General features: G+C 30.4%; 14 protein-coding genes and 1 non-coding gene across 29 annotated transcripts in view; 6 read left to right on the top strand and 9 right to left on the bottom strand.

Moving 5' to 3' along the window:
• On the top strand, positions 4,101 to 5,015 carry LOC109352877 (protein FAR1-RELATED SEQUENCE 5-like). The gene has a single exon (XM_019595060.1). The coding sequence runs from the start codon at positions 4,101 to 4,103 to the stop codon at positions 5,013 to 5,015; it is 915 nt and encodes a 304-aa protein (XP_019450605.1).
• Positions 16,850 to 19,330, bottom strand: LOC109352456 (annexin-like protein RJ4). Of its 2 annotated transcripts, XM_019594452.1 has the most exons (7): positions 19,185 to 19,330; positions 18,656 to 18,801; positions 18,281 to 18,499; positions 17,848 to 18,060; positions 17,545 to 17,634; positions 16,981 to 17,208; positions 16,850 to 16,942 (listed from the first exon to the last, which is right to left on the bottom strand). In XM_019594452.1, exons 1-6 carry the CDS (start codon positions 19,255 to 19,257, stop codon positions 17,008 to 17,010), a joined length of 942 nt encoding a protein of 313 aa, XP_019449997.1. In that variant the 5' UTR covers positions 19,258 to 19,330; the 3' UTR covers positions 16,850 to 16,942; positions 16,981 to 17,007. The 2 variants fall into 2 exon arrangements, with proteins under 2 accessions (XP_019449997.1, XP_019449996.1); XM_019594451.1 differs by having other exon boundaries at positions 16,856 to 17,208.
• Positions 22,337 to 24,365, bottom strand: LOC109352053 (annexin-like protein RJ4). The gene is made up of 6 exons (XM_019593841.1): positions 24,238 to 24,365; positions 23,888 to 24,033; positions 23,541 to 23,756; positions 23,187 to 23,399; positions 22,950 to 23,039; positions 22,337 to 22,820 (listed from the first exon to the last, which is right to left on the bottom strand). The coding sequence occupies exons 1-6, from the start codon at positions 24,308 to 24,310 to the stop codon at positions 22,617 to 22,619; spliced, it is 942 nt and encodes a 313-aa protein (XP_019449386.1). The 5' UTR covers positions 24,311 to 24,365; the 3' UTR covers positions 22,337 to 22,616.
• On the top strand, positions 28,963 to 29,035 carry TRNAR-ACG. Its single transcript has one exon. It is a non-coding gene; the product is annotated as a tRNA-Arg (tRNA).
• On the top strand, positions 30,667 to 33,466 carry LOC109352054 (E3 ubiquitin-protein ligase SINAT5-like). 4 transcript variants are annotated; one of them, XM_019593842.1, is made up of 4 exons: positions 30,667 to 30,878; positions 31,576 to 31,810; positions 32,167 to 32,553; positions 32,899 to 33,466. In XM_019593842.1, exons 2-4 carry the CDS (start codon positions 31,604 to 31,606, stop codon positions 33,217 to 33,219), a joined length of 915 nt encoding a protein of 304 aa, XP_019449387.1. In that variant the 5' UTR covers positions 30,667 to 30,878; positions 31,576 to 31,603; the 3' UTR covers positions 33,220 to 33,466. The 4 variants fall into 4 exon arrangements, with proteins under 4 accessions (XP_019449387.1, XP_019449388.1, XP_019449389.1 ...); XM_019593843.1 differs by having other exon boundaries at positions 30,667 to 31,100; XM_019593844.1 differs by having other exon boundaries at positions 30,670 to 30,785.
• LOC109352052 (uridine 5'-monophosphate synthase-like) lies at positions 34,071 to 38,123 on the bottom strand. 2 transcript variants are annotated; one of them, XM_019593839.1, is made up of 7 exons: positions 38,012 to 38,123; positions 36,333 to 37,187; positions 36,016 to 36,099; positions 35,721 to 35,803; positions 35,529 to 35,616; positions 35,182 to 35,436; positions 34,071 to 34,280 (listed from the first exon to the last, which is right to left on the bottom strand). In XM_019593839.1, exons 2-7 carry the CDS (start codon positions 37,113 to 37,115, stop codon positions 34,152 to 34,154), a joined length of 1,422 nt encoding a protein of 473 aa, XP_019449384.1. In that variant the 5' UTR covers positions 37,116 to 37,187; positions 38,012 to 38,123; the 3' UTR covers positions 34,071 to 34,151. The 2 variants fall into 2 exon arrangements, with proteins under 2 accessions (XP_019449384.1, XP_019449385.1); XM_019593840.1 differs by having other exon boundaries at positions 37,992 to 38,105.
• On the top strand, positions 39,345 to 44,876 carry LOC109352681 (probable ADP-ribosylation factor GTPase-activating protein AGD11). Of its 2 annotated transcripts, none has more exons than XM_019594843.1 (10): positions 39,345 to 39,592; positions 39,673 to 39,736; positions 39,854 to 39,973; positions 40,617 to 40,701; positions 41,977 to 42,052; positions 42,595 to 42,758; positions 42,845 to 43,085; positions 43,770 to 43,886; positions 43,984 to 44,079; positions 44,193 to 44,876. In XM_019594843.1, exons 3-10 carry the CDS (start codon positions 39,922 to 39,924, stop codon positions 44,472 to 44,474), a joined length of 1,113 nt encoding a protein of 370 aa, XP_019450388.1. In that variant the 5' UTR covers positions 39,345 to 39,592; positions 39,673 to 39,736; positions 39,854 to 39,921; the 3' UTR covers positions 44,475 to 44,876. The 2 variants fall into 2 exon arrangements, with proteins under 2 accessions (XP_019450388.1, XP_019450389.1); XM_019594844.1 differs by having other exon boundaries at positions 39,345 to 39,596.
• LOC109352294 (uncharacterized protein At5g39865-like) lies at positions 46,683 to 48,392 on the bottom strand. The gene is made up of 2 exons (XM_019594215.1): positions 48,028 to 48,392; positions 46,683 to 47,920 (listed from the first exon to the last, which is right to left on the bottom strand). Exon 2 carries the CDS (start codon positions 47,914 to 47,916, stop codon positions 47,071 to 47,073), a length of 846 nt encoding a protein of 281 aa, XP_019449760.1. The 5' UTR covers positions 47,917 to 47,920; positions 48,028 to 48,392; the 3' UTR covers positions 46,683 to 47,070.
• On the bottom strand, positions 64,462 to 67,181 carry LOC109352192 (protein SENSITIVITY TO RED LIGHT REDUCED 1). Of its 2 annotated transcripts, none has more exons than XM_019594060.1 (2): positions 67,103 to 67,181; positions 64,462 to 65,646 (listed from the first exon to the last, which is right to left on the bottom strand). In XM_019594060.1, the coding sequence occupies exon 2, from the start codon at positions 65,572 to 65,574 to the stop codon at positions 64,741 to 64,743; it is 834 nt and encodes a 277-aa protein (XP_019449605.1). In that variant the 5' UTR covers positions 65,575 to 65,646; positions 67,103 to 67,181; the 3' UTR covers positions 64,462 to 64,740. The 2 variants fall into 2 exon arrangements, with proteins under 2 accessions (XP_019449605.1, XP_019449606.1); XM_019594061.1 differs by having other exon boundaries at positions 67,099 to 67,171.
• LOC109353088 (myb protein-like) lies at positions 69,737 to 72,222 on the bottom strand. Its single transcript, XM_019595267.1, has 3 exons — positions 71,680 to 72,222; positions 71,351 to 71,477; positions 69,737 to 70,354 (listed from the first exon to the last, which is right to left on the bottom strand). Exons 1-3 carry the CDS (start codon positions 72,201 to 72,203, stop codon positions 69,914 to 69,916), a joined length of 1,092 nt encoding a protein of 363 aa, XP_019450812.1. The 5' UTR covers positions 72,204 to 72,222; the 3' UTR covers positions 69,737 to 69,913.
• LOC109352050 (two-component response regulator ORR9-like) lies at positions 77,431 to 78,859 on the bottom strand. The gene is made up of 5 exons (XM_019593836.1): positions 78,735 to 78,859; positions 78,483 to 78,583; positions 78,302 to 78,379; positions 77,922 to 77,992; positions 77,431 to 77,791 (listed from the first exon to the last, which is right to left on the bottom strand). The coding sequence occupies exons 1-5, from the start codon at positions 78,835 to 78,837 to the stop codon at positions 77,611 to 77,613; spliced, it is 534 nt and encodes a 177-aa protein (XP_019449381.1). The 5' UTR covers positions 78,838 to 78,859; the 3' UTR covers positions 77,431 to 77,610.
• LOC109352051 lies at positions 78,883 to 79,327 on the top strand. The gene is made up of 2 exons (XM_019593837.1): positions 78,883 to 79,104; positions 79,180 to 79,327. Exons 1-2 carry the CDS (start codon positions 78,914 to 78,916, stop codon positions 79,316 to 79,318), a joined length of 330 nt encoding a protein of 109 aa, XP_019449382.1. The 5' UTR covers positions 78,883 to 78,913; the 3' UTR covers positions 79,319 to 79,327.
• LOC109352049 (protein NRT1/ PTR FAMILY 5.4-like) lies at positions 84,599 to 95,347 on the bottom strand. 2 transcript variants are annotated; one of them, XM_019593834.1, is made up of 6 exons: positions 95,144 to 95,347; positions 94,822 to 95,039; positions 89,037 to 89,282; positions 87,745 to 88,022; positions 86,393 to 86,580; positions 84,599 to 85,565 (listed from the first exon to the last, which is right to left on the bottom strand). In XM_019593834.1, exons 1-6 carry the CDS (start codon positions 95,196 to 95,198, stop codon positions 84,862 to 84,864), a joined length of 1,689 nt encoding a protein of 562 aa, XP_019449379.1. In that variant the 5' UTR covers positions 95,199 to 95,347; the 3' UTR covers positions 84,599 to 84,861. The 2 variants fall into 2 exon arrangements, with proteins under 2 accessions (XP_019449379.1, XP_019449380.1); XM_019593835.1 differs by lacking the exon at positions 89,037 to 89,282.
• LOC109352048 (pentatricopeptide repeat-containing protein At5g24830) lies at positions 102,746 to 107,788 on the bottom strand. Of its 4 annotated transcripts, none has more exons than XR_002108319.1 (6): positions 107,534 to 107,788; positions 107,287 to 107,441; positions 106,984 to 107,181; positions 104,301 to 105,896; positions 103,698 to 103,781; positions 102,746 to 102,980 (listed from the first exon to the last, which is right to left on the bottom strand). XR_002108319.1 is itself a non-coding variant. In XM_019593833.1 (4 exons), exons 1-4 carry the CDS (start codon positions 107,537 to 107,539, stop codon positions 104,459 to 104,461), a joined length of 1,797 nt encoding a protein of 598 aa, XP_019449378.1. In that variant the 5' UTR covers positions 107,540 to 107,788; the 3' UTR covers positions 104,151 to 104,458. The 4 variants fall into 4 exon arrangements, 1 of the variants encoding a protein (XP_019449378.1); XR_002108320.1 differs by lacking the exon at positions 102,746 to 102,980 and adding an exon at positions 103,004 to 103,108; XR_002108321.1 differs by lacking the exons at positions 102,746 to 102,980; positions 103,698 to 103,781 and adding an exon at positions 104,118 to 104,179.
• The window catches only part of LOC109352046 (DNA-directed RNA polymerase V subunit 1-like), a 28,905-nt gene continuing 24,934 nt past the window's right edge, over positions 110,608 to 114,578 (top strand). Inside the window, exons 1-5 of one of the 4 annotated variants that reach the window (XM_019593829.1) lie at positions 110,608 to 110,860; positions 111,009 to 111,083; positions 113,176 to 113,271; positions 113,826 to 113,952; positions 114,032 to 114,147. In XM_019593829.1, the coding sequence (XP_019449374.1) occupies positions 113,191 to 113,271; positions 113,826 to 113,952; positions 114,032 to 114,147 (324 nt within the window). In that variant the 5' untranslated portion in view covers positions 110,608 to 110,860; positions 111,009 to 111,083; positions 113,176 to 113,190. The other 3 variants (XM_019593827.1, XM_019593826.1, XM_019593828.1) reach the window with 3 other exon arrangements.

Here is a 114,578-nt window from a genome sequence, read left to right as displayed (position 1 = left end):
ACCTGTTATGTCCATGTTATGTTACTTAGTATTTGCCTTTTTTATTTTATTCATGTTAATGAATGTCCAAATTTTAATATACGGTACATTAGATGAAGCCAAACATAAATATATAATGTAAGTTTCTTTAAAAAGTGTGGAAAAAATCACATTTCTATTAGCATGTTATACCATTTTGAAATTTTTATCAATGTCCTTAAAATAATTACTACATTTTTTATGATAATTTCATTATTAATTCTAAGACGACAATCACTCTAATTTTAAGATATGATGCGGTGACGGACATATGGGCTGCACTTCATCAATTTAATGATCATCATGACTAAATCACCAACGACTCAAAAATCTTTTATTCAGAAACATGTTAAGATCTTAACTAACCCTTAATACAAAATGCGGTATCGGACGTATGGGCTGTACTTCACTTGTATTAGCAGGATTGTTAGTCGAGATCTAACACTTATATTTTCTAAAATCAATCCAACCAACAAACCTTTTTCTACTTAAAGAACTACGTAAGCCTTGATTCCCTTAATAGGGATACGTAGGACCAAAGTCAATCTTGTCAGACCCAACTAAAAAATAATAATTTTTTTCATTTAAGTAATTAATCATTAATTAATTAACTTAATTAAAAAAAGAGGTGTTCCTTTATTTAATAGTAATAACAACAAATAAAAAATATAATAATCCATGTAGTTTAGTATAGGGTACCGCCTAAGGCGGGCGGATGGGGTGCTAATACCTTCCCTACCCCGTAACCGACTTCCGAACCTGGATATCAAAAATCCAAAAGCCCAAGGTAATTGGGCTAAAAAAGATTTTTCTACATTTTTGACATTAAAAAATGTAGTGGCGACTCGAGAGGTCGCGTAGCCGCAAATTGGGGCGCGACAGATGTGAATTCTCCACCTCCATCTGTCCTAAGAATCTTGATTTGTTTGCCAGACTATCTTTCTACCATTGCTTTGTATCTTATCATGTTAGAAAACACCTTACTCTTTGCTCTAATCATATAGATCCACATCTTCCTACTGAACTCATCTATGAAAGAGAGAAAATACTTGTTTCCTCTTAATGTAGATACTTTCATAGGGCCACAAACATCTGAGTATATCACATGTAGCATATCTAAAGCTCTGGCTTGTGTATGATTGCAGAAAGGAGTTCTAGATAGCTTACCTGTGATGCAGCTCTCACAAACAGGTTGCTTAGGTTTGATTTCAGGTAGACCACTGACCATTCCTTTTGACCTCAGTAGTCCAAGATCTCTGAAGTTGAGGTGACTATATCTCAGATGCCACAACCAAGTTTCATCCTTCTTGGTTATTGCATTCAGGCATTGAGAGTTCCTTGCTTCTAGCTTGACTTGGAAGGTTCTATTATTGGTTAATAGAGCATTCAGAATCTTCCTCTTCTGGTCATCATAGATTGTCATGAGGCCATTCAAGAGTTGAATTGTGAGCCCCTTCTCATGCAACTAACCAATACTTATCAGGTTGGTCTTCATATTAGGAAAAAATAATACATCACTGATGTATGCTTTCCTGCCATTTGCCATGATAAGAGGGACATCACCTGTTCCTTCAGCAATGATGATTCTATGATTAGCAAATTTCACCTTACTTTTTCTTGTTGCATCAAAATTTACCAACCATTCTCTATTTCCAATCATATGATTGGAGCATCCTGAATCCAGGTACCAAGTATCACTTCCTGCATTTAAATTGCTTGTTGTCATCATCAATTGAACAACAATTTCACCCGAGTCTTCATCATCCTCCTTGACAAGATTTGCTTATGATTCTTGCCTTCCATACTAATGATTCTTATTAGGTGCTTGACACTCAGATGAGAAGTGTCCAAGCTTATCACAGTTAAAGCACCTAATTCTTTTCCTGTCAATCTTTTTCTTCCAAGCTTTGACCTGTTTTCCTCCATCTCTCTTATTGAATGTCTCTCCATGCTCAGTATTGAGGTCAATGTCAGATTGTGAGAATTTTCTTGGGCCATTTCTCTGTTCAAAGCTTTTCCTTCGATTCTTGTTAAAAAGTCTTTACAAATTGAGATCCCCTCTTGAATGTTTGAGCCTGCAGAGCTTGATGAGAAGATCTATCTGCTCCCCTTTCATTCATCCTCTGTTCATGGGCCTCAAGTGACCCTGAAGCTCCTCAACCTTCATTCTTTCAACTTTTCCTGACTCCTCAATGGACACCACAACATGATCAAACCTTGGTGCCACTATCATCAGAATCTTCTCTACTATTGTGGCATCATCCATCTTTTCTCCACATGACTTCATATTATTGGTGTGAGTGATTATTCTTGTAAAGAATTCAGAGATTTTCTCACTTTCCTCCATCTACATGAGCTCATACCTTCTCCTCATGGTCTGTAATCTTATATTCTTTAATTGAACAGCACCAGCATAGTGCTTCTCAAGAGTTTCTCAGGCTTCTTTAGAAGTTGCAGAACCTGCAATCTTCTCAAAGTGTGCATTATCAACTGCTTGATGAATGATGCACAATGCCTTGCAATATTTCCTCTTACTTTGCTTGTACTAACTTCAGTAGCTCCTTCCTCCAGAGTTGAGAAACCATCTTCAACAATTTCAGCCACATCTTGGTAGCCAAAGATGGCTTTCATATGGATACACCATCTTGACCAATTCGATCCATCAAGCACTGGTAAGTTTGTTGAAAAATTTTCAATTGGTTGTGCCATGTTTGCAGCGGAATAGAGTGATATTTTATCTTCTAATCAAAGCTCTTGATACCAAATGTTAAAACTATGAAAATGCAGAGAAGAAAATCAGAATGAAGAAAGCTTAGAGAAAATGATATGTATAAGTGATTGAGAGATACATAAGAGTTAAGAGAAGTAAAGTTGTTTTGTATGTGATTGACTTGCATTGAATGAACAACTCAATGAGTTATTTATACACATTACTATATTTAGACTAACTAATTATAACAGCTTTCTAACTATAGTAACTCTAACTAATCTTTGAATTACTAACTTTCTAACAATTTGAAGATCTCAAATCAAGGTTGTGTATTGTTTTGCTATTTATATATACATCAAGAATGACAAGAAAATAAAGTACTTATATGATACGTAGAGTAATAAATGTATGTGATACCAAGAACTATATTTATTTTCAAACTGAATTTTGGTATTTGAAAAAAGGTTTGTTATAAACATCAGAAAGTAAGGGGTTAACATCTACTGTCTCATACTTTGTGCCACTGTGTGTGCCAAAGCATGGGATTGGTCAGAAATAAAATTATTAAAAATAATAAATTAAATATTTAAAAAATCTTAATAACTTTTTATATTTATTTTTTAGTCCTAATCATTATTAACTTTATCTTTAATTCTAAAAATCCTTTGGCTTCCACTTCCATGTTACTTCACATTTTGTTCTTCATTTTCTCTCTTTAATTCATTTCACAGACCTTTCTATTTATTTTTTCAATTACTGGGTATGCACCTTCACTTCACCAACTCCACTTCACTTAGTTCTCATATAATATTTCTCTTCTCTAGTTTTCATTTTGTTTCCGGTGCAGCTCTACAAATATTTTTCTACTTACTTCTTCCTTTTCTTCAATCTCCACGGTTTTCATTCAGTGAAGGTATTGATTTTCGTTTATGGACTTGTTATCAATTTTTTATTATCCGTATGTATGAATTAAAGAAAATGACAAACTTAGTTTTCTCTTAACTTTCCTTAAAGTTTTTTTCTTTTTGGATTTGGTTTTGAAGTTTTGGATTTTCATTATATGGGTAAAGCATTGTAAGTCATTTTGCTATTATATATCTGAGTTTGGATGGAAATAACTGTTCTTTAGTCATATTGTTATGTATTATGACAATACTTGCAATTGTTCATAGTAAGGTGCCAAATGCATTATTGTTTAGTAATTCTTGTAAATGTTTTTTAACATTGCTCATGATGTGTTTGACGTAATACCTAAATATGAAAAAAAAATCACTTTATGAGTTTTTCTTTGTGTTTATGACTAACTTTGTGTTAAATTTCAATACGTAGTGCAAACCATTAACTTTATTAAAATCAAAATATTTTTCAAGTCATGCATATTGAAGAAGAAACTAAAGATGAAAATAATAGGGAGGAAATTATTGAGTATTCTCCGGATATGATTTCTGTTCATTCAAAATTTTCAGAAGAAGTCATTCCTAAAATAGGAATGGAGTTTATGTCAGAGGATTCCGCTTATGACTTTTACAAAAGATATGCTAGAATTGTTGGTTTTGGAACTAGATTGAGCAAATCTCACAAAGACAATGAGGGAATTAATTTGGATAGGATATTTTGTTGCTCCTGTCAAGGTACTAGGGAAAAAGACAAAAGGTTTGCTTATGTGAAGCAACATAGAGCTGAGACAAGATTTAGTTGCCTAACATTAATGAAAGTGAGTAGGCGTGTTAATGGAAGACTACGTGTCATCAAGTTTGAGCCATGTCATAATCATGTATTGGCAAGCCCATCAAAAACACATTTATTTCGTTCACATAGACAAATTTCCATTGCTCAAGCCAGTGAAATTGACATGGCATGCAACTCTGGAATTACACCTAAAGAAAGTATGGAATTAATGAGTAGAAGAGCTGGAGGGAGACAACATCTTGGTTTTCTAGATATGGATTGTGATAATTATTTGAAGACAAAACGTTCAAAAGATATGCAAGTAGGAGACACTGGTGGAGTGCTTGAATATTTACAACGCAAGCAAACTGAAGATCCCAAGTTTTTTTATGCCATACAAGTGGATGTTGATGACTTAATTACTAATATTTTCTGGCCAAATGCACAAATGATATATGATTATGGCTGTTTTGGCGATGTTGTTAGCTTTGACACCACTTACAAGAAAAACAAAGAAGGGCGTCCCTTTGCTTTGCTTGTTGGAGTTAATCACCATAGACAAACAACTGTTTTTGGTGTTGCATTTTTATACGATGAGACAACAGAAACTTTCAAGTGATTGTTCAACACATTTGTAAAAGCAATGCATGAAAAGAGGCCTACAACAATTCTCACTGATCAAGATCAAGCACTGGCAAACGCACTAGCTTCTCAGTGGCCAAACACATATCATCGACTTTGTATTTGGCATATATACCAGAATGCTGCAAAACATCTTCACCATGTGTTTGAGGAACACAAGTACTTTGCTCGTGACTTTAGTAGTTGTGTTTATGATCATGAAGTTTATTTCTTAAATGCATGGGCTGAAATGTTGAAAAAATACAATTTAACTCACAATGATTGGTTGAAATCATTGTTTACTTTGAGGGAAAAGTGGGTGCTTGTTTATGGTAGATAAACATTTTGTGCTGATATGAGTACTACACAACGTAGTGAAAGTATGAATTCTCAAATAAAGAGATATATTAACTACAAAAATCATTTGTTACAATTTTTTCAACACTTCGAACGTCTCCTTGATGATAGGCGTTATAGTGAGTTGGTGGCTGATTTCAAGACTTTTCATAGCTCTCCAGCTCTCCCTTATTCGGTACAAATATTAAAGCATGCAGCAACTATTTATACACCAGAAGTGTTTGAATTGTTCCAGTTAGAAACTTGGAAAGCATGGGATTGTGTGATGGAAGATGTTCATACTATGGGTAGACATACAACTATAAAGTTATCCCGCCTATGAAAAAATTTCAGCATTGGGTTACTTTTAACCCAACAACGGTTAGTGTTTCATGTAGTTGTAATAAATTTTAGTTTGTTGGAATTTTATGTTCTCATTTGTTAAAAGTTCTTTGCTCGAGGAATGTGACAATGATTCCAAACCAATATATTATTAAAAGATGGACAAATGAGGCAAAGATTAAGGAGTTTAGTGACAAAAGGGAACTTGTTATGCCTGCAGATCCAAAATTACGTTCTAAAATAAGGTGTAATGATTTGGATCTTCTGTTTACATATTTTACAAGAAGAGCTAGTCAAAGTGAAGACACATATAAATTTGCCTTGGATGTTTATGACAAGTCACTTGCACAAGTAGAGATATATCTTAAGGAATTATCTTGTGGAAAAGTTGGTGAAGTTGACACTAGTATTTTGGATAATGAAGAAAGAGCAGTCAGAGATATTGAAGAGAATTGTGACACTAATACTACCAAAGTGAGGGGAGTCAAAATTAAAGGAAGAGGTCGAGGGAAAGGTGGCCTTGGAAGGAGTTGTGGTCGTGGCAATGGCTCTGCGCGTTTCAAAAGTTCATTGGAGAAGGGCAAAAGGAACAAGAAACCTCATTGTTCTACATCAAATGCACATGTATTTATTTTTAATATGAAATTTTTACAATACTATATATTTGATCTAACTGGGTATATATATATACTTATAATTGACTGGTCTATGTAGATAAATGATGGATTTGTTGAGGGTAACAACCTTGTTGTTTCTGTTATGTTTGATATGGGTGAGGAACAAATTAATGCTTTCAAGGATATTGGTCCAAATAACTAGATTAAGCAGTTGTACTGTTTGTTGCTGTTTTTTCTCTATTTTTAAGCAAATATATTTATGTAAGCCTTCTTTATAGTAATTATTGGAGACCTGACTTATAAACTCATGAGGCTCCATTTTATATCTTCTATGTTGCTCAATTTTGGCAAGCAGTGATCTCATGAGGCTGGTTTTTTGTTGTTGTTGAGAATTCAATATTTGAATGAACAACAAATTAATACTTATAAACTTGTGACGCTTATAAAGTCTAGTAAAATTTGTATTGTTACCAAGGCTGTTCATGAATGTGGTAACAAAATTTGCATTTGTCCAACCAATTGAATTATGGAATCAAAACAGAGAATTCATTTGTTTGTTGGTCTATGGATATTATCGTGAAAATTGTGTTTAGACTTCAAAGAGAAGGAATCAAGCAGAATTTGGTTGGACTTTACTTCTATTTGAAGTTGCTATAGCATTGGTCAAAGGATTAAACAATTTTGTATTAGTCATTCTGCCTTCTCATGTATTTTCATACTAATAGCTCAAATAATGGCATATATATATATATATAAATTACAAACTTGAAATGAACATTGCCCAGCACATGACAGTGATGTAGTTTGGTATAGAAATAGATTTTTTAAGTATGAATTTGATATTGTTTGGTTGTGAAATTTGGATGTTGTTAAAGATTTTGTTGTATTGATTTATGTTGGAAATGTACCAAATTCTTAGTTAAAACTTGAAATTTCAGACATAGTCAAAACTTGCTTTTACTTAAATAAAGGAGACATACAAAGAATTGGATTAAGAAAACAAATTGTTTATTACATCAATGTAAAACTAATGAGTTGTACAACTCCAAACTTGAAATATCACACATAATGTTATTGATATGTTAGATATTCATTTGCTTTTACATTGAAGAAGATTCAGTTTTCCCAGATCCATTAGCATTGATTTGAAGTTATCAATATACTTTTGAATTCACAATGAACCAGATCTCGTGCCATAAAAGAAAGAACAAATTTAGCATTAATAGAATAAAGTAATTTAACACAAAGTTAGCAATATACTTTTGCACTGACTATTGAAATTTAACACAAAGTGAGTCACAAACACAAAGAAAAACTCATAAAGTGATTTTTTTTCATATTTAGGTATTATGTCAAACACATGGTGAGCAATGTTAAAAAACATTTACAAGAATTACTAAACAATAATGCATTTGACACCTTACTATGAACAATTGCAAATATTGTCATAATACATAACAATATGACTAAAGAACAATTATTTCCAACCAAACTCAGATATGTAATTGCAAAATGACTTACAATGCTTTACCCATGTAATGAAAATCCAAAACTTCAAAACCAAATCCAAAAAGAAAAAAAAACTTTAAGGAAAGTTAAGAGAAAACTAAGTTTGTCATTTTCTTTAATCCATACACAATGATAATAAAAAATTGATAACAAGTCCATGAACGAAGATCAATACCTTCAGTGAATGAAAACCGTGGAGATTGAAGAAAAAGAAGAAGTAAGTAGAAAAATATTTGTAGAGATGCACCGGAAACGAAATGAAAACCAGAGAAGAGAAATCTATTACTATATAACAAAAAAAAACTCATATAGGACACATGTCAATACTTTATGCAAAGTTTGTTTCTTAGGGACACATGTCAATACCTCATGTAAAGTTTCTCTCCAAAAGCTCATCACCTCTTACTATACAACCTTATACACATGATTAAAACTATCTTTTACTATTTGTTTAAAAATATAAACATAATGACTCATTAAATAAATAATAAATAAATATATAACAAAAAAACTCATAGGGACACATGTCAATATCTTATGCAAAGTTTTCTTCTTAGGGACGCATGTTAATACCTAATGCAAAGTTTCCCCTCAAAAATTCATCACCTCATACTATACAACCTTACACACATGATTAGAACTATCTTTTGTTTAAAAATATAAACATAATGACTCATTAAATAAATAATAAATATATAACAAAAAAACTCATAGGGACACATGTCAATACCTTATGCAAAGTTTTCTTCTTAGGGATACATGTCAATACCTCATGCAAAGTTTTCCCTCCAAAAGTTCACCATCTCTTACTATACAACCTTACACACACGATTAAAACTATATTTTACTATTTGTTTAAAATATAAAATTAATGACTCATTAAATAAATAATAAAGGAGAGACAAAATATTATGTAGTTTTTCTCACAATTGTTCTGGTTGCAGTTTCCTTATGGTGTCTCTTCCTTTCTCAACACATTTATTATCTTTAACTCTCAAACTCACTTACAACTATTCTTTTAATTTATGTTTCTATTGACAGTCGGTTGATATACTTTATATTATTTTGTCAAATTGTGATCAACAAATTTACCATCTTCAACTTTTAAAACTAACTCATAAGTATGATATAACTCAAATTATGATCAACTTTTATTTTTATATTATTTCAATTTTTTCTTCATTTGTGGTAGATATAACTTCTTCATCATATAAATTTCACATATTTTATTTAACAAATCTATCATCTTATACTTTCAAACTCACTCACAAGTATGGAAATTGGTTGACTGTTACTAGAAATGAGAAGAAGATTTCTAAGAAACAATATGTCAATATTAATGAAATTAATATTCTGAAATTAATATTCGGAGAAATATATTATCGCATCCCATAATAGCTCATCAAATCATTCCTTATAAAAAATAAGATAAAACAATAGTAGTAAAATTAATACACAAAGATTTGAAATATTATTAGTATATTTCAAGCTATAAATTAATACAGGTACACATAAGATCAATTATAAAATCAAGAAATTGTATATAAATTGAATACTATAAAATATAATGAGTCACAATTTGAAATTAATATAATAATATTCTTATTTTTGTTAAAATTATTGAAAGACTATGTCATTGATTTGATTTTATTGTGATTACATAATTGATTCTTTTACCTCTATTTTCTTAAAAATAATCATAAGATTTACAAAGTTGTATGTATTATAACGCATATTTGATTTATATTTTGTTTGACTTATTTTTATTCTTCAATTTTAGGCAACACTCATTATAAATATATTTTGTTTCGGATTTAGTGTTTGCTTCTAATATTACAATGTTACTTTTACAATATTAAGATAGTAATAATGATAAGTATAACATAAATAGAATATTAAAGATATTAGATTAAGAAGATTAAAAATCTTAACAATTTTTGAATATATATTAGTATAACATATGAGAATATAACGAATGAGAATTTTCAAAATATTTAATTACTATCATTATATTATTTAATTAAAAGATAACAATAATAGATATATTCATGGAAAATATATGTNTTTGAAACATTATTAGTATATTTGAAACTACAAATTAATGTAAACAATAACGTGTAATACATATGAATTAACTTAATTCCAACAATAAAAATATTAATTCAAATATGTATATTATAAAAATGACAGACTTAATAGAAAAATATGTATAGTAAAATATTACGGTTGTATAGAAAAATATATCTTCCAAATAATAGAAATGAATGTTTAATTTATGAGTTATTTTTATACAATGATTATTAGCTAAAACATAATCAAATAAATAACATTTAATTATACTATATTTGAATGCTAAAAATATATTCAAATATTGATACATAATGAACATAATCTAAAATAAAAATAAGCATTCAAGATATATGCTAAAAAATCCTTATGACTTTATATGTTACTTATAAATGTAATCACAAAAAATATGATGCAAAAAGAAGTCTTTATATTTATAATTTATATAGAGAATATAGATGTGAGATATTATCCAATACAATTTGAATTTTATTTATTGAGTTATTTTAGAATCAAATAATTTCTATAATTATACTTTCCACAAATCAATGCTTATACAAATGCATATATAAATGTTAATATTATACATATACCATCAATAACCGATGTTAATATTGCAACTATATGAATGAAAAAAATATAATGGTTCGATATATAATTTATTGACGTTATAAAATATATGGACATTATTTGTGCATTATGCATAAACAAAGAAGCGACTCGTGCAAATGCACGAATACATTGCTAGTGTTATATGAGAACCAAGTGAAATGGAGTTGGTGAAGTGAAGGTGCATACCCAGTAATTGAAAAAATCAAAAAAGAAATAGAAAGGTCTATGAATTGAATTAAAGAGAGAAAATGAAGAACATAATGTGAAGTAACGTGGAAGTGGAAACCAAAGGATTTTTAGAACTAAAGAAGATAAAGTTAATAATGATTAGGACTAAAAAATAAATATAAAAAATTATTAAGTTTTTTGAATATTTAATTTATTATTTTTAATAATTTTATTTCTGACCAATCCCATATTTTGGTACACATAATAGCACAAAGTATGGGACAGTAGATGTTAACTCGAAAGTAAGTATGAAAGAAAACTGAATTTCTTTTTCCTCTATAATTCAGCAACAAGCATTAATATATGTGCATGTTTATGGAAGAAACCTTGGACACCTTTTCTAAGTCGTTCATTGTCCTGGGCAGTAAGGGTGGAAACAGGCCAGGCCAGGCCAGGCTTTGCCTTAAACAGGTCCAGCCTATATAGCATATAGGAGTCTGGGCCTGACCTGTTAAAAAAAAATTCAAAGCCTGAGTCTGACCTGTTTAAAAGTCTGGCCTGGCCTGGCCTGTTAGCCTGTTTAAAGGCCTATTATAGTATATGGTCATGAAATAGACTACTATGTCTACATTTAAATGGGCTTATAGGCCTACTTTTAGTTAGACCCATCTAATTCTAATAATTAAATTATATTTTTGTATACATTTTTATATTAATATTACATATATAATAATATTATTTATATTAAAATAGTATAAATTCAATATTCATATATAATATAACTAAATAGGCCGGCCTGTTAGGCTTAATAGGCCTTTTAGGTGGCCTAAAGCCTGGACTGTTAAGCTAAACATACTTTTTAGAAAGCCTGAGTCTGGCCTGTTAATGAAAAAAGTCTAGCCTGACCTAACCTGTTATAGGCCAGGTAATAGGCCCCTGATAGGCGGTCTGGCCTGTTTCCACCCTTACTGGGCAGGAGAAGGAACAAGCTCTGGCACTTTAAATATGTAGCGTTGTTCCATAAACATTGTTACTCCATATGTCATAGTTAATGATTATTTAAAAAAAATATTTAAATTAAATAATTAATAAGTATTTTTTATCAATAAAAAAATAATAGTACATAGAGAATATCCATCCTTTTTGGAAGCACCTCCGATATCACATATATATTTATGTGATGTTCTCACATCTTATTGGCTTGTGCAGACAATAAAATGAGGAAATTTATCTAATTTGTAAGTCGAATTTAAATAAAAATGATAGTTCAAAATAAATTAAGTACTCATTATTTATGAAAAAAGATCTTTTAACTTTCAAATAAAAATCGTCTTATGGGCTAGTACATAGATACAATTTATTTCATTGTGACAGGTGAAGATCGTGGATAAAAAATGTGTATAAAAAAAATAAAAATAAAAATACTTAAGTGGGTGGGTTACTGTTGGTGGTACGTGTTAACCACTCTCGTAAGAATACTTTATAAGCCATATATAAAAGAAAAAAATGAAATTAATAAAATAAGTTGAAGAACTTTCTAAATATATTAAACCAATATTTTCTATACAAATTCTTCTTCCTTTTTAATTAAGGTATAATATATATATTGTCATTATAAAGTGTAGAAATTTATATACATTCTATATATTCTTTACCATTCATTTGAATTACTTTTAAGTGCATACATTTTATCTAAATAAAAAAATAGTATAATATGTCATTTTGCCTTTTAGATAAAATAAAAAACATTTATACTCCTGGATACATAAGTAAAGCTTCCTAAAAAGAATCTTCCTTGTAAGCACATCTTCTCATAATATGTGTCATATATCATTTCAATTGTGATTGGTTGAAAAAAATATATTTAAATTAAAAATATAATTAATAATTAATTTTTTGGTATAAAAGTTACACATATGTTAAGGAGAGAATATGTGATGCCCTCTTCCTCCAAATGGTCTGATGTATGACCTAACCCATTACATAATTCAGATAATAATAATTGATATAATAACCAAACTAATACATTTTTCAGATTGACTTTGTGAAAGATATTTTTGAAATATTTGAATTCATATGTTGAGTAAGCTATTATAGTTTCATGATATATGAAACAATATGACATTTAGTTCAATGGTTATGATTATTAGCAATGAGTATGAGGTCTCAGGTTTGGAACGGGATCTACTGTCCCAAGAAAAGTTCATATCTCATGTCTCACACCAATCACTGTTTATCAACAAATCAAAAATAACATCTCAATCTATCTTTATTTTATTAAAATAATATGTTTATTATATATGTCAATATATGAATGGAATGAGACAGGAATGGGGACACCAAGTTGGGACAGTTGATCCTCATCCCTCAGGTTTGACCTTCTAGTTGGCTCTTTTGAGAATCACAAATGTTTTTATCTCCACCAAGCTCATTAACTTCTCCATAAATAGAGATACTTAAGGACAAAAGTAAAAGACGAATTTCACATCTCTAAGAAATCATCATTCATTTCTTTAATGTATGATAGAAGTGTAGGAAACATAAAAGTGTAAATCACTATTGAAAGATACAATTGTAATGTTTGTGCAAAATATATCAAGATTTTCCAAAGTATCCTAAAGGGGATTCACTATTCATCAAATATACTTAGATTGTTGAGGACAAATCGAACATAAATATTAGTATTGTAAAACACGCTTTAGAAATTTTTTCAATGTATATCCATTAACTATTTCTTTATTCTTGTACATCTTCCCATCAATCAAAAATTTTATCATACTTGACCATATTTTATCTAGGTAGATAACATTGTGAATGGCAAGGGTTGATGTTTGACCAAATACAAATATATATGATATAATGTAATATATTTTATACTAGCCGTGTCACAAGATTAAATTTATAATACACAGACAATAAATTACACACCAATATAATAAATATAATGGTTTAAGTATACTAGCTAACAGAATAATATAATTCTGTACTGGTAATTCGTGTTTTCTTTAATATTAGATTATTAATTATTTACCATTAATACAAAAAAAAAACACATTGATTAGAATAACATAGTTCCAATGAATAACAAACCAGTGAGCTAAAGCAAGTTTACAGAATTGGAATAACATAATTTGGTACACAAACACATGTTTTTTATTAAGAATAGGAAATAAAAGTTCAAATAATTTGATTGTGGAATGAAAATTGCTTCTCCAAGTAACATAACTCAATCCAGTAAAATTTTGACATGTAATAAAAATTAACATGTTGTTAGGACTTAAGCAAATGAGGAGTCCAACCTAAAAAATTAATCTTTTTTGGCGGATTCACTCACCTATCAGTATATTCGTAATGTACCTTAATCCACAGCCTAACGGTAGTAGTCACTTCTGTGACACAACTCTCAATGAAAAACATCAATTATTAAGACTTAAACACATTATGAGAGTCCAACACAAAAGACTAGTGTATCAGGTGAGAGAACCTCGTAGCTTAAGTACTAGATTAAATTTGCTATTATACTCAATGTGAGACTCCTAACACATGTATGTTTCCCACTACTCAATATTTTTAGTAGTTGTCACAATTTCATTAAATTAGAACATAATTAATGACAACTGGTCTACATTTGTTATTGTGATTGATTTTAATCATAATACAATGACGCTTTGGATTATGAACACAGATCAATTGTCCCAAAATCTATCTTCATTTCTTGGCCAATTAAGAACTGCCACTTAAAACTGAGTACCAAAACCTCCACGAAATACAACCACTTTACTCTTATAGGGATCATCAACAATAATTAGAAAATAGTGTGTCCACCATACAGATATCCAACATGAGGGAAAATGGTTTAGTATTATGTTCTACTTGTTTTCACACCTTTAAAAGATAGAGACCTGAATATTTTTGTCAATAGATCCAAACTACTCACTTTGTCATTGTGAATGTACGTGGACTCAATTACACTCCATTTGGTAGGATAGAAAAGGGGAAAAAGAGAAGAGGGATTGAAGAGAAAGTGACACCTCTGCTTTTTGTTTCTCCTCAAATTTGGAGAGAAAGTAGAAGATTTATTGTTCAAAAATATGTCCCAAATTTTGTCTTGTACCGATGACAATGAAACAAAAATAGAGAAAATAAATAATTTATAATTTTTTAATTGACATAACATATTTTTATTATCGTGAGGTAAGATTTTTTAACATTGTTTGAGATAAAAGATCTTTATTCAAGATATTTCATATAGATCTTTCTTTTCTTTTTTTCTAAAATCAAACAACAACAAAATCTACTCTTATTTCCATCTAATTTTTTCTTTTTAGTCTTTTTCTCACCTATTTCTCTCTTCTTACTTTCTCTTGTACCACCAAATAAAGCCTTAGAGATAGCGTGAGCAATATAACCCACTTGCCATACTTTTCATGGTTCAACCTAAGCTATGTTTTCTGGCACATAACATCCATATACATCATCCTCTAGAATCTGATAGACACATGGTTCCTTTTTACACAATTGGAATCTGATAAAGTGAAATTAACAGAAGACATGAATAATAAATATATAATAGAGAATAATATATTGAGGAGCACTTCAAATTATGTAAAGGCATTTGTTTATTATAGCATGAAATTTTGAATACATGTGACCTATGAAGCACGGATACTGATACGTGTGTCGGGTATGATACGTATTTAATACGTCGACACGCATTTTTTCCAAAATATAGGATACGATACGTTCAGGGATACGTGTATAAAATAATAAAAACACATAAATATGATAAAATTATAAGTGTAAATCAAAATATCCAAAGTAAAAAATATAATGGAAATTTAAAATCATTACCCTCCATAACAAATCTATCTTATCTTATTTTAATGAAAACGAATCTATCCTAAAATCATTGCCCTCCATAACAAATATATCTTATCCTATTTTAATAAAAATGAATTTATTTTATCCTGTTTTATTGGAAACGAATCCATATATTATATACTGAAAACGAATCCATATATCCTATATTTTATTGAAAACGAATCAGATATGTGTCTTAATATTTATTTATTTTATTTTATTTTTTTAATTTTTGGATACTCTATAGATACGTATCCTTTGCGAATCTGAGCGTATCCGTGTCGGATACGTATCGGACACCAACACGTGAGAGTGTTTGACGAATCCGTGCTTCATAGCATAGACTAATTTTAGTAATTTATTCCTTGTAGCTTTTCACTTGTTTTGATACTAACGCTTATGCAGTTCGAAGCTTTATTATGTGTCTTCTTCATACAGGAGATGCGAAAAGGTACAAAATACCTTGATCCAAATGTTAACTTATTAGGAGACTGCGTTTGATCTTCCTTTAAAATCGGGTTTATCAATCACAACTCTAAAATATGCATAAAACATTGGGTTTGGGTAGTTGAAACAAATTTATTTTAATTTATTTGTACATTAATGCACTGTAATTAACATTAAGATATATGTAGAATATATATGATAATTATGAAATACATGTAAGAGATGTGTGTGAGATATTAGGTAAACTTGTTTTGTAGCCTCAAAAGTTACTTTAGAAGATAGTTTGCAATTTTTTGAGGACCAATAATTTTTTTGTATAACTAAGATTATTTCTTTGCTCAATGAATATCACTTCCAATAAATGTCGTTGTCAATAATGGAATATTTGGTGTATCTAGAGATCTAGTAGAGCATTATATCACTAGATTAATGCCTACAGGTTTGAGAACAAATTTTATGTTAGCAGGTTTGCAACCTTGTGTTCTCAAAAATTGCTGCTTTGGAGGAGTACATGGTGTTTTATTAGTGCAAAAGTTGCAGTAGAAAATGAGTTGAGACGTCATTCATGCTAAAGTCATATTGTAATATTGTACATGGTGAATTTGGTCTTTTCTCAACACAATTACAAGGTTATTTACTTTGTGACTTGAAGGGCATTGGTTAAAATCTTGGAAATAATATATTCCGGTACAAGGACAAAATTGTGTATATCTACTATTCCATACCCATTAGATAGGAGGCTTGTGCATCAGCAGTCATATTTTCATAAGTAGATGCAATAATATTGGGCTAAAGCATGTCAAATGTATGCTAACCTGCTGGTTATTTACCCATGGCTTTTGCCAACGCTACAAAAGAAACCAAGACAATCATTACACTAATCAAAACAGAACTTCAAGGAGTTATTCATTATAGATAGGACTCAGAAAAACAGACTCAAAAAGGGAAACCAACTGAGACAACATAGCATCAGAGACACCAATATGACTAAAACAAAAACCTTACCAAGACATGTCTTTAGAACAACTAATTTTAGTGTTTCCCCAACAGAGTAAGGAGCATTCTCTTGTAGTCTCCTGAGGTTTCCCTAGCCACTGCATCCTCAAGTTGAACACTGTTTCTCTTGTAATATAGCTCTTGGATGTCCTTCAAGTCCTTCTCAGCCCTGGTGACAAACACACGAGTGAGACCATCCTCATCTGTTCCAACCCTTTTTATGACATTGCGCAGAACCTACATGAGGAGAAAATTCAGAGTAAAACTTCTTGTACTCAAGTTCATGTTTTAATCAAACAAATGTTCTAAGTAATGGTAAATCATATGCTATAATATTAGGATTTAACTAGAATGCATGTAAATATGTAACTTTTCTAATAACTACTTTACAAGCCATAAACAAAGTAAGAGTTAATTGTTTTTATAAGAAACAACAACAATTAAGTCTTAATCCTACTAGAGTAGATTGTCGACAATTGTTTTTACAAGAAAGTGCATCAAAATTAAACTCATGTTAATATCCATAAATTAAAGAAATGGCATATCCTTTGCAGAAAGAAAGTAAATGTTCACCTTTTCATAGTACTTCTTATGGTCATTGATGCAACGAATGGCTACATGCACTGCCTTAAGGAAGTCATCAGATCCCTCATCCAACAATTTCTGCGAGAAGAGAAAGGAAGAAAGAAGATTAACTTTTTTTCTCTTTTGCTTACTAAGAATAAGAGAAGGTAAGCTTAGCTGAACCCTCTCCGAACCCGAAAACCTCGTGCACTAGGCGCCCTATTTTTTCCAAAAATAAGATGATCATTTTAAAGGCTCGGCAACTGTGAGAAAAACCAAGCAAGGGGTTTTTCCTTTATTTATTTTTTGTACCTTAGTGATGGAAATGCCATGTTCATCTCTGTAGCGGTTGAAAGTTGCCACAAGCTGTGTCTTGCTCCTTGTACTAAGCACCCTGATAACTTCTTCATGGTTATTTTTCTTGTCTTTGATAGCCTCATGTAAAATATCAGCTTCATTCTTTGCCAACCTTGCATTGATTTCATCTCCACCATACCTAAATGTGCTCACCAACCCCACCAACAGCTGCATAAAATGAATCTCAAAACATGAAATAGTCACTTCAGCATGCAATAATTCAATACTAAACTCTTCAATTGGTCATTCAAAATTAGTGTAACACCACATTAGTCCTACAATATTGACTCAAATATATAAAATACAAAACTGGATATAGAATAACTAGTGTTCTGTTACTCTATTCTGATATGTCTATCAAACGCTAGTGCTATAGAGAATGACTTGCCTGGCGAAGATGGCCGGAAGTATGAGCAGCCACATCTTCTTCCAAGGAATGCTTGTAGCGGTTTTGATAGGCGCGCTTAACGGCCAAAAGCTCCTCAGGTTCAAGGACACAACTAATTTCCACAATAACATGGTAGTCTTTGTTAGCATTCCTGATAACTACATTGGCCAGCAAAGCATAGCGTTCTGCTGGTTCCAATATCCACCGGTACATGCCTCTCTGTTAAGTGAAATTCATCATAGTCAAACTCAAATTCATTCTTAATATACATAACATTAGAATATACATATATGATATATCATAAGAAACTTAATATATATCAAATTGTTATGTTAAAATCATGTTAGTTTTGTTAATCATTTTAATATGAAATACCTCAAAGTCACCGGAGAGCTCAGACTCAAGGCGTTTGATGAGATCCTCGCCGTGAAGGTCTTGGTAAGCTTTTCTGATTTGTTGCCTTTGATAAGCATTTCTATGACACAGAATTGCTATCACAGCCTTCTCATCAGTTCCCCATCCTACAAAAATTCAAAACCAATTTGTTAAATAATATTTCATTATATACATAGTTTTTTTGTACATATAAAAATATCCATAAGAAACTAATCTCTTTTAGATAGATGGTTGACCCTACCAACAACAAGTGTAAATCCTAAGAATTGAACCTTATACTTTTTGGTTATTCTAAGTTTCAGTAGGATCTTATCAGATATTGATAAACAAAATTTATTATTCATGCAAGGGAAAATTACATAAACATTAACAGGAATAGTATTTGTAAATCAAGCATTGAGAATATTGTAATGGAATTTGAGGATGATAATATAGAGGGTATTATGTAAATCAATGAGTAAGCATGTATAATCTAAAGTAATTAAAATTGAAGGTTGGATAATGTGACCTTTGACAGCATCCCTGAGAGCTTCAGCATCTTCCTGAGGAGAATGGTTGGAAGGAGCAATAAGAGTGGCCATGGTTGGTTATCTTCACAGTTCACACTATGGTGCTAGGCTTCTACCTAGTAATGAGATAATTTGGATGTTCTTCCATCAAAACTCCATCATATATACAAACCTTAACTACATCACAACTAATAAAAAGCTAATGTGCATGAGAAAAAAACACATGCGCCGTGTAAAAGTTTTATACATCATCCGCTATTCATTTTTAATTAACGACTCTTAAAAAAGTAATATATATAAGTGAATAGTAAATAATGTATTAATTATGTATAAATTATTATACTAATAGTATATTACTATATATTATAAGAAGAGATTTGTTTCTACCTTCTTTTTATTAAAAGAAATAAATGCATTATAAGAATATGAAGATAAACGTATTTCCTTCTATTGCATGTCCTAAAAAGGAAAAGTGCCAGCTAACACATGGCTTTATGCTATATATTTGCTATTTTTCAATATGATATAAGTTTTTATTTAAATGAAAATTTTAATAGATATTAAAGTTAGCTTTTTCCTTTTTTTGTAATAGATATTTGAAATGTTTTGAGATAAAATTTGACTAGAAGTCTCTCCTTATACATAAATTTAAGCCCACATGTATTATTTATAATGTATATAGAAACACGTATTCATAATTTAAATATTATTGAAAGGTGATATTATATATGAGAAAATAGTGTGTATAGATAATGTTCTCATATAGACCTGAGGAATTTGTATTTTAATATAATGTTCTATATAGAAAAAGTGTCAGCCAATAGACCTGGGGATTTTGAAATATTGGATTTGTTAAACGCTGATTGCTCTTTAAAGTTATGATTTTTTCCTTCGTACAAGAAATCTTTAATTCAAAGTTTGTTGATAATCATAATACCAATCTTTCTAACTATTATTTTTATTTGACTCTTAGACACTTGAAAGTGTTGGATTGGTGTTTCTCTTGTGGCACAGTTCTATACTTATAAAATGTTGGGTTAGTAGTGTAAAATCTTATTGGATTTCCAGAAAACCAAAACCTCTAAGATTTGATTGATGTAAGTAACATTTATTATAAGGGACAGCCAATATGTTGAAAAATATTAAGATTAGAAATATTTTCATTTATAAAAAATACATTTATATTTTCATTTGAAATATTGGATTTGTTAAACGCTGATTGCTCTTTAAAATATTGACACCTTCCTTACTTACCATTTTATGGTAGTTTTTGTGCTGGCAAGATTCTCCATTACAATATGTAGGTGACTACAAAAGTACAAAATCATAGTGTCTTACTTGTATTTTGGTGGTAAGAAAAGTGAATGTGCTAACCCCAATTGTAAGACTCAAAATGACTCTAAAATGTACTTGTTACTAGTGACTAGAGTGGTTACCCCACAAAGTTTTAGTACCTCAACATGTAATTCATGACATGCACATTGGACATAATCACTGACATTGTGGCAGAATTTTGGAGGTTTGAACTGAGATTACTATGGATGCTAAAGCTTCAAATCTTATCCGAATACTTCATGCTTAAACAAAAATTAACTACATCCACGTGTGCATGGTCATCTTTTATTAATCTTGTAGGCATCTATTACTCGACAATGAAATGAGATTTATTATCATAAACTATGTCTTAAATCATATCATGATGCAATGATAAGAATACAAAGCAGGAAAAAAATTAAATATTTAAAATTTTCAATTTACATGTTATATTTTTATTGGCACAATATATAATTTGGGACGACAAATATTTATCTCACATGAAAGTTTAACAAGTATTTATGTAACCAGTAGAGTTGGTGATCTTTGGTGACCTGTAACAATTAGACAAGGATCAAAATCTTGTCGTAGGGTATCAAACCAATAAAATTTCATAGAATAGTGTATAAATATTAATTTATATTATTATAATTTTTATTTTTAATTAAATAAGATTTTCTGATTGGATGGGGACACCAAAGGCAACAGATAATCCCCATCCAGTAACAACCGGGCAACAATCAGTTACCCACTATTTGAGTTATTGACATGTGTAAAATGTCTTGTACTAATAATAATTAATCAAAAATAGAAAGAAAAATTAATGAATATTTAAATTTTTAATTAAAATATCATATTCCATGTGATATATAAGTTGGGACAATAAATTTCTATTCTAAAACAATAAAATGATACAAGTTTAACACGTATTTATGGAACCGATGGAGTTGGTGATCTTTGGTGACCTATAACAAGAAGGCAACAACCACTATTACTATGAAAACTGATTCATATAGACTTGTACCAACCTTTTCAAGTCATTTTACACAGATAAAATATATAAATTAGTGGTAAATAATATGTATTATATAAATAACTGTGTCACAAGTTATTAATTTTTTTGAGTAAACAATAATTTTGGTTCTTGATATTATATTTATTCGTCACTTTAATTTCCAAGAATAGAAAACATATATTAGACTCTGAAAATATATATGTCAATCACTTTAATCTAAAAGAGGGTCTCAATTGATTAACAGATGACAAAATACATTTTCAAAACTAAATATGTAATTTTTAATTTTTTATCTATTGAGTATTAAGTGACAACTGACTACATGACCAAGATAACTATTTATTCTAATTTTTTATATTATTAATTATAAAAAGTAAGATTTATTTTTTATTTTCTGAAGCTAATATACACCCTCCAAAATGCAAGAGGTTAAAGCATAATCTGAACCAAAGAGCATCTGAAACTACATATCCCAAGATTCCTATTGCAGAATTAAGATACCTCAAGTCCTTAACTAATGACGGTTGACATAAGGAATTTTGTCACTAAGGTAATGTAAAAAATAAATTAGCATCCCTAAGAGTTTAACTCAGTTAGATGGATAAGGATATTTTATCTCATATTGTATCTCAAACTATATTTAACGAGAAATTACATGTTAATTGAAAAAATTAAAAATTCATTATTTTTCCATTTTTTTCAATATTATTAGTTCGAAATATAATTTAAACAAAATATCTTTATTCCATTTAGATTAGTAGGTAGATAATATAATATTTACGAGAGCCTCAAACAATAAATAAATAAAGTTCAGATGCCATAAAATCAATAGCTGGTAGAAACCCATTTATCTTTTATATTATAACCATATCCCATCGATAATTGTTCAAACTTCAAATATATGACTCAAGTTCAACATTAGTCACAAACCATAGCCACCAAACAGCTATGAATGTAACCATATAACATAGTAAAACAAGTTCTCATAATACAAAGCAGAAAAACAGACTCAACAACAAAAACCATAACAGACAATAACACAATACACCAACATAACATACTATCATAAACTCATAATCCCAAATGCCTTCAAACAAGTACTTCAATCATCCTTTCCCAAGAGAGTGAGAAGGAAATTCTTGTAGTCCCCTGAAGTTTCCTTAGCCAGAGCATGCTCAAGAAGAACACTGTTTCTCTTGTAGTAAACCTCTGAGATGACCCTTAAATCAATCTCAGCCCTGCTCACAATCACACGGGTCAGAGCATCTTCATCAGTTCCAACCCTTTTGATTGCATCGCGCAGCACCTATAAAATCAGAAAATGTTTCAAGGTAAAGCATTGTAGCAAGTTTATGAAGTTTGGTTGATTTTGTTACCAAGAAAACACATTGTGTAAACCAAATTTTAATGACAAATATAAGAAATGAGTTATCACCTTTTCATAGTACTTAGTATGGTTAGTGGTGCAACGAATTGCAGTGTACAATGCCTTCTGAAAATCATCAGATGCTTCATCCAATAGCTTCTGCAAAGAACAAATGGATCAAAAAATAATCAAAAGATATGTAAAAGATTACTTTTTTATGTATTTGAATGGCATGTTTAGAGAAATATATGATGGTGAATTGGACTAAGGATAGAAATAAAAAAAGGGTGTCTTCTATTTTTGTACCTTAGTGATGGAAGTGCCATGGATCTCTCTGTAGTAGTTGAAAGTTGCAATGAGTTGAGTCTTGCTCCTTGTGCTCAATATCCTAACAGCTTCTTCCTGACTTCCTTTCTTCTCTTTGATAGCTTCATGGAGAATTTCAGCCTCAGATTCTGCCAATTTTGCATTGATCTCATCACCAGTGTACTTGTATGAGGTCACTAGCCCCACCAAAAGCTGTCCAAAACCAACCATAAATCATAAATACCATAAGTTACGAGTCCTAACATTTCATATACATCTTATAATTCAGAAACTTAGCTGCGAAAATTCGATTATTTCAATTATTGATTATATGACTAATAAAAAAGGACTTGCCTGGCGGAGGTGGCCAGAGGTATGAGATGCAATATCTTCTTCCAAGGAGCGCTTGTAGCGGTCGAGGTAAGCGCGCCTCACCGCTAAAAGCTCTTCAGGGGAGAGGACAGAGGAAATCTCCACAATGACATAGTAGTTCTTGCCACTTTTGAGGGCAACATTGGCCAACACAGCATCGCGATCCGCTGGCTCGAGGATCCAGCGGTAAACAGCTCTCTGTTAAGATACAATTACCACAAACAATATAATTTGATTAGTACATAAGAGTTTCAAAACAACATAGAATTCAACATTTTCAAAATCACTTTTTTTCACTGATTAATGAAATGATATATAGCTAGATACACCTCAAAGTCTCCTGTGAGCTCAGACTCCAATTTTTTGACAAGATCCTCCTGAAAAATCTCTTCATAAGCTGTTCTGATTTCTTGCCTCTGATAAACATTTCTGTGACCCAGTATCACTATGACAGCATTCTCATCAGTTCCCCATCCTACAAATTTTCATTTCAAAGACCAATTTTTACAATCTATTAGTATGATCAGATTCATCAACTATTCTTAACAAATTGTACTAAGGAAAAAAACAATAGTACATTGACTGAAATGACAAATCAAGATTGCAAATTTGTCACATTTTAATAACACATACGACCAATGAATAAACATGATGCAAACTTGTATTGTAATGATCCCACCTTTGAAAGCCTTTTGAAGAACTTCAGCATCTTCTTGAGGAGAGTGGTTGCAGGGAGCAATAAGGGTAGCCATAGTAGGATGTGTATACTCTATAGTGCTTAAGTATGATGATGTGATGAATAAATTTTCATTCACAACTCTTATATTTATAGTACTGTATAGCCAATGGCCTATGCTTGAGCTGTAATTATTCTATTGGTAAGTATTACAGGCCTGAATAATCTATACCCCTAGTTTTGCCTCATAAATCCACCATATGGTTTGTAACTTATGTTTGTTTGCGAGTTGGTTTTTAAAATAAAAAAAATTTGTTTAAGAATTATTTTACAAGTGTATTCTAAAGTCTTCCATTTAACTTCCGATAACCAACTCGCAAATGAAACCCATATAATCTTTTAATAGCGGCAAATGTAATTTTTAGATTAGTGAAACTTTGAGTTAATTTTTTCATTAGTTTTTACAGAGTGGTATGTCTTGTTTCTCATTGATTATAAAAGTAAAACAAAAATTAAATATATATTAATTTTATATTTTCTGACAAATGAGAATAAAAAATGTACATGAAGTGATTGGAATGTGGTCAAGTTTTTAGACCATCAACATTTTCATGTGTGATTTTTGAAATGATGAGTAAAATGTGTAAAAGAAACTGAAAAGAAAACTTGATTCTAGGATTGGGTTAAAGTAAAGACAAGGAAATAATGTGAAGTATGATGAGGGGTTAGTTTTTGTTGCATGGGTAGCGTGAATATGAGGGGTGGGGTTTTCGTTCCTTTGTGCTTGCATGCTGCCCAAATGGCGCAGGGAATGATATGTGGGTTAACCTTTAAGTTACTCTACAGATAACCTCAAATATTATGTTTGCTTTATAGCCACAAAGTTTTCCTTTTTATTGTTTTATAATATAATTGGATGTTGTAAAAAATGAATAGTAAAACATAATATAATTTTAGTTAATGTGAGATAAAATTGTTTATCATAGTCATAGAAATATATTGTTATAAAAAATAGTATTTTGACAACCAAAATGTAATAATTATTTGTTATTTGTTTTTTATAGATTTTTTATTATGTGTTTAAAGATGAAATGAGAAATATTGATTTTTTATGAGATTATGGAATTTGATATGTTGAAAGATACAAACTCAATTTAGTTTCCTTTTTCCCTTTATGGTGGAAAGTTTTTTTTGGTTTGGTATATACTTAAAGGTGAATGGTTCATGAATACATGAATAGTATATGATATATTATTAATGCAAACACATCTATATATATATATATAAATATAAATATAAGTATATGGTGAGATTATTGATACTCCAATTTGTCTTTACACACTTTCATTCATTAATTATGATTTTACAAAAATAAAAAAATCAAATTATTAAAAAGAATAAATAGGTTAATTGAAATATTAATAACCTGGTTCCTGATTAAATCATGGTAAGAGAATTTGGATGTTAGAATTCCATCCTTCACATGTGTTTTTCGCCCTCTTATAAAGTTTTTTTTATAAGTTTACCGTGAGGATTTCCAAAATTCTAAAATGGTCCATGAAAAATATGGACATACTTCTGAAATCCTGAGGCTAAACTTGGAATATTAAATTACTTTACGCTACTCACGTGAAAACAATGTTATACTTAATATATATTATTGGATCTTGATTGAATGGTTAAGATTAAAAAATACATACACATGACTATTATATAACCAATAATTAATTTTTATTCTTAACCATTTATGATTAGTTGTAACACCCAAATTTATTTGAGAATTATTTTTATTACCCTCACGTTTGTCTGTTAGAAGTTAGAAGTAACCAATTTGAAATATTAATACTTTTGTCCATTACTAAATTGATACCAATTCACTATTTTTGGACTAATCATACCCAAAATAAAATTAGAGAGGTGTTAAAGTGACCTACCTCTATAATCTAAAAAACTAAATGGGATAAGATTTATCAATTATAATTATTTTATGAGTGTAATATTTATATATTGACAATGTAAATAATGTTATACACAGACGGTACATCATCCATTATTTATTTATATTCTTTAATTTAATAGTCAATAATGAATGAAAATGAATAATATGGTAACAATATAAAAAATTCTTACATTGCATACATCTTTTTATTTATTTATTTAAATCATGATCATGTTTGAGACCACTAGTATCATAATGATGACAAAGCTCCCTTCACCAAACACAACTACACTGCAAAATAGTACTTATGATTAATTAGTGAGTAGATAATTTGAAATGTACATAGCTCTACCTTAATTAATCCAGTTAAATTTGTTTATTGACTATTATTCATACTATGTAGTTAGTTTTCTATATTATAGTTATAAAAATTAAAGAAAAATAAATGATACTAAGAATGAAAGTTGAAAGAAAGGAGTTTCCATTTATGCATATGATATGTATGAGCATTCTCTTCATTTTTTAGAAGTTGTATAACATCTCAGTTGAAAGTATATTTATTTTACACTCAACCATATGAGATGAGATCCATTTACTTCAGGAGTAGGGATGACAAATAAACTCGATTTATGGATATCCGTGAAAATAACCGCAATAATAGTTTATAGGTGGGAGTGAGTTTTATGATATTCACTCTGTGTGTACTCGCAAATTTATATATTTAGTTTTTAATTAAATTTTTATATACATTTATTATTATTTTAAGATTATATATCATATATTTTTTTATTATTTCATAATAAATTACACATATTTTGCTATCATAAATTTATCATATAAATATCATATTATTCATGTAATAATTTTTTTACATGTTGATTATTACAAAGTATATAAATATATAATTAAAATTGAAAACTCGTTGGTACCCACAAATATTATGTGTTTGGGAATGGGAGTCCACTTGTGCCTGTTGTCATCGCTATCTAGGAGTAAGTGAAAAATGTACTTCATATCTTAGTAACTCATTCTATGGGAATATAATCATTAGAGTTAATGAATAGATCTGAACCATTAGATTTTTATAGAATGAATGACTAAGATATAAAGTAACTTTTTTATAGAATGAATGATTAAGATGTGAAATAACTTTTTTAACCTCGTGGAGTATCCATTCCATATTATATCACTAATGATTATCTATTTAAGTATTTTTGGTCAAGGATAAAATCTTGTATAACTTAGTCAATCGTCTTGTCTAATTAAACAAATAAAAATTTACCATGCTAAATAAACTGAATTTGGATTTTACTCCTAAAGGATAATGTTCATATTGAATTAGATTAGGTACAATTATTTGATAAATTAGCTTATTGATATGTGTAAAATGAGAAGTCTATGCTAATAAGCTCATAATCTTTTACAATTAGCTTATGAAATAGAAAGGAGTATTATTGTAAAAACTGGTTCGAGTCGGTTAGTTCAACTGGTAAACCGGTGAATCGGTCTCAATACTGGTATAGTATATTAATTATACAAATCATGCAATTATACTGGTCAAAACCGCTCATACCGATCGGTTTTCAATTGAACCGTATCGGTCATACTAACCAACTTTTATTTAAAATTAATTTTTTAATGAAAATAAAAAATATATTGTTTTTTTATTGATCTTTGAACATTAATGTTAATATATTATATATATTAATATATTATATATATGTATATCTAATTTCATCAATATGTGATTTAATTAGTAAACCACTGATTAAACTGATATACCAATATCTTAACCAGTTTGATAACCGGTGGTACGATATTAATAACACCGGAAAGGAGGATACCGTTGAATAACACTACCTTTTAACTTATCTAGTAGTTTTTAACTTCTTGATCGAGTTACTAAGTTTGAAGTATTAGTTAGTAAAGAATAACTTATGGTTTTTGAAAGCTAACGTTCAAACATTAATCATAAGATGTTGGATAATTTATATGGTTTGAGAAAATATTCAGTTCTCCATGTTTTTCGATTTTACCAATTTAACATTTGAAAGTTGAAAACATAAAATGATCTTTAAAATTTCAAATGTGGCAAATTAATTATTTTTAGCATGTTTTACAACATTTAGTAAAGACTAATTTAACCATATAATGAACTAACTTGACTCATTTGAAAAATTTTGAGACAATTTCGAGTTTTTCAATTTTTGAGGGATCAAACTGGTAAGATTGAAAAACATGACAGACTAAAATGTATATTTACTCTTATATGTTTTAAGGCTTTACAAAATAAAATAATGTTTTCCTAAAAAATAATTAGATATTTATTAAATAATTAAATAAGCAAGCAATGAGTAAATAAGCTAAAAAACAAGGAAATAAACATATAAATAATAAATATAATATATATTTGATTTTTAGTCATTTAACTAATTTCAAATAATTCCTAATTTTATTAAACAGCTATATTTCAATCAATACTATATTATAAATTAAGCCAACTTCACACCATAGCTATAACCTACCTTTCCTAAATAGTTATATGAACACGAGGCACACGCATAATGTGAGGAAATGTATGTATTTTGCTTTCATGACTCGTAATTAGCTTCGACAAAAGAAACAACACAGAAAATTACATGATTTCAACATAATAAAGTCAAGTACGACTAGATTTTTTTCTCCCTGTAAATCGCACATATAAGCCTACTACGAATTTTGGATTTATCAAAATATTACTATACTATTACCATATATATTACTTATGCAACATTTTGAAACAACAAGAAGACTCCATGGCCCAATGGATAAGGCGCTGGTCTACGGAACCAGAGATTCTGGGTTCGATCCCCAGTGGAGTCGTGTGACAAAAGTTTTAAGATTTGTTTCTGTTTTATTCCTTTTCAACCCTGACTTTATTGGAAATTTTGGTATAATGACACCGGTTTGTCTTGCACCCTGGTTTAACCATCTGAATACTTGAGTTGAAGACCAGTAATATGAGCCAAAATCTTCAAAGAAAAATACATTTCAAAATGAGATAATTCTTGGTTTCAATATGGTGATATAAACAATTCCTATCACTCATATCAATATTCATTCTGATTTTGAGTTATTTTTCACACCAAACTTGAGTAATGAATGCAAATATTTTTCACATTAATACTTAGCATTCATCCTCCAAAGGTAATTGTTCACAAATGTAAACTATGAGTTAATGTGTATATGATTATTAATTTAAAGAACATTTAAAAACAGATAAATCAATTGACCAAACTGAATAGTCTAAGCTCAATTTCTATACCAAAAAATAACATAAATTACAATAAAAATGATTTATATTAATAAGCTAATTTCTACCATCATCCCCACATCACTTTTGCTTCCTTGTCATTGTTGATGCCCCTCCTCAAACCCATCGTGTCAAGGCTACCACTTAATCACTATATTTCTATCATCATCGTTACTATTATCGCTTAGAATCACCAATTCACCATTGCCATAACAACTGCAATCATTTCTATCTTCATCATTGTCACGCAACCATCTCTATTATTGTTGTTACACTCGTAATTGTTGTCATTACTTAATACATTTTAATTAGGTTAAAATAACTTTATAACTTTTAAATTAAATATATGGAACTTTCAAATAATTTGAGCAAATTCTTGAAAGTTAGTTACATGTTAAACTGAAAAATGATATAGAATTCGTTACATTACATAATAAAGACAAGTTATATACAGTTGAGTGAAGTATGCATGTGAAAATTTAATATTATTCCTAAAATGTAGACTGCTCTATATAACTTCTCTACATCATGATTCACATCTTTAAATTTAAAACTAGGTCAGAGTTAAAAAAATTGCTTGTAAAAATAATTCCAAAAATAATTTAACAAGAAAATGATTTTAATTCACGGTTGAAGTTGTGAAGTTTCAGTACTACTATCAAGTACTGTTTATACATCATTACTATATGATTTTTCAAAATACAATAACTTACAAGAGTCCAAAAAAAATGCTAGATGTGTTTGGTTGATATTGTACATTATTCTTGAAATAGAATTTGGAAATGTCGATTGCCATCAAGCCCATGAAGGAAAAAAATCAATACAAATGTTATCCAACCAAACCACCAAACCAAGATTATTATTATGAAGAAGAAAAAACAAAAAAAAAATAGAATTATTAATTTGTCCTAACCAAAGTACTTCAACACCAATAAGATATTAATCTAATAGTATAAGATTATACTAAATTCTTAGATAAATAACAAAAGTTAAAAATTCAATTCGTGTAAACAACAACATTTATTATAAAAAACAATCATATAATTAAAAGGAATTAGTTTTTTACCTAAACAATAATCCAACGAAGTTTGAGTAGGGGAGGAGAAGCAAAAGGCCACAAAATTTCAAAGGAAAATAGGAAATCAAGGGTTATGGGTCCTACAAAATTTTGGAACCTTTTTCTTCATTTGTATTTTCACGAGAATTTTGTATCTTATCGAGAAAATTTTCTCTCTCTTCTAGAACTAGAAACCCTTTAATTTGAAATTTGTTGATACCACTTAGCAGAAGCGCACTCGTGCCCATTTATTACAGTTTGTTGTAAAAAACCCCACCCACCACTTTTTTTTGTTAATTTTCATTTCATTCCTCTCTCTTTAATGGCCTTTTGATCAATTCAATCATTCATTTCTGGTATTTCTATCATACTCTTCAAAAAAATGTTTCTTTATTTAATGGATGGTGAAAGCTTCGTTTTTTTTTACATATTTGGGCACCATCTACCGTGTTCCTTTGAGATTTTATCTGTGTTTGTGGTAGATCTGTGGTGGGTTTGATCTGTAATATGATGAATTTTATTGTTTAATGTTAGGGTTTTAATAATCTGATGGGATGAAACAGTTTGTTTTGTTTAAGGTTTGTGTGTCTGTTTGTCTTTGTTCACCGATGTTTTTTTCATTTGCTTGAACAATTTGTTGTATTGGATTAAGGGGTGTCAGTAATAATGGCATGCAAAAACTCTCAGTTTTGAAAATAAGTGGCTCACGTTATTATGGCAATGCATGTTTTGATTGTGCTGGCTTTAACACTATGAGTGTTAGTGGTATTTGTTTTAATGATTGCTCAGCGCATTGTCATTTGTACCGTGATGCGTCTTTGATCCTTTGACATGGAAGTATAACGGGGAGGTGGTAGATTTGCCATAGATAAGCAGTATTCATAGTTTGATTGCTTTGTGAATAAATTCATTTATTGAAAGAAATGAGCTTGAGTAGTTACTTACTAATTATGCTATGTTGATTGTATGATGAAAGTAAAGAATTACTATATATTGAATTTAGTGGCTTCCTGGTCGATTCAAATGAAATATTTTCTCCCACTTACATGTCAGAGGGCTGCTGGTGATTGCTTTTATTAGCATGGCATCAAGCAATCCATTCTTTGACGATATACGGAGCCATTCTGATGTTGATCCTCCTCAAATTGAAGAGTTGACAGATGTTAGTGAATTAGTGAATGATCCAACACAAACTGTTCTTAAACCTAATGGGACTGTTTCAAGCAGTGTTCGTGAGCTCTTAGAGTGCCCTGTATGCTTGAATGCCATGTACCCTCCAATCCACCAGGTTGTTTATGCATTGATAGTGGTTTATGATTTATTATTGATTTTCTCTGTTCTTGAGAAAGCATGCGATAGTAATATAAAAATGCCATGGCCAAATTGCAAAAATGTAGCTTTTATCAACAAGATTTGGCAATAGTTGAGAAGTAGTTGTCATAGTAAGTAAACTGAAACATTGGTTTTGAGGCATGTCTTAACTTAGAAGCCAAATTTGGGCGTTCAATATGATGATATATATATTTGCAATTAAGATATATAACTATTGCATTTTATATATGTGATTTCACCTTTGATTTAATTGAATATTCTCCAAAATATTTAATTGGAAGTTGAGTTAACTTCTTTTCCATGTTAGTGCAGTGCTCAAATGGTCACACTATATGCTCAGGTTGCAAACCCAGGGTCCATAACCGGTGCCCGACTTGTAGGCATGAACTTGGCAATATAAGATGTCTGGCATTGGAGAAGGTGGCTGCATCTTTGGAACTTCCTTGTAAATATCAAGGTTTTGGGTGCATCGGTATATATCCATATTACAGCAAGCTGAAACATGAATCTCAATGTGCATATAGACCATATACCTGTCCATATGCTGGTTCAGAATGCTCTGTAATGGGTGATATACCATACCTGGTGTCCCATCTGAAAGATGACCACAAAGTGGACATGCACAATGGCAGCACCTTTAACCATCGCTATGTCAAATCAAATCCACAAGAAGTTGAAAATGCCACATGGATGCTGACGGTATAGTTTTGTTGAACTTCTTTCTCTCTGCTTTCTATTGACTTGGTACATTCACTAAACTGTTGGTAGATTGTGTAGTTTGTGGCATATATTGATTTACATGTTTCTGTCTTCATTAGTTGCTGAGGATATACAATTACTATGGAACTTTCTTTCACTGGACAAGAAAGTTCATTTGGCCAATACTGGAACATCTCAAAAGTTGTATTGTGAAGGAACTATTCGTTTACAAAATTGTCTTTGTATTGCTAGGTGTCTGTCCATACAGTGGCCTTTTGTTCTTAGCTTTGATTCTATGCAAATGGAAGGTTTTAGCTTATGTATGGATTTCACATTGGTTTCTAGGTTTTCAGCTGCTTCGGTCAGTATTTTTGTCTACATTTTGAAGCTTTTCAGTTAGGAACGGCTCCAGTCTACATAGCCTTTTTGCGGTTTATGGGTGATGATAACGAGGCAAAGAATTATAGCTACAGTCTAGAGGTGGGTGGAAATGGGAGGAAAATGGTTTGGCAAGGAGTGCCTAGAAGCATTCGAGACAGTCACCGCAAGGTCCGTGACAGTTTTGATGGTCTCATCATTCAGAGGAATATGGCTCTCTTCTTCTCTGGTGGTGACCGGAAGGAGTTAAAGTTAAGGGTTACTGGTAGGATTTGGACTGAACCGTGATTGGAGGGCAATTATCCTTTCTTAGTTTCTTCAACTAGTGTTCTTATTAATTAGACTGAAAAGCTTTTAGTGCAATGTAATTTCTGTAGAGATATGTATCTTCTGGTGATGTCATTGTATTTTGTGATTTTGGAGGCAAACTCTCTTTGCTAATCCTTTTATAAGTACATGAATTGGAAGTTGTACCACTTATCATTATGATAGTTAATTAGTTATGAGTAGAGATGTAGAACCTTTTACAGTGCTTCACCTATTATTTTTTTATTCAATGATTGAAACTTAGAGAGCAATTGAGTAAATATTGCATGCACACAAGTTGCAATTAATAACATTAAAGTTACTTTTACAGGTTTGTTTTGCTGCATATGTTGTGAACTTCAAGTTTTGATACTTTAAAAATGACATTAGGATGTTTGATTTGTATACTAATATAGTAATATCTAATTGTATTAGTTCAATTCAGAATCTTTCTATAATTGTCATTAATTGGTTTGTGGTTAATAAAATAATGGTTGTATTTTCTTAAAAATGATTTTGTATGTGTCCTGTAACCTTACATGTAACTTGGCATAGTACAAGAATCAAGAGTCTGATCTTAATTATCTATTTTATCTTATCTTATCATATCTAATCCTATTTCTTTTTTTATGCTTGTTTATTCTTAATATCTCATCCATTTCAGTTCTTGTGGATTCCATACTTCTTGACAATTGCAAATTGAAAAATGCATTATTCAACTAATTACATGCCAAGGAAAATGATAAAAAAGGAACCCCTTTGGATGTTATTTAAGAGCTACTGTGAAATGCAACATCTCTCACCAAGAAGACAAATAAACCATTTCGTGAGGTGCTTCCTCTAGGTTCCAATGAAGCTAAATAATCAACAGAAACAAAATTTTGGCTCGTACATTTAGTGTGAGAATACTGGCCTCAGCCGCACTTGGCCAAATATGCATCCCATCCTTGAAGGCGGTACTCACGAGCTGCCTCCGATGGATTTTCTGCCTTGATGATGCCACGGCCCACTATGATAATGTCACTACCCCTATCATGGACAACCTGGAAAACCATTTGGTGAAATGTCAAAAGCAGTGACCTCAAATTGCACAACAGAAGAAAGGGGCAGAAAGAACATGACATTTTCAAACACAAGAATGTAAAGATATGACTTCAAAATCATCTGAAAAAACTAGTAAAACTACTGTTTGAAAAGAAACATGGTCTGAAATGCAGGCATAGAAGTTTGACCAAAGAAAAAGAATCTAAAACCTAGTGGGATAAGGCTTGGATTGCATGGCTGTTGTTGTATTTAAGCTAGGGCAAATTAGCTTTGCCAAGAGGAGCAAACTAAGAATTCAGTTTGCATGATTTCATTGTAATGATAATATATAGGTATTAGCCCCAGAATATCCACTAATCTATGGCCCAATATAATCAAAGTTCTAAACCAAATTTTATGATGTCAAATTACCAACACTCTTGTTAATTATAATCCCTTCTTCTTGTAAGATTGACAATCTATTCACCATCACTCTTCCTTTCCCTTTGCTTTTTTCCTCCAAAACATTCCTTTCAATCTTGAAAGAATGAAAGATCAACTAAGTTAAAGTAAAGTACTTCATGCATATGATAGAACTTTAAAACCATTCATGAGCCTTCACCTAACAACTTAAGCTTTTGGGAGAGTTGGCAATTGACATGGTATCAAAAAGCCTCTATGACCAAGTAGTTTAAGATTTCAATATATGTTGCCCCATTTTTAATAAAAAGATTAATTTCAGCACAAAGGACAGTGAGTTGGTGCATTTGTTCACGTTTGAAGCCCAGATGACTCTAGCATGAGGGGGCATGTTAGATACAAAACCATTAATGAATCTTCACAGAACAAGTTAAGCCTTTGGTAGAGTCAGGATTTATTAAGGACATGGTTAATTTTTTAAAACAACATGCAGAAACTTACAGAATATGGAGTGTTATATTGCTGCCCTAAACCATCACTACACGCCACCTTTTGAACTCCAGGAGTTGCGTGAATGAAAGAGGGATTTATGGATGCTCCGGGCCATGATGCTGGATTTACTGAGATGAAGCCGATAACAAAGTCAGAATGATCCTCAGCAATTTTCACCGCAGCAGTGGTATAATCTCCCTTGGCAAGGTTACCGGCTGAACTCATTTCAGCGAGCAGCAACAAACCCCTTCCACGAGGCAAACCCTGAATATGTTTCAAAAATATAAGAGACATGTCAGACTAGCAATTTAGGTCTGACTATAGTCAAGATAATGTTATGGACTAGAATTATAGACCTTCAATTTCAGTCCATCCACAATTCCAGGACCAGAGATAATGTGAGCATTTACTATATCAGCCCAATCCAGTATATGAAAGATCCCTCTGCGGAACAGGAAGATGGCATATTAAGGGCAGAAGTGGATGAAATGAAACCATTAAAAAGTAAAAAACAACATCCAAAAAGAAGGTGAGCTGAGTCTTCTTACCCTTCAAACTGCTTGGTAACCGTGTTACCAATGTCAGCAAATTTGCGATCTTCAAAGATCAAGAAGTTATGTTTTTCTGCAATCTTCAACAATGCAAGATATTACTCAAAACTTAGTAAGAATGATGCTCATAATCACACAATACTCTTTCATGTGTCAAACTTAAGACACTGTCATTCTATTTTCAATGAATGATATCATATATGCTACAGTGTACAAATTTTAACAATATTAGGATGCAAAAGTTTGTTCTACTATACTGAAAGGTAAATAAGGGCTTCTTTTAGCACATTACCGAGCGAAGCTTAGAACCGAAGTCGGGTGTAAAATCTGGAAGAATATCCACATGCGTTTTCAGTAAGCATATCTCAGGCCCAACCTGATAGGAAAAAGTCAAACTAGATAAATTATTTACTTATAAGAACCAAACTTCAAACTACAATCCCAATTATAATAATGATCCAGAGTACAGGTCTCTTTCAATTTTCAACCTTTTTAAAAAAAGTTAAAATGGAGAACCCTCTCTAACACTTCATTGTATATAAATCAAACCAAATGCCATGGATTAACTAAAAAAATTCTGAGGACTTTGTATAAATACCAAGCTCTCACCTTGTCAGCAATTTCAAGCAATTCAGCTGCAGTTCCAACATCTGCAGCCAAACACAGATTACTCTCCTTCTCAACCATTATCTCAAATAACCTTTTTCCTGTCGGATTCTTCGACAAGTTAGCCCTCTCCAAAAATGACAAGGCCTTCACCTTAGCTCTAGTTACCATAGCAGCAACCTTCCGATTTTCCTCTAAGAATCTCATAACAATTCCTACCATCTCCCCATCAACCTTTCCTTTTTCCCTCAAAATTTTCACCATTTCAGTTAATTTCAGAATGGCATGCAGATTGATTCCATTACTCTCCAAATTCTCTCTCCCACCTTGCTCTCTATCGATCAAAACAACAGCATCGCTGACCTTCAACCCAATGGAACGCAATGGTGCAGCAGTTTCCAAAATTGATGTGCCGCTAGTAACTAGATCCTCGATTATCAAGCAACTTTGGCCAGTTTTGAAATCACCTTCAATGGCTTTACAAGTGCCATAGTCTTTGATTTCCTTACGGCGCATGACCATAGGGATGTTTTGAGTGACAGACACGCAAGTGGCAATTGGTAGAGCAGTGTATGGGACACCACAAACAAGGTCAAATGAAGTTTTAGAGACAGAGGAAATGAGGGTTTGAGAAATTTGTCGGAGGACAGAAGGGTAAGATATAGCGAGCCGGAGGTCTATGTAGATTGGCGAGGAGATGCCAGATTTGAGCTTGAAATTGCCAAATTTGACAGCTGAGATTTCATGGAGTTGAAGAACTAGAGACTCCATTGATAACAATGACATTTCCTATTTCCCTTAAAGGTTGTGTTTTGTTTCTGAGTGCGCTTCAAGGATTGACTAAGACCTTAGGATAACCTGCATCATTCAGTAAGAAAACAAAAATAATTGATTTTTTGTTGTTGAAGAAATAGAGATGTGAGAGTGCATAAGATATTCGAGCAATTGATCAGAGGTTTGAAACTTTTTTAGCATGGCAACCACTAGCATAGACTTGAACATATCACAGAAAAATCACATATTACAAGTTTCTAAAGTAAAGTAATGAACAAAATAGATTAGGGGAATGGAAATGAAAAATCATATTACAAGTTTCTAAAATAAAGCTGTCAAACTATATTTGAACCAAAAATAATGTAAAATTAACACTTTTTTATTATCCCTCACCATACCCTAAAAATCAGTCCTTTTTAACTTATGTAATGAACTCCAAAAGAAAATAGCTGAATAATTGCAAAGAAATTACCAATATCAAATTAGCCCAAAATCACAAAGAATCAATGGAAAGCACATTATCTTGAAATTTACCACAAAAAATTTCATTGGTTGATCTGAAAAATCAGTTCAACAAAGACACACTGCAGCAAACAAGAAAACATACAAAGCCAAAGCATTATTACAGAAAAAATGTAACCCACAATCCATGTAGAGAAACAAATGCAAAAGTTCAATGTCTTAAACGACTAAAACTCAAAATTTCCAATTTTTGATGAACAAAAAATAGCTCAGAACTGAAACATAGTCAAATGCAGACACCCATATACCATATGGAGATAAAATAAAAATATTAAAAACAATTTGAACTGAATTCATTAGAAAAACAAAAATCTTATACTAGAGCTTGGGTTCACTAGAAGATTAAGAGAGAGTGGTGGGTTTTACACGTTGTTTTTGGTTTGCACCTTCATGGTTATGGAGCTATTGTCATGGAAGTGGAAAGTTCCCTACACAGAAAAACGGATAAACTTTGCAGCTTTTACCTTTCTTTCCTATAAGGCCAAAAATGGTTTCTACTTTTTTTGTTCTAGAATTTTTTTGCTTGGGTTCTATTTATTTTATAAAATACAATAAACAATGGGGAATAAAGCCCAGTTTTATTGAAATTATTATTAATTTCAATTAATCTTTCCACGCTGAAAGATGGGTCAGAGTTTAGAGTTTAGTGTTTAATTTAGAATTTCTAAAATTTAAAATTATTATAGCTACATATTTTTAATGGAAAAGTATTATTATTAATAAAAAAATAGCTGAATAAAAGAAGATAAGACTATGTATTTATTTATATTATCATTATCTAATTAAAAAGATCTATAGATAAATATAAAAAGATAATTTAAGTAAATAAATTATTGCTGTTTTTACAGAAAAATACAAATAGAATTTAAAAAGCATTTGCCCTTTATCTAAAAAACTAATCATTTTTTAAATATATTTTTATCTTTTTCAACAAATATCACCCCAAAATACTAAATATTAGATGTCACCCCAAATATTAAATATTAGTCATTGCAATTTTATAATACATGTAGATCTAGTATGTCTTATTATATAGAGGAAACATTGACAAAAGGCATGATATGTGCTTGACACTACACAAATATGAAAACATAACAAAATATATAAAAATAAAATATAGTTAGAAGGGTTTAAAATTTAAAATAACCACACAATAGGTTGCTGTTGGGGAGTGATAAACATGTTTTGAAGAAAATTAAACTCTTTAAAATCCCTTATATTAGCATATCATGAAAGAACTTTGTTTTCAAGGTCAAATTTGGTGAAAGAGTTAAATTAAAGAACAAAATTATCATTTCACATAAACACAAGTTCTTATATTCTGCAGTTGGACCAAAATTGTCATTTTAAAACATAAGTTATTTGACATTGAGGGAAACTAGAAAATAACGTAAATAAATGATTAATATGTTATACTTATTAGTTAAGAATTAATTTGTGTGGCTATTATTTCCAACAAGTATTGCTCTAAAAAATTGACTAGAACCTTTTTATTTTATTATAGTGAAATCTGATAGAGCGTTAGACCTAAGTACACCTAACTTATGCTCAAAATATTCATAGAACTTTTCAAGCAAAAAAATATTAAGCACTTATGATAAGTTGTCGTGTAACAAGATTTTTTACACGTGCCATGCAAGGGCATTTGCATGGTTCTCCGAAACCTGAATAATGTTCGTTCGTTGGTGAGCCAAACATTTATTTACATTGAACTTTTGATGCCTAAGGATTTCCATTTTTACATCTGAAAACTATGAATTATGAAGTTTGTTACAAAATGTAACATGACCTGTGTCTCATTTTCCTGGACCACTGATTAGTTTGCCTCTCCAAAAATCACATCTCATTTGGCATGTCAATTGAATTTCCAAGTTTCTTTCTCTCCATGCAATTTTCTCAAAGTTTCAACATTTCACCACCATCAATGATTGTCAATCTTCAATTTTCTCAAAGACCCTTTTGAATTGGTATGTTTATTTCAATCATTCACAACCTCATGGTTTGTTGCAGAGACCCTTTTTTCTAATACCCTTTTGGTTTGTTGCAGAGAAGAAGCTGCCATATACTCCTTAAATGCCCAAATTTGAAAGGAGATAGATATATTTTGATCTGTAAGAATTTCAGTTGATTTTGCCCCCCTTTTCATACCTTCTTTGGCTACGCAATATCTTAAGCATCTTTAGGTTTGTGGAAGTATGGTCCAATTTAATGTGTTTATTTCCATGCAGAGATGCAGATGAGTTATGGCATTTCAAAAACTGTAGCACCATTTTATCATTTGGGTTTCAAATATTAGATGCTGGAGATGTCTATAGAATATGAAAACTCTGATATTAAGGGTGGAATAGGTTGGAGCATTTTATCCTTTTCCCCTTCTCCTTCTACCTCCCCCAATTTCTTGATCTTGCTCACAAAAAATAAATTCATTTACTACATAAAGAATCTTTTAATTCACCTTTTCCTTTTGTGGGAAAACTTTTTTATTGCAAATAGCTTTTGTTTGAGGAATTGGAAAAGGATGATATGTAATTCAATAGGGATGCAATGACCTAAACTCTATAAAGTTTTTATTTATTTTTATAGAGATAATTTGGATTGTTGTTTTATTTGTTGGTAATGTTGATACAATCTTTTACTTCTTTTCCTTTTTGACATTCCATTTACCAAAATAGGGACTGAAATATTTTACTTTTAACAATATCAAGTTCTGTTTGATTGTCCACCAAACTACAGTAGCAAAAATAGTCAGCATTATGGATAGAACAAGTTTCTATACCTTAATTATTGATATAATTTAAGACACAGACAACAGCAATAAAGAATGCACAATCATGATAATACTGAAAGAAGAGTATCTGTAGGTGCATTATTGATTCCTCAACCTCACTTATTATTATTCTCTTGAGAAAAAAACTTATTGTCTTAGGCTTTCTTACTTGGTTAACTTAAGATGATATCTTATTCTTGTTTCCTTGTATTACCAATTACTAGATCCACAAAAAAGGCTAACAAATCTGGTGCATCAAGCTGGGAACAACGTGTGCGCTGATTGTGGAACTCCAGAGCCAAAATGGGTGTAAGTATGAGGCTGATTTTCATAAGAATCTGGGTTGTTTGGGTTATTCGCTGATCTTGTTGTGTAAATAACATTATCTATTGGATCATTTCCTTCTCTGTCTAAGTTAACTCCAAAAGATAAACATGTTTTTATGTCAAAAGTTAATTACACTTGACTAAACTAGTAAAACAATTTCAACTGGTTTAATATGTATGTGCTTCATATTTTGATGTGAAACAAGTAAATTTTCCAATTTCACCTATAAGTTTTTCACTTCTTGTATCTCCTCGGAGAAAGATTTTCATGTGATAACTTTTATGGGCATGATATTTTGTTGTACAAAAGATTACCTAAGGAAATAAATAAAAAGGACTGTAGGATGTAAGAGTAGACTAAGTGTGTTGTGTTTGATAAAGGTGAAAATTTTGTTTCTGAATTTTCTCAGTCTATAAAATTAGGAGCAAAATCCGTAATGTTTAAATAGTAAAATTAGAAACCGATATTGAACTGAATCAGTGAGACGTCTTGATCATTCTTCGAATGGTTCAAACAATTAAATTTGTAGTTGAGCTAGATAATATTCCAATTGAAGACATAGTTGGTTTACTTGGATTAGCTTTTATATGTATTAAACAAACCCTGCTAAAATATTTTCTGTGCTGAAACATTTTATTTCAGTACTAACTTGAGTTTGTAAATAGAGCCTAATGGAGTATTTTTTTTATCTGATCAGCAGAAGCCAGAGAAATTTTTCTGTGATCGTAGCATGTTGTTTTTACTGATCAAGTCATGTAGACAATAACTAAGTCCTCAATCATATTTATTGTTTCAAATATCTTGAGTTCAATGGTGAGAAGCATCAAGTTAACCTTAAACTTAAAGTTGTTGATTCAACACATTTAGTTTCCAAGTTATATTATGAAGATATGAATAGATATGGTGGATGAATATTTACAGGCTCAGAACCATGGATATTTACCTACTTCCAATGTGCTAGAGTAACTAATATCAAGATAATACTTCAGCTAGTTGTGTCACGATGATAGTCATTTCGGTTTTGACCAACATTACTGAGATAAGGCTTGGTTGTTGTTATTTTGGTTATGGATTACTACAATAATTGATTTTGATTTTTCGCTTGTTAGAATATCAGTTTGTACAATAATTGCTTAAGAAAAATTGAAGATATGGAATAGTATTATACTAAGAATTTATTGAGAAATTAGTCTTGTGATAAAATCAATAGCTCATATCATTCATACTTTTTTACTCATTACATTTGTTGAACATCAGATCTTCAAGTTTTGGAGTATTTATTTGCATCAAGTGTTCTGGAATACACAGAAGCCTAGGAGCCCACATATCAAAGGCATGTTTCTGAAAAGCCTTTGTATCAATATCTTCTAACTTTCTGAGGCTATATTCTTTCTTTAAAATAAGAAGATGGCTTGGACTCTTAATAAGCCATGTCTATAAATGTTTTTCAGGAAGTATATTAAATGGCTATATTCTTTTCTCATCCCTCCTTTTTTATTCTGTCATCTTTCTTACTTGTCCTTGTCATGTTTATCTAAAAGTGAGCTCATTATTAATCACCTGAAATTGTGAACATATTATCTGACATTACATGAGATATTAGTAAAGATAAATTGAATTCCATATAGAAAATGCTAAAGTTCCATCTACTTACTGAAAATTTGCCATCTTATACAACTGTCAAGGAGAAGCAGACAATGGTAAATAAAATTTAGTATCTTAGAAGCTGAAATAAGCAAAAGTTGTTGTCTACATAACATATTCTTATCATTTAAAAAAAATCAAAATCAGCACTTAATCGGTGCAATGTAAGTACTCCATACATGTTTGACCTATTCTGAAAAGAGACCCTAACATAATTTGAATGTATTATAGGTTCTATCATTGAAGCTAGATGAATGGACAGATGAACAAGTTGATGCATTGGCGAAGTTCGGAGGAAATAGAATATTAAATAAGAAGTATGAAGCTTGCCTCCCAAGTTACATACCAAAACCAAAACCACATTCCTCCATCGAGGAGCGCTCGGATTTTATTAGGTAACTAAAAAGAAACACAATTCATATTTTGCTGTGTGAAAGAACTATACCATTCTAATTCAGAAATTTACTATTTGATTTTGCAGGAGAAAATATGAGCTTCTACAATTTCAGGAGGGTGATGATCATTCGCCATGCCCCATCCTACCATATCAAGGAAGAATTTCATCATTAGCTCAGAGTAGTTCTTCATGCAACAATTCTCATCCCGACAAGAAACCATATGACAAACGCTCAACCAAACATCGTGTCGGGCATCCATTTCGAAACAGCTGGGGAAGAAAAGATTCTGAGCATAAGTCTTCTTCAAAGAAGAGCACCTCATTGGTAATGTGTCATTTTCTTTAATGAACCAATCCTTTTTGATTAATGCCAGCTCTTTCAACTATCTACCAAATGAATTGAACCAATCCTCCTGCATATATTATTATATTTCTGTAACATTAATTGTTTAGACATGTACAAATGAGCATAGTAGACAATTCATATCTGGTTTATGTTGTTCTGTACTTCTTCCTCTGATTCCTTAATGTAGGTTCTAAACTTATAAAATTGCTGGCTGTTCATGGGGCAAACAAACTCAGAAGTTGTTAGGGACTGTCTTGCTTACAAAAGTGTGCATGCATTAAAAAGAAAGGAGATAAAATAAAGTCCGACATGCTTTACTGAAAATAAAAATCTCAATTTGTTAGATATGATTATTGTTTCTGAGAATAGACAATAATTGTATACATGATTTGATATGATAAAACGCCTTACTTTATATCCTATCCTAAGAATGTGAGAATGTCATTACAAAAATAATATCAAGGATTTCTGGTATTTGGTTTCTATAACCTGTATTCCCATCTGTGCTTTTGATTTCAGACCCTTATTAAGAAGCTGCTAATATAATCGAAGGGTTATTATTCTATGGCTTATTCTAAATAGATAAAATAAATGTGATAGTTATTGAAATGTTGAATAATTTTTCATCTGCATACTTAACCTTGTTTCTGAATACTGTTATAGGCAGGTATGGTTGAATTTGTTGGGTTGATAAAGGTTAATGTGGTAAAAGGCACGAACCTTGCGGTCCGGGATGTAATGACTAGTGACCCTTATGTCATCCTTTCTTTGGGTCACCAAGTGAGCATTTTCATCTCTGAACTGCTTGGAAATATAGATGTGATAGAGAAAATGAAACACACCTTTATTGTAACACTTTTAATATCTATTCTTGCAGTCAGTAAAAACTCGAGTTATAAAGAACAATTTGAATCCAGTTTGGAATGAAAGCCTAATGCTGTCTATTCCAGAGAACATTCCTCCTCTTAAAGTGGTAAGTTCAATAGTTTTCCAATTTCTGTTAATCATCGAAGGGATGATATTACTTCTACATCAGTGTATGTGCCATTCATGTTTTATCTGATTTTTTAGTGTTGTTATATACAGCTTGTGTATGATAAGGATACATTTTCAACTGATGATTACATGGGTGAAGCTGAAATAGATATCCAACCACTAGTTTTAGCTGCAAAAGCCTATGAGAAATCTTCAATCAATGAGTCCATGCAGCTTGGGAAATGTGTAGCAAGCAAGGACAACACTCTTGTTAGAGATGGTGTTATCTCCCTTGACCAAGGGAAGATCAAACAGCAAATCTCAGTGAAGCTACAACATGTTGAAAGAGGTGTGCTTGAGGTTGAGCTTGAGTGTGTTCCTCTTACTCAGTAGACTTTGCTCAACTTCTATATGTGTAGATTGTCAGGTCAAAGAAGTACAGATATGACACGGGACATAGATACATGGATATGAAACTAGACGGACACAAGGATACAACAAAAGAAATATAATATGTCGAAATATGGTTAGGAGTGTCCAAAAGTGTCTAATACAGATATATATCTAACACCGACACCACGACTATTGTGAAGTGTCCTTGCTCCCCATGTCATGTCTCCTTCTCTTGCATATTACTGTGACTCAAAAGGGATTACATTTTATGCAAGTTTTCCCCTTGGGTACTAGTATCTTAATGAGTTTACATTAATGAATTGTAAGAGTGTATTGGTTGGTGTTTTTACTTATTAGACCTCTAACATTTATGTTGAGAACAATGACAACTAATTGAAGAGATTGTTACCTAAGAAAAAACACAATGATACTGTAATAATTGGGCATGAAATTTAAGGATTATCTGCAAGAGGTTCTAGGAGAATGCAATAATGATTCGAGCCTTGTATTTGTAGAAAATAAGTATGGAACAACGCAACTTAATCTTCAGAAAATTAAAATATCAAATGTTTGATTCTTGGGAGCAACCTTGTTCGATATTTTTTGTTATATAAAAAAAGAAATTAATTTTCAGATCAAATGATTAGGATTGAAATAAACCTTCAATGAGAAAAAGTGAATAGCTTCTTCCTTAAGTGTTTTTAGGGTATTACATAGTTAAACCCTTTGGTGAAACACTGAAACAAATAATCCTCTGAAATCTGAATAAAAAATTGGTATTGCTACTAAACCCTCGTCGCAGATGACGGATCTAATTCTCAAAACTTGTATCATCCTTTAAGAAAGCAATTCCATTTGGGTCTACAAGAACAATTTTCAATAATATTTCCAATCAAAATTGTAAAACTTGGCTCACCTTTTAACCTTTTGCTCATGACAATTACATAATTGAGATTTGAATCCTAGTTTACACGCTAGTAGGCAATTTATAATCTAATTATTAATCGTTGTTAAAGTGGGCAAAGTCCTAACTTTTGTGTACCATGAAATATTAATTCATTAGAATTGGATATTAAATTATTATATAACTCCGGAAAATAATCTGCACCAACCCAATCATTTAAGATTTTTTTGGTACTACCAAGTATATTTCCTCACCTTTTTATATGTGTGAATGTCTCTCTCATCAAGTATCGCTCTTAGGAATTGAATGCTAACATTGTAGTCTTTCTGGGGAACAAAAAGAACGTACACTACTAAACCAAAGTTTTGTTGGTAATTACTTAAGATCTAAATATACCAAACATTCAAAGTAGAACATAAACTTCAATAAAACCTCTAGAAACATCAAGAGAGTGCTACATATATTCCATCAGAATCAGAGTGGGAAAAAGGTGACAATAACTCAACATTGCATTACCAGGACCCCTTAATAGCTTACCTCCAAAGCAAGAATATTCAATTGTATAATTGTATACAAAAAATAATCAATTATGTAGTCTCCCCCCTTTTACTTAAGGACTGCATCTTCAAAATTCACAAATGACTAATGAGATGGCACACTAAATGCATCTATGTTTGTTCAATATGAAGATGGTGACAACAATTCCACATTTCAATCCAAAATTTCATGAAGAAAAGGCATAAATTAGTGTTTTGAACATAAAGAAATTGGAAAAGTGACTGGTTGTTGCTCTCTAAACAATCTTTAGAAACAAAAGTTGCAAACATGAACAGAGTAGTCTATTGAGATGAAGGAACTGGCTATGGTGGCAACATAGCAGCACCAATGTAGTCACTGCTAAAACTCCATCTTTTATTTAAGCACATGTCATCTATCATTCTTCCATGTGACATAACTTTCCACTATCAAATAAAGACAGATATGAGAAGATAAAAGCACAACATCTAAGAACAAAAATAAGTATCCAAAAAAAAAATTATTGTTATCAACTATCAGTGATTCTTGTTTGCAACTTATTATCATCACAAAACTAGATCATAAATTGCAGGGAGCATAAACCCATCCCAAACTGATGAGTACAATTTCTCATTGACACATACCATTTTTCTGCATTCTGATGTGCTGTACTGAAATAGTTCAGCACCAGTGTGTTATCCCAAATCAAATACAAGACATATGAGGATACAAGTAGAAACATGGCACCAAAATTTACATCATTCTGCTTCTATTAACAATAATATTGGCATATCTCTTCAATCATAGTACCAAATAATATTTACATTGCCTTGAGGAGAAACACACCTCAGTTCTCACTGTGAATAAAGTACAACAAGCTGGAATAGTCTAAAACTTCTTTTTTCTTCATATTTTTTCTTACAAAAATAAAAATATAAGCACACTCATGAACAAATTGATGTTCTATGAGGAGCTGAAGAGAGACCATCAGCTGATATCCCAATTCAAAACAAAACAAAAACTATATTCAAAGAGACCTTTGAACTATATAACAAACCCTTGTCGTCATCATCAAGAGAAGTTATCCGTCTTCGTCGAATTATTTAATGCAACAACAGAGCTGCAAATTGCAAAAACAACAACTACACATTAGATTTTTGAGAGGATTCCAAATTCTCAAAAACAGCAATTTGGACACCTAATTATGCCATTCTCATTGCATTCCAAGCATCTCTTCATCAACCCTTCATCCTCATCAAACAACTTCCTACTCCCACTGCAATTCCCACAAGGCACAAACCTCACATCCCCACAACTCTCACACACAAACCCGGGTTTAGTCCTTGGCAACCCTTCTAAAATCTTCCCTAATTCGCCAACCTCGCAGAGATACTTAATCATATCAGCACCCCCAAAATACTTGCCCCTTATAAAAACCTGAGGCAAAGTTACAGTCTTTTTGTTCTTCTCACCCAACACACTCATCAATTCCTTCCGATATGCAGCATCCATTGATATATCTCTCTCATCAACCAAAACCCTAAAACCCTTAAATATCATTCTAACAGCATAACAATCCTCAAACGTTCTTCGAATCCCTCGCAAACTCGTGAAATACAACACGATTCGATCACCAGTGCCCGGTAATCTGATTTGATCGGATGAAGAATCTAAAAAGCCTTGCAATTTTGTAGATTTTAGCTTATTCGAAAGCGAATCATCATCTGAACTATTGAATGATCTTGAGGATTTCAACTTCGAATTGAGAACCGGTTCAGCGGGTTTAGGTTCAAAGAGATTGCAGAGCTTCTTCACAAGCTTGCCACGAATGGATTTGACAGAATCGACGTAGAATTTGCTCATTGAACCCTCGCGTTCAAGGCTCGGTTTTTGCGACGGTTTTTGTGTGCTTGAGTAAACCGTGGTTGATGACCGACTAAGAAACGGAAACCTAGACATCATCGTTGTTGATGACGAAGACATAGAATCGTTGTTGGTGTTATTGTTTCCAAATAATGCCATTAACCCTATTCACAATTAACACAAAAGTTTCAATCTTTGAACTTTCACATGATAAATAATTACAATCACACAAACACTTCACAAAATTTATTTATATATATAAAGTCTTACCTTTTTTAAAGAGATGGAGAAGGGGTGGTGGGTGGAGGTAGAGGGGAAGCTCCGGTGCGGCGGCGGAGGATGATGGTGGTGGTTGTGTTTTGATATGTACGAATTTGTTGTCGTTTTGAAGTACTACGTTGTTGCGTGAATTTGTTGTGTCGTTGAAGCTATTCAGTTTTCTGGTAAAGAATAAAGAGTTATTGAGTTTATATTGAGGGTTGGGAATAGAGAAGAGAGAGAGAGATGATTGGTTCCGTTGTTTTGTTTTGCTTTTTTATAGAAATTCGGAGACAAAACTTGTGCTGCACCTGATTTTGAAATAATCATCTGCTGCACCTCATTTGGAATGATCCAGAGATTTAAATTTAAATGTTTTATATATTATGTATATAGAGATAAAGAAATATGCACTCATGGTTGTAAGAGTTTTTCATTATCACTAATTCATTGTATCATGTGTAATTTGTTTTAAAAGATCTTTAAATTTTAATAAAAGTTATGCAAATAATAAATGGTAAATGATACATAAAATATATATGTATCTTTATATTGTCAATATATATATATTATTTATCATTAACTCTTACACAAACTACTACAAACAATCAATGATATATAAATATTATACTATTTTTATTTAATTTTTTTCTTTCTAATTTATTAATATAATATTGGCTATCGTATAAGGATTTAATATGTATACAATGACAGTGTAAGTGTTTTTACACTGTCAGTAAATCATTTATCATTGATTTATTAATCACCATTGACTCTCAAACAAAAGTAGTACAAATCAATGGGATGATGTATTGACAGTGTAAAAAACTTTACACTATCAGTGTACAAATTTTAAACTCATCATATAATAATTATGGTGATATATTTCATTAATTAATTAGAGTAAATATAGTAGATTTATTTATATAAATATTATTTTCAAACATATAATTCGAGGAAGGATTTAATGACTAATCATGTTATAAATAACTGTTAAGTTCAATGTATGAATGATTATTATGTCATTTTGAAAATTATAAAAAACATTCATACACAAACTAGTTTTAATCAATTTTGATTAATATTTTTTAGTATTGACTAATTTGTTTTGAACATAATTATATATCTGATATAATTATCCTACTTTTTTGGTATTGGATCTATCAATGGTTTTCAATTTAAATCTGCCAATATCATATGTTATTTATAAGTGTGCATTATACATTTGATTTGTTTGATTTTTGGTATGATTTTGTTGGAATAAAGAAACCACATACAATAAATAAAGTAATCAACAGAATATAATTATTATTTTTATTTTAACTAGCAGGTTGATAGACACAATTTTAACTAGTATGTTGACCGAGAACATTGCTATAAAAACTGGTTTGTGCCGGCCGGTTCAATTGGTGAATCAGTCTCAATACCGATATGGTACATTGATTATATCGGTCATGTAATCATACTGGTTAGAACTGACCAAAATCAGTCATACCAGTCGGTTTTCAATTGAACCGTACCAGTCATATCAGTCAGTTTTATTTAAAATTAATTTTTCATGAAATTAAAAAAATATTGATTTTCAACATTAATAACAATATATTATATTTTTATATCTAATTTCACCGGTATATGGTTTAATTAGTGAACCACCAGCGGTTGAATCACTTTACAATTATATCAGTACTCTAACCGATTTGATGACCAATACAATATTAACAATATTGTGAGAGAGAATCGCTATTATCAGCCCACATCTTATTCTTTAGATTGAGTGTTCAATAAATTAAATTATTATCAAATTTATTTGGTTATAAAAACTCTTACATGATTGATTGATGTGTATATCTCTTCTTATTCACAAATCTATTGATTGTTATTATTCCTTATTATAATACATTATTAAAATATTAATTTTTAATTATTATAGGAGTAAGACATGCACTATACTGTAAAAAATTTCACCAACTAAAATTAATCCCATAAATAAAATTATTTCTCATCTCATGGTTAAATTATTCAAAATAGCATTTCGACTTTTAATCCTCAGTGCATATTAATACTAAGATAATAAAATACTATAATGCTGATGCATGTACTTGGTACAATAAATAATTGGGTAAATTGTACTAACACCATATGAGTTTTAGGAAAATAGTACAAATTATCCTTCTCTTTTTTAATCTACACAAATTATCTCTAATTATACATATAGACTATATTCATTATTTATGTAAGAGAGATAAATGTCATTTCTTAAACTAAGAAATGACAAAAACTGAAATTAAGTCAAATAAAATATGATATATTTTGAATAAAATATAAACTATTATAAAAATGAATGTCTATTCATTATTTTTAGTCCACTACAAACTAATCGATAATTCTAAAGACAAGTTTAAATCACTTGTATACTATATCATATCTAATTAAAATAATTAATACATATTGATTCTTATATTATATCATTTTTTATTTAAGAAATTACACTAAAGTCTCATACATGGATAGTTAATATTGTATAAGTTTAAAAAAGAATAATAATTTATGTAATTTCACTTAATTCAGATGGTGTAAGTGTAATTTACTCCAAGTAATACTTGCATAATGAAAATCATGATATAGTAAATAGTAATTTTATATATAAGCATTCCAATCTAAAAATGTTCCTTTGAACTTCTCAAATAAAAATGTTTAAAGTTTATGAAATAATATATTTAGAGTGCAAAACTTTAAGATGAATACATTCAGTAGGATCACTCATTTAGGAGGTATTTAAAAATAACACATTAATAGTATAAACAATTTAATGATGTGTCTTTTTTATATTTTTTTATTAAAAATAAACATATATAATCAAAATGCCATTTAAACGATGAACATTAGAAACTAATTAATCATCTATTAAAGGATTGAAATATTATATATATATATATATATATATATATATATATATATATAAATGAATGTGAATATTAAGAGTAATAAACAAAATAGTATAATCATTCCATATATGTATTGGATTTTTATTAAATGGAAGAGTGATAAATATTCACAGCAAATATTTGTTATAAATAAAAGATATATAAGAAAATAAAAGTTTATAACAATAGCATATAATTTTCATAGATTATTTTCATTTTTAAATATTTCAATCTCAAATATGTATATCTTTTGTTTTTTTGCATGTCCTCGTCTGATACAAATTAAATGATGTAAACATACAAAAGTTAAACTTTAGTGTTGCCTAAAGTGCATAACAAATATTTTAATAATTTTTTAGACAAAAATCGAATTGAGTCTTTAAAGTCTCTTCCTGTAATGTAATGATTTTACAATAGTTGTTGACTTCCTAACATAACATTCATATTTTATGCAAACTTAGGATTAACTATAGCATCATTCACACAGACATTTTTCATGCAAATTTAGAGACTTTGGACCAAAAAGTCAATAATTAGATAAAAGTGTTTAAGACAAACTAAAGGTAAATATGAGATGTTTTAAAGTCAATAATCATGTGTAAAAATGCTGAAAGATGTAAAAAATATAATGTAGCTAAGAAAACATTAAGAAAGTACCGTGTGAAGTGAGAGATAAAGCATAGGTTACACAAATCTCTCGGTAACAAAGAAGGGGAAATACATGTATACATGTTTGCAAATTATAAGAAAGGAAAAATAAGAGACTTGGATCAAGTGAATTGCAATAAAGATGTAGATGAAAAGGTCTTGGTGCATGACAAATATATTAGGAAAAGATGTTAGAAATGTTTTTATAAGCTCTACAATGATGGCCATGATTGCTTTCTACTAGACTAGACATGAAAGAAGAGATTCAAAATTATCATTTTATAATAGAATTTGGGAGTTTGAGGTGAAAGAAAGTTTCAAAGTAGTATAAACTGATAGGAAAAGAAAGACGAGACTTGGGTCAAGGGAATTACAATAAACATGGCGGTGAAAAGATCTTTGCTTTTACAAGCTATTCAATGATGATCATGATTCTTTGCTTTCCACTAGACTAAACATGAAAGAAGATTTTAGAAATTATACATTTTGTACTAGAATTTAGGAGTTTAAGGTGAAAGAAAGTTTCAGAATAATACAATATAAATAAATATATGGAGTAGGTATTGTACTCATTGATATCTGTAGGGCCCTAAGAGAGTAAAATATTAGTTGAATTACCTAGTTGTTTAATTAGATCACAAAGTTTAAGATGTCATAAAAGAGAATGAGAAACATTTTAATCAATATTTATAAGAATAATGGTGACATGCAAAATTGTGTAAAGTATGAGAGAATATTTATTTAGTTTTATATTTTATTTATTAGAGAAATGTGATTTTTATTGTAATTGCTATTATGCTACTTATTAATTTTAATTTAAAAAATTATTTTAATTTTTTTTTGGGAATTAAATCAAATGAGTTGAAATGTTATAACACGGTCATTCAAAAATGATACGAGGAAAAAAGATGATATCATGACTCCTCAACATCTTTGATTAATCCAAAAAAATTAGATATTTGATAAATGATTATAATAAAATTTTCATATAAAATTACTTTCCAAAGATAATAATATAATTAGTTATCATTTTAATTATAGTAAGATTATGATTATTTTTTATCATAAACAATTTTTTATTTCATTACGGGAAGATTCATTAGTAGATAAAATTTGATTTGATTGTTGCCGTTTATTTATTTACTATTAAACTGTCATTTAAATATATATTTTTGATACTACTAAGTGCATTCTCTCATATTTTGGGGTAAGAAATTAATATTTCCCAACAAGTTTTCTTAGGAATCAAAACCTAAATATTGAGGATCGACCTTATATCACTAGACTAACTTCTTGTTGGTGTCATTTAAATATTAATACTACATAATGATTGTGTAAATATTTTCTTTATTAATCAATATATTATAGTTAAAATGTATTAATTTATATGACAAACAGAAGAAAGAAAATCAAGGAAATTGAAATACCTGATTGGATGCTAAGAGGTAGGACTTCACAAATTTTTTGGACTAAAATGGAGGGGCCACGTATCAAGCTCCTATTCGCTAGAGGATTGATGGGGAACAGGTGAATGGCGGGATGAAAGAGAATGTATAGTTTAATCGTGCACTCATCCGTAGGCAATATGATGCTCTTGTATGGGGTAGTGATCTATTGCGGTGACACACACTTGCACCAGACTACGTTTCACAATGTGATGGGTTGACTCTAAGAGTCAACAAAAAAGAAGCGGATAGCATGTGACTGATGTTGATTCGCTCTAATTGAGTAACACGAGATTCAGTTGTGTAGTTGCCCACCCGAGATTGCCATGCCTAATTTTCTAAACTGGACTTTCTCTATGGTTTTGCATTGTGTTTCTTTTCTCTGGTTCTGTCTTGTGCCCCTCTCTTTCATTATGTATACTCTCATATTTATAGTGAGAATTAGGCATGTATTTTTTTATAAATAAAACAAATCATTGCCTTCAATGTTTTGAGGGAAATATTATCTCCCCTGATCAAATTCAGTTTTGTTATCTTTCTACCATGTCATCGTTATTAAAATTCGAATTTATTTTTACTCTTAATTTAAAAAACTAAGTGAGAAAAAGGTTACCTTTAAAAATTCGATTTTACCTTTACACCTTAGAAAATGTCGTTTTTTTTCCCCTAAAATAACGTAATAAATTTTATAAGGCCAAAAGGTTATTATAGTACCTCAATTGAGTAAAATAATTATTTTGACCCAATAAAAATTAAAAATAGCCAAAAAGAACTTGTTTAGAGTAAAAATTCTATAAAACTTTGAAAGTTATCTCTAATAGGTCAAAAAAATCTATATTGAATGTTATCTTCACTTTTATTATGGGAAATTTAGACATGATTTTTTCTTAAAATTGATTCCTTCTCTTAAAGGGATAATAAGTGACAATTAATTCAATCAAAATTCCATTTTAATTTTATTTAACTTATTTCAATTATAATTATTGTATTTTAAAAATGCAACACAATTGATATCAAATTTATATGATTTACCTATTTTCATATTGCAACCTTTATTTGTTGACCAATTTTTTTATGAAATCATATTACTAAAGATTTGATCTTTTTAATCCAAGTGATTTGCGCAACACAATTAAATAAGAGAAAAAGATGTATACACCGACAGTGTAAGATTTTTTTACACTGTTACATCATTATCTATCATTAATTTTTAATTATGTTTGACTTTTCACAAAAAGTAGTCCATATGAAGGATAAATGATGCACCGATTGTGCATAATTCTTTACACTGTCAGTACATGCATCAATATTACACTCATTAAATAAATAGTAAATTTTCTATTTTAAATTGATTTGCATATTTTCATATGGCAATCTTTAACTTATTTGTTGATCACTTATTATCCTTAATTTACATGATTTGATTATTTTCATATTGCAAACTTTAATTTCTATGATTTGCTTATTTTTATATTGCAACCTTAATTTATATATTGACCATTTATTTATGAAATTTTATCCCTAATGATTTAATTTTTTAGTCAAAGTGATTTATGCAACACAATCAAATTGATATTAAATTTTCTATTTTCAATTGGTTTGCATACTTTCATATCGCAAACTTTAATTTATTTGTTGAACTAATTTTGATGAAAATCAATCTCCAAAAGATTCTACTTTATCATAAAATATTTTTTGTCAAAATTAATTTTGAAGAAGTATTTTGTTGGGCCTGATAAATTTGGATGTTCACGAAAATCAACTCGGCTTTATGTTGGAAAGTTCAACCATTAAAAATGTATACTTATTATAACGGTTGGTAGAGAGATATTGAAGGAATCAAAAAGGTTTTATAATTCTTTTCATTGACTTGGAGAAGACGTAAGATAAGGTTCTTACAGAGGTATTATGGAAACCTCTAGAGAAGAAAGTTATTTGAATGGTCTACACTCAAGCAAACGAGTATACGTATGATGAGGTCAAAATCAATTTGAGAACACAAGTTGATATCTCAAAATATTTTCTTATTATCATAGGACTATATCAAGGATCAACATTGAGTTCAACTTGTTTATATAGGTATTGAATGTGTTTACTATGCATATCTATGAACCAACACCACATTGTATATTTTTTTACGGATGCATGATATTGCCCTAGTTGGAGACTCATATTAAGATTATGTGTATGAAATGTAAGTTTAATGAGATGAAGTGTAAGTTTAAGGAGATTTTGAATTATTGTATAGGTAAATATTAAATATCATACTATATCAGACACCATTAGATTTAAGTCTCTTAGATTAATCATAAAGACGAATGGGAGATCGAATGAGATGTAAAACCATACGATTCAAGCGATATGAAAGAAATGTGTCAATCAAGATTAAAGAGAAATCACCATATAAGTATAAGACTAAAAAATGGAACTGGATATTGAGCAGTAAAATGTCACTAAGAAAATAAACTCAATTATCAATGATGAGATTGCATCCGATGAATGAACATTAAGTGATATACGATTAAAAATAAATACATCAAGATTTGGTTATTGTCATTGTTATTGTAATATAAGCAAAATATCTCATACTTGCATCATATAATATAGTCTCATGCACGTTACTTGTTAAAAATTTATAATATGCCAGAGATTCTTTAAATAAAAAATATGGCGAGAAAAATGCAGCTCAAATGATAAGAAACTAATTTTTTTTAAGTAATGTTTCACACTATAGTTTTGTGAGTAGAATAAAATAGGTAATATGATAATTTTATTTCTTAACCAGTCTTTTATTAAGTCATTTTCTGCTGGCATCCCAGTTTTTTCAACATTGGAGATAATTCATTTCCATTTTTATGTAATTTCCATATCTGAAAGTTTTAGAAGAGACAAAAGTGTTATAATAATCACAAATTGAGTCAGTGTTGATTTCTTAATAATTTTTCAGTGGTTGGTTGAGTAATGAGTGATTTTGACCTAACAATATTTAATTATAATATTAGAATAAAGTTTATGACAACAATACTCTAAAGACATTATTTAAAAAATATAAATAAAAATAACAAAAATATACAAATAAAGCAAACTAGTTTTGAAGAAAAAAAACAACTTATGCATATTTCAAATATTTTGAAATATGAAAACATCATTTCTAAGACATTGTTTCCATTTTTCTATTCCCTTTATAGTACTTATTAACATTCCCATGTACTTATTAACATTAATTTGTGATTATTATTATTATTATTTTTTTACATACATTAATTATTATTTATAAAGAAAACGAAAGAAGAGGATTTAAATAACCTAGTGATATATCTACACTATTTTGATTGTTCCACTTTTTATTCTTTTAGTTTTTTAGTTTCACTGCCAGGAGAGGAATGGGGCACTTACCCAACAACTTGTAATATTTGATTATTTCACACACACACATATATATATATATATATTAGATGTTTTGTCAACAGTTGTATGAAAAATATTATAATATTTTTATTTTATTTATATCATCTCCAAAGCATAGTATAAAAATAGTTTTTTTACTATTTTACCTTATTCATTGTTATAATAGACAAGTGATATTATGGTATTATGTTTAGAAGTAATTTATATTTGGTGGAAGATGACTAATCCATAACCTAATGAAAATATGTTACAATTTTCATATTATAAATTTGTATTGATATCTCCCTACAACCTAAAATTTATGGGCCCCTTTAGATCATCAGTACTGATTTTAGTTTTTACGTAACATCATAAGAATATATTACTAGGTTGTCTAAAATAATTATTTTCCCTATATATTATTAAAACTATAACTTGAAATCTCCAGCAAAAATTTTATATATAAAAACAGTATCATTTATTTTTTATAAAAGCGCTTGAAAATACTCAGGTTTTGAACAACACCCTGTAATGGGAGTTTAAATTTAAAGAGTTGGTCTAGTATGTTAGATACAAATTCGGGTTTTTTTAAATGTATGCCTTAATACACATATTAAAAAATCTATTAAAAAATGTTTTCTGAAAAAAATGTAGTTATCCGTATCTACTCTCTTTGGAAGGCCAACGATTTTACATTACTAAACATCACACAATTTTGACATGTAATATTTAAAATATTAATTTTGACCATCTAATATTTTTATTCTTTATTATTATTTTGTTTAATCAAATGTAAAATGACTCACTTTATTTCTTCAACCTTCTCACTCTATTATTTTTATTTCCACTCCATTATTGACTTCTAATTTTTTAGAATAACCAAAACAAAACTGCAAATTAAAATTAATTTTTTATCTACATGAATTTTTTTATTAATTAGGATAGGGTGCCTAAAATACTCCAAAACATAATTACAAATTATATCTTTTACAATTTAAAATAATTATTATGACTATTATCTCATTTATATTTTGTACTATATGGCTCCTAGACAAAAGTTCATGAGCTAATATGACATGTGAGAATAAACTTCATGATATGAATAGTCCTATACAAAAATTAAAATGAATGAATATGGTTAATCAATTAATGTGCAACAACCACACATTTGACAAATATAAAATTTTGCAAACAAAAGTAAAGATATAAGAATAATTTTTTTTCAAAGAAGAATTCAATAGTTTTTACAATTTTGCTAATATGTTATATTATTTATATTATATTAAGAGTATTACATGGCTCTTACACATCGTATTACTTATGTTATATTGTTTTTTATAACATTAGATAACTAATATTAATGATGCATTTTTACATGTTATAAATCTTAGATGACTAATATGCATGAACATTTTGTATATGTTATATCTATACTATATATAAAGCTAAAATATCTTATAACTACCCACATATAGTATTTTTTGCCTATTTTACCCTCCTAATTAACTATTACTATAATGTTTTCTCACATAATAAAAGAAATATTATTGGAAGTTAGAGTAAGTTACATGCACAAAAATATCAAATCGCCAATGCAATTTTTAATGTAAGTTTTAGTAATATCATAATTCATTATCATATTTTTCTATTACATAAATTATAATATTATCTATCTATATTTATACTTCTATACTATATATAAAGGCAAAACATAGTATAACTTCCACCATGGTATAATTTTTACTTCCTATTTTGTCATTCACATTATTTAATTTTTACAAAAAACCATATAATCCTAATTAATCACCACCAATACATTAATTAACCACCAATACATTAATTAACCACATCTCTCACCTTAAACTAAATATTATCAAATTATACTATAAATTACACCGAATACAACAAATATATTCTAATTATAAAAAATAAAATATATAAAAATTAAATATATAGTATCATATAATACTGACTGACAGGCACGAAGTACATGTACACACTAGTTATATATAAATCCAAAACATCTTATAACTACCTACATATAGTATAGTTTTTTGCCTATTTTACCCTTCTAATTAACTATTACTATAATGTTTTCTCACATAATAAAAAAGAAATATTAATGGAAGTTAGAGTAAGTTATATGCACACAAAATATCAAATCATCAATGCAATTTTTAATATAAGTTTTAGTAATATCACAATTCATTATCATATTTTTCTATTACATAAATTATAATATTATATATACTCAATAAAAAATAATATAATTCTCTAAAATGAAATATATAAAAATTAAATATTTAATACTAAAAAATAATAATGTGGGTTGACAGACACGAATTGGCCGTTGATATGTTTGTTAATAATAATATAACTGATTCCCATTATTTTAATTTATAATATTATATTATTTTTTTATAGCCCAACGTTATATTGATTTTTTACATGTTAAATGTTATATCATTTTGATTGATTTTGTATACTGAATGTTTCACCCACATATTTTTTCTTTCTCTTTCATTTCTTAAATCATCACCTTTCTTTCTAAAATTTCATCAAATCTCATACTCAAACATCTATTTTCTAAAATTTCATTAAATCTCATACTCAAACATCTTTCAACCTTCTCATGATAAGACTTTTCTAAAAAAAAATTCTCACTTCATTGACTCATTTTACGCTTTCTCAAATTAACAATTTGTCTACCTTCTTCACAACTTCTAAATATTTATTTTTTCACACGTAAATTTTCACAATTGAAGAACTTGTGGGTAAGACTTTTATAACGTTTACATTTTATCACAAGCCAACATTTTGTCTATATTCCTCACAATTTCTTCATGTTTAATTTTTCCAATTTAATTTTTTTACAAACTAAAGAACTCACCACTAAGGCTTTTCTAACATATTTCTTTCCATTCAGTTATTTGTTTTTTACTTTTTATCACAAGTTAATATTTTGTATGCATTGAAAGTTCTCGTGATTTTACGTTAGTAAACATTATACAATTTTGATATGTAATATTTAGAAGGTTAATTAAATGCAAAGTGAACCACTCTCTTTCTTCAACTCTCCCACTCTATTCTTTTCATTTTCACTCCATTGTTGATTTCTAATTTTTTTTGGAATAGCCCTAGCAAAATTACAATTTAAAAAAAAAATTTCTGTACCAGAAAACTTTTAATAATATGTGAGTGTCTGAAATACTCTAAATCAGCAAAGTGGTCCACTATCTTTTTAAATGACTAATATTAAGAAAACATTTTTTATACAATATATTAATAAAACGGAATTGATTCCCATTATTTAATTTATAACATTATATTATTTTTATAGCTTAAAGTTATATTGGTTTTTTACGCATTACATTTTATATTATTTTGACTGATTTTGTATGGGGAATCCATATGTTTTTCCTCTTTCTTTTAATCTTCCATTTCTTACATTGTCACCTTTATTTCTCAAATTTCATACTTAAACATCTTTTAATCTCCACATATAAGATTTTTTTAACATTTCTTCTTCTTTCAATCATTTATTTTACTTTTTGTCACAAGTTAATTATTTGTTTATCTTTCTCACAACTTTTCAATATTTATTTTTTCACACTTAAATTTTCACAACCGAAGAACTTATGGGTAAGACTTTTATAATGTTTACTTTTTGTCACAAGTTAATATTTTGTCTATTTTCCTCATAATTTCTCAATGTTTAATTTTTCAAAAGTAACTACAAAGTGAAGAACTGACAATTAAAACTTTTCTAATATATTCCTCTTCATTCACTCAGTCATTTTACTTTTTGTTATAGTTAATATTTTGTCGGCATTTCTCACAACTTCTCCATGTTTAGTTTTTGACACATAAAATTTTCACAAATTGAAGAACTCACAAATTAGACTTTTCTAGCATTTTTCTTACTCTTCAGTCACTCATTTTATTTTTTGTCATAAGTAAATATTTTATCTATATTCATCATAAGTTCATAACTTATCAATTCACACCCAAATTTTTCCTTCCTTCAATAATTTTCTACATATCATTCAATTTTATCATTTTAAATTGTTCAATGTGCGGTACTTTTTTTATTTTATACATTTGTATTGTACTAATTTGACTTCAATCAAAAAATACGTGACGACTTGTGTGAAAGCATATGTACATTGCTAGTTGAAAATGAAACTCTTAGGCTTCAAAAACGCGAGCATTTCATGTATTTTGTAGGTTTTTTATTCATTCAAAAAGTGGACAGAGGTTGTAGTTTTTATAAAAGGGAGTATGGAGTGTTTGAAAGTTAATTTTTAAAATCTACTACAAGTAGTTTTTAAAAAAAACAAGGATTTGAATAATTCATTTATTAATTTTACCCCTTTAAAATTTACCAAATCACGTAAAATACATACTAATCGCTATAGATAACTACAAATATAAATAACTATTAGAAATAATTACTACCAATTTACTAGATAATTAATAAATAATTGTAAAGCTATTTTACCAAATTTCAACTAATTTCAAAATTATTTTTATTGACCAGCTTTAAATCAATAAGCTACCTATCATAATAAAAGAATTTTTTAGCTAATTTTACAGATACAAGCTCAAAACTATAAATTAGTTTTGCCAAAAAAATACTATTAATTTTGTCATGAAAATATGCTCTTAGTAGATACCTTAACAACCCTATGACAAAGATGAAAAACTCTTTTAATTTTGTTCTCTATGTTTATTTTTTTTATGGAGTAGTCAAATTACGTATTATGTAAAATTGCAAGTTGAATCTTAATCATGATGATGAATAATGATGGATACACGCAAATTCAGATTTTGGGGTATGATAAAATGCGGGCCAAGCCTAATTTGTTGGTTCATACTCCTATGACATCTTTAATCATTTTCGTTTTGGTGCATAGATTTCAATCATTATTATACACCAAAATGGAGATGATGACATTGAGCATCAAATTATTTTCATATTTTCAAGATTCGCAAAAATATATATTAAAAAATAACACATGATAAACATGTTTTTTTTTTGTTTTTTTGTCTATGAAAAGTGAAAACGTGGTCTTCCTCCGTTGACAAAGTATTGTAAAATAAGTGGATGCTGGGCTCAAGCCCGTTTATGTACAAACCAAATAACAACAATTTGAACTGTTTTTTACAAGTAACAACTATTAAATATCTTTTCTTACTTATCCCTCCCCCAACAAAAATATAATGTTAAATATAGCAATGAAAAATTTCAACTCATACATTTTGTTTAACATAGACTATTAGATAATTATTATTTAATTATATTACTATATTAACTATATTTAACTCTTTAACTCTGAAAATTACTTATCATTTTTTCTCAATCAATTTTATATTTTGATAATAATTTCATTCAAATATCAATGTTATCTATTCTAAATAGCAATTTTCGTGTTTAGTAATTTAATAATTAATTTAAATAAAGATCAATTTTGTCAACTGCTAGTTTAATGAGTAACTAGAAAGAAAACATAATTTATGATGATTACTACACATCCACAACTCACCGTGATTTTTAAAAAGTCAATAATAATTATATAAATAATACAATAATAATATATAAAACTTATAATACATATTTAGAGAAAGACATAAAGTTCAGACAAACTTTATGGGATGTTCCCTTTTATATATTCAAGTTTTTTTGGTAGAGTTATTGAACGAAAAAATCTGTTGCCTTGGATATGGTGAACCCTTAAGCAATTCATCTAAACATTTAGTGATATAGTAAAATAATCAGAACAATTCGTGTGTAGCTTGTAGATGTGAACACGAGTAGCTACCCGCTACCCGTTTTAAAATAGGGGAGCAATACCCGTACCTGCCCATACCCGTACGGGTACCCGCTGCGGGTTTTTTGCGGGTATTTTTGTATACCCGTAGGTAAAACGGGTACCCGCGGGTTTTCTATATTTTAATCGAATTTCTAATTTCCTATTTCTATTATGTTTTAAATGAGATGAAATTTAATTATTTTTGTGTATTTTGAATGAATAGTTGGCAAAAATGCTAAATCTAATGAAATTTTCTCTTTTGGTGGTTTGCAATTCTCATTTAGTTAACAAAGAACATATATTTTCCTTTGTAAGACATGTGTGTTTTTACACATGAAATAATATTTGTAGTGTATTTCAACACCAAATTAAAAAGATGTAAACAATGTAAAAAGATGTAAACAAAGTAAAAGGAAAAGATGTAAACAAAGTAAAAGGAAAATATGTACATAGTGTAATGAAGGTTATGATAGTATATTTTTTATTTTAATTAAAAATAATATAGTAATCATATACATAAAGGGTACCCACAGGTACGGGTACCATAATATCCATACCCACCTGTATGTACTATGAGTATTTTTAAATACCCGTTTTTAAAACACGCGGGTACCCATTTGTGACACGTACCCGTGCCCGTATGGGTTTTACCTGCGGGTACGGGTTTTTTTGCCATCCCTAGCTGTAGATTGTAGAAAAGTAATATATTTTGCCTTTTATTTTCTAAATGCGAGCACGAGCTGATGCATTTTTTGGCTGGGAGATTATTTTATGATATATTTCATATTAACTTAAGATTGAGCACATACTATCACACGTTCATCATCCTTGGAAGAAACAACAATAAATAAATAAAAGTCAAACAATGTTCTCTTTGTAAGAAGGGAGATATGATGAAGCATACTCACCAAGAATCACACTGAGTTGAGCTGAGATTGACACAAACCTTAATAGAATATGTTTGGTCAAAAAAATATTAATATATATCCTGTCTGTTTTTTATGCATAAAAACTGGAAAGTCCAAGTGTTTTCTTTGGTCACATAGCCAGGCAATTATAAAAGTAATGTAGTGTGGTATTATCAAAAAATTAACACATATTAAACTAAGTGGAGGGTGTAAGATGATGCCAAATTATAAGCCATTTGTAGGAACGATATCATGTAGTATGAGTCAGACTAGAAACTATATTGAAAAGGGTATACCAATATGACGATGGTCTAGTGGTTAAGACCCTACGAGTCGCTAGATCCCCAGAATGACCAAAAAGTCGAGGATTCGATTTCTAGAAGTAACACTTGTTGGGAGAGATAATAATGCACTCCAAAAGAGATTAATTACTTACTAAAATGTGAGAAACTATAATTGGTACTAAACAATTTATAAGCAGAAACAGACATAGCCTCTGGAGATGTGGTATTTTCAATAAAAGCAATGTTGTATTTGATTATCTTACAAATAATTTTGGCTCGGAAAACCTTGGCTTTAGCCAATGAAAGCACATCAACCGTACAACCTTCTTTAGCATCAAGGGGGGAATAATTGAGTAAAATTGTATGTTAACAGTAGAGGGAAGATATAACAGTGAAATTCAGACCAACGGGTAATTTATCACAGTGGCATGTGGAAAGCGTTTTCCAGGGTTGGTCCTAGTACAGAAGCTAAGGTCTGGCTAAAGATGCTCACAATAAACGATTCTTGCTTAAGCTCTACATAAGTGTCTTTGAAAAGGACAGGTGGAAAGCCTTAATTTAATTAAAATGGTCACAGGTAAACCCCACTTTGCAACTGGAGGCAATTTTGAATGACCTATAATTAACAAAACTTTCCTTTGATGTTTCAGTCTAGCAGTATTTTTTGTACATTGCATAGAAACAGGAACCAGCCAAATTGGTCTTAGTATTAAAAAGAGCAACTCAATGCAAGAGATTTCCAACTAGTAAGGTTTTGGGTATGGTAGATGAAACTGTAGAAAGATTGTTTCCAATATCTGAACCAGACTTTTAAGTCACAAACAACCTTACGATTGCGATGAGGCTCAACCTCTCCAAATTGGCCTAATTATGTTCCATAAAATTTGCTGATTCAACTTAGAACTTCAGTGGTTTAGTTTTGTTAGTGAGGCTAGAACTATGTGCTTAGTTGTGTGTGATTTCTTTTAGAACTGCTAATAATTGGCATCATCCCATTCTCACCAATTTGTAAATGCTAGCTTACTGTAATCAGTCGGAGAAAAGAACATTGAGAATAAAAACAAGCGACTCGCCTGACTCTTCTCACCTTGTTCAGACTTCAGAATAATCCCAAAGAGCAAAATCTCACTCAACAGGGACAGATTTTCATGATATTGAAAAACGAAAAGAAACTAATAAATAGGTATCATATTTAATATTTTCTTAACCAATAGTAAGCAAAAATGGTGTACAACCAAACCTTTTTCCCACTAGTTGGAAAGGGAAAAGGGAACACACCTGTTTTAAATAAATCAACACCTATGTGATAACTTCCATCAAGATTTGATACATGGAAGGTCTATATCATGGTCAGGGCTGAAAAAATGCCAACTTGAATCATGAAAAGCATTATAGTAATCATCTGAAATTTTTTCGATCTTAATTTCATGTGTGAATCTTCTGACGGCCAAAATATTCACCATTGAGTTGAGAACAGGTGAGTTCTTACACAGTGATGCATGCTCCTCATATTCTTCAAAGCTGTTCCCAAGTAGTACCATGTTACTTAAGGGTTTTGGTTTCCAATTTGCTTGCAAGAGGTTGTTATATAGTTCAGCCTCACAGTGAGGCATGAAGAACATGGTTGGTTTTACAGCCTCTCGCTTCCCATGCTCATTAATAGATATGACAGAACAACCAAAAGCTTCCAAAACCCGAGTCTCGGTCACAGAAAGAATAGGATCAAATACCTCTATGTTTCCGATCCAACTGAAATCTCTTTTCATCAATATTGCAAGGCTGAGTTGCAAACAAGGGGGCTCATACAATTCGATACTGCCAATGCCATACATTACCATCTGCATCTTTGTCTCTGAACCCAAAACTCTATGGATGTGATAAAAAACCGTTGTTTCAATTTGATCTCTGAAAGCATGATAGAACTGGGAGACCCCTATCTTATCTATGCATCTTTCCATTTTCCCCTTCAGTTTTGTTTCTCTGGATAGATCAATCTGAGAATCTGTTGGAGCCCATGGTTCTTGTTTCTCTTCCAAAATTTCAACCTTGGTTGCTTTTCTTCCTTTTCTGCCACGGCGGGGTAAAACAACTGTCCAGTCTTCTTTTGAAGTGCAATTATTAATTGTAAGAGTTTTTGCTGAAGCTGCCATTCAGATACAACAGTTCTCCTGACTTGTTTCAGATATGCTATTTCTTTAAACTTCAGAGTGCAATGAGAAATTCTGAACAAACATACACAGGCTAAGTGAAGGGGTTCCATATATTTTCATCAGAGAAGAGCAATAGAATAGACTAATCATATTACTAGTTCCAATACATTGCGTGCCACTCAAGATGAAAATCAAATATCATTTTTTTGCATGGATAAATGATGAAAATCAAATATCATTAAGAACAACGATAAATTTGCAAACATAATTTACTAAAAAACTTGTTAGAAACAAAGTATTGTTTGTTATAGGTTGTTCTGGTTCCAGTGGATCGACTCGACCCCAACCCTATCCAATCCAACTTAGAACCTGCACCATCAGACCTGATATACCCAACTATGCCACGTGGCCCAGATTTAACCCATTACATTGTTTCAGATTGGTAAATCATAAATAAGATTAGTCAAAAGAGCTGCAGAGGATCCATACATGTATGCCACTCGTGTGAGAAATGAAAATTGATGAACTGAACACCTTGAAGCTCAGAGAAAACAAGCAATCAGACACTGGAAAAGATTGTTTCTGAATCTCAAAACTGGGAAATGATTTCATTGATTGTAAGTTGGTGCAGAGTGGTCAGGTACATACACTTTCTGGATAGAGAAACAAGACTAAGTCCTAACTGTGGACAGCTGTCTAACTCTACTCTACTCAACCGACTCAAGCTTAACTAACTAACTAACTAACTAACTACTTTAATAAATACTAAGTAGTGTGACAAGTAGCTTCAGGGCGGATTATATTGTTGCTCTGATAAGAACCCTACATCTGCTCTTCCCTACAGCACATGGTTGAGCCAGCCACAGACATCATACCCGTCCTGTAAGGGATTTTCCCATAGTTATATAATCCTTTCATCTACCCTACGTCATAAATAATGTCCATAGTTACATAAGCATTTGACACCCGTCCTGCTTACCGAATTCACGTACCGCATTCTAGCTTCGTCATAAAGAATGTCTCGTAAAATTAATAAAAAATGTGATGAATTGTGTATCTAATTGAATCACGTACTCCGTACCAAGAAACTATGGATTTGCCCCCACTACCCGGAAGGTTGTTCTAGCACAATAGCAGGTTAGAAAGGAATGATTCCCTTCTTTGCCCTATCAACCACAATAGAGAGACACACTAGCCCCTTATAAATAGAAGTAACACTCAGAGAGACTCTAAATATTACTCTCACACTTTTCAGGTACCCACCCTCATTCCCCGCAGAGCCACCACTCAGTTTTCATAAAAGAAACCATAAACAATAATGCAACCCTAATTATGAAGCAACAATATAAATGCACAGACCTAGTCAGAATGATATTCCAATAAATCCAGAGATTAACTCAGATAAGCACAATGATAAAATGATTCGATCAAATTCAATTATAGACATGATAGCAATGATGGTAATGAGATCCGCATAATCAAAGGGAAGAGAAATCATAGAAAAGGAAGGAGCTTTGGTATAACCTACCTGAGAAGACACACAATAGAGCGAGAGCCGCAAAGTGCAGATAACAGCTTTGGTGGTTGTAAGTTATGAATTCGCTCCTAAAAATTCATCCTATATTTTCCTTTTTGTCCTATTTTTAATTGTATTTTTTTAAAATGCTAAATATATATTGTAGATTTTCCCATTTTAAACTCAATGACACAAAATTATGCTTGAGAATTAAAGTGTGAGTAAAAACTACAACGTAAAAACCATGATGAAAATAGAAGAACAGTTACAGACACCAAATTGAAGAGAGAAATAAAACAAATTTAAAATTTATACCTTTATATATTTATTATCGTTTTTTTCTTAGTCGTGCTATTGTCCTATATTTTTATTTATAGCTTTGCTTTGGTCCCTATTTTAAAAAGAGTTTAATATATGTACTATGACAATTTAAAGTTTTTTTACATTGATGCACATCATTAATCATCTCATTATTTTTATTTAAAAATTAATAAATATTAATAAATAAAGGATATATTATATATAAAACCAAAATAATCATATTCTAATTTTATCATTTTGTAATATCTCAATCAAATAATAACTATAAGAAACTTCTTTTCATTATTATCCATAGATTATTTTTGTATTATATTTCTTATGTTTAATTTTTTTCTTAAAGAACTATAACAATAAGATGATACGTTCTATAGCAAAAAATAAAAATGAATGTCGACAAACATGAAATATCAGTCGATATGTTAGTATTGATAAAGTAAAAAAACTTATAATATATTTTTAATTTACAACTTATTTTCTCTTTTAAAAATGATTCTTTTTTACCTTTATATTTTTAAATTATTTCAGGTTAGTTCTTCTTTCATACTAGTGTTAAATTTAGATCCACGATGATCTGAATTTATCTTAACTTTACCTATACTATTAATAAATGCAAAACCCAAAATAAATTTCATGAAGTAGTTTATGTTACCCAATTTTATATTTTATAACTTTTAGTTTTATTTTATAAATTCTACTTTCATCTTTATATATACTAATATTAATAAACATTAAATAACTATCATGATGTATTTTATATAAATTTATATACTAATACTAATAGAAATTAGAAAAACATAAAATAATTACCCTTGAAATATTTTATGTTTACATACTTTATCTTCTATACAATATTAATAAACATTAAATAACTACTATGAAGTATTTTATATAAAATTTTATACTAATACTAATAGAAATTAGAAATACATAAAATAACTACCATTGAACTATTTTATGTTTCCCTACTTTATATTTAATAATTCTTAATTTCATTTTATTTATACTAATATTCTATACTAATGGACAAATGGAAAATATAAAATAACTTCCATGAAGTAATTCTAATTTCATTTTTCTAAATATTATATCTCTTTTAATGTAAATTAATGCTTCATTTTTAACTACCACATCAATTCTTAAACATTTGTAAACTGATGTGGCTTTCTCAATGGGTAAATGAATTATATTGATTATAACATTAAATTTAAAATGTGGATAAATTACTTAACCATAATAGTTTACTTTCATTTTTAACTTCCAATATATATTGCATGATAATTTTCATAAATAATATAATATGAGATAATATTTCCTTTTTGTTATTATAGGGGTGGATGTTCTAAGTATTCACACGACAACAAATACATCTCTCATTCCACTATCACTTTTGTTCTAATTTCTATTATGATTTTATAACTAATGTTATTTTTACGAGGAAAAGATGTATGTACTAATAATGTATGAATTTTATACATTATTAATTTATCATCTATTATTGATATTTAATTATTGTTGACTTTTCAACAAAAAAATCTAAATATATGGTAGATGATGAAGTATATGTATATAGATCTTTATTTTACACTATCAGTATATAGATTTTATACTCTAGAATTTTATGTTTCTAAAAATAACATAAGTTCTTTTATTGTCCTTTATTCAGAAAAACATATGTGGTTTTGATGACAACCACCAAGGAAACATATAAGTTGTCCTAAACAATGTGCTATTCAATGTGATATTATTTGTGATTTTTTAACTAATTACAAGTAGTTAGACATGATGTTACACTTTTTTAATATGATTTCTCTCCCGTACTTGAGAGTAATGTGAGAGGATACTTTTTTTTAAGTTATTTAATTTAAAAATAAATTAAAATTTAAACCATTAAAATTTTATTATTGTCACATATTATGATCTAAAGTGTATACTGGCTTATCCTGTAATGAAGAGGAGTCAGACTCTACTTTTTTTTTGTTGAATAAAAGTCATACTCCAAACAAAAACTGCCAAGTAAAGCTATAGTCAGGTGCAATGAATCATTTTTTGTCAGATTTAGTTAAAATCTCTTACTGATACAAACTTTGGGGTCTATTATTTTTAAAATCTTTAAAATATGATTGAACAATTGCACTTTGTACACCTAAGGTTTATTACAATCATGCATAAACCCATTCAGTTGCCAAAATAATACCGACCTCCTTATTTTGGCTTCCATGTTGCAACACAAATGTTTGTTTTAGATTGATCATGTTTAGCTACCACATCAACCACACAACACCTCTAAAATTACAACTCCACTAATGTCTAGAGGACAAAAACACTAAAAAAAACAGAAGTAAACATAAGAAGGAACACATATAACATGCAAGGCAAATTAATCAATTCACTCAAGTACTTAAGGTTGTCTATGAATTAACCATGTCCATAATATCCATTTCCTATTCATTTCTATTGCATCATATTCTATGTTGTTCTCATCCACCATTTCCCATTTCATCATCAATAATCATCATCATTGACACCATTTCTATTGATGGTGTACATATTATGTTGCAAATTCCAACCAACTTCATAATTCTGATGCTGACCATAAACCATAGTCCTCGAATCCATACTAGTGAACTCACCCTTTGAGGGTACACCTACATCATTGCAATTCTTGTTCTCTAGGGTGATATTGCTCATGGTTTTGTTCAACTCTTTTTCAGCTCCACCTTTGGTGACTTGCATGATGTAGTTATGAAGAAGTGTCCCATTTGAATAAGTGCTCATGTGACTTTGCTTCTTTGCAGTTTTGCGCCTCTTGGTGGCATTCCAATGGTTCTTAACAGTATTCTCGGTTCGACCAGGCATTCTCTTTGCAATTTCTGTCCACTTGTTCCCAACTTCCTTGTGAGCTTCAATAAGTATCTTATCCTCCTCATTAGTCCATGAGTCCTTCTACATTGTTAAGAAACAATGTTTGATATATGAAATTAAGAAACAAATGGAAAATTTGGTTGGAAATGAATATATTGATCTTTGATAAAAATGAACACACCTTCATAAAATAGAGATCAAGTGTCTCAAAATGCTATCTCATTTTATGGGTCGGTTAATTACATTATGTCATGTCATTTAAAAAATAATAAATCATTGTTAAATTATTTGATAAACTTTTAAGATTGATTTTTTAAATGATATAGCTCAATCTAATTGTTCAAGATTTCTTCCTTTATATACAACATCATTTGTAAAAGTAGTAGTTGTTGTGATATTTTGACATAGAGGCATATATATATATTAAAATAAAAAATAGGAACTTTGTTTATTCATGTATGTAAAACTTAAACATATAGTGGTGAGTCCTTCCAAGAGAAGTTCCTTCATGATATGACACTATTATCTCCGTAAGAAAAGCAAGATTAATTTAAAAAATAAATTATATTACCATAATTCTAGACATTTGAAATAGAACTCTTATTTGCGTGAGATTTAATAATATTTATAAACATATTTAATAAAATAATCTCAATCCTGCTCCTTGAATTATCATTTTTTGCTAGGTTTTTGTCTGTACAAATAATATGTTATAAAAGCAAAGGACATATAATAAAGACGCTGTGTCTTAAATCTTAATACAAGATCTACCAAACACTCATAAAAATAAAATGAATTTCAAGTGGTTATAAAACATAAAAATGGTACATCTGTACTAATTTTATTACACCCACACATTTAATTTAATACTTACACACAGATTTGACATATATGAATAGAAAGAAAAAATAATATACCATATATGAAATGTAAACATGAATAATTTTGAACCATTATATATTGTGTTGTGATTAGAAGATGTTTATAATATTGCACCACAAAAAATGTTTATTATTCATATCAATTCATGTGTGCATATGTGAGAGGAAAACTAATAAGACCGGAAATGAAAGAAACCTTAATGTTTGGCCGAAGATGATTGTTCCATCTATCTCTGCATTGTTTTCCGACTCGTCCCTTCATTAACTCGGCTATAAGAGACCATTTTCCAGGACCAAAACAATTTACCAATTGGATGAGAATCCTTTAAAAACAGAAAAACCAAATTTATTAGTTAAATAATGTTCATCATCACTAAGGAACAAGTTAGGCAAAAATTGTTGTTTATGAATCAAGGGAAAATTTGACTATGAACATCTCTTGAAACCGCAATGAGTTTAATAAAACATTAAAATAGAGAGAGAAAGTGAGTGAGATAGTTGGAATTTTGGAATTATGTTCAATACCTATCTTCATCTTCTGTCCACTGCGCTTTAGTTGTGATACGGTGCACAATTTCAGTATCATAATTCCCTTTTGTTGATGCATAAATAACTGGTGGATAAAGTGAGAGACCAACATGAGGTTGTGAACTCACACCACACTGATGAATAGGGTTTGTTTTGGAGAAATCTAAAAGGTAATTCTCATTGTTAAGGTGGCCATGCATATCTTGGATTTTGACGATGTTTCTCAGAGACTCGCCTGAAGAAGGGTTTGAGAACATAGAGAAATAGTTGGTAATGGATGAAGAAGGACCCATCATCAGAAAACCATGGTGATGGTTAGTACCATTGAGGAGATCATAGTAATGTTGAAAATGATGGAAATTGTTCTTGTTGTAGAAGGTGTTATTTGGTGAAGATGGTTCAAGAATAGAGGTTTGTTGTGGTGGAAGAATGATGGGTACCTCTGACTTTATGTTGGGGTTTTCTGGGAAATTCCCTGAAAGGTGAGGAAATTTGTTTGCTGAGTTTGGATCAAATTCCATGAGTCTTAGAGAAAGAGAGAGAGAGAGAAGCACTATAGAAGAAAGAAAGAAAAAATGACAGAGATTGTTTTGTACTTGGAATTGTATGCATTGAGAGTGTGTTAGACATGTGACACGTGGCAATTGATGCATCATCATCATCCGATGGCTTACGTTCATTGTTTTTGTGACTGTTGAGCTTCCACTTCTATAGTCCAGTAGAGAAAAATGTTATATTTTATAATTTTTTAAAAGAAATAATTATATTTTCACTTTTTTATAGTAAACTATCTACAATAATTTATCCGTTGTATATGAAAGTGAAGGGAGAGTTATTAGACATTAATAATTAACATTATAGTAAATTACACTCACATTTCGAGTTTTAACGAAATTACATAAATTACCTCTTACTACCTGCATAAATCTCTCATACTTTTTATATTTTCATTATACTGACCACCCCTGCATAAGAAATAAGTGTAATCTTTTAAACAAAAAATATGATAAATGTAGTTAAGTTAAACAAAACATGATATATTGTGGAGACAAGTCCAAATAATATATGAGTCAATATTTCTTTATTATTTTTGGTTCGTTACACTATATTATAAGAGCAATTTAAACAATATTTCTTTAGAAATGTTGATACATTATGTAACCAAAAATAATAAAGATACATTGATTTGTATATTATTTGGACTTGTCTACACAATATATCATGTTTTGTTTAACTTAATTATATTTATCACATTTTTTGTTTAAAATATTACACTTATTTCTTATGCATGGATGGTGAGTGTAAGGAAAGTATAAAAAACTAGGGGATGTTTGTGTATGTGTAAAAAAGTGAAGGATAGTTTGTGTAATTTCACTAAAACTCAGGGGGGTGTGAGTGTAATTTACTCTTAATATTATATAAAGATGAGAGTCACCATTTTTTGCATGTATTCCCTTCCTATTTTTTAGTAAGAAATTAATTAGTGTGTGGTTGTCCATACTAATAAGTGTTATTATTACGAATTAAATTTTTAATATTTTAATCATCTTAAAGATCTAACAAACATTATATTACTAAATCAATACATTGTCGATTAAAGTACTAATTTGATATGTTGGATAGGAGATCACATCTTATCCTAGGGCTAATGCCACGTGAAATGACAATCACATAAATGTTTAATAATTGAAAATGTTCTAATATGTATTCAGACAATTACTCATATCATTTTAGACATAATGAATTTTGGTTTGTCAGGGTTAAACTGGATAACCAAGAATAACCTAAACCAATAAACCAAAGGACATATAATTAGAAAATCACACAGAAACATGGTGAATTGAGAAATAATTACACAAATTGTTCTCCGTTTCCACATTCACAACAAACGATTGACATTTTTTTTGTAAGCAAAATGTATTAAAAAAGTATAAGGGTGCTAACCTAATACAAGAACAACTAATTTGTGTTTTTTTTAACATAAATTTATACAAGATATGGGATCATTATACCAATTAAGGAACAATAAAGAAAAGGGACATGTCTTATAAGTAAACCAAGTCCAAGACATCACTTGCATTAAATCCATAATATGCACAAAACTCACCTCCTTATTAATGAAGATGAGATTATTTTTCATAATCTAAATAGATCATATCAATGTAAACTACACCATTCTCCATTAACTTATAATCTTTAGCCTTCCGCCCAATGTTATCAAACAAAAGCAACGAGTCAAATTAGTGGACTAGGAGGCAATTGCAGCTAGGAGAAAACCTATTTCCACAATGAGGAAGCAAACTCAGAACTAAGAAAAATATGCTCAACAATTTCCTCATGATTATTATAAAATGGCACACCAAATATCCTCACTTGACATTCTTTTTAAATAATTCTACTTTAGAGGTAGTCTTTTTTTAGGATGGGATCACCTCTCCCAATTTGGTGTCCCCAATCTTGTCTCAACCACTTATATTTAGACACTCGCATTTAATAAATTATTTTTATAAAATAAGGTTAAAAGGAAGGATTATTTTTCATTTATTTGCAAATAATAATCGACCAGAGACACCCGAACAGGAGAAGTAAGGGGGTAGACTATCCTTTTAGAAGGACACAATTTAACCAATATTTCATAACGAGATTTACAAGAAAACCCTCATGGGCATATGCTTGGCTCACCGTCGTCGCCCTCACTTCAGTATCGTCACCAACGTGTCACCATTATCGTCCTCGCCTCACATGTTTCACATTGCATCATGGTAGGCAAAAACTCATTGTTTGCACATTGCATAGTGTTTGATACTAGCTACTATTTGAATGACTTTATAACTTGTGAATTCAACAAATATGAATCATCAAATAAGATTTGACAACTTAGATTATAGACCAAACAAATCAAAATAAAAAAAAAAGCCGCATATACAACCCAGATTTATAAAGTGAACATTTTCAGAATCAGTTAATCACCCAACCTTTTCACCAGGTAGCACAACGTTCTTTAATTTTTAACTTCACAATAAAAGTGTCTCTGAATCAAACGTTTAACATATTATGATAGTTAGGGATTCATTAGGCTTTACACTAGTATACTAACATTTGAAATCTTTTCTTACTCATCCACATTCTAATTTTTGACTTCAAATTTGAATCCTCTTCATTCATTCAAACATCTTAAGCTTCTCCACTCACATTAACAATGATGTACGGTGATCCTCAGCACCACCACCACCAACAGCCGCCACAGCATTTTCAGCACCATCAACCAGATCCAGAGTTTCACCGTGGACCGCCACCGCCGCAGATGATGCGCCAGCCTTCCGCTTCCTCGACCAACCTAGCTCCAGAGTTTCACCACCCCGCCGGTCCCGGTGCCCCCCCCTCCTCCTTCTCCTCATTACGATGGTTCGCTTTTCCTTTTTCTCTTCCGTCGCTGTTTTTTTATAATTATTAAGGAAATCCGAAAACCTGTTCCTTTTGCATTTTAAGAACACTTTAATATTCATTGTTTTCGCATTCTTAAAGCACAATGTTTGATTGGTTAAATAATGCTTCTAACGGATAGATGCAGGAGCTAGTGTATATGATTCTTATAATGCATGTACCCAATGATATAGTTATAATTGATTTTCTTGTCAAGTGGAGGAGAGAGATAGTCACAAAGGTTATAAAGAAATTTAACAAATTCTTTTGTATTTCTTTATCTATCCTCTACTTAACCGCTCGACAAAAGAAAAACCAAATATAAATGGAAATTATGTATGTTACTAGAAGTAAATTTGCACAAATGGGAAATAGTATAGTTGAGTTCAGAGACTTATTTTTTAAGAGAAGCGTTAGATAATGAGTCAGATCTCTCAAATAAACAAATGATAGAATCAAGAGAGAACACTATTTATGGATGCCAGCCCAAGACACCAAAACAAACACAGATGCATCACATTCTCAGTTTTATCATTTTTTTAGAACCTTCATATTGTGTATCACATATTTAAATAATTTTATGATGAGATAATTTTAACCATGGTTTCAAGCTCAATGATTGGGATGTTTGCTGCACACACACATGACCATGTAATAATGTTTTCTGCTTTGATAAGAAATGTGCGGTTTTTGGTGAATGTACTTCACATTATTATATTTATACAAACCAAGTCTCATTACATTTTCAACAACTTTGAGGCTCTTCCCACGGCACTGGACTTCAATTTTCTACTTGGTAGCATGCACATCCAGTTGAATATTAGATTTTACAAATAATTGTGTGATGTTAGTAATAAGGTATCTCTAATTAAGAGCAAAACGCTCATTTTATCATAACTAACTTAAATTTCTGCCTTCAGGGGATTCAAGGGGGAATGAATCAGATGGGTCCTTCAATGCCACAAGGTCATTATGGCGGCATGAATCAAATGCATGCAGGACCCTTGCTCCCGAGTGGAGGGTCACCTGTTGGAGGTTTTCCAGGCAACTTACCTAATATGCAAGGACCACCAAATACCAGTTATCCTCGAGGAACATTCAACCAACCTCAAGGTGGACAAATGCCTTTGATGCAAGGTATATCCCTTACCAGGTAAGATATTATGTTGCTTCTTGATCTGCTTATTGCTATGTCATGCTAGCAAATGGTTTGAAAATGTTGATTAACACTTGTCTGCTTTTCAATTTCTTCCTACACAATTAATTATATCATGGTTTATATTGTGTTTGGAAACTGGTATATATTAAGTAGCGCACACATTAACGCAGAAGCTATTCCTACATTGCATCTTGACATTAACCTCTGCTCTCTCTCCCTGATCCCCTATCCAATTTCTCACATACTCAATTTATCCTCTCTTTTGATTAGTTAATTTGTTAGTGGAAGGTCCAAATTTTGAAGGAAAATAAACTAATACTTATACTTCTCTTAATGCAGTCTGGAAATCAATCTGGGGTGCCTCTAAACGCACAATCAGGGGCACCACATTCTCAAATGCCTCAATAAGAACAGAGTTTGCTTTCTTTTTCAGTTGTATGTTATTTTATCTCCTTTGGATGTCTGTAGTTTCAAAATTCAGTTAAGTCTTACAATGAGCAAGTTACACTTTGTGCATCATTTGCTGTTGAAGTTCGATTGTCTGATACTATAAAATTTTTTTCTATACTCTGACTATTTTTTGGTGATCTCCATGACTTGAAAGAGATTATTAATCTCAGACTTTAGATATGGACACTCTTGATACTTACTGAGGGGATGGGATTGCATAAACAATTATAGTATTGTAACCCGTCTTCACATTGCGTTGTTGGCAAGCCAGATACCTAAAATAGTCTGAATTTGGAGTAAAGTCAAGAGAGAGTGAAAATAAATTTATGGGAAAATTGCATTTAAGCGAAGAATCTTACCGCTGGAGTGGGTTTTCGGAATTCCAACTTGGAGGAGAGTTTGCATCCACAATTGGCCACTCATGCCCACATTGTATCTCAGTGTATCTTAAGGTGTTAGCATTATCATGTTTAACTGTAATATAATAAAGGATGGCATAATATGTAGGGATAGTTGTTTCAATATTGTTCTCAAATAGATTTGATAGTTACAAATTTTTTAGCAGCCATAGTTGTGGTTAAGGTTATAAAAGAATTGCAGAAAAAATGTAGTTGATATAACCGCAAACGATTATAATGTTGTTATGAAAATTTCCAAAATCACAATATTATGGCCACAATTGGGGCACCATGAATGAACCATAAGAGACAGAAATTAGGTAAAAAACTGTCAACATAGTCGTTATTACTTATTAGTCCACTAAAATTGAATGGAATTCTTTCTCGTCTATTTTACATCAGGGACTTGTACTGCTGATTTCTTTTGTATGAATGGGCTGCCATTGAAACAGGGAAAAGTTCTAGGCACTTTCTATGTATTTGAACAAAATTTAACTGCTATGTTTTTTGTATGTTTCTATTTGGGGGATAGCTTTCTTCCATGCACTTCCTTTTGTTGTTGTTTGGTTGGTCTTGCTCTTCCTTAATTATTGATTTCAAGAAATGGGGCTTGAGCTTCTTCACATCTGACTGTTGAACTGGTTTCAGAAAGAATTCTTCAGCCCCATCTTCCAAGCATCTGATCCAAGCAAAAATCAGGTTTTGTCAGATTTGAAATTTAGCATGTGGTCCTCTCTAACATGTGAATTTGATATTTTCAAAATAACTATACTGATATTAGATTGGGTTGTAGGATTCATTTCCCTCACCTGCTGATTCTTGATGGAACATTCTCTGAGGACATAATCACAACTGGTATGTCTTTAAGAGATTTAGATTCCTGCGAATCGACAAACTTTTAACATCAAACCATGACATATAAACAATTGAAGATTATGATACCAATGACAAATTTGTTTATGATTTTAAGATATGTTTCAACAAGAATCAAGCCTTAATCACACTAGGTAGGTCTATGATTTCAAATCGTTTCCTAAATATGAAGGAAAAATACAAACCTGTATTTTGAATTTTGAAAATGTGGAGAAAATTATGGCAAAATTTAATGAAATTGAAACTAGACTAATCAAATAAAGAAGAGTGACAAAAGCATCTTAATTAAATCTTGAATAATATCCCAAGAGCCTACCTTGATTTTTCTCAGTAGATCATAGCCTGTCATTCCTGGCATACAGTAATCTGTTATGATCAGGTTTACTTCTACATCCTGCATGAATAAGTGAAAGAAATTAGATCAAAGATTAATACAATCTTGTCTATAGAAATGGTTTAAACCATATTTATGAGGTAATTTAGTAGGAGAATTGTACTTGATGAATCTTTGTAGCAACAGGAGTGTCAAAAGTCCTCATATCATCTTCAACCAAACCAAGAAATTTTAAAGCCTTAGAGGCAGAGTCCACTGCAGTAACTGTGATCATAAGAACCAGATATCAGGTATCAAATGTAGCAACCCTTCAGAAAAACAACATGTCCACACAAACAACATGCTCATATGGTAATATTAGAAAATAAACCCATATTTATAAAACAAAGTAACAAACATTGAATAAGATCAATACCATGAAATGAATGTGTTTTAAGAAGCCTCTCGATCAGCATTCTGTCGATACGACTGTCATCAACAGCTAAAACATGGAACTGAGCATCTGCAGCTATAGCCATAACTTGGAAGATAATGTCTAAGTCAAAAACAGAAGGAGAAAATGTGATGAAAGAAGAGAACAAGGTAGAGGAATAGATGGCTGCAGGGAGAGATGAGGATGGTGATGAATCAGAGGGTGACTTTTTAAATGGGAATACATCATGGTCAAAAAGATACATAATCCTCATAGGAAATCTGACAGTTTGGAAAGCAAGATCCCAGAGATTTCATCCAGAATCTCAAGGATATTCTAGGTTGATTATTGAATTGAAGAACAAGCAAAGAAGGTGGTGTTATTTTACCAAAATGAAATTTTTTGACTTGTCCATCATTATTTAATTTGACCCTTTTGCTTATGATAGGAAACTGTGGACTTGTGCTAGTGCTATGTACTGCTCTTCTCACCCCTTTTGCCTTTTCATGAGACCTAAAGGGTATTGTTTAGAGCCACAAATATCTCCATTTCAGTCCATGCACGTGCATGACCTTCTTAGTGCTTAGCATGTAGCCTATTTAGGGGTAAGCAAGATCTAACTCTATCCGCTCGCCCAGTTTAGCCTGATTGGGTTTTATCAGGTCTAGGGTCGAATTCAAATATTATACTCAGTTAATATTTAGGGTCGAGTTCAAATATTATACTCATTTAATATTTAGGGTCGAGTAAGGGACAAACAAGACCTAGTCTGACTTGTCCCATAATCACCACCCGTTCATTATGTGGTATATGTCTATTCAATTGTATACAGAATAATAATATATATTTTTTGTTCAAAGTATCGTTGATTCTCTAATTTTCATCATATCATATATACATATATATTATTTCATATCTCAAATTATATATCCATAATAATAAGTAATATTGAGAAGACTAACATTTAGGTGTATGGGTCTATAGTCAGCTTCAATAGCTTGCCCATTCAACATTTGGGGTTAGGTTAGCCTTCTAATGTAGGACCGAGTTTGAGTTTAAATAAATAATTCAATCAATATTTAAGATCAGATAAATGACAAGTTTTATCCCGCTCAACTCATTCTCACCCCTGAATATAGTTCCAGCAAGCAAGCTACTGACATGTTTGTCCCTTGACAAATTTTAAGACCAAAAGTCCAAAACCATACAAAATTTTAAAAGGAAAAACATTTTTGTGTTATTTTATTCTTCTTTATGTTACTTGGCTTAGTTTAAAAATAAAGAATTTGAGTGAGCCAGTTAATAGTATAAATAATTTGAGTGAGCCAGTTAATAGTATAAATAATTTGAGTGAGAAGATGTAAGTAAAGATGGTGAGTTTATGCCATACACGACAATGCTATTTTATCTGCATCAAAATCAGCATTGTTTTTCTATTAAACAAATCAGCATTGACATTGAAAGGCTATCAGAATACATTACACTTATAAAACAATTGAAGATATTCATATACTGATTTTTTTGGTGCACATTATCTGACAGCATAAATAGTGAATAACTCTGTTTTTTGAAAAGATTTTCCACCTTAATATCATGATACTTGGGCGGGGTTTGTTGTTTTTTCCCCAATCCATCCATCAATATCAATATAATATATTAAAGAAGTGATATGCATGAACTTGGAAGGGTATTGATATCCATTTTATTTGGCCTAATTAGTGCATGATAAATATACACTTAATTTCTCAATTGTCATCTTTAATCTTTCACTACATAGTTTAAAATTTATTCATTAAAAATTTAAAATGTTAATGATCTCATTAAAAATTTGTACATTTAAAAAAAGAAAAACTCATTCTTTGTGATCATTTGAAATTCAATCTCATTGCCTTTAAAAATAGATCTTAGCTCAATTCTAGTAGTGAAAGAGATTATATGATTACTGCTGCCAATAAATATCACAATATGTGGAGAAAGGATACTTTTGAAGTAATCATAGGAATGTTTCAATTCTGTTATTAAAATTAACATTATTTAAGAACCAATACATGGTGTTCTTGTCATTATTATTATAATTAAAATTCCTTATAGATTAAAAATAGGTGTGTAGATGTTTACGTTGGTTAATACTTAATTGGACTCACATTGACATGAGTGATATTGTCATAATTGTTTCAGTGTAATTTCCAACATCATTATAGGTCATAGTTGACTTCCCTTGCCTACAATCATATATAGATCATAAGATAATATGTTTATGTGAGCAAGGCTACGAGGCTTGTAGTGTTGGACCTTATAATGATCTGCCCCAAACACATTTGAGCCTAGTTACTAAAACTTAAATTCATCATACTTATCTTCAAATTAAGACTGGTTAATGGGCTGGACGTGCTATTATACACACTCATAAGTTGGACTCATCTATGATAATAATAGATAATAAAAAAAAAAAAATTGTTGATGGTGTAAGAGTTTTATACATTTTTATGCATCATATATTATTTATATTTAATTATTATTGACTTTATAAAAAAAGTAATGTGAATAAATGGTTGATGATTTATTAATTGTGTATAATTTTTTACACAGACGGTACATAGATATCACACTCATAATAATATAGTAAAAAAGAATATAATAAGACAATTTAAATGCTCTTTTTTATTTTCTCAAATATAATATTAAAATAAAAATCTAATTAGAATGGAGAAAGCGAACAATCTCGTGAACAAAAGAATTGATAAGAAAGTAAATTTGATCAACCCACTCTTGATTTCTTTCAAGAATTAAGAGTGACTTTAGGAAATAAATCATCTCATTTTAATTTTTCATATTACATTAAAATGCAAAGAGAGATAAATATGAAGAGTATATAGTAGAATTCTCCTACAATATGAGGTGACCTCTCTTTTTGGACATGAAAATTTGATATGAGATTATCCATATTCCTTGTCTGCTACTACCTTCTAATTTCTCATTTCCAGCGACTTCGGATGTATGTTATTTTATTCGATTCTCGTTAAGTTTGTGACATTCAGATTACTCAATGATTATGATGCTTGAGTAATGTGGTTGGTACACTTGTTACTATTTTCTTTTTTCTTTGCAAAATTTGTTGTTGCACCGTCAAGCTTGAGCACTTTTTATGCCAAATAATAACATAATGACCCAATATTTTGCTACAAATGATATTTCGTCTATCCAAATTTACATGGATTTCTGTTGAGATGAATATTAAAAAGTTTTTCCTAATGTGTGTGCCTTATTTCACATGCTAAATAATTCGTTAAAAACTAACTTTCTATGAAAATGATGTAGTTATCATTCTTGAAAAGTGGGATACTTGCTACATGCTAGTTTTTGAGTCTGGATCCTCTCCTGTACTGGAGAGGCCAGTACCAACCTAAGATAATGACACGTGGCAACTCTATTTTTAATGGTCAGGATTTAATTTGTATTACATCAACATCTTCACCCCCATTCTCATTCTTTTCCCAATTTCTCATTACTTTTTCACGAAAGGGCAATTTTGCAACCAGATCTATATAAAGTTTATGGTTGTTAAATATGGATTTCTCTCGGAAACCATAAGTGGAAGAATCATTGATAACAAAAAAATGGGTCATCCATGGAATTGCTTTAAGAGCACCCTTGAAGCCAATATACACAATCCTTGTGGAGAAAGAGAAAGGAGAATGTGAAAGAATACGAGTTTTCAAGACGAAAGGCCAACGGGTGAAGAAACAATGGTTCAAAAGTTCAAAAAGTTGAACGTCACCGTCTTTAATGTTTTTCAATAAGCGTTTGAAAGCAAGGTTTTACAAGGAACAAACAAGGGTTCCAGCCATGTTGAGAAATTGGGAAAAGAATGGTAATGGTGGTGAAGGTGTTGAGGTAGTACAAATTAAATATTGGCCATTAAAATTAGAGTTGTCACATGTCATCATCTTAGGTTGGTACTGGCCTCTCCTGTACAGGAGAGGATCCAGACTCCTAGTTTTTCCATAAAAACATGCTTTTAATTTAATCTTTAATATATGGTGTAGGTCACCCATATATAGAATTACTAACATCTTGTTGGTATTTTATTTTTCTCTTAAACAATAATTCATAAACTCACCATTTTTTGCGAAATATTTTCAATTGCTTCGAAATCGTGCTCAACTTCCAAAATAGTGTGTTTACACCAATTGAAAGCTTATAATGATTGAATACCAAATTCATCACTTTATACAAAATGAATTCTTATACAAACTTACACGTTTGAAACAACATTTATTTAGTCAAATTCCACACTATTATTGGAGGGATAATTACGGAATAAATTTGTCCTCTAAACTATTAGGGGTCATTCCATTTTATTTTTTGGAATCTTATCCCATTGTTAATAATGCATTTAGGCGAAAAAAACAGTCTTCAACTAGCATCTTCATTATATTGTCCTGAGAAAATTCATAGAACTTGTTAGTTTTGAATATTTGTGATAATGATTACTCTATATGGATCTATACCCCATTGGAGAAGAATTATCTTTTCCATGCTACAAATTCTTAGACTAAAGATAAAACATGTCCAGTTGTACTATTACTTCATAATTAAGCCATATATATTTTCCAGCAATAATTGGTAGGTTTAAAGCGATATTTTATATCAACAAGATACAATACAGTTAGTAGTAGATCAATGATTTTCTTAATAATGATATCAGAAATTTGATCTATGTGATATTTATGAGAGAGAAAACTTTATTAATAAAAACAAGATTCTCTTTAATAGTTTCTATATCTCCAAAGATATTAGTTTTTTTTTGCTGAACAAGAAAAAAATCATGAAATATAAAGACCAAAGATCATGGTAAGGGTATCATAATGATGCTAATCAATTGATGAAAGGAAGAGAATGTTGCTATAAATTTAATAATGTAGACTACCCGGATTTGTGAAATGACAGTTTGGTTGGCTTTATTCCCAAAGAAAGAACTTCCCAAAATGGAACCATGCAATGGCTTAAATCAATCTACAATAACATTCTACACCAATTCCATTAGAGAATCGTCCTTTTCCCCTTCATGATTCTTTCTTTTTTACAATGCCAACACTCAACTATAGAATAAGTGCCTTGGTGATGTGATGAGACTATTCAATCTCCTAGAAGCAATGAATGTGTTAAAGGTGAAGTTTAATTTTATGTACTGAAACTTAATGATTGGTAAACTTCAAAGGAATGAACGATAGAGGTTTTAGATTTTTTTTTTCTCGTTAAATCTTTCATATAATATTAGGTATTTCCCTTGTTATAGGTCACTTCAATTTAATTAATATGAAAGTTACTGAATAAAATCTGAAGTATTTTTAATATAAGCACAAGCTTTGTTTTATTCATCCTAATAATTTCATTCTCCAATTCTACTACATCACCAATTATACACACCTTTCACCATGCAAATTGAATATCTATCATCACCCATTCAAGCAATGTTCATTGTTTGGATTGTTTACCTCAGAAAGTAATGCAATATGATCGAATACATTTCATTTCATTCCCCACTTTTTGACTTTTTGTTCCATTCCAACTTGGGAATATAGGATATAATAACTAAGCAATGAAGTGGCAACTTTATTTCGTTTTTTTGTATTCCATTTTATGCTATCTCAATTCACTCATAGTTAGGTATCCAAATAAAACTTAATATATTTTACTTCAAATTAAACTCATTTTAATTATCATCAGCTTATTTGTGTTTAAATGAGTCTACAATAAATAAATAAAACTTACACATTCTTTTCAATAAACAGATAAGGTATGACAGAACTTTTAAAAAATAATCATTCATAATAGCTAATGTATCCATGTGATGAGATCCTAAATCAAAGTCATTCATCATGTAGTTATATATATGCACAACTGCAAAATTAAAAATGTTATACATACATAATATTAAACTAGTGAAACTTAAACACTTGAAAATATATTTTTACCACCACCTTATTTAATTCATTCACATCCAAACCCCAAAGTACTACTAACTATAGCATTGGAATTATGAAGTCTATCTAATGAACCCTCATTAGTTTCTGCCATTGATAGCATTGCCAAAAAGCACAAACCAAACCCTTTTCTTCCTTTGGTGTTAGACTCCATGATTGTGATTGTGATTGTGATTGATTTCACTGAGGCTCAACTGGTTACTTGTTTCAACGACATCCACCTTTTTATACTCAAAAACCTTGCTTAGCCACAAATATGCACACAAACTCAAAGCACTTAACACAGCCAAAACCCAGTAAAAGTAATCAAGGTGTGCCCTATTGATATTTAGTCCCAACCATGGCCCACCAACCCTTAAGGTAATTGCCACCACAATGTCTATAATTGCAATGCTAGCAAAGTTTCCAACTCCTATAATGCTTATATATAATGCAGCCCCCATGCTTCTTATTCCTTCTGGCATTTGATCATAGAACAATTCTTGAAGGCCAACAATAGTGAATGCATCAGAAACACCAGTTATAATGTACTGAGGAAGCAGCCACCAAATTCTCATTGGTATAACAGCTTTGGGATTATCTAAGAGACCATGGTCTCTAGCAACACCAACCCTTTTGGCCTCAACAAGTGCTGCCACAACCATAGTGAAAATGGATAAAAATAGACCAACTCCAATTCTTTGCAACACTGTTATGCCAGTGGGGTTCCCTGTGAATTTTCTGGCTAGTGGCAAGAAAACTCTGTCATATGTTGGAACAGCACAAAGGATTATGATTCCAACAAGGCCTTGAATTACAGCTGCTGGGACTAGTAAATTTGGTCCAATGGAACGGTCCATTGTGTCCCCTGTAAAAATTGTGTCAAATATAATGATTTAATGAATAATATAGAAATATTAAAATCTTTTTAGTTAATTTATTAAAAAGACACTGTTTATCATGATTCTAATATCTATTTAAAAGACTTTATATAATGTTGTGATGACCTGACTAGGTGGTTTGACCATTGATCAGATTTGAAAATCGTTATGGTTTGTAGACTTAACTAAATGAGTGGTTAGACAATTTTGAATCGGAAAATTTTAGTCCGTTCGTGTTAAACTCGATTAAATCGGAATAATCTGGAAAGTGAACCGGACAATTCACTTAAAATTTAAAAAAATAAAATACTAGTCTAATTTTTTTTACTCTAGTCCAAAAAATAAAGATATATTACTTCAATATAATTATACATAATTATTAATTATATAAAATTTTGCATTTATACATAATTATATATTTAAAGTAATTATTAATTATATATAAAGTCATTCGGTCTGATTGAACAATTTAACCGTTTAAACTTAATATATGATATCTTCTGATTTGATGTCCAGTCTGTTTCACAATATTACTTTATATATAAGTAGATATTATATAAAATGAGATGATTATTCCAAATAGTCATGTAATTAGAAGAATATGGTTGAGGGAAGTATCTCATTATATCCCATTCTTATTGTTATTTTAATATTAAAAATGGATGAAGAAGAGAAACCAATATTATATCATAATCTCTTCATGAAGGTTGATTCTTATTCAATATTTAGGTGAAAGACATAAAGTTCTTAATCTTAGAATTGATGCCTTTATGATAAATTATTGAAGTATAAAGTAAAGTAAATGCTACATTACCTTGTTTGATGAAGTATGTGTGGCCTTGAGCTTGGACAACAGTGAACATGATGCAGCATAGCCATATAGGGAGAAGGCGAAGGACAAGCTTCAGTTCTTCAACTTGTGTTACTGAACATAACCTCCACGGGTCTCTTGTTTTGCTTGTTGCATCAACTTCATCAATTATCATTGCCTTGTCCAAAAATCTACATTAATATTTACCACATATTTTGTTTTGTCACATGAATTTCATATTAGTAATAAGGATATAATGGTTAATGTACAATCAAATTGAGACATTATATAATGTCCCTTTGATTTATTTCCTTTTTGGAAATGTGTATACTTAGAAAGTAAAAAAATAAGTGTGGGGTAAATATAAATATAATAAATATCGATGGTATGTTCTAAAGTTGATCTAGAAATATGGAATTCAAGTAATAATAAAATAAAGTTTCACAGCAACAAAATCACAGAACAAGTCCTTTCTTTGTTTGGCACTACAAAAAGTGCAAATCCACAATAAATTGTTGGTATCAACCCCGACACTAGACCCACAATGAACCCCATGAGTTTCATTCAATGTGTCAGATATCTTATAAACTCAAGTACTATACCAACATTTATAACCTTGTCATTATTATTTTAGTACTATTTCACCTAGTGAAATGCAGTATTAAACTATTAATAGTAACAATTATTAGTTACCGGATAATCCCATAAAAATGCTTAGAGTTGTGACCAAATTTTTGTTTATCCGATTCAAACTTCTAAGTATACTGGAGTTAGAAAAACATTATCATTTTTATTGTAGGGTTTGGGGTATCCTCAAAACCAGTATTTGAAACCGGAAAAAATCCAAACCAATAAAAGTGGGTTTCCGCTCATTAAATTTAAATTAGGTTTTTATCCTAAGAAAAATATATTTATTCTTATTAAGAAGTATTATATAAGTTGACTATATGAAATTATTATATGTAGAATAATTAAACGTATCTCAAATATAAACACTCCTTACAATATAGAATATCCAACTATATTTCTCATAAAGAATATAATTTATTTATTTATCATCAAATCAAGTGAAAGAACTATTCCAATCAACTTTAGCCTTCCCATAAAAAATCTATTAGTATTTCTACTTCTACTTTTATATAAAATACAAAAATAAGTAAAGCATAACTTTTGAATTCATTATAGTAAGAGAGCATTATAAGTGTGGCGAGAATATTTAAGGAAGAGAAATAAGAAATCTTAAAAAAATTCACACATCAAGAAATACAAACTTAATTTTCATCATAACTTTCATTTTTTTCAATTTTTAAATAATACCCGTAATACACTTTTATAGTAGAATAAGTGGCACCAACCTATAATGATGAGTATGGAGCAAAGTGTGAAATTTAGGAGCATGTATGTGAGGGTTCTCTGTATGGTCCATTTCTTCATAGCAATAATTGTTATTGTTGAGCGTGTCTTTGACGCGCCATTTGCGAGATGCAGCAACAAAAACTTGGGCCAGCCTAGTGAATGGGCTTCCAGCTGGGCCTTCCTTTCTGTACTTTTTGATTCCCAATAAGAACACTGCCAATGATAATGCCAACACCCCAGAGACCAATCCGAACCCTAGGCTCCACCAACCCTTTTGCTGTTCATTTTTATTTTTTCCATATTCATTGTTCAATCTCATAATCATCATCAACAATTAAGATTCTTATTTACACTTTATTTAAATTAAAGGTGTTGCAAGTTGATATTTAATGGCTTGTTTGCGAGTTGATTTTTAAAGGGAAAATGAAAACTTGAGAATTATTTCATAAGTGAATTTTATGGCTCTGAAGCCTTCTCATTCCCTTCATTGTCCTCCAATCACCAATTTCTAAACAAGCTCTAAGTAAGAAGGAGTAAATTATTATAAAATGAATACAAAAGTTACCTATTTTTTAATCAAAATTTTTGTTTATAATATACAACTTAATAGAAACTATATCTTAAGTTTTTTTACCTTGGACCTAAATCATACAACCACTCTCAATAAAATATTTTTCCTATATATATCAAGAATCAAATTTATTGACATCATGCAGAAAATTCAACTATTGTGTTATGGTAAGTATAACGAGTTAAAAATAAATATATCCTCTTCATTTTATAAATAAAAAACTTATTTTTATCGATATTTTCCTTTCTTTAATCAAAACACAAGATTATAGGTCTTTATAGAGTTTTTGCTCATCTATAAGTTTTATACTAGGGGTACTTTAATTTTTTTTGGGTACATATGAGTACTTTAATTCTGCTTGATGATTAGTCTAAAATTAAATAAATACACCATTGTATAAAAAATATTTTTTTTGGGACATATTGTATAAAAAATATGCCTAGCTATAATAATTATCAAGTTTAAGCTCATTTATCTTATAAATATCCGTTATGTCCATAAAAATCAACATCCACTCCTCTCACGTTTTGTAATTAAAAATTCCTTTCATTTAAAAATGCCCAATGCAGAAGTGTATATCTTGAAAAGACAGGTATATATGAGGGATATGTTCCTATTTTGGTAAAACCTGTTTCTCTAAAAAGGAAATGTGTGATCCATAAGCTATGCTTAAATAACCCATACTCTACTTGTTTAAGTCAATAAAAAAGATAAATTTACCTGAAGAGATGGTACTAAAAATACGGGAATAGTTGATCCAGCAACAATACCCATATACCACCAGTTGAAGAATGAATTCTTGGTCTTCTTCTCCGCCACCGTCTCCTCGTCGAACTGATCGGCGGCGAAGGTTTGAACGCAAGGCTTGTGGCCGCCATCTCCGATTGATGCCAGGTAGAGTGCCAAGAAAAACATTGTTTTGTTGTTGTTGAGTATTGATACTGATAGTGTCAACAAAATCGTGCCCTGCATGTATGTGACGTGAGATTCTTTTAATCTTTTTCACATCAACACAATAGTATCATTTACTATATTGCGGTATATTGGATGAAGAGGAAAAAATACTCTAGATACAAGAGTTTTTATTATTATTATTGTAATATTTATCATTTATATTTGATTATAATTTATTATTAACCAATTAAAATGTAAGGAATATAAATAAATAATGAATGATATATTGAATGTATATAATTTTTATATTAATAATATATAGATTTTAAAATCTTAAATTAATTAATGACAAGTTATTGAAAATAATGATAAGTTATTTATATATTTTATATCTATATTATATATAAAGCAAAAACTACAAATAACTTATAGCATAATTTTTTTACATTCTAAAATTATTCTTTTGTAACTTCTCCATTAATAATTATCATAAACTTCCAAATATTATTTTTATTATTTTTCACAATATATCATTATTTTTTCACACATTTTCTTATTTTTATCTTTTTTTTTTCAATTCTATATTTGATTAATCTTCTTACATCTTTGATCTTTATTAAGTTTCCATATAACATTTCTATATCTTATATTAAATTATTTTCTTCAAATAATATAATACAAAAATGATACGTATAAAAAAAATAAGAATGTGTGTCGATAGGCACGAAGTGCTGATCGTAACAATAGTGGTAATAATGTTTCCACAATATAACTTTAAATTGTGATAAGTTATTGAAAATGTTTATAGATGTAGAAAAAAAAAGTAAGAAGATATAAAGTTAGTTCAATTTGTAAATTGTTAAATTTACATTGTTAAAATATAAGTATTTAGACGGAAAAAGTCATCCCAACGAACAACACAAATCTTAAAATGTGAATATCGGAAATTTGACTAGACGTATTAATCTCAGACGTCACTTTTTAATTTTTTTTAAAATCACGTGACAAAGAAACTAAGATTAAAGTAAAAGAAATAATTTTTGGATTTAAATCGTAAGAAACTAGGAAGCGTTTTGACATATTTACAGAATAAAATTCTATGGAATGCTTTGTTTGATTTAAAGATGATTATCAAATGAAAATTAATTTAAAATTCTTTAATCATAAAAAAAGCGACATGTGCCAGATATCCACTTGATGTGGATATAAAGTAACACTTTTCTTTACTTAATGATAATTTTTAAGCTAAGTTTTTAGAATAGTATACAATATTGTTCTTTGACAAATAGATATATTTTTTTTTTGTTTAAACCACAAAATATCTTTTATTGAGACCCTGGATTATAATGGATGAAATAAATTTCACCTACCAACCAGTTACATTCATAGATACTCGAAATCTAGAGAATTAACTTAGGCACTTGGTGGTTTAAAAGTTAAAGTAAACCTGCTAGTAAAATCATTCAAAGTTTTGAATCAAATTTATCTCTAGTTTAAATACTATTTTATTCACTCATGACTGTAATTAAAGTAAGTAGACCATAATTAAATGTTTTATTAGTTTACTTGGTTAGGATTTTAAAATTAATATAGCACATGGTCTATCATAAAATTGATTACAACCACCATTTTATATTTTTTTTCTTATTCTACCAAGGGTATTCCCCCATTTTATGGGTAAGAAAATTATCTATTTTGGAATGTGTCTCTCCATTCTAACAATTGCCGTTCCCGATAATCGAACCCTTAATATTTTAGTCATCACAAAAATCTAGTGTTGACTTACACAATTAGACTATTATCTTCTTAGTCTTCATTATATATCTTTTAATATTTAAGGTTATATATGTATATAATAAAAAAATATTAAATGATGGAAAATTTTCATACAAATTAAGTAAAGAGAAATAAATAAAAACATGGAGTTAAAATATAGATGATAAATATGTAGTTAACTTTAAAAATTAATATAAATCTATATTAGATGTCTTAAAAAGTTGAAAATTTATGTATAATCAATATAAAGTTTTTTGCACTGTTAATATATCATTCACAATTAATTTGTATTACTTTTATTTGAAAGTTAATAATAACTAACATATGAATGATAAATAATTTATTGATAATATAAAAATATTTATACTAGACATGTTAAATCCATTTTATATTACCGGTTATCTCAATGTTTACGTTAATACTTGCGTGTATGGAGCTAACAAAACTCATTCACGTTTTTTATACCAAAAAAAGCACTCACATGTTAACAAAAGGTCATACACGTGACATTCACGTTTTCTAAGGCGACCAAAACGCAAAGGTTGCTGGCTACTTGCGTTTGCTTTCGTTTTTCTTTTTTAAAAAATATAATCGATTTGGTCTTTTCCACTTTTAAATAGATATAAAATATTTAGTTGAAAATTAGTTAGTATCGTATAGTTTAAAAAATGACAAACTTTAGAAGGCTACTACTAGGACAAATTTCAAAGGATTACCTTATAAAGCTTCAGAAAAAAAGAGGGCTTACTTATAAAGACGTAATAATAAGTGAAAACTTAATTTATGTAATTTAAAAATATAGAAAATAAATCAAGTGAACCTATAAAACCAAGGAGAAATTTAAAGTTTTTTATTGCATATTACATTTCATGATGGTAAATTGTCATGATTATAATTTCCTTTGGAAAATAAGAGAACTAAAAAACTTAAGAATCATGAAATAGATCGATGAGATAGCTAAAGTTTCCTTTTGTGATGAACCAAAAAACATACAGTTAGTGATAGGTTGCTATGATGAACCGAAAAGTGAAGGAGGAGGGGCAGAAGATAATTAAACATGTTTAATCTGTTAGCTAAATTGTCACGAAAAGTGGACTCGGTTGCCACAGCCGAAACCAATATCAATAATACAAAAGTTGCAATTAGCCACACAGCCGTAGTTTAAAACCGTGGAAAGCTTCATCAAATACAAAAGGGTCACTAAATTTAGCAACGGATAAGAATTACTAAGTGGGGTTCAATCCGTCCCCAAGCCTATTCCTGATTAACTTAACATGTATCTTATTAATAAGCAATCCATCAAACAAAACTTGAAAACTATGACGTGTGATGACAAATACAAAATTTTGGCACATATGCCATTTAAGACAATTTGGAGGAGGGATTACATCCAAGTTAAGTTATACTCATTATTTCAATCTCATTTACTCATTTTTTTGTAAATCCAATAATCATAGGAGTGAAATTTAAAAGTCCTCTAAGATTCATCTTTTTCTCTCGTATCACCTCTTTAACTCATTTAGTCGGTTCCATTAAATTTAAAAAAAAATGATGGATGATATTGAGGATAACTGGTTTAATATATATTCATTTTGAAAATTGTCTTATATTTTATTCTTAAAATTTTGGTCACTTTTTATATACGTTGTAGTTTAATTCATAAAAACTGTTGACAACTTTTATATAGCACGGCTCTATTTAAGAGAGTTAAGTTTTCTACATTTGGAAGAGGTATCGCATTAAGTTTAACTGATCTATCAGGTTAAACTGTTTGGTCTGACTTGCTGATTTTATACATAATTAATATTTTTTTTCTATAGATATATAATTAGATAAAAATGTAATAATTAATAATCATGTATAATTACATTGTAGTAACGTCTCTTTATCTTTTTTGGACTGAACTGAAACAAAAGATTACATAAAAATGTTCAATTTTTTAATTTTTAAGTGAATCATCCGATTTACTTCTCAGGTTAATGAGGTTTAATCATATTTAACACGGCCAGACCGAAATTTCTCCGATTCAAAGCGGTCCAACCCTCATTCAGTTAAGATGATAAATCAAAGTTGTTTTCAAGTCTGGTCAGCAGTTAAACTGGTCGGACTATCCAGCATGGTCCGGTTCTCATAACACTATTTTGTACCGATTACTAAAATACAAAACTTATATGATGCTTTTGGGAATGAATAAGAAATCCCCAAAAAAGAAAATATACAATACAAATAAGGAAAAACAATTTTTTCCATACTTGATTGAGTATAACCTTTTCAAATATATATTTCCCTTTTCTAATCCCTATTTCTTTATTATTTTCTTTTTAAGATTTCTTATTAGCAAAACCAAGATACAGTCATATAAAGCGTTTATAACATGAACATTAATCTTTAAATAGTTAGTCCTTAAAATACATTTTTAAGTAGATACCCGTTAGGATTTCATAAGATAAATATTAAATATATTTTAAATCACATCTTAAGTTGTTTGGAGATGTTGAATGTAATAATTCTTAGAAATTTTAATAAAAAGAACAGAGTTAACTGCAACTTATAATAATTTCTAGAAATTGAAATTCGCTATAAAAATATAGGTAAAACTAATAATATGAAAACCAGATCGGATAGTCTGATTGTTGACCGAACTTGAAAATGACTTTGATTTACAGTCTTAACCGATTGAGTGATTGAACCACTTTGAATTTAGGAAATTCCTATGCGACTGTGTTAAACCTAGTTAAACATGAATAATTCGAAAGGTGAAATGTACAATTCACTTAAAATTAAAAAAAAAACAGAATGTTTTTCTAATGTTTTTTTACTTATGTCCAAGAAATGAATAAAAAATGTTATTTCAATATAATTATACAAAATTATTAATTTATATTAAATTTTATATTTATATATAATTATATACTCATAAATAAAAATTATTAATTATAAATCCAAATATTCAATTCTATCAAACAGTTTAACTATTTATTTAATACGGTACTCTTCCCATTTAATACCCCGCTCAGGTTTCACAAAAACTATTATAAAAAATAGAGTAAATTATACTGACACTTAATAGAATTACATAAATCACCTTTTACTTTTTTATACCTACACAAACCCCCTAGTTTTCATACTTTCATTATACTGACCACCTCTGCATGAGAAATATGTGTAATCTTTTAAACAAAAAATATGATAAATGCAATTAAGTTAAACAAAACATGATATGTTGTTGAGACAAGTCGAAACAATATACAAATCAATGTATTTTCGTTATTTTTTGTTACAAAATGTAACAACAGTTCTAAAGAAATAGTGTTTAAATCGCTTTTATACTTTATCGTAACGAACCAAAAATAATAAAGAGGTATTGACTTATATATTATTTGGACTTGTCTACACACTATGTCATGTTTTGGTTAACTTAATTGCGTTTATCACATTTTTTGTTTAAAAGATTACACTTATTTCTCGTGCATGGGTGGTCGGTGTAATGAAAGTATAAAAAACAGGGGGTTTTGTGTAGGTGTAAAAAAGTGATGGATGGCTTATGGAATTTCACTAAAACTCAAGGGTGATAGTGTAATTTACTCTAAAAAAATATAAAGATGAATCTTTTAGCAATCAACATATTTATTACATCATTCTATGGTTTCCACAAGGTGGGACCATACATGAGCTATAAGTTATTGCTAAGAAAGAGAGAAAATTGTTTAAATTAATGGAAAGTAGATTGCACATGAGATTCCGGGAGGAATGAAAAACAGAGAAGAAACCCATTAAAAAGTAATAGTAATAGTAACAATAATGAAGGTATAGATATATAAAATGAAAGAATTACCAGGAGATAAATGAGTGATGAGAAGAGTATAGTTTTGAAGCGACCCAGGTATGAATCAGCAATGAAGGCACCAAGCAAAGGAAAAAGAGCAGAAACACCAAACCAAGTGTTAACAATTTTAACAGCTGTGGTGTCCGGAACATGAAGAACATGTATAAGGTATATAACCAGATTTGAAGCTATGCCTAGGTATGCAAATCTCTCACCAAATTCCACAACTGATAACATACAAATTAAATAATAATCTTAGGGAAATTATATAAGACATTAAACTAATATGAAAATGGAGATATATAAATAAAAGGGTATTGAATATACTGACATATGATGAATATTGCAGCATGCCAGCCACCTCTTCTTGTAGGACTATCAGCCATAATGAGAATATGACTTTAAATGTTGAAGGGTTGAATCAGATTTTGAGAGGGTATGTGAGATAGGGGTTTGGTGCTTTTATAGGCATAAATTTTAGACTCTCTATTATGATCTGCATTTACAATTGAGTGAAGGCAAAAAATGTTGGTAGTGGAATTTTAGTACCTGAATTTGTGCACATATATGGGAAGATAAAAGACCCACTGACGCAAGATTATTACTGTGTTTCTTATTGTGGGATATTTTAAGTTAAGGAAAAGTTTTATTAATTTTCAAAAGATTTTATAACAGCTATTTTGAAATCTTAATTTTTTATAAATTCATTGTTTCAAATTGATAAAAAATAATAAATAACAGCAAAATAATAAAGGTTAAATAGAAAATACAAATTAGTTATAAAATGGATCATCGGAAAATTATAGAATAAATAAGAATGGTTGGAAGTATTTTTTTCTGAAAAGAGCACTAGAACTTTATTCTCATACCATATATTTGACACTTGATTGGTTATTCTTTGGTCGGTTTTTAAAAAAAAAAAATCAAAACATTATTGTTTTGAGAGGGGGAAACTTTTTCTCTCATCTTATTTGTAATTTTGTTATCATTATTGTAATTATAGTTGTTATTTGTTAGCTTATGTTAAAACAAAACTATTATTATTTAATGATGTTTTTAACTTATTTATAACATCTTTATTTTAATAAGATCTTCTTTATTGGTTGTTTAATCAAATATTTATGTAATGATAAATTTTTATATGAAATAAAAAATTATTAAATAATATTATATAATGAATATATTATATTTTTAATATGAATCAAGTCAATTCTTTCCATCAATAATCCATTAACCTAATACATTAATTGAGTTAATGATCAGTCTAGGTTTAATAACATTGTTTTATAATCTACTATTCATGAATTATATCAAATTCTAATATTGATTTATTGATCGAGTATATGATCTTAATCCTTGGGCACACTTAATTGTTTAAGTTAGTTACATTAATTTATTTAAAAGTTGAGGCCCATTTCAATAATTCACTTTAAAAAAAATTAGTTTCTATAAGAGGAGGAAAGAAAATCTGGTAGAAAATGCAAATTTTAAATATAAAAATATTTCATAAAATTAAAGTTATTCATACAAGAACAACTAAGCATTAATTTCACTAAAAACGTTTTTCTTTTGTAATATATAATAATAATTATAAAAAATATTTTAATATTATACTAATCTAATTTTGTATAGCTATTACAATGCTGTTAAACCCCAAACTATAAGCTGTAAAAGCAGATTCATTTCTTTCATGATTAAGTCATTCAACTTTTTTATGGAGAAACCATGTTAAGCATGTAAAACTACTTAAAATATGGTTTGGCCACCCTAAACTATACCTGAGCTTCATCCAACTTTGTCAAAGTTTGTTATTTCCCAATACATCAACAACCAAAAACAAACTCGAGTTTTTGTGTTGTGCAAATGACTCATATTCTGTTAAAGTATAAGTTGGTAAGACAATATTGGTAGACAGTGATACAAGGTGAACTCTTATATAAACTCACCATTGTGGATCATCACTTTTATATAAAAAAACAATATTATAAGTTATGCATTTTGACAAATATAAATGTGTTATGATATATATATATATATATATATATATATATATTATTATATTATATTATATTATATGTAAACACTAACTATGTAAACACAAATATTTATTGTTTAATATATATGAGTATGCACTCAACTTACAAGAGAAATAAGCACAGCTAGATCAACTTGCCTATTTGCATTATTGGAAGGAACAATTTTATTATTAGATATAATGATGACACCTACATATATTTATTAAGTTATTTTTATAAGTTTTCTGACTTTTATATTTTTCTTCTTCTTTTAACTAGTAGTATTTGATTTCTGATTTATTGTATGTGATCCTGCTTGGACAATATTGTGGTATTCTAATAATGTTACTGACAGTCAAATTATGAAATGACCTTACTTTACCTTTGGTGCAATATATTGTTAAGGAATTCGGTTTAGTTAAATGTAGGAATACCAAATTTAATTTAATAATTAAAAGATACTTATAACTAGACAAAATATTATTGATATATTGCACTGGAAGTAATTCTGTTTTAGAAATGAATTTGTTGATTGAGATTTATTTCCTACTAAGTTTTAAACTCGAATATTACTTTAGAGAAAATAAACAGCTGTTATTGAATTTGAACCCAACGGTTATTAGTTGTACTATGTGGAAGTTAAGTGCGTCTTTGTAACTTGTAAGTGTAAGGCTCTTTTTTCCTCTGGGTGTTTGAACAGAAAAGACTAGAGTAAATGCATAAGAGATAAATGAAAGTAAAAGAAACATGTCTAAGAAACATGTCTAAGAAACATGTCTAATATCATTTATTAAAGGCTAAATTTTAGACATGGTCACCCAGCTTCTTTAGCTCGTACCCGCAATAATTTAAGCTGGCGCAAACATTCCCGTATTGTCTTCACGGACAAAATTCAGTGTTATGTCCATTTTAAAATGGGTTAACGGGTTTGCGGGCTGCCCACGGGCATTGTTGAATAATTAAAAAAAATTAAAAAATTATAAATAAAATAAAGTAGTTGAAGATAAAAAATTAACAAAAACTTTGATATTTTATATGAAGTTGATCAAATTACATTATATTACAATTTTTTTAGGGATTAAAAATCATATTACATCATAACTTATTTGAAATTTTCTCAATTTTTCCTTTAATTATGTTTATAGGCTGCCCACGGGCCGCCCGCATTACCCAATGAAAATGTGTGCGGACTTGACCGGCAAATGGATAAAATTTGTATATTTTGCCTGCAAAAAAATGCAGGCTATGCGGGTGCGCCCGCTTGCAATGCTCATTTTGCCATCTCTGCTAAAATTTATATATACATAACTAAAATATAGGTAAATGCTTTCGGATAATCGAGAATATGTAATTTCTATATTTTAAATTTACCTTTTTAGAAGTTGACAAATCAAGTCAAATTTCATTCTTCTCCATTAATAACCGATTAAATTGTCTTTTGTCTTATTTTTCATATTATCTCATTTCATTTCATTTCTTCATTCCAATCTTATTGTTGATCTTCATTGTTTTGGTTTTTCGATCAATGACATTTTTTTATCGGCAGAGCTTTCGAGAATTTTCTGTCTCTATATGTGATCTCCTAGTACATTCATGTGTTTTGCTTAAGTTCAATGGATCATGTAAGCTTCTTTGTCGCAAAAAATTTCCTTTCACTCTTTAGCTTTCAACACAATATATCATATTATGAATGGAAGTGCACAAATCATTTGACTTTAATTTCTTCATATTCTCATATAGGTATTTTTTAATTGGGTTTTTCATATTCATTTCTTAAACATGTGCTTTGTTTGAAGATGCATGCATATGATTGTTATGCTAATATTCTAATATACCACTCATTGTTATGCTTATTCAAAACCCTCTTAATTTTAGTGCGAAATGCATAACAATGGAAGAGTTGTTATTTATACAACCAATTTAAGATAAATTTCTCTTGTGATAAATAAAATCATTGTTGTTTTTCATTTACTTTCTATCTTTCATATTCACATATGCCAAGATAATATCAATAAACCAAACAAAATGTCATAAGTTGGAATTATGATAAGAGAAGTGTTATATTCCTTTATTATTATCATCAAGGTGTTGGTCTAGTGTGTAAGACCCCAATAGATTTTTAAGATGATTAAAATGTCAAGAATTCGATTATCATGAGCGACACTTATTGGGAGAAGTAGTACGCACTCTGAAAGATATTAGTACTAAAAATATCCTCTTACTATTTTAGCCTATAGATATTAATCTAAATAAATGGTGAAATATAATATAATAATATTACACTTTTTTCAGATGAATATTACATTTATCACATATAAACTACTAATGATAAGAAAAATATCTGGTAGTGACATATATTATGAATCCTAGACTGAAATAAAAGGAGAACCTGTGAACTGTGATAATGGACCACAGCTGAATAGTTTCCTATTTTGCTACCAAACACAAGGCATTATCTATAATAGCCCAAAAGCTATATTTCGATTTTCGGCTCAGCTAACAGCAATAGCCAATATGGCTACCCTATAATTTCCTACTTAGCACAATGCACAATAATATTTTTCATACACACAATAATGTGCCCCTTTTATGACAATATAAGTCTCAAAGTAATAATGAAAAATCTTCACTTAGTGGAAATGGGACAATCCCAGTCACTGCATCAACACTTTTCTGTTTAACTTTCTCCCATTTGCTTCTGTGAAACTTAGTGCAACACTAATATATGTAACTTTCTCCATTCTACTTTGAAGACCTTTCAAGGTTTGGCCGACTATAATATCCACACACACACACACATATATATATATATATATATATATTATGTGTTCACTACTGATGTGACCCTTTTTTCTCTATGGAAATTAATACTCAAAGAAGCACCAAAATCATAGAAATGACTATGAATGTACCTAATTTTGATCGGTATGGTAGATTGTCACTATCTTCATACTAGTGATACATACCAGGCCAGTTACAATGTATTATTGATAATAATAATCAGTACAATATGCTATTAAAATTCATTAGCTATATATAATTGTGTCTAAAAATTAGTCACCATTTAGGAGCAACCACATATTTCTTCTCCCGACAGCACCACTAGCACAACACTAACCAAATTGTGAAAGTGCCAAAGTGGTAGAGAGTCAGCACCTGAAGGGAAATCTGAATAGGGTCCATTTTTTACATTATGGGGTGTCTAAGTTCACTGGTAAAGCAACAGTTCCATTTGTTATACACATGATATATTGAATATAATTACTGGCTATGGTCCTTGACATAAATGGAATCTCACAGTGAAAGCAGGATCAATAAGAGAGGGACTTTCTAGGCCTTGTGCATAAGAGGAAAAATGGGTCTCTATTATTCAATTTACTCAGGGTAGGACTTTAGAGTTTGATAGGGACATTGTGCCCTTTATAGCCTTTTTGAAATTTAATATTTGCTAGGCAATCAAGTTTATAAGGACTTGTATGGAGGTACCCCTTTTACACATATTTGCACCTCTTCAGATATGATTGTCATAAGCATTGGTGTTTCTTTAACAGAATATTGTAATAGTAGATCCAAATAATTGTTTTTTTATGGGAGCACATTTTCTCTCCCACGATGTGTAATAATCAATGTACTATTTTATTTTCATTGGTCATAAAATATAAAATTAATATATATTTTAGGGAAGAGATCCACATACTTTCAGAGTAAGTGGAAAAAAGTTATTCCACATCTTATCCATTCATTCTAGAGAAATCTAATGATTAAGATTAGCTCACTACTTCAAACTATTAGATTTTCTTATAATGAATAATTAAGATGTGAATTTTCCACTTACTCTTGAGAAAATGGATCCCTTCTCTATATTTAATTATTGTTTTATCTTTCTAGCCAATAAGAAACAATGTGTATATAAAGTGATACAAATTTTGTGGTAGAATATCTCCTTCATTTTTTATCTGGTACAAGCAATAGCAACTTGATATAGTTGTTGTAACTTTTTCAATGTTTTAGGATGATTTGAATTTTGTACCCCCTTTGCTCTCTTTATGAAGATGTGACATATTAGATGAGAGAATATTAATAGATTTTGAAAGGAGCAAATTTTGTCCTTTCACTCTAATAAACGGTCACGTTCCTCTCTTTTATCCATGGCCAAGACTATTTATTTGTAGAAGTAATAGAAGAATAATGTGGATTGTCCAGTAGGCACTAATTAATCATGAATTTGAAAATGTCAAATTTTATTGAGTGGGGTTGTTAATGATTATAGAGAATAAGCAACTTCAAGCATCCAATAGATTACAGAAGATACAATAGTGAGAAAAGATGTTGCTTGTAGCAGCAGATAAACTAGTTTAATATATACACGATTATACCTCTTTAATTGTAATGCATTTGTGTACTTAAGAAATGTGTTTATAGTTTGTGGTTAAGATTTGCATATAGATTTATGATTCTGTTAGTTAGAAACTTATTATAATTATAGGTAAAAGACATTAACCATTGCGCAGAAATTTCTATTTCCCAAAAATTCATTTGCCTTTGATTTATTTAGTTTCTCTGGCACAGAAACAAGAAGTGGAATGAGGTGAGACAAATGATCTTGATGTTCACCATTCTACCTATAATATATATAAAAACTGGACTCTATTTTTTCTACTACTAAGGGTATCTCTTACATTTTGGTAATGAACTAATCTCTTCTGGATATATGATTGTCTCTCCCAGCAAGTATTGTTCTCAGGAATCGTACCCTTAACTTTTTTTACCATCCTAAGAATCTAAGGGAGCCTTACACCAATAGACTAATAATTTGTTGCTAAAACCATGAGACTATTACGTTGAGCAATTAGAAGTGGACATGGTACATTGAAAGATCATGTAGGGATAGATAATCCTCCAAAAGGTGCATTATTAATAAGATCCAATGTGTAACTTTCCTGTTATGTGATATAGTTAGAAGAAATGTTCCAAAACAACAAGTCACTAGTTTCACTGTTACAACCTACAGCAAAACAATTGCTTCACAAATTTTCATCATATTCATAAATTGAGAAAAGTGGAGAACATGACAACACAATTGTGTGCATGTACCATGATTCTACAAATGAGGGATGGAGACAAGTCAGAAATAAAAACCTGGAGTGTATCTTGTCACCATTAGGACTCAGGAGAATAGTACTTGGTCCAAGAGAACAGTTGCAACAACTTTATCATTACTTTTTTCCTCAACTTCCAACTTGTCTTTTTCTTCATTATTGTTGTTTTCTTGATTCTTGAAGCAAATGAAGTCTCAATTGCACATGCAACATCTAAGTTTTAAGAAAAAATGTTTATACTCTCTAAACTCACCAGGATTTGAACTTGAAAAAGATATTTAGAGAAAAATCAGCAAACAGAAACAACAAAAACAGTATCCCCGAATATTTACATCAACACACAAAAGAGGATGGGAATAAAGACCAAAAAGGGAAAAGCCATTAAAGAATAGAATCAACTTTGCAAAATACAATTTTCCTCCATGTAGAGAAGTGGCACTACTTCCAGTTCCACCTTCTGAAAGTGATAGATATATAATTCAATGATAATGACAAATAGGATTAAATAAAATATGAATAATCTAGAAATCTATCCCAAATGAAGCATCCAGCACAAGCAAATCCAAAGCATATTTTCTGCTTTGATACGAAAAAACAATAAAATGATCACCTTGAAAATTGAAAGAGCAATTTCCCATCACATTTTATTCATTATATATAGATTACACAGATAATTGGCACCAAGACACCTGCATGGCACCTAAAGATTCGAATTACATAATTTGGGTAAATATCATCAGTGATGCAGAGCTTAACAATTTTAAAATATCTAAAACAGTTCTTCAATGTATTATTGTAACATAACTCTTGCCTCTTAAAGGGTGTTTTCTTACCACTAAACTTGTTATTAGATAGAATTGTCTTTATGGTATCTCCTTGGTGTTTAGCTCATGGCTATTTCAAGGAAGTTACCTCCTCTGATACTCAAAACTCGGAAAGCCTGAATGCATTTTGATATTGTCATGTTTCTTGTTGCATCTGATCTTCTCTGTTTTGGAAGAGAGCCAATCCTTCCTGGCGTGAATTTTCCCTCCTTTCCAATAGGATGTTTCTTCTGTAAACAAGGAAGAATTTATGAACATTTACACAAGGTCAAGCATCAAAATACTTCAAGCACAACCATCTCTCACCCTTCAATTAATAATCATATAGTATATTTTTGTTTGGACATTGCTCCAGAGCCTGTATTGTTAAAGACATGATTAACTGGATCACTACATCGATTATAATCTAAGTGGCTGATATTGTGTGGGAACTCTGAACCATGTGTATTTTGAGTGGAACCATCAAAACTGTAGTTATATTTCTATCCATTGAAATATGATATCAAATGTTCCAAGCTTTCAAGAACCACTTTTTTACTAACATTCCCATAAATTTTAACTAGAAAATACTACAATATGCATTTCATGTAATTTGTTTCTATAGATCAACTTGGGAAATAAAACCAATCGAGTTTCATTTCCCTCAACCAATTTGTAGGTTGTTCTCAAATCTCAATTCAAGAAATGCTCATCAAATAACTAATGCTACACTCAACCATATAAATGAGATGCTGAAATAGTGTTTACTGTCTTTGGTGAGTTTGAGACTATTGCCATCTAAAGAGCACAAGCCACAAGGGAATGAGGGATATGATGCAACCTCTTAGTTTAAGTCAACTGATCATGTAAAATTTCAGAACCCTTTAGGTGTCTTCCCTTCGTAAGTTCCATGATTAAATATTTCAAAAATTTGTTGCAGGAAAAGAATTATTATTTCTAAAACCAACCTGAGCGGGAGAATGATAAGCCACAAGCTTGTTTTACTTTTATCTGCTGATGACACCTTCTGGACTTGGCATGAATGAGGCATCCTGCAAAAGCATTTGTGTCACCGACTCACTGCTCACTTAAAAAACAAGTATAGCAATCTAAAATTTTAAGAACACTATGGCCTAAAATATAGAATCCCTAGGTTCTTTATTTCTCATAACAAAGCAACTAATTTGTTCAACTGTTGTCATCATGAATTCAGAAACATTGACCAGAGAACTGTCTAAAACAACTTAATTGTTTGGACCGTCACAAGAAAAATAGCCACAATAAAAAAAGAACATTAAATTTCATGTTTGAAATAAAGAAATTTATATAACAAGGCAGACATGCAAAAGGAAGATTAAAAAGTAGGAAAGCTGAAAATTGGAGTTTATATTACTGGTATGTTGTTCTCCATGTTGCCCCTTCCTATAGGATCAATTACAAAGTTGTTCAACTCAAATCTACTTTATTGAGTTTTTCAATGGAGCATTTAGCAATAGATTTGAATGACTGAGACTAACACAATCATTTCACTAAAACCAAAATATAGTGCTGGATAAAATGTTAACACATACCTAGAGTGTCCATCACTCATATGAGCCACAACCTGAGAGTCACCAACATTGTAATGAGTATAAATTTCGGAAGAATAAAGAATGGCTTTGCAACCCTAGCTTTATGTTCCATAACTTGCAACCGTGTGATGTACAGAGCCATAAGCATAATACGGGAGTTAGTAAGGATAACTACGCCCTTTACTTGCCAACCAGTCTTGATAAAAGTTAAATGCCACAACTGGATCCTTCCGTTTGCAGTACATACTAAAAAGAATCTGAACTGGAACATGATCCGTCAATAAACCAGATTTCAGAATTTTAGCATAAAGCTCTTCTGCCTCTTTCATTTTACCTCTAATACAGAATCCTTTAAGAAGTTCGGTATAAGTTATTAGATCTGGTTCATATCCCCTTTGCAACATCTCACCATGTAATTGAAGTGCAAAACCAACACGTCCTAAATTACAAGCAGCGCCTATCAATAAATTATAAGTAACAACATCAGGAAAGAGACCTTTTAAAGGCATCTCTTCCTTCAGAGAGCAAGCATCATATATATCTCCACTTTTAAGCAGTGCAACAACTAAAGCGTTATAAGTAAATACGTTGGGGCGAACACCGAAAGCCAACATCTGATCTCTAGTAAAAAATGCATTACTGACATCTCTACATCTTCCATAAAAGTCAATTATTAGGTTCCATATTAAAGGCTTGGGAACCATTAAATTATCCAACATGCACCGAAGCAACTCTTTTGCTCTGGCAATGTCTCCTTTAAAACAAAGGCCTTGAATCATAATCTTGTACGAAATTTGATCAGGCATAATCCCCATTTTAGACATAACTTGAAAAATATAGCAAGCTTCATTGGTGTTGCCTTTCTTGCAAAGAGCACCAATAAGAGAATTATAAGTAAAAGCATCAGGAAGTAAACCTTTCTTAAGCATCTCACATGCAATTCCATACGCAAATTTCGTTTGTTGACTCTTGCAAAATCCATTGATAAGAACATTATAAGCCACCACGTCTACTTTTGTACACTTTTGAAGCATCTCATTCCAGAAGCTGAGAGCCTCAATAGTTTCTCCATTCTTAAAGTAATTATCCATGAGTATTGTAGAAGTAACTAAATCAGGTACATCTTTGTCATCATCATCGTGTAATATATCTTCAAGCATCTTTTTAGCTTCTTTCAGAAGACCTTTCTTGCACAATGAATGTACCAGTATGTTACAAGTAATCCTGTTTGGCTGAATACCAATATTAGCCATGGTGGAGAACAGAGACAAAGCCTTATCTACCGTATTAACAACACAATAGGCCTTAATTAAATTATTGAAAGTGGCACAGCTGGGATGAGGACCAAACTCTAACATCTCTCTAATAAGCCAATCTGCCTTCTCCACAAGACCAATTTTGCACAGCCCATTTACAATATGGTTGTGGGTAAAGACATCAGGAAGAATACCTTTCTGCACCATTTTCCTCCGAAGCCATAGAGCTGCTCCCAACTTACCTTCCAGGCACAAATATCTAAGAGTTACTGTATGTTCAGTGTAGTTATTTTCACATGTATATCCCTGAAGACCTATCTTTACAGAGGATATGTTTTCCCTGCAACATTTCATGTAATAACCAAAAAAATCATTTATTTTGGAATCTCATATTTTTTCTTCAGACATATGTATGCTATAATGCCATTGATTATTCAACAATATTGTCAAAACAAACATCCTCTACAATGGACTTAAAAAGCTAGATAAAAAGAAGGGGTGTAAACAGGCTTCAATCAGACACTGGTCAAAATACAAAGTAGAACATTGTTTAACTTCTAGATAACAACAGCAACTAACAACAATCAACATAGTTGATAATAACTTACAAATTACATTAGCAGGTGCAGGTCGTCCAATAACAAGTATAATTACTAAATTAACCTACAAGAAATTACTGCTAATAAGAAAAAGATGCTGCTTCTCAGTCAAAGATTTAGAAATAATTATTTTTCTTAAATAAATACACAAGAGGTGCATAAAATGCCAAAAAGAAACCTACACATTTCTACGGTTAGTCTTAGTGTGAAATGGCTAGTTGTTATTTCTAATAAAAAAATGAATATTTCTTGTGAAATTGGTATTCAATAAATGCTTGACAGAATGACAGCTTACTCAGATGTATACTAATCAGGGTACCATAGCAATTCTATTGAGTAAATGGTCAAGCTAGTCCCTGGATGATAGAAATTACTCTTAAGATTTTACATTTCATAGTTCAGATTAGTTCCTAGTGTTTAGCGTGTGGACACTTGGGCTAATTTGAATGAAATAACATACACTAAGGACTTCAAAAATAGTTTCAATCATGGGTATGCTATGGTCCCCCACTTCTATCATTGTCTTTGTGTACTCTTTCATGTTTGGGATTGTTCTGACCTCTCATAGTCTAAATTTCTATCCCTCACTGAATATGATTGAGCTGTGTCTTTCGGGGGCTAATATGATCACTCAGTCATTAACTTTACCATTTAACTGTTTCAAATGAGTCCTAGGGTCACTAAAAACATATATTTCAGCAGTCACGTATTCAGGGCTTAGGGGACAATTCCCATCATGCAAAAACAATATGACAGAGGTGTATCTTTCAAGGACTGAATCGATCATTAACTTATTAACAATTATACAACATTGGAAGCAAAGCTAACCTCATCGTTCTGAGACGTTCTAAACTGTCCTTAAGCATGTAATCCAAAGCATTAAAAACGGCATATGGGGCATTCTTATTTCCAAAGTTCTTATCTTTTGATGACCAATCTTCAGAATTCACTTGGCACTTGTTCCGAATAGCTAACATTATATCTTTTGCAGGTGATAAAGCTATGTCACCCTCTTCAAAGCAAATCCTAGAAACCAAATACATTATAAAATATAAACAACAACAAAAACAAAAACATTATGCCACAAAATACTAACATCTAAATTGACAAAAAACAATGTAAAAATATTACCTTTGGTGTGTGAAAACATTGGGTTGTGAGAGAAAAACAGCAGAGAAAGTGTGAGCAACATCATGTTTGACAGAGTCAATTACGCGATTCAATAATCTAATGAAAACGAATTGTATTGGCACCAAATGTGGCTCTACACACGCAATAACAAATGGCTGATACAACAACAAATAGAACAATTACAAAAAAACATTAAAATTATAATAAATCAGATAAATATGCAGTAAAAGAAGAAAATTGCACTCACTGCCATCAAGCTAACTCTATGTTGTAGTTTTTGGATTATTGAAATTGAAAGAGATAAAAAATTGAAGTCATGTGAGAATAAATAATAATGGAAATGAAAAATGGGAGTAGTTAGTGTTGATAGAGAGATCTGTGTTTATTGGAGATAGTGAGAAATAAAGGCTTTGTTGGAAGGAACGGTGTTGTCTATGTATGTATCTGCTGCGGTAAGAGGGAATGAGGTTGAGGTTGAGAGGATTACCTAGAATAACGTCCAGGCCCATTCCAGTCCGGGTAGTAAAAGGACTCGGGTTAAGCATTTGGGTCATTTTTAACCATAGCATATATTTGAGTCCAATATCAAATTGTCATTTAATTTTTTTGTATTACTAATGATATTTTTTTATCTTTTTTGATAATGATCTATTCGGTTAAACTGTTTGGTTAGATTGCATGCGATTATGCGGGTGACCGGTACGGAGTGTCAGTCGACACGCTAGTATATATAATCAGTAAATATTTTTTACATATAAATGTTAATTAGCATGGATTATAATCCCTCATTATAAATGTTCTCAAAATTCTAAGTTTGTTGATTGAATTTTGTTATTCACATACTCTTGTTAATTAGCATGTAATGGACAAAGAAAAACATTTAGTCATAATAAAAAATATTTTTGTAAAAATATATTTATTTGTCCACGTGTATAATTAGATATGACAATACTGATAATGTTTGCGGGCACACGTGTATAGCATGCATTTTTTTGCAGATAGGGCATACGAATTTTGCCTATTAACTCATTTCGCCTTACCCACCGAACCCGCAGGCATTTCAATTGCGCAATGTAGGCGGCCCATCAACATAATTTAAGAAAAAATTAAGAAAATTTCAAATAAGTTATGATATAATATGATTTTTAACACCTAAAAAATTGCAACCTAATGTGATTTGTTCAACTTTATATAAAATATTAAAGTTTTTATTAATTTTTTTTTATCTTCAACTACTTTCTTTGATTTAACAATGCCCACAGGTCGTCGTAAACCCGTTAACCCATTTTAAAACGGGTAGAGCATTGAATTTTGTTCATTAAACCAATGCAAGCATGTCCGCGCTCGCTTAAATTATTGTGGATATTTTTTGCACAGACAAATTGGGTTAAACGGCCCATTTTGTCATCTCTATGTGTAATGAAACTAGCTATGTGAACAGATGTTGGTGGTGAATTTTTGTTTTTTTTGTTTAAATTGGTATTTTTTAAACAAAATTATATCACCTCATTGCCAACCACCACTTCCTTCCCTACCATTGCCACTAGGATGATCATCACTTTGACCACCACTGGCTTAGCAACCACCACCATTGCAACTCCACAACCACCTCGAGGCCACCACCACTCTCACTACAGCTCCAACAACCTTCTCGATGGTTACCACCCCACCAGCTTGACCATTTCGATCACGACCACGATCACTCTAATTAAGGGTGGAAACAGGCCAGACCAGGCTTTGCCTTAAACAGGCACAGCCTATATAGTATGTAGGAGCCTGGGCCTGGCCTGTTAGCCTGTTTAAAAAAAATTCAAAGCCTATGTCTGGCCTGGCCTGTTAGCATGTTTAAAAGTCTATTTTACTATATCATCTTGAAATAGGTCATCATATCTACATTTAGATATGTTAATATTCCTACTTTTAATTAGACTCTTCTAACTCTAACAATTAAATTATATTTTTTATATTAATATTACATATGTATAATAATATTACTTATATTAAAATTGTATAATATGAACATATTACATAATATAATTAAATAGGCAGGCCTGTTAAGCTTAATAGGCCTTTTAGATGGCCTACAGCCTGGCCTATTTAACTAAATAGGCTTTTCAAAAAGCCTGTGCCTGACCTGTTTACGAAGAAAGTCTGGCCTAGCCTGTTATAGGTCAGATAATAAGCCCCTGGTAGGCGGTCTAGCCTGTTTCCACCCTTAACTCTAATTATCCCTACGATTGATATCCAACCATCACAAAAAACCATCTCCATAAATTCCAACTCAAGTACTACATCCATCTTTAACATTGTTGTTATTATCTCCACCACCACAACTACATAACATCACTTATATCATAACTAACATCACCACCTAAGCACTACCAATCGAAGGACAATGACCATCATCAATCTAATAATGACAAAATCATCACAACCATCCAATGATGGTGTAGGGAGTCATGAGGCAATGACCATGAGTGTAACATCTCGGTCTTGACATGTGATATTCAATCTATAAATTTATTGAGTATGTTACCTTCAAACTTAAATATCCATACAATATTTTATTTATCTTAAAGGGAGTCTCCCACAACTCGAATCGATAAAGTAACGACTTAATGAAATATTAAATTATATTTATTTTGTTTGAGTGAAATTCATTTTTATAAGGTGCACCTATTTTAACCGTTGTTAAATTATTTTTTATAAGGTGCACTTATTTTAACCACAATTAAGTTCACTCCTGTGAAAAAAACTCACTTATTTTTATTAGTACTAGCAATTTGGGCTGATCATTACCATTTTAGTTATGGGCTTTTGGTGAGCAATATGAGCTACCAGTTGATCTTCAAAAAAAAAATATTGAAGACTTTACTTATACATTAGAGTGTCAACCTTATAAATCAACTGTTAATTATTGGAAATCCCAAAATAACATGAGAAATTGTTGAAGATATAGTCATATTTAAAATGAAAACATATTGACAGAAAAAAATAAGATACATTTCAAAAACCGAGTAAAATTAAGAAGATAAATTATCTCCTTATATAAAAGAATACTTTCTTGTCTTTGCAAATAACAAAATTACTAACATTTATTTTTACTAGGTACAGTGATAAATGATAGTGGGTTCCGCATGTCCCCCAATGCAATACTTTTTGGTAAATGAATGCAAATTTTGAATGCGACCGATACTCTCACCAAACACCAAAATCCCAATAGTACACATAGTCACATACGATTCAACGGCCATCCAAAAACTACAAAAGACGAGTCAACGATGGCATTACCGTCATTTCAACCAAAACCCCGAACCCAAAAACCCACTCTTGCACCACAACAAGCGCTTAAACAAAAAATTTCCGTTTCCAAATTTTTGTTCTAACCAAAAAATCCATTACATGCAAAACAGATTAAAATCCAAAATCACTTTCATTTCTCACTTCTCATACTCTCTCACTCTCTCACTCACTCACTCACTCATACTCATTTCGTTCACTCACTCACTCACTCATACTCATTTCGTTTTCATCTCCAAACCCTCTCTTTAGAGAGAGAAGAATCTGCAAATCGGTACTGTGATTTTTCTTCATTTTTTGGGTTATGGTTCTGCATTCTCGTTCCATGCAGAAACGTTTTGCTCTACATTCTGTTTTTTTGCTTTCATTACATGACTTACCAATTTGTTTTGCATTCTCATTTTTTTGTTCTGATTTTTTAGGGTGTAGGTAGGGTTTTGCGTTGAGCTCAGTGAAATACTCGAAGTGGAGGCATTTTTTCGCTTCTGAGCTGAGAAGTAGGTAGAAAATTTATATAGTTTTGTTTCTGTTTTGTGCTTCAATTTTAGGTTTTAGTAACTCTTTATATATATATATGTATGTATACTTCAAATGTGCTCATTTTGGGGAAAAAAATTCAAGGCATTGTTCATTTTGTCGATGTTCTGTTTTTAGAGAAAAGTTTCCTCATTTTTTTGGTAAACTCATTTAAGCGAAGATGAGTGTGCTTATATATTGCGAGCTTCATTTTAGAAAATATAATTTAAAAATAATAATAAATAGTGAAGAACCCTAAAGTATATCCCATTTCCAAATCTTGTCTCTCATCATGTTTCTCTTTTTCAAACTTGATATATAGCAAAAGATGTTGCACATCATTCTCGAGGTTTGATAGTTACTGCCCCTTACCTGCAATCATCATAGTTGTTGAAGAAAATCTACACTGAGTTCCTATTTCACTTCTTTCAATGGTGTTTCATTTTTTTTAATTTACTCCAACCCGCTAGCCAAGCTGGCTACCAGTAACATGGTTTATGGGATCTGGGTCAGATCTGACCCAGCTCGAACCCGTGGTGAGCCGGCTTGACTAATGGGTTGAAATGCATGTGGGGGCTTCCTTTTACTAAGTTAAAGAGTTGGGTTTTTTATGATGATAAAATTGCAATTGCATGCTTTTGGTTGGGGTCTTGGGTGATGATTTCATAGGTGGCTTTGTATTGTTAAAGAGACTGAGACTAAAGAGAAGTGGTTTGTCTATTTATTGTATATGTAAAGCCAATCAGTGCTAGGATTAAAGAGAAATCTTATTCTGTGGAGATGATTACTCGTGTAACTGGTTTTTTCACTTTTGTTTGGAGTAATTAATACTTTCTACTGCAAATTTAGTAATCTGTGTAATCTGATTTAGATACACACTTAAGTGTAATCTCTCTGTTTTACTTTTTACCAGTGCTTTGATGGGTGCTTGGATTCGGCAATGAGTTTGACATTGCACGAACTGGTTGTTTTAAGCGAGTTTTTTATTTTATTTTAATGATTGTAATACTACCAAGTAAGAGGAGTCAGTGATTTGGGTGCTTGCTGCTTGGTATTTAAAGGTCTATTTCCCTAAACAATATGTGGTACCTAGCAGTGTTGTCAAAAGCAGCAATGGTGGGTTTCGATGGCGGTTTTCATCAGAACGCAATCCAACATGAAAATTATGACGTTAAGTGGCCATCGTGGCAGTTTTTTTATTACCTTTTTAAGGATAATATTGGGTTTTACCCAAAAAAATAAGGGTAATTTTGGGTTTTACAAAAAATTACAAACCCTAAATTAAAAAGGGACACTCTCTCTTTCTCACATTCAAAGCTCTCCTTTCTTAGTCTCACTCTCCCCTTCTCTCGACCCGCAACTTCGGCGTGACCAACAACTCCTCTTCTTTCTTCACTCTCTTAGGTAAAAACCTTAACAACTTCTTTCCTTTTCAACCTTAACAAATATATTTTTTTAATTTTTATTTTATATATACATATATATTTGTCAAAATCATTTTTCTTGAAAACAACCTCTCCGCTTGTGGAGATAAGGCTGCGTACATCTACCTTTCCCAGACCCCACTAAGTGGGAGCCTCGTGTACTTGGTCGCCCACCCTACATATACACACATATATATACATACACACACATATGTATATATCAACCACCATTTGGCCGCAACCCCATCCGCTATTTTGTATGGCTGAATTTTTGCAAACCACCATGGGTTGCTATCCACCAACGACAATACTGCTATCTAGTTATAAGGGATTCTTTAAAGGCAAATTTTGTGTTGAGAGATTTGCATTTGCCAAATGTTATGGACATGTTAGATGTATTCTTTCTCTGCATGAGGATATGCTGAAATTGTGCATAGAGGGCAAATATGTGACATGTTAGAAGGTGCATATACTGTTTCATCCTACAAAGATGCTAGGAGTGTTTCTTTAACATTATCCCAGGCTACCCTTCTACTATTATTCTGTTCATTCATTTGTTTGTTTCATGCTCTCCTTTATTGCCGTAATTCTGTTCTCATTTTTCAAGGTTTACAAATAATAACTGTGATTATGAATTATATGTTTGCAGGATCCTGTAAAAGTTATGGAGGATAATCCCCTTTCAAATGTTTTGGATGGGGAGGTTGTCGGCATTAGATTTGGCATGGCTACACGTAAAGAAATTGTATGCATAATATGGATTTGTTTTTCAGTTAAAATTTATAGCTACTAGGTGCTGTTCCACAAATCAGATTATATGGGAAATGACTTAAATGAGATGAACTACTGTCAATTATTATGGAGAATGTTATTTTGTTCCGTGCCAAGGGTGAATATGGCATGCTTGGAATTTAGGAAATCCTTGCTTGAAATTTGGACAGTGCTTGCTGCTAGGTTCTTTTTGGACCTTGTTTTCATTTTGGCGTTTCTTGAAATTTACTCATGTTGTTACTCCTTGGTCATATGCAGCCACATGTTCAGTTTTTGTTTTGGTCTAAAAGTTCAAAATGTACTTAAACCACAGTCTTAAACATATCCTTTTCAGGGTATATACCTACGCGGCTGCATGCCACTCAGTTTTTATTTTGTTTTTTTGTTATTTGTTTGAAAATCTCACTCTTTTGCATAAATCAGAATTTGTCTAAATTATTAACTAAGCTTTACTCATGATGTTATGACCTATTCAACATGTATTGGTTATAATCAGCTTATTGGGAAATTTTTTGTTTGTCTTGACAGTGTATAGCATCCATTAGTGGCTCTGCAATTAGTCATGCTAGTCAGCTGTCAAATTCTTTCCTTGGCTTACCTCTCGAATTTGGCAGATGTGACTCCTGTGGTACTTCCGAAGCTGGAAAATGTGAAGGTATGGATTTATTTAGTCAGTTTCTCTACTGGGATATGATGGAAAAAATGAACCAACATTGTTTGACTTTACTTTCCAGGCCACTTTGGATACATTGAGCTACCTGTTCCAATTTACCATCCAAGTCATGTCAGCGAACTGAAGCGGATGTTGAGCCTGGTATGCTTGAACTGCTTGAAAATGAACAAAACCAAGGTATTTCCCAAATGGAAAATGAAAATGATATTCTTCAGGACCTTTAGTCCAATTTTAGTGTTTTTTAAATGCATTTCTTATATTCCACCTGCTACCCCTTCACCCTCTTTTAGCATTTAGTAATTTATTTTTGTAATCACTTCAATATTAGTTAACTATACTATATTGATAAAAAGCTATGTAATCATACTAACCATTATTACTTTGAAGAACTAAAACACAATCTTTTAGACGATGGTTTATCTATATATTTATTTATTAGTTTTGCCTGGGTTTGAGAAAAAAATATAGGGGGATGGGAGACTACCATATTCCCAGACCAGGCATGCCACAAGCTTATTGAGGGCTTACTATGGTACTTAAAATTGCCTACCTAAGTGTTGTTGATGCTCGAACTATATATATATATATATATATATATATATATATAG

The sequence above is a fragment of the Lupinus angustifolius genome, chromosome LG07 (genome assembly GCF_001865875.1).
Source record: "Lupinus angustifolius cultivar Tanjil chromosome LG07, LupAngTanjil_v1.0, whole genome shotgun sequence".
NCBI lineage: Eukaryota > Viridiplantae > Streptophyta > Magnoliopsida > Fabales > Fabaceae > Lupinus > Lupinus angustifolius.
This window is presented reverse-complemented; position numbering and strand designations above follow the sequence as displayed.

Bases quoted from the DNA above. Each gene is read 5' to 3' on its own strand.
- LOC109352681 (XM_019594843.1), top strand. From the start codon at position 39,922: ATGCTGGAGATGTCTATAGAATATGAAAACTCTGATATTAAGGGTGGA. The intron at 42,053-42,594 runs GCATGTTTCTGA...AATGTATTATAG, and splicing joins TAGGAGCCCACATATCAAAG to GTTCTATCATTGAAGCTAGA. The intron at 43,887-43,983 runs GTGAGCATTTTC...CTATTCTTGCAG, and splicing joins TCCTTTCTTTGGGTCACCAA to TCAGTAAAAACTCGAGTTAT.
- LOC109353088 (XM_019595267.1), bottom strand. From the start codon at position 72,203: ATGGAATTTGATCCAAACTCAGCAAACAAATTTCCTCACCTTTCAGGG. The intron at 71,478-71,679 runs GTATTGAACATA...CTGTTTTTAAAG, and splicing joins TGGACAGAAGATGAAGATAG to GATTCTCATCCAATTGGTAA. The intron at 70,355-71,350 runs GTTTCTTTCATT...TTAACAATGTAG, and splicing joins ATCTTCGGCCAAACATTAAG to AAGGACTCATGGACTAATGA.
- LOC109352054 (XM_019593842.1), top strand. From the start codon at position 31,604: ATGGCATCAAGCAATCCATTCTTTGACGATATACGGAGCCATTCTGAT. The intron at 31,811-32,166 runs GTTGTTTATGCA...ATGTTAGTGCAG, and splicing joins TGTACCCTCCAATCCACCAG to TGCTCAAATGGTCACACTAT. The intron at 32,554-32,898 runs GTATAGTTTTGT...ATTGGTTTCTAG, and splicing joins ATGCCACATGGATGCTGACG to GTTTTCAGCTGCTTCGGTCA.
- LOC109352050 (XM_019593836.1), bottom strand. From the start codon at position 78,837: ATGGCTATAGCTGCAGATGCTCAGTTCCATGTTTTAGCTGTTGATGAC. The intron at 78,584-78,734 runs GTATTGATCTTA...TTATGATCACAG, and splicing joins TAAAACACATTCATTTCATG to TTACTGCAGTGGACTCTGCC. The intron at 77,993-78,301 runs GTAGGCTCTTGG...GTCGATTCGCAG, and splicing joins ATCTACTGAGAAAAATCAAG to GAATCTAAATCTCTTAAAGA.
- LOC109352294 (XM_019594215.1), bottom strand. From the start codon at position 47,916: ATGGCATTATTTGGAAACAATAACACCAACAACGATTCTATGTCTTCG.
- LOC109352456 (XM_019594452.1), bottom strand. From the start codon at position 19,257: ATGGCCACTCTTATTGCTCCTTCCAACCATTCTCCTCAGGAAGATGCT. The intron at 18,802-19,184 runs GTCACATTATCC...GAATTTTTGTAG, and splicing joins TCTCAGGGATGCTGTCAAAG to GATGGGGAACTGATGAGAAG. The intron at 17,209-17,544 runs GTGAACATTTAC...CTCCTCATGTAG, and splicing joins ATAAGAAGTACTATGAAAAG to GTTCTGCGCAATGTCATAAA.
- LOC109352052 (XM_019593839.1), bottom strand. From the start codon at position 37,115: ATGTCATTGTTATCAATGGAGTCTCTAGTTCTTCAACTCCATGAAATC. The intron at 35,804-36,015 runs GTAATGTGCTAA...GCATTGTTGAAG, and splicing joins TCGGTTCTAAGCTTCGCTCG to ATTGCAGAAAAACATAACTT. The intron at 35,437-35,528 runs GTCTATAATTCT...AAACATATTCAG, and splicing joins TGGATGGACTGAAATTGAAG to GGTTTGCCTCGTGGAAGGGG.
- LOC109352051 (XM_019593837.1), top strand. From the start codon at position 78,914: ATGGCTGCAGGGAGAGATGAGGATGGTGATGAATCAGAGGGTGACTTT. The intron at 79,105-79,179 runs GTGGTGTTATTT...TGCTTATGATAG, and splicing joins TTGAAGAACAAGCAAAGAAG to GAAACTGTGGACTTGTGCTA.
- LOC109352053 (XM_019593841.1), bottom strand. From the start codon at position 24,310: ATGGCTACCCTTATTGCTCCCTGCAACCACTCTCCTCAAGAAGATGCT. The intron at 24,034-24,237 runs GTGGGATCATTA...GAAAATTTGTAG, and splicing joins TCTTCAAAAGGCTTTCAAAG to GATGGGGAACTGATGAGAAT. The intron at 23,040-23,186 runs GTACAAAAATAG...TGTTCTTTGCAG, and splicing joins ATGGCACTTCCATCACTAAG to AAGCTATTGGATGAAGCATC.
- LOC109352877 (XM_019595060.1), top strand. From the start codon at position 4,101: ATGCATATTGAAGAAGAAACTAAAGATGAAAATAATAGGGAGGAAATT.
- LOC109352192 (XM_019594060.1), bottom strand. From the start codon at position 65,574: ATGGCAGCTTCAGCAAAAACTCTTACAATTAATAATTGCACTTCAAAA.
- LOC109352049 (XM_019593834.1), bottom strand. From the start codon at position 95,198: ATGGCTGATAGTCCTACAAGAAGAGGTGGCTGGCATGCTGCAATATTC. The intron at 88,023-89,036 runs GTAAATTTATCT...AAAAATGAACAG, and splicing joins TTTTAGTACCATCTCTTCAG to CAAAAGGGTTGGTGGAGCCT. The intron at 85,566-86,392 runs GTAATGTAGCAT...CAATTTTTACAG, and splicing joins CACATACTTCATCAAACAAG to GGGACACAATGGACCGTTCC.
- LOC109352048 (XM_019593833.1), bottom strand. The intron at 107,182-107,286 runs GTAATATTTTTA...TTTGGTTTCTAG, and splicing joins AATGTTTTCACACACCAAAG to GATTTGCTTTGAAGAGGGTG. The intron at 105,897-106,983 runs GTTAGCTTTGCT...GAAATGTTGCAG, and splicing joins GAACGTCTCAGAACGATGAG to GGAAAACATATCCTCTGTAA.